The sequence below is a fragment of the Syngnathus leptorhynchus genome, chromosome 17 (assembly GCF_054491065.1).
Source record: "Syngnathus leptorhynchus isolate UIUO chromosome 17, UIUO_Slep, whole genome shotgun sequence".
Classification (NCBI taxonomy): domain Eukaryota; kingdom Metazoa; phylum Chordata; class Actinopteri; order Syngnathiformes; family Syngnathidae; genus Syngnathus; species Syngnathus leptorhynchus.
In genome coordinates, this window is record NC_141211.1 from 512,055 (window position 1) to 647,645 (window position 135,591).

The window sequence follows — 135,591 nt, forward strand, 5'->3', positions numbered from 1 at the left end:
GAGTCCTAAAGTTGCGGCACCCATCATCAGAGCCAAATGTTCATTCAATTGCGGCTGCGCTTCCCGTCGGCATTATTTGCCAAGCGTCTCGTTTTTTCATCCCACCACTGGCGGTTGGCACCATCTGATGGTTTGGGTGGAGGACGCCGCCGCCGCTCGCCACAGGGGAAAAAAGGCAACCACGGGAAGGAGCTTTTCCCACGAGCTTTGGCACCTGTGATCTCCTCCAGTGCTACGTGACGGCGATGGCGTGATATGCCCTCAGCTCTGTCGGATCCTTCCATCTCCTCCGCTTTGGGGTTCCAGATCATCTTTCGAGCTTGAAGATGATCATCGATTCAAATCTCAGGTTTGTGGAATGGTATTCATTTATTCATAGATGTTGGACTTTGGAAAATAACTGGCGAATTTGTGTTTTTCTATCTCGTGTGATTGATTTGTCAGATTCTGTGTTCTCTTTGACAGTCAACCAAAAATAAGCATTGATCTTTAAACTTGTCATTCTACCGTAAAAATGATGGCTGCCTGGGGAAAAAACAAAAAAAAACGTCAGAGCATCAGCAATGCGACATGAGATGGAAAGTTTTGCAAATGTGTCCAATTTGTCAGCTCACGCTGGCGTCCCACCCGAGCGCCATATTTAATCAAGCGCAACGGTCCGGTAATCAAAGCGGAGCAAACATTCAAGGAAATCAGCTGGAGCCACACATGCCGCGTGCCTATTTATAGCTCGTCCATACTGTCAATGTTTATGGACGCAGTTTCCATGGAAACCTAACGCGTCAGCGCTGCGGAAAGCCTTACAGAGTGTCCGTAATTGCAATCTGGTGTCGCTGCTCGAGTCCAAGAGAGAAATAGAAATGCGCAAGAAGGACAAGCACGACGGAACTCCACCAGACGACCTGTGGCAATGGCTCGCTTTGACCCCGCTTTCACCTTTTTAGGATTTCAATGATCAATATAGGCTGAGGGTAAACTCATTTCACATAGCGCTGACGATGCTTGCTATTAATCCACAAATGCATGGCGGTGTCAAGCCGCTTTTTGACATTTCATTTCAATATGCTAAGCTACTTTTCCTGGAAGCAAAAAGTCATCCATAACCTCCCGGCAGCTTTTGGCTCGAGGTAACGCTTTCCTGCCGACCATTTTGTGCGAAGGTCAGAACAGCTTGACTTCCTGCTGTAACTTCCCCCCCCTCCTCGTCTCACTATGAATAATAAAATGACATTAATGAAGTGCGAGCGTGCGCTGGCTTCCGTCGCACAAATAAATAATGAATGGATAGCCGCATCAGCGAGACGACTTGACCTTAAAGCGTGTCACGTCGCCATCGTCGTCGCTGTCCTGATATATGTTGGTCTAATTCTGAAGAGAAAAAAAAAAAAACTGAGCCTATTTTTGCCCGCATTGTCAATGAAAAGATCAAGCCAATTGAAAATGGCAGAGTGCATCTGTGCTAGCGCTTTGCTTTGTTTGCCTTTTGCTAATGAATTTGCCAGAAGGACGCGAGAACGAGACAACACGCCCAGTGTTGATCTTGTGAGTAAATGCGCCACGTGGCGGATTATTATTCCGAGCATTAGCGGCTTTGAGTCAACGCGGCCGCCGACTCAATAGATGAGGACAGAGTGTGAGCGAGAGGCGAGGCGAGGCGAGGCAAAGGAGGCGGGATGAAGGGATGACTGCCGAGGATTATCAGCGTTCTGTCACCCTGAGAGAGATGCGCGGATGCCGTGCCAGCCAAAAACAAACGCCCTCGCTTCCATGTTCGTGTCCATCAAAGAAGGAAAGACGGTGGCTCTCCAGGACACGGAGGCAAAACTCCCAGTGACGGACGGCTGACTTAGACTAGCACGCTGGCTGAAAGAAGAAGTGACTAGTCGTGCAGCTAGGCAGGCCTCCACGGAAAGTACTTGTGGTGAATTCCACATGAAAATTGGCTCCGGGCTCCAGGGAAAAAGCGCCGGCGCACCTCGCGGCAGACCGGCCGGCGGAGGTCTGTCGTTAAAACGGAGGGAACATTTCCACTTCACGATAATCACAGGGGTCCCATCAACTCCGTGACGCCATTCACAGCAAGTGGCTGTCACCGGCGCAGTGGGCAATTTTCTTCTTTGGCAGCGAGCCAGCCAGCCAGGCGGGGCAAATTGGTGGCGAGCGAAAGGGAAATTTCCCAGGAGGGCTGCGCCGACATATTGTCAAACGCTGCCACATTGGAACGTATCCAACCCATTGTCACTTAGCGGAGGGACAATTGCAGAACAATACCACGTCGCTTCGGGCGGGCGGACAAATGGAAAAATCGGCGGGGGGCTCCCACACTAATGTGTAATGTGTGACATTAGACGGCGAGGGATGAAGCAGAGGTAACTAAGAGGACCGCAAGCTCAAATCTGTCCTCTTGTCTTCAAGGCGCCGTGCCGTGCTCAACATGCCCCTGGGGATGAAGCGAACAAATTTGGCCCCACTAATGCAACAGGTTGCCTGCCGCACAGAAAACAAATGTGCAATTGGGTTTCCTTTTACCCAGACGGCCGCTGGCAGGAAGCCAGACCACGCCACCCATTAGTTTTCCTTTAACCAGAGCCGACTAATTTGTGCCAAAATGGCAGTCAAAGGCAACGTTAGGACGGCACGCCGCCACCAATTGGAGACGTTAAAAGCCATCAAAGCTGGGAAAGTGGCTTTTCTTTAATGAAGCCAAATGTTCCTTTACTCATTTGGGCTGGAGAATTTAAATGGACACGTCAAAGTCTGATGTCTACCAAGAAAATATGTGCTGGTCTTTATTCTAAAAAAAAAAAAAAAAGATGAGAAGAATGGTGATGCTTTTTCAGACCACATATCAAAACGGCAAGTACAGCGGTTGGAAAAGAAAAAAAAAAAGATGTCACTCTTGAATGATTTTCAGGACAGCAAAAGGTTAAATGGCCTCCGTCGGCAGGCGCTGCAAATGAGAAAACGGACGCCCGCGGCTCCCGTGGCGGCATCCGATGAGAAAACTTTGCCGCTCCCTCCCTCCCGGCAGCCATTTCCAGGCTCACAATTTGTCATTTAATTAGCGGGCACAATAGCGGCTGTGGACATGGAGCGTGGGCGGGCGGGCGGGCGTCGGTCGGCCGGCAAGGCCCGCCGCCTCGCCGCCGTCATCCATCAGGAAAATACGCCAGCGCTGATTTGGTCCCCATCCATAATCATCTTTCTGCAGACAAAATGATCAATCGGCCGCTTTCTGCCGTATATCGAGGACAACCAAAGTGAATAGAAAAAGTCTACACGCCCCTGTTTGAATGCCAAATGTTTGTGGTTGAAAAGAATGACATTCATTTCCAAAATTCCCACCAACCACAAAACGGGTGGACAACATATAACGTGGCAATTTGGGCAACCGTAGCTTCGAAGTTCCATTCTCTTGCTTCTTCTTCTTCCTCAAACTTGAAGCACTTATCAATAATTAGATCTTTTATCTGGAGCCCCAAAAAAATCCTCCCAAGCTAATCTCTTTTCCATATCGTGTCTTTTAGTTTCTGTGTGTTTTGGCTGATACGATTACTTTGAATCAGACGTAGCTGGCAGGCTGGCTCATTTGCATTCACCTCTGCCACTAAAACGCGAGGCCTCGTCCTTTACTCTGCCGTGGATCGGTGGGAGGCAAATTTATGACAGACGCTCTCCGGTCGCAATCCGGCCTTTTCCGACGAGACTAAGATGGAGCGCCATTAGCGGGGTCAGTTTCAGATACCGAATTTGTCCGATTTATTTTTTTTCCCCCTCCATTAAAAATGATCAAAATGGAAAAAATGTTTACTAAAACAGATGGTATGTTCTTCTCAATGGCTCAGCCGTGGCGTTTGAGTGAAGGAAGAGGCGTTTTATGTGTCGGCCTCGCTCAAAACAAAAGCATCCATCCGTTGGGCCGACCCGGACGTGAAAATGCCGACGCTGCCGTATTAACGCTTTCCGCAAATTGGAAAAAAAAAGGGACGCTCATTCAACACGCAAATAATTGTCCTTTTGTGATGTCAAAGCGTATCCGTCAATTATTTCCATCGTCGGCCTTGACCCGAGCGTGTTGTTATGCTTAGCGTGACATGTTTTCATACTTCAATATTCAAGGGGCATACATTATTCAGCAGGCACGCTCGCACCTGAGTTCTGCCTTCGTTAGCCGCGCGCTAAACACTCGACCCCGCGCCGCATGGGATGCGCTTTAGTCCGGGAGAGAGGACGCTCGCTCTCATTAGGCGTGATTAAGGATTCATTGTTTCTCATCATGCCTTTTCCTCCAGCCTCAACCCGACGGGGCTGAACGTGGAGCTCCATTATCCCTCATTATCATCTCACGCCGCCAGCGTTTATTGCTCGCTCATTCAATGACAATGGAGAATGGCTCCGAAACAGGCTGTTTGAGAGCGTGTGCCAGAACGTGCCTTTGGAAACACGCTTGCCTGCCTGCCTGCCTGCCTGCCTGCCTGCCTGCCTGCCTGCCTGCCTGCCTGCCTGCCTGCCTGCCTGCCTGCCTGCCTGCCTGCCTGCCTGCCTGCCTGCCTGCCTGCCTGCCTGCCTGCCTGCCTGCCTGCCTGCCTGCCTGCCTGCCTGCCTGCCTGCCTGCCTGCCTGCCTGCCTGCCTGCCTGCCTGCCTGCCTGCCTGCCTGCCTGCCTGCCTGCCTGCCTGCCTGCCTGCCTGCCTGCCTGCCTGCTGTTAGGATACGGATTTTAGCTATTGATCTGACTCCAAATTACGATCAACTTTAACACAAGTTTCTATGTCCTAATCCACACACTGGCGCACCTAACAATTTTGCGAGTTCGTTCTGTCAAAGAGAAGACCAGTAGATCAATCAGACCAAATTTACCAAATGTTTATTCCTAACAAAGTGCTCTAATACAGGCCTGGGTCCCGGGTCCCTCACACTAAAACTCGTGCGTTTCTGTGACCACCAAAAGACGACACATTCTTCCGGGTTGCCCAGTTTTAAAGAAACACAATATGAATATTTAAAGCATGCAAAATATTGTGTGATGATTGGTCGATGGTCATCTCCTCCCCGTCGAGGTGTCATCACTGCGGTCAGGAGTTTGGGGATTTTCCTCTCGAAGCCCAACCACCTGGACGTGGTATTGTTCTTTGATCACCGACCTCGAGGTGTTATCGTCTGGTACTCTGTTGGAATAATCTCGGGGGAAGCCTTGGCCTGCCAGACCAGGAGGCCTTATCTTTATGAGTTTACGACTCTCCTTTAAACTAAATGCTTTCTATTTGGTTCAAGGAATGTCTTTTGATCCCCGTCAGCCTTATGTTTCCTTCCTGTCCTTATGTTACTTTTGTGTTTGTTTTGTAAGGAGTCTTCAATGACAATGAGCAGAGCTTCTTTGCATAGGCGAAATGTCCTTTGTCAGTTTAAAGGGACTTCATTCCTTTTAGTTAACTGTAGCTTTGATTCATAGATTGTAGATGATCAAAATTGGTTATATACAGTTTGAAGAAGTCACATTAAAGTTATCCCATATTTACTCAATGTTCGTTTAAGGAACTGTATATCAGTTACCTTACATTTACTTAATATGTGCTGAAAGGTTTAAGTAAGGTTAGATATTATTATTATTATGTGTTGTGTTAGTTTACTAAGAAGTTAAACTTAGCAGGAGTCGGCCACCTGTGGAGAGGACAACTGGTTGGGGGAAGAAAGCAGACTGCACTCCCAATGTGGGGGTCGAGAAGATCAATTCACACTACACTACATTCCTTTTCTAATCAGCGTTACTACAGCCACTATCTCCCTTCCTTTAGTGTAGCAACGCCTCTGTAGCCAGGGCATCCAAGACATCAAAAGGAGGAGCACGTGGGGGAGGAACTCAGAACTGGCGGAAACTGCAACCGAGCCTCCCCCCAATACTAGATATTATATTGATATGATTATATGTTTAACACAACCTTGAAAAATATGTTTGCTAACTGCTGAAAGCACATTTCCCTTTATTCCCTCTCATGACCTCATTTATGAGGTCATCACCCGCGACTCTAGCAAATATCTACCAGTGCGCTATCGGTCCTTTCTTCCTCCCGCGGCTCATGTTGAGCCCCCAGGGTATATTGGCCCATCGGTGGCAACGGGCCAACGGTTTTCTCGATCAACCGGACAGTGAGTGATCTAATACATGGAACACAACAACAACCGCATAACATCATAATTGTAGTAAAAATAGCCACAGCAACAAGCACAGACATGATGAGCCCTTTCCAGTTTCCAAACGTTTTCATCCAATCAAACCAAATATCGGTGTGTACACCTGAATGATCTTTCATCTTTTTATTCAGTGTCCTTAGTCCTTCCAACGCCTTGGTCAGTCGTCCCCCTGGTGCCGTGTTGTTTGGGATGAAAGTACAACATGCATCACCAAACATTCCACACACACCATGTTCCTTAGCCAATAGCATGTCCAACGCAATTCTATTTTGGAACGCCATTAATGACGTTGCGGCCAATTGTTCATGAACTGCGGCAAATGATTCAGCTGTATAATTATCCAGTCGTTGGACATTGTAATGAACGTAATTAATACGGTCTACATTTTTATTGGGGGTGATCCATAGGAAGATACTTTCGAATCCCGAGGCCACTTGATTAACGAGTTTATACTCATCTGGTACACCCCGGGGCACTCCTATAGCGTCAATATATGTTGGATCGTCGTCGCTCAACCACGGGGCAAAACGTCTCTTTTGGCTCGCTTCAGGAGCTCCGCCAATGGGGACTCCAGGTCCCAATTGAGATTCTGTATTTCAATGGGGACAACCACCACAGGCATTATCAAAGACACGAGGGCACAGATACCTGATGCATTCTTTGGCAAGCGATCATATAATTTGTCATCACCACACCACAACCAGATGTCTGCACGAGAGAGAGGAGAGGTTACAGTCAGTGACAAATTTTTGAATTTGAAATTGAATTTCCACCATGTGGAATCTATTGTCCCAATACTTATGCCGGTCCCCTTTAACTTTAAACATGTCATATTTTGTTGAGTCACATGGTTGTCAAAAACGGGCTTTCTTTTTTAGTGAATAATTGTATGCCGTGACTCTCCAATGCCCTCTCAACTGAGGACAAACCAAACTCATTCCCTAAGCATTGAAAAACCATAAATAAAATAAAACAACCACATTTTTCCATATGTTAACTTCTTTTGTCCATGACATGAAGCAACTACAAACCGTCCATCCTCTTTACATTGGTGAATACATGTCCCTTCTCTGTCTGGTGGGGCTAAATCCAATATTTCCCTTACCTGTTCAATTTGCTTCTTCCACACCCTTCTCTGGTACTTTTCCAGTTTGTCCTGTAACGTTTGGTTTGTCTCTGTCCAATTAAACAACGTGACATGCATTTGCCAATTTCCGCTGTCACATCTCTGTCTCAAACCTCCCTGTTCTTCTCGTGAGAGCTCTTCTGTTGTGTTCACCTCAGCCTCAAAAACTACTTCTCCTTTGCATCGGTATTGTTTATAAGTGGGTAAAATTTGAATCTGGGACGTTTTCTGCTGGATAGTCTCATCAATTGTCATCAATGTCCACACAAAAAGACAACTTACTAAAAATAGCACTACTAAAATTAATTCTGAAAAATCCGAAAATCCTTTCGAGCCCTCTCCTTTACTTTTCCGTATTGCTGCTCCTTCTCCTTCTGTCACCCCCCTTTTGGCCGGGTCCGGGACACGGCCAAACAAGAATACCTTCATCCTGACGGAACAAACTCTGGGGCCGGACGTAGGTGTGTGTAGTGATACCACCGGCGTCCTTTGAAGTCGAGCTGGGCCGCGTGAGACGTCCTGGCCAAGACACGAAAGGGGCCCTTCCACCTGGGCTCCGTCCATTTTCTGGAGACGACTCGGACGTACACGTATGGTGTGAGCTGATTATCCACCGACACGTCTCCCTCCGCCACAGCTGCAGCGGTTTTCTCTCCAATCTGTGCAGAAACACTGGACACCAAAGCAGACAAATAGGACCAATATGCTGCATGAGACAAATTTGGTACCGTAACATCCTCCGGCGGGACGAGCGTTGTCGCTGGTCCCGGCATTAGACGACCTGTCATCAATTCAAACGGTGCAAATCCAGTGTGCCTGTTAACGGATTGGCGCACAGACAACAAGGCAAGCGGAAGAGCTTGGAGCCAATTCATTTTTGTTTGAGCCATAATTTTGGCCAGTTTTTCCTTCAACGTCCGGTTCATTCGTTCAACTTTGCCCTGGCTCTGAGGATGGTAGGCACAGCCGAATCGATGCTTCAAACCCAGAATTGATTCCACCTTGGCCAAGGCTTTGTTGTTAAAGTGTGTACCATTGTCAGAGCGGATCAGGGCTGGAAAACCATGCGTGGGGATGTAATGGGTGATCAAAGCCTTGATCACAGCAGTAGAATCTTCCTTCGAGCACGGATACGCCTCGGGCCAGCCTGAGTAAGCGTCAACCAACACAAGCAAAAAGCGTTTACCATTCACTCTTGTATTCATGTCGGTGAAATCAATGATCACCTCGGCCCCCGGCCACGGGGCCGGCTGAAACAGGCCGGGCTTAGGCTTCAACGTAGGACGTGCATTAAATTTCTGGCAGGACTCGCAATCCGCAACGAATCTCCAGACCACGTCCGAAAGTCTGGGATGCCACCAACTTCGAAGATGGACCATCATGGCATGGGGACCCACATGGGACGGTGTGTGTGCCTGTGATAGGACCTCTGCCATTAGCTTTCCTTCCGGAAGAGCGGGCTGGCCTTTGGGTCCTACCCACAAGCCATCCGATCGTTTGACAGCCTTTGCTGCCAACCAGACTGATTTTTGTTCCGGGGACGTGGCATCCTGGGCGGCACACAGATCGGCATGTGAGAGCGACAGAGGCAAACAGGAGTCGGGGTGTTCCCCGTCCAGGATTACTGGACCGCGGGACACCATCATGTCCGCTGCCCCGCCATACCCGGCCGTCTGTTTGGCCAATTCATCAGCTGCTTGGTTTCCCCTGGCCACTAAGGTGTCAGCTTTAGACTGTCCAGGCACTTTGACAACGGCTACCTCGCTCGGGTATTTCAACGTCTCGAACAGCTGCATCATCAAGTCCTTGTGTGCAATCTCTGAGCCTCTGGCCGTTGTGAACCCATTCTGTAGCCACCCTACCAGATCGATTAAGGCCGCCGACACCGCATAGGCGGAGTCAGAGTAGATGGTCACAGCCTCCCCCTTACACTGCTCTAGGGCTAATACCAATGCAAAAACTTCCGCCGCCTGGGCCGATTGGCGGGTGGTGAGCTTCATCACTTTAAGGGGCTGGAAGGAACCATCCCTCCACTCGACCGCCGCCGCGGCCGCATGGAGGGAGCCTTCTTTGTCTCTCCAACAGCAGCCATCTGTGAACACCACCCGACCGTGCCCGAGCGGAGTGGAATAGAGGTCAGGTCGGACTTTCGCCACTGTCTGGACCTTTAACGCACACTCATGTGGACCCACCAACAATTGATCAGCCATGTTCACTCCGGAATGGATATAGTGGACATTTGGAGCAGTCAATATTTTCAACAACCGTGTTTGACGCAGCGGAGTCAACGTGAATGCTGCTGACGCGACAAATGAGGATACTGCATGATCAGTCAACACATAAATGGGATGGCCCATTACTGTGTGAGCTGTCTTGAGTAAGATCTTTGCCAGGCCAGCAGCATATCTGGAACAGTCGGGTTGTCGTTGCTCAATGTTGTCCAAGGGGACGCTGCAATACATCAGCACTGCACGTCCATGCTGCATTTTCTGGTACAGAGCTCCATTCACAACTTTTCCTGAAATGGAGACATCTAAATGGAAGGGCAGAGTGTAATCAGGAGTGGCCAAGGCTGCAGCAGAGGCCAGCTCCTGCACCAGTGATACAAAGACCTCAGCAGCCTCCGGTGTCCAGACCAGGCAAGCCTTGAGATTCCTGGCTCCCTGTTCACGGATCAGGGTTCGGAGGACACCGGTTTTGTCGGCAAAGCAGGGTATGTAGTGTCTGCTATAGCCGCACAACCCCAGGAATGATAGCAGCTCCTGCACAGTGGCGGGCCTTGGATGGCGGAGGATGGAGTTTCTATGCTCAGGCGACATGGCGAGGCCACTAGGGGTCAGCACCCGACCCAGAAAAGTGACCTGTTGGCGACAGCATTGCAGTTTCTTTCTCGACACCTTGAATCCTTTCTCTCCTAACCACAACAACACTTTCTTTGTTCCTGCAAGACACGCCTTCTCATCCTTTGCTGCAATCAACAAATCATCAACATACTGCAACAACAAAGTTCCATCCGGCATTTGGCATGGTTCGAGGAGTCCCTTGAGCACCTGATTGAACAAACCTGGCGAATTTTTGAATCCCTGCGGCATGCGAGTGTATTGCAATTTTATCCCGTTGTAGGTGAATGCGAACACGTGCCGCACTGAGGGGGAAAGCGGAAGACAAAAGAAAGCATTGGCCAAATCAATCACTGTGAACCACTGGTAGGCAGGATTCAATGACGCTAGGATCCGGTGCGGGTCCGGCACAGGAAGAACAGGAGTGATAGTGACATCATTTACTGCTCTCAGATCATGTGCCATGCGCCATGTTTTCCCATCTGCCTTCCGCACCGGCCTCAGCGGTGTGTTCCATTCGGAACACGACACTTCCAACACCCCTGCGTCCCAGAGGCCACACAGAGTGTCTTCCATGCCTTGGTCCGCTTCTTCCGGCCAACGATATTGAGGCCGTTTGATAAGCCGCGTCTCATCCATTTGGAGATCAATAGGGGCCACTGAGTGACAAAATCCGACATCAAATGGACCTTGGGACCAAAGTGTGTCGGGCAAGGCCGCCAGCATTACTTCAGCGTCCTCATGGTCAGTTAATTCCCTACCGTGTGTGCGGGACACTATCGTCATCTCCAGCAATCCTGTATCTGACATGGGTTGTTTAATTTGGTATGCATTCTGAGATTTAGACCAGTACAAATTAGGAATGTAAGTTTCCCGCCAATCAGTCTGTTGCAACAACCGCTTGACCATTGAGCCCAATTGTCTGGCCTCGTGTCCTGGGGCAAGAGCTAGGGAAATGTGTGGCACCCCTTTTTCTGTCATTTTGAACCACTGCATTTGTTCATGTGTCAGCTCAGTTACCGCTGCAACTCCCTCTTTACCAATCAAAATGCATGATGAAATTAAATCCCACATGTGCCCTTCAATTTCTTCAAACAAATCCCGATATACATCATCACTTTTTCGGTCATAATATAGAGTGCAATGCAAAGGATCAACAGGTGGGTGGTATGGCGTCAGTGAGCAGATCCAGGGTTTCCACAGTTGGTAGGTCGAGAACACACCACCACCAGCAGGGGTCTCTGGCTCCAGCCTGGCCCAGTAGATGGTTGCCGTTTCTGCTTCTGTTGGTAGGGGCGCCATCAGCCACTGACCATGTTGTTGTATTTGTTGTGAGCACTGGATGCTGATGCCATCTGGAAATTGAATAATCACTCCCTCTGGCCCACACAGAATTCTGGCTTCAACGGCTGACAACAAGTCCCTCCCCATCAAATTGATTGGGGTGTCCGTGGAATGGATGTATTTGTGCCAGAGTCTACACCCCGTCCGGGTGATCACAGTCTCAAGTGGTTTGGTAAAAGGCAGAGTTTGTGGTTTTCCCGAGAAGCCGACCAAAGTTGTTGTTTTCTTTGACAGTGAGGATACAGGAAGGGCAGTGTTTATTGATGAATATGTTGCGCCTGTGTCCACCAGCATCTGCACAGGTTTTCCCTCCACTGTCACATGAAGCATTGGCTCCGCCGGGCCGCTGCTTCTCTGGCTCCCCGGGCATCCCTATTCGAATTGTCCACACCAGAGATCATCATGTTGATAGTACTGACCTCTGTGTGCTTGTGGCTGTTGCCAGGGTCGTCCACTCGAGGGAGCTGTTCGTGTTTGTTGTATCGGCTCCTCGGGTTGATGTGGCGGGCCTCCGGCTGGACGGCCGGCTCCGTGCGGTCGATACTGCGGGCACTCTCTTGCCCAGTGATCGGTTTCGCCGCAGATGTAGCATGCGTTGGGCGAATGGTTTTTGTATGTCGCCCTCCCCGGGTAAGCAGGTGCACTCCCTCCCCGGCCTCTGTATCCGCCCCGGAACTGGCCCCTTCCGCGTCCCACCACCTGAGGAGCCTGTGACATTTGCATTTCCTTTTTCTGTGATTTAGACTGTCTAGCTTCACCATGCATTTTTGCCAACTGTAATTTCAACAACTGTTTGGATAATGCGTCTGTCTCGTTATCAACTTTAGCTTGTGACTCAGTAAACATTCTGCAGTGATGCAAAAGATGACGTTTAAATCGTTCCTCGGCACAAACCAGAATGTCAGGGTCTGACATTAACTGCTTCTTCACATCTGGCGGAAGTCCATCCACCAGCGCCGTCCGGAAGAGCACCTCTGCCTCGTGCGTGAGAGCCGGATGGCGACCTGTGGTTTCAATCCAACTCTCCACACATGTTACATAATGTTGGGCAGGTGACATTTTCACATCATAAGGAAACATAGTGGGGGCCAAATCGGTGGGTTGTGGGAAAGTCATTTTAATGTTTTCAAACAGGGGCGCTGCTACTTGTGGCAAGGGCACCTCCCTCCCCAGTCTCGCTGTGCCTGCTGCTTCCTCAATCGCCTGCAATTGCACTAGGGAGCATGCTCCTGCCAACATCTGTCGCATGTCACCAAGTGTACAACTCTGTCCACTCATTAGAGCCAAAAACTTGTTCAGCCACACCTTGCCTCCTCTGTGTAGTGGGGGCATCTTTTCCATCATCGCAGTTACATCACGGAGCACCATGGGCTCGTAACGCTGACCATCCGCTGTTGCCACTAGGGGACACATCAACTCATTTTTCTGAACCTCTGCTTGTATCATCTGTCCACGAGTACTCCGCAAATTATATTCTCTCCGTGTCTGGCTCTCTCCCTGTCCGCCCTTTTTTCTACCATTCAGATTCGCGTACTCCAACATTTTCCTCTGTTGCATCACAACATCATCTTCCTCCTCACCGCTACTGTCCCGCTGTGAATGCTCCTTCTGTCTCCACTCGCTCTTCGCGTCTTGTCTTATTTTCTCAGTTACCCATTTCAACATCTGCGCTTCCTGTCTACGCTGCTCATCAACTTGATCAAGTTTCTTCTTTAGCTCCTCGTTCTCGGCACTTAGTCTATGCCCACCTACTCCTTTCGTTATGTTGGACGTTTGAGGGCTCGGAGCGGGGGTGGAAGTGTCCACGCGGGACGCCTCCTCCTCCCTGATCCGTCGCCTCTCTCTATTTACTGCTTGTTCAATCAGTTGTACAATACTTTGATCCGCCCTTTCACCTTCGCCCTCGACATCCACCACCAGTCGGCCACCCAACGTCACCACTGGAGCCATCACTCCGGGGTTGCCGTACGGCGGCGGTCCAACAGCAGTCACTCCGAGTGTGGGGGCACTCGGGGGTGTTGCATCATGCAAAGATGGATAATGCCCTTGTATTCAACTCCTTTCTTATCTATTTCCACCGCTTTCTCTTCCACTTTGGCATGTATCGCATACAATTAAGAAATCTACTTGCCATGTACTTCTCATCACCTTCAAGAGTTAGAGATTTACCGTTTTTTATTTCCTATCTTAACTTGGTATTTTTAGATTTTTCCAATTTTTTCAATTTTTTGTTTTACTTTTTTTTTTTTTTTTTTACTTTTTTTTTTACTTTGAGGATCCTCAATGCAGGATTAAATTTACCCTTCAACAAAATTACTAGCCTGTGTATTACGGTTGGTTTTTGCTAGTACTGTTTTTTACTGTCAATTTATCCTACCATTCACACTCTCAACGCACACACACCTCTCATCACACACACTATCTCACACACACTCCTATCAATTTGGGGCATTTTGGATGTTTTAGCGGTCTGATCTCTCACAGAAGGAACTGTTACCACCGGATGTTTTCGGGAGAGCCTCACACCTCCCAGGATCTCAAAAAAACCTGGCTATTTGAATACGCTCGTCAACGTACCCTTGTCCGCCACGACTAGGCTAGGTCCCGGACCTATTCGTAATACGCGTAAGTCCCTGACTTTACCGTACACGTCACACACGTAAGTTCCAAACTTATTTGCCGTATGTATCTCTTGCACACTTTATTTGATCTGAACAACAGTCTCCTCTTAAATTTCCTTTTTCAATTTGCAGAATTTCGACTTATAGTAACAGGTATTCTGCTTACCTTATCAGTGATGAGCGCTCAGGGTTGAGGAGACGTTGTACCAGCTCAACGTTGTGCACCTTACTTATTCCAAACGGTTCGCCGACCGAGAGACAGCGTCCCGGACGCTGTCCGGTGTCCTGGATACAGACCACGAGTTGTCAATTACCCTTCTCTCGACATCACGTCGGGGTCACCAAGAAATTGTTAGGATACGGATTTTAGCTATTGATCTGACTCCAAATTACGATCAACTTTAACACAAGTTTCTATGTCCTAATCCACACACTGGCGCACCTAACAATTTTGCGAGTTCGTTCTGTCAAAGAGAAGACCAGTAGATCAATCAGACCAAATTTACCAAATGTTTATTCCTAACAAAGTGCTCTAATACAGGCCTGGGTCCCGGGTCCCTCACACTAAAACTCGTGCGTTTCTGTGACCACCAAAAGACGACACATTCTTCCGGGTTGCCCAGTTTTAAAGAAACACAATATGAATATTTAAAGCATGCAAAATATTGTGTGATGATTGGTCGATGGTCATCTCCTCCCCGTCGAGGTGTCATCACTGCGGTCAGGAGTTTGGGGATTTTCCTCTCGAAGCCCAACCACCTGGACGTGGTATTGTTCTTTGATCACCGACCTCGAGGTGTTATCGTCTGGTACTCTGTTGGAATAATCTCGGGGGAAGCCTTGGCCTGCCAGACCAGGAGGCCTTATCTTTATGAGTTTACGACTCTCCTTTAAACTAAATGCTTTCTATTTGGTTCAAGGAATGTCTTTTGATCCCCGTCAGCCTTATGTTTCCTTCCTGTCCTTATGTTACTTTTGTGTTTGTTTTGTAAGGAGTCTTCAATGACAATGAGCAGAGCTTCTTTGCATAGGCGAAATGTCCTTTGTCAGTTTAAAGGGACTTCATTCCTTTTAGTTAACTGTAGCTTTGATTCATAGATTGTAGATGATCAAAATTGGTTATATACAGTTTGAAGAAGTCACATTAAAGTTATCCCATATTTACTCAATGTTCGTTTAAGGAACTGTATATCAGTTACCTTACATTTACTTAATATGTGCTGAAAGGTTTAAGTAAGGTTAGATATTATTATTATTATGTGTTGTGTTAGTTTACTAAGAAGTTAAACTTAGCAGGAGTCGGCCACCTGTGGAGAGGACAACTGGTTGGGGGAAGAAAGCAGACTGCACTCCCAATGTGGGGGTCGAGAAGATCAATTCACACTACACTACATTCCTTTTCTAATCAGCGTTACTACAGCCACTATCTCCCTTCCTTTAGTGTAGCAACGCCTCTGTAGCCAGGGCATCCAAGACATCAAAAGGAGGAGCACGTGGGGGAGGAACTCAGAACTGGCGGAAACTGCAACCGAGCCTCCCCCCAATACTAGATATTATATTGATATGATTATATGTTTAACACAACCTTGAAAAATATGTTTGCTAACTGCTGAAAGCACATTTCCCTTTACTGCCAACAAAGCAATGAACGTTTTCCGCAAACAAAGAACCCGCAAAAGAACCCATACAAATGACAAAGAGAGCTAACGTACAGTAAACAAAACAGTTGCTGCTAATCTCGTAGCGTGCGGCGGCTCAAGGTTACTTTGTACATCCCGCTCCAGTTTACGACGAACAATCCGATGGATGTTTGTTATCCCAAAGTGGTTTTGCGTATCTTAACATTAGCACTTAGCATTAACAACGACAGCAAAGCTAAAACGATGACCAGAGAGTCGTATGGGTACGCAAAGTTGAAATCAAATGAAACAAACACACTTGTTTGTTGTCCCCCCCTCCCCACCCTAAAGACCGTAGGGAAACATTGGGACGACTTAAGCTGATTTTAAACGGCGCTTTTTGATCTCGTCGCGTGCGCGTTGGCGCGGCGCAGCGGCCGATGATTAATGCATGATCCCCTTTCATGCACTTCCCCTCTTTCCTCAATGTGAAGCGCGGCATTAATATGTGAGTGTTTATATGTTTATGCTCTCTCCACGTCTTCTCACGGCCTTGAAATATGCTGGCGGGGAAAAGAAAAGATCAATCGGAGATCGGTGACGCTTACTGTGCTAGCGGTACGTCATCTGTTAGCAGGACAAAGAAAAGCAAGCGTTAGTATGGGTCTCAGGACAAGGTTGGTGTGGTTTGGAAATGAAAATGGGCCACGACGGCACTACGCTGGCTGCTCGGATCTCTAAATGGTCCTTTTGGGACGTTTTCGGGGGCCCGATCATGACCGGCGGGCCTGGCCGTTACCCTATGAATTTTCAAAAGATTGACTGACCTGAGTTGTGATTTTTTTCAGGCAATGTGACTTTTTTTTTTTTCCTGCTGTGCCTACCAACTTTGATGTTGCTGAGTCACACTGGCTTCAATTTGCGACCTGGCAATGGCAAAAATGACCATTAAATGACTGGTCAAACCAAAATGGCCGACTTTTCCAAAATGAAATGAGCGAGAGCCAAACTTCAAATTCAAGTAGCCGACCGACTTCCCGTGCATTTTCGGGCATGGCTTCTTGAGGCTTTTTTACCCAAATGGCCGACCTACGGCAGCAACCGCGTGCTGAAATATGCAGACGACACGACTGTGGTGGGTCTGATCACCGGTGGCGACGAGACTCACTACAGATCGGAGGTCGACCTTTTGGCCGCTTGGTGCAGGGACAACAACCTTCTGCTGAACGTCAACAAGACCAAGGAGATTATCATTGACTTCCGGAAGGGTCACACCCACCACCTGCCGCTGACCGTCGACGGAGCTGTGGTGGAGAGAGTGAGTAGCACCAGATTCCTGGGGGTGCACATCAGTGAGGACCTCTCCTGGACCACCAACACTGCGTCGCTGGCGAAGAAGGCCCAGCGCCGCCTGTACTTTCTGCGGAAACTCAGGCGGGCAAGTGCTCCTCCCGCCGTCATGACCACATTCTACCGTGGCACCATTGAGAGCGTCCTCTCCAGCTGCATCGCTGTGTGGGGTGGTGGCTGCTCTGAGTACAACATGAAGGCCCTGCAGCGCATAGTGACCACTGCGAGTAAAATCATCGGGGCTCCACTCCCCTCCCTGAAGGAAGTTTACGCCTCCCGTCTCACCCGCAAAGCGGCTGCGATTGTGTGTGATGAGAGTCACCCCGCTCACTCTTTGTTTGTACTTCTGCCCTCTAGGAAGAGATACAGATGCCTGCGCTCCCGCACCACCAGACTCAGGGACAGCTTCGTGCTCCAAGCTGTCCGGATCCTGAATTCCCTCCCCCCTCCACCCTCTGCTACATGACGTCCTGTTCTTTTGCGCTATGATCTGGCTGTCTGCTATTAGCGCGCTTGCTCCATTTTGCTGCTCTTATTTGTCTATTTATTTATTTATTGTTTATTATTTGGGTTATTTGCTTATTACTTATTTGTTGCTCTTGTCTGTTCGTTTTTACTCTTTGTGCTGTTTGATGTGCGTGTTGTGTACTGTCTTGTCACCGTGGGACGGTGGGAAACGTAATTTCGATCTCTTTGTGTGCCTGGCATGTGAAGAAATTGACAATAAAGCGGACTTTGACTTTGACTTTGACTTTTGACTTTCTGTCTTTACAGGCACGCACGGCATGGCGTCTTGAGACTTTTTTGTGCCTTTGCTCATGACACACGTCGCCCTTCCATTTCCCGTTACGTTTCCAAATGTGCACTTCATCCATAACCATCGGCTGCAGTCAAAACAGCAATGACACAGCTCTACTGTCGTGCACTTTCTTTATGGCCCCTCTCGCACTAGGGATACAAATCTATGAAGTGAAATGAGGATGGACGAGGAAGGTGAGAGTCACGGCGCCGCTAATCGACCCTGGCGGCAATCTATTGATCGCCATGGCAACACCCGGTGACGGGGAGATAAGGAGCCATCGCTCTGCTCTTCAGCCGCCACCTCGCCGCGTCACTCAGCTGGCCAGCCAGCCAGCCAGCCATCCAGCCAGCCGTCCAGCCAGACAGCCATCCATCCAGCCAGCCATCTAGCCAGCCAGCCATCCATCCAGCCAGCCATCCATCCATCCATCCATATCCAGCCAGCCAGCCAGCAGAGGCGTTCAGGCGCACGCAATAGAAGGCCACCGGTGGCAAAATTCCTTTCAGCTAGAGCAGCCATCGGGGACGGGCTTTCGACACCGTTTGGTATGAGCAAAGGTGTGCATGCTACCGAGGTGACGCTGCACCGAAATGGATCGCCCGCTGTCGGGATCCAACTGGGACACGTGTTTTCCACTCGCTGCCACGTCGAGCTCTTCTTGCCGTTCGGAGCGCATCTGCGTGCGTTGATGGGATCACGGCCGCATCTGGATAATGACGCGTACGGAAGGTCCCGCTAAGAAGGAGCCAGATGAAATGGAGAGCAGATGTCAGGGAGTGGAAATGTTGGTCAGCGGTGTCACCTTCTGTGATCATTTTATCAGGAGAAAAACGTGCATGGGTGTGTGAATGACTGGAAATGGCCGTAACGGGCTTTCACATGATGACTTTTGCCTCCTATGAAATTAGGAAGATATCGTTCCCAGTCGATCAAGACAACGTCATCAAAAGCACATCCTTGTGAGCCAACGACTAAAGTTATTTATTTGTAATTCACGGCACTGATCCGTTCCTGATTAGGATGGCTCACGCTCTGCCGCCGCTGCCGCCGCCGCGGCGACCTGCCGTCTACCAGGCTGAGTTGTGACAATTCAATCTGTTCCGCGTCTTCCGGCATGAATTATAGATGAACCCCACTGCCCCCCCCTTCCCGAAATGCTGAGAATGAGGTGGGGGATTTACATTGATCGAGCAGCCCTTCACTTTATAACCCATGTCACTGGGCTTCAGGCGGGGAATCGTGATGGTAAAAAAAAAAGTCGCCCGGTGGCCCGCTCGTGATTGACGGCTTAGCGCGGGAAGCCATTAGCCGCTTTGTGTAATCAACAGTCAATTCGCGGTGCAACGAGTTCAACTCAACAATATAGAAGACAGAATTTGAAGGAATCACTATTAATGCTAATGGTTAATTCACAACAAAAATGAAGAAATTCAATCCAAAAATCGATACACACGTCAAAAGGTGCCGCAATGCATTGAACAAACGTCTCCAGATGATGTCATCAATGGGAATCGAAAAGACAAAAAATGCTTTGAACACAAAACGTTATATTTCGGAACAGACTTGTTTGTCATGTAAAACACTGCCTGCCACCAACAGGACTTATTCAGCGACGACAAGCTACATATCGTCATACTCCCAAAATGATTGTTATCGTTCCAATTGGGATTGTACATTGCGTGCATCGTTGTCCAAACGCTAATCTAATATGCTAAAAAGTGCACCGCGTCAGATCGTCTTCTCCTCTCTGACCTCAAAAGACTTTACACGGGAACATTGTCATCTCTCCGCCTTGTTCGGCGCTTCACCACTCGGGCGCCAAAACGGGGAAACAAGAAGCCGGAGAAAAATGACAACGGCCGGCCCAGAATGAAAACCATCAGAGTAAAGACACGCACAGGGAGAATACGAATGAAGCACATCCCAGTTGCTCATTGCCGGGGACGCAGCTCCAAAGCGCTTGCCATTGATTTGCTGTTCCCTTCCTTCCTTCCTTCCTTCCTTCCTTCCTTCCTTCCTTCCTTCCTTCCTTCCTTCCTTCCTTCCTTCCTTCCTTCCTTCCTTCCTTCCTTCCTTCCTTCCTTCCTTCCTTCCTTCCACACAACCAACTGCGCTGTCATTCTTGACACTTTTGCTCTCCCATATTTTTTTTGCCAATGCCACTCGAATTGATTTTATACGGTACTTTATAGAATGTGGGTTACGCCTGCGCGCATAGCAGGGTTATTACGGGAGCTCGGGGGAAGTTCCATATAGCTAACTTATAGCTGGCCTGGCTGTGTGTGGCAAGTGGACCTTTGATGCCAATAAAAGCCAGCGTGTTGCTCAAAGGTAGTTTGCCTCGATCAACGTTTCATTTTTTTACTATGTTCCTCCCCTCTTGCGTGGCAACCACTTGTTGCATTTGATAACTCAAGTAAAACAACAGGTCCTGTTTTATTTCGTCATGAACCATTTCTTTTAGTCATTGAAAATGATTTGCAAGACATGAGCAATTGTTGCTTGAAAGCTTTATTTCCAAGGTGCATTTGAACGCAACATATGACGGATTCTTTTTTTGTTTTTTTTCCTTTAGAATAGATTTTCTTTTTTTCTAACCGATGTTTTGACACGTCGCTTATATTAACTTGAAAAAATAAAAGAAAGAACTCTTTTCTAAATGTAATATTACTAGCCCTCCTCCTCCAAGGGGTGGGTGGCTGGCTTTCCCCGCCCTCTAGCGGCAGACAGTCGGCGCGCCGCCCATTCGGCGTCGCAGCTCCGTGCTGACGGACTCCTTCCGTCCCGCTGTCAGATAGGAAGTCCCTCCGGTCGGATACAGCGAAACGAGCGTGCACTCCCGGGGGAGGCTCTCCTTGGTTCCCCAGCGCCGCTTCCTTTTCCCCTCCCGAAGAGATGAGGCGGAGGGAGAAAAGGCTGCTGCAGTTGGCCGGGCTTCTCATCGCGGCTTTCCTCTTCCTCCCCAACGTCGGCCTGTGGTCCTTGTACCGGGATCGGGTGTTCGACAACCCGCCAGACGCGGCAGTGGCACCGGCTGCGGCGGACGGACCGCAGCTTCAGGTGAGGCGCAAGTCTTGTCGTAATGCGCGCGCGCAGCGGTAAGCAGAGCGACGCGAAGGTCGAGGGTGGACTTGCAGTCTTAGTTTGGCTTGGCTTGGCACGGCACGGCACGGTAGCTATTTGCCAAGCTCTCGGGTGGACTTCCAGTCTTAGTTTGGCACCTTGCTAGGTAGCTAGCTAGGTAGGTAGGTAGCTAGCTATTTTGGCTGTGAGCGACCTTGGCGGCCTTTTTCGAATAGTCATGTCAGCGCGGTGGCCCAAGCGACCAGGATGTGACCAGGATGTGTCCAAGATGTGACCAGGATGTGTCCCGGGGCCACGTCGCCTCGCCAGCCACCCCGGAGCGAGTAAACGTCACACTTGAGGAAGTTGCCGCGGCCGCCGCCACATCACAGCTTGACAGTCGATCGCAGCGTTGGCTCTGAGCGGTGCTGGCTTTGCCACGACCCCCCAGAAAAGGACACCAAAAAGAAACAAAATCCACGTCAGTGAAGACGTGAAAACAACTTTCATTTACATTCTCGACAAGAGTGTTTGTTGACATTTGATTGCAACTCTGGCCTACTTTATACAATGGCGAAGCGAACCTGAGTGCTAAAGAATATCCTAGAGAAAGATCATCATCCATCAGAGAGTGCGGGCAAGCGGGCGGGGACAGTTTGCTGCTGTTCCAATAGGATGTCATCTGACTGCAGGATCAAAAAAGCAATCACGTAATGACAGATGAATAAGCAAGTGTACGCTCCCTGCCTCTCGACCTATGTACCAAAGCAAAATGGCATGCGTGCGGTACAGTACATTGGAAGAAGTTGAAAGTCATTTTCATTTCAGAACACACTCATTGGCCAGTGCATTAAAGTGCTGGTTTGCTTTTTCGTAGCATCACGGTCAAATGAATTTGACCTGCTACTCACCGTTACCAAGTCGCAGCGTCCGTCCGACATTCCTGCACATCGTGGGCTTGAGTGCGGCGACCCCACTTGGGTCAAATCTGGCACAGTGGCAGGATTCGACCCCCGAGCTCTGAAGTAATAATCAAATTAGGCCGGCGCCCAACTTGGAGCGAATGCCTCGACTGGTCTTTTCATTTTATGGTAGCTCCACATAAAACAAACGTTTGTTTGGGTCAAATGTTCCCTGTGCTTGCTCCCTCCCCCAAAATGAACCCTGGCAACCCGACAATGGCGCTTCCTCTTCTTCAAACGGGCCCAAATGTGCTGAATAGAGGCTTTCATGGAATGCGCACGTGTGACCAGAAGGACGTTTCAGAGCCAGTTCTTCAGAAGAAAATGTCGATGAGCTGTAATTCCAAGCGTGACACATTTGAACAGAAGCTCATTTGTGGCGTTTGCGAAACGGCGTTCTCATTGGGCGCGCCTGCGGAGTTGATTTGTCTGGATTTGATATCTCGCCTGACAAGCCACGTAATGAATGGGATTAACGGCGCAGAGAGCCCGTTACGTATTAGCAAACAGCGCGATAACAGCTGTCGAGCTTCGGAGTCATTTAATAAGTCAGCCGTTGGGAGGATACGCAAAGACGTAAGCGCCGACTGACTGACTGACTGACTGACTGACTGACTGACTGACTGACTGACTGACTGACTGACTGACTGACTGACTGACTGACTGACTGACTGACTGACTGACTGACTGACTGACTGACTGAAAGGCAGGGAGACCGGAAGAGTCATCGAAAGGCGTGGACAACCTTCCGCGTGCCATTGGGTCGTCGTCTGGATATAAAAGGGAAGTTGGCAAAGATCGACGGCGGGCAAATGAGAAGGCTTCGTTTACGGCTCCGTTGGCAGCGTGGCCGCATGTTTGTCAGCGCGGGGAGCTCGCGAGCTTCCGCCGCACTCGGACATCCGTCCATACCTTCTATGCGCTTAGGGGGCGCGCCAAATATCCTCCAAAAACACAACGGGCCCGAGCGTGAAAGATGAGGTATTGAAATCCTGAGTGAATTTTCTCGACACGGCGCCGGTCGGCAATTAAAGGACTCGCGTCGTCGGCTCGTCGTTTTTAATCCTGTGAGGTGAGGAGCAATTAGAGAAAAGTCTCGGAGAAGGATTTAAATTATTAAGCGCGGATTACGATAGTGGATGTGAAAGTTGGTTTTTCGCCCAGCAGAGTTGAAGGCGTGAAAGCAGAGAGGACAGATTATCAAAATGGCCCAAACATTTGTGCAAGAACAACAATTGATCTGTGAGCCATTTGGGGATTTGTAGGAAAACCAAAAAGGCAAATTGTGCGAGTTGAGTTTGGAAACTCCTTCCTAGTTTTTTCCTTTTTTTTGGTAGCAATTCCAAGCCTGTTACTTTTTGCTACTCGTGTTTGCTTTGTGGGCACAATGTCTGCAGCGCTCCTCTTTGAGATAAAGAAAGCTAATTAAGTTCCCACTGGTAATCCAAAAAACACGTACAGACTATAAATACTCTGCAGCTTGCGTTAGCAGATTTCCGCGTCTCTTTGTGAACAACACAAACGAAACGAAAGCAATGTCATCTCTCTGTGACCTTTTCGGTGGAGGTGTTTTCTTTGGTTGTCGGTCTGGCAAGCTGACGGCATCTAAATGAATTATTGAAGTGACACAACCAATCAAAAGCACGAGCGGCGGGCGCTTTCAAGTTTCTTTTGCACTTTGACGCGGCTGTGTGGAAGGCACCCATGCGGGAGGGATGTCAACATTCAAATTGGGCCTAGAGTGGAAGTTAAGTTCTTCAGCAAACCTATTAGCTAGCATAATTGCCTAAGTAGGATACTCGTTTCAATATCATGAGCACAGGCAAACAAATATGCTCTCCAGCTCTTGACTGTTCGGAATTCTGCCTGTTTCTTCGATTTTGAGTGCAAATTTTGTCTGCAATTATTTCATCAAAAAGTCGAAGAAGCGGCTGGATTGTACTGCAAAGCAGACCCGGCGTACGTAATCTGCCCTCGAGTTAGTTATGTCAATGTGATGCGAGGCCAGCACCGCTAGCTAAGAGCCGTCTGTATTTCTACGGCCATTGGTGCGCTGGGCATCGGTGCGCTGGCTTGCCGTGCATAGATTGCATCTGGAAAGTGTTAAGCCCCTAGAAAGAGCGGCGAGACGGAGAGCGTGAAAGTCATTTGCCAAGGCAAGCGCTTGCCTTCAGCTTTTCGCTACCGGCGGCGGTTCTGATAAAACACCTCAGGAGGGAAACGCTAGCCCGAGCAGGTAAACGAGGTGTTTGTTCATAGGCTGACCTTGTTGGAGAGCGCTTTCCTTCCCCCAGGTCCTGGCACGCACAAGGCGGGCGGCCAGGTGTCTCGCTCTCTCGCTGGCTGGCTGGCTGGCGCAGAAGCTGCTCAGTATGCCGATCAGGTGGGTCGCCCGTGCGCTGTGGCCCAGAGCAGCCAAACCAGGGCGAGGGACAGGTGCAGCAAAGCAACAAGTCGGCCTTTTAATTACTGCAGAAGATGTTTTCACCTTTTAGATGATTCAACTAATCCCCCAGCGCTAGTTGCTGTTTGAACCCTGCCTTAAAGCCTTTTTTTTTGTTTGTCCTTGGCACGAGCCTTTATTTTTCAAACTTTTTTTGTGGTGTTGTTCCATTTGTATTCATGTACAGCAGCTGCTGTAGCATTTAACGCGCTGGATGAATAAAATGGAGTTGAGTCCTTGACAGCCCACCACCGACACAAAGGTGACTCCCTCCATCTATTTGACAGCACGCAAACAAAAAAGGAACTCGGGTTAGTGAGTGTGGATAGGAGCGCATTTGCCAGACAGGTGCGGGCGGCGACAGCCACTTTCTTTCTTTGTCAGCCGCAGTCATGAACGTTGGACTCTGGATTCTTATCTGACCCTGGATATTTTCCCCCATAAAAGCATCTTTGGATGATTGATGAAAGGTTCCCTGGGCGACGGAGAGGCAAATATTTGCAATTCGTCGCCATTTGAGATGGCTTTTGAAAAGCTACATTTGGCAGTTGCGAATCAATGTGTTGAGACAAAACGCCAATTTACACATGACTTATTTGGCAGCAGTCAAGGTGATGAGGCACTTGTGGCTGTTTAATGAGCCCGGCCGCCGGGCGAGCGGGCGTCACGCAGAAGGTCACTTCCATACAGCTTCTCGGAAAGCCTGAACTTAGATCATCGCTGCACTGTTGCCGGTTAGTCTGGTTGATCTCACACTAATTGACACTTTCAGTTTACAAAGGAACTTTAGATAGAAACCCGAAACCACGGGTGTCAAACGCAAGGCCCGGGGGCCAGATACGGCTCGTCACATCATTTTAGACAAATTGTGGATCCACTTCATGTGTCATATTGCCTTCCGAAGAAAACAATGCAGCCCGCGCCAAAAATGACTCTGACACCCCTGCCCTAAACATTGTGGAAGTCACCCATTGATGGTATCGTATTTTTTGGAGCTGTTACTTTTGTGTCACTACTGCTTTCAGAGTCCAAACTGTGCTCTGCTTTTTGTGGTCAAGGCTGTTCTGAAGGTTGACCTCGCAGAAATGTCTCGCTCCGCTAAACCGTGGCCTTTTCTGGCCGAGCCGCTCGCAAGAACACCGGCGGATGAACTTAACCGGGCTGGATCGGTACACGTCGAGCCACGTGCGGCTTCTCCTTTTCTTTCACAGGCATTCATTGGAATTCATGTCAAACTATGCATCAAAACGCAGGCTGTGTGGGCGAAGGTGAAGGACACCCAGCCCGGAATGAATACGAGCACAGCTGCAGAAATGGAGACAACGACGTTGCCAGGCTTGTCTCAGCTCCTCACCTGTTGGCACGCGCTCTTAAAGCCAGAAATGTGCGAAAATGAAAAGGGACTCAATCGCCTCCACGCAATTGTCACGGGCCGAGCTGAGCCAGCCATCCATCCGTCCGTCCGTCCGTCAAATCCACAAAATCCTTCATTCGACGCCTGTCTCTGTTGCTGTAAACGAGGGGAGGGACGCACCTCACCTCCACGAGAAATGTAGAGCGAGCGGCTACACTTCGGGGGCACTTTGAGTTCCAAGAGTGTAGAAGCGTCCCGTGGTTTATGGCTCCTTATCTATATCTTGAACCTGATCCGTCGCGTTTGTTGCCTCGTTCTTCACGGATCTCGCCGATTGGTCACGTCGCCCCTAGCGGCAGCTAAGGTGGACATTTACAACAAGGGAGCGAGCCAGGGAACAGACTTGGTCAGCGTTGTCCAGATGTTTTGTTTTTCTCTCATCCAATCCCAGCGGCAGCTAAGGTGGACATTTACAACAAGGGAGCGAGCCAGGGAACAGACTTGGTCAGCGTTGTGGAGATCTTTTGTTTTTCTCTCATCCAATCCCGTGGCCCAATTGTTAACAAGCATCAAATGTAGCTGTTGAGCCACATCCCGCATTGATTTAGTTTGACTCCCAATAGCCGGCCGGGAATCCGTGTCCCGGCTTGGGAAGCTCCGCCAAACGATGCTAGCGGGACTAAGACCACGGAGGCATTTACGGATCATTATGTAAGCCGCCACGTCTGTCCTCTGGCTCCCGGTTGGCCCACGCAAAGCCGGCAGCGAAGAGATAATGTCCTGCTTACGGACAAGAAAGTCTCGGGACACTGAGAGGATGATTGCCGACTTTACCGTCGAGCAGGTGACCCACCAAAGTAAGTCTCCACTATGGATTGTTGATGGTCAAAGCGGAAGGGATTTGCTGGCAAATCCAAGCACGAGATGGTGTTGCTTAAGTGGGATTCCCTGTTGAAGGATACATTGCAGACCTGACTGTGACAGGAAAGGACATTTTTGGATAGTTTGACACTAATTTGCCAGCCATAGCTCGTCTCAGATGGTGAAGGTACGATGTCACGGGTTCGAAAAGTCATCTCGCCGTGCTATTATTTCCTTGCATAAAATCCAAATGAAGTCTTTGAGAAGTACTTCTTATCTCCAAAGGTGCTTCCGCGGCGACCCTTTGTTTTGAGCAAATTGATTTGAGCGATTCAGTTGATCGCGTAGGAATGGCTTTCTTTTTGCTAACGTAAACAGTTATTTGGCACGACGGATATGCTACGCTACAAAGAAGATAAAAATCTCTCTCTCTTTTGCTAGCACGAGTTTGGCTGAAAGTAGGGAGGCGGCCATCTGTCATGGCCTTTGTCCAGTATCCGTCTTGTGACGGGAGATGAGAGGCTGCGCTTCCAGGGAGGTCCCAATGCCTCAATCTCTGCTTGGCCAACCGTGGAAGTGGGGAGACGCTTTTGGACAAAACTCCTGGCTGGCTTTTCTCCAACTCTGTCAAAAGCGAAGAAAGCACTCAACGCCAGTCGATGTTTTCACAACTCTTCCCTATGTTTTATTCATGCCATTTTGATCCCCCCCCCCTCCTCAGATGGTATATGGTTGTTTGTTTTTGTTTTCTTTCCGCTCCTACCTGTCCCAGGCATTGGTCTTTTTGTAGCGGTGGGAAGTATTTTAACCTGCAATGGCACCAAAGTATCAGCGTGGAATTGAATTGTGGGGAGGCAGCAGGTGCAGTTGACCGCAGTGAAAGATGGATTTCCTCCCTCTTGCGCATTTCTCAACCGATTCCAAGTTGAAATTGTTCAGCTCTCTGGAGCGAGTGCTGTTCCTCCATTGGCAATTTCTGAGACAAAGCAAAACGGTGCAAAATGTGCAATTTAGTAGCGGTCTCTGACGGAGGTTTTTCAACTCCTCCAACATAGATGGATGGCATTAAGACCAAAACAATCCATTGCTCTTGAAAGTTAGCCATGGAAAAATATCAAGGTCTTAAATGAGTGTCGTCAATCTGTCCTCCTTGCTCGGAGCCGGAAGTGGAGCTTTTGGAGGGCTATTTTTAGAGCAAGCAGGTTGGCGCCGTTTTCTTTCTGTGTGATGAGCCAGGACGGGAAGAGCAAACGGACACGTCTGTGGAGCGTTTGAAAGGCGGAGGACGAGGAACGGGCCTACCCAGCTGGAACGTGGAAATTAATTACGTCTCTGCGGGTTTAGGCGGAACGGGAGCGCTCCCCTCTTCTCACCTTCGGTGTCTGTCTGCATTTGGCAGGAGGTCAAGGAAAGCCAAAGGTGAGCGATCCGACCACGTCACCACCTGGCGTGACTTGTTTTTGCCACCAGTGCGAACCTTTCCACTCCTTGCTCATTTTGAACCGCTGTCTGGCCCCCTCAAATGCCATTGCTTAATTGGAGTAATTTACGAGGCCCCGGGGCAAACATTTCTCATAATGAATGTACCGGAGTGTCAAGCCGCCGGCAATAAAATGAATTTTTAGTGCGGGAAGAAACAAATGTGTTGTATTTCTTCCCTTGCCGGTGCATTAGGTGATCATTCATGGATGACAGCGGTATTAGCAGAGCATCCAACCTTGAAATATGAACGACCACTCTGGAAACTTTCTGTGAGTCTAATCATGTCTGCTGAAAAAAAAAAAAAAAAAAAACATAACAGAATTTGAAATAAGCATGTGTAATATACATAGTGTATAATCGTAGATATATTTATACGTTAGCCTGGAGCTAGTCGTGATGAGAAAGTGTGTAACTTTGGCACGTATCGCCGTATAATGTCCCGCGACATCTGCTGACGGTCTGAACCTGCGGCGGCGGCAGCGGCACCAATCTCGTCCCGCGCCGCTGAATTGCAAACATAATCTGCTGTCGGGCGGATTACCGATTCCGGCGCGGAAATGAGGTTGGGCGGTTTCCGAGAGGCTCGTCCTAATCTAAAAATCCTTGGGCTGAGGTCAGAAAGAGGAAAGATGGCCGGATGACTGCAGATTCAGTTTGCTATTGTGCCGATTGAGAGGAAATGCCGCCTGCCCCAATCTCCAAAGCGGTTATTACATGGCATAAAATCACATTCCCTCGACTCTTCTCATCTGACATCACCGCAGTCCATTCGAGGTATGAGCGACCGAGCCGACGGCCGGCGACGTGCCAAAGCAGAGCCGCAAATTCCAAGCTTTTTGTCAGCTATCTCCAAACACCTGGCCGAGCGTGCCTCCCTCCCTCGCCATCCCTGCCGCCTCATTAAATTTAATGCTGCCTTTTAGCCAGCCATTTAACCGATGACAAAAGGCCACGTGTCAATCAGTGTTTGCGCAGGGATTCGTTATCCTGGCGGCTGCATCCAAATGGGATGAAAAGAACCATGGTTTGCTTTTGGTTCCTCCACTCCAAGATTTGAAGGGATTCGAGGCAACGGAGAAAGATGGGACGAGAGTCTTCCAAACGGTTGCCATGGCATCTGGTTCTTTGCTTTAGTGATTGATGGAGTTGCTAGTTAAACGGTGAAGCCACCTGTTAAGGCTTTCTTTCAAAGTCCAGCCATTTTGAAAAGGGACAACCTCCTCGTACTGTTCTTCCGGATGATTCCAACTCTTTCCCACTTTGGTCTTCACTTACTGTCCGTCTGGATTATGTTCCGCCGCCCACGTTTTCCCGGCGAACGCAATCTTTTTTTCTCAAGGTTCTTACGGAACGAGCTACGAAAGAAAGCCCCCAGAGAAACGCGGCAGAGTCGGCATATGTTGAAATTTTAATGGGGAGCAAAAAATGGGGCCAGCGCAAAAAATTCTTCGGTATAGATTGTCACAGATGGAGTCTATTTGCTTCGCCTGTCTCGTCGTTCTCGCCCAGTGCGGCCACCTCTGAAGAATAGAGGCAAAACCAAAGTGAAATGAACTGAATCATTTCTTGATTTTTTTTTTTTTTTTTTTTTTGTAGAGCCGGTAAGAGGATGCCAAATAATGGCTCACACCCTCTCCCTAGCAACATTAACGGACAATTCCTGCTTCTCTCTGTGTGTGTGTGTGTGTGTGTGTGTGTGTGTGTGTGTGTGTGTGTGTGTGTGTGTGTGTGTGTGTGTGTGTGTGTGTGTGTGCGTGCGTGCGTGCGTGCGTGCGTGCGTGCGTGCGTGCGTGCGTGCGTGCGTGCGTGCGTGCGTGCGTGCGTGCGTGCGTGCGTGCGTGCGTGCGTCATGGTGACCCAGACAGAGCTGTCAGTGCGTGCGTGAAAGAGGGCGCGGGAAAAAAAAAAAAAAAGGCCGGCATTGAAAGACATTTTGGGGCTGCTTGTTAGTCCGCCAAAAAGGATTTCAATTGCACAAATGACACCGAAATCACAATATTTCAAGTTTTCCAACATGGTAGAAGAGTGCTTAGCACATCTGCCGTACGCTTCTGAGGTTTTGAATCTCCACCATGGCCTGGGTAGGTTTTCTCCCCAAAATGGTTTTAAATGGGAATGGTGACTCCAACTAACTCAATCAATCAATCAATCAATCAATCACCAAACATTGCTAAATACTACATCTTGGATATGGGCCACTTGAACCTGGACTGTAAAATCCAACCCTAAGTGTTTGCTCCTGAAATGTCCTCAAGATGCATGAAACCCATCTTACAGCGCAGCGTGTGTGGCTGGCACTCCTTTGTTATTTATTCTGTGTCACGTTGTCACCAAGTGCTAGTTGGCTTGATAATTCATGCTAATTCATGCCTGCCGGTTGCGCCATTTGGATTTAAAGCGCGGGGCTAATTGCCGTTTCCTGTCACTAATTATTCCCGCGCCGACGCCGTGATCCGGCGTGCAAAAAATCCCACATCTGCACGTGCGCATCGACGCGTTTAGCACGTCTGGGTGCCGACGCCCTTTTGCATGTCAAGTGGCCGAGGTGCTAGGCACACATAAGATCCCCGCTTCGCCGCCGCCGCCACCGCATTGGTATTCACCTCGCGAGCTTTGCCGAGCGTGAAATAGAAGAGTACCCTTTTCTGCGGGTAAACTCTCAGTGGAGCATTGAGCAGGCTGCAACTGCTGCTCCTTTGAAAAAAAAAAAAAAAAAGAACCAATACTGTCAGGCAAGAGAAGTCTGTTGTATAACGGAAAGTTTTCTCTGCCCTGGCGCCAAAGAAAAAAATCTCATTCTCTCCGCCTTGTCTGTATTTACAGTACAATAAGAAGGCTCGGGCCGTGAACGTGGCTCCCTTTTCCTTGACACTGAATCTAACGGACCGTTGTTTGACCATTGATTAGAATGCCAAGCGCTTGGAAACAAAGATGAGAAACAAATTGTTCCTTCAAATGGTGTTACCTTTTGTTCCAAATCATACTCGATGTTTTGATGGCTGCTTTCCCAGGGTGTTAACGAACTGCAGAAGGAGGCTCCGGTGCTCAGAAACCCCCTCCAGAGGAAAGACTGGCACGACTACCAAGCCATCAAAAGGGATGCCTCCAGATCCGGTGGGTGGCTTTCCTCCCGTGATGTCACGTGAACATTGACAGCGTCTTCATCGTTTGATCCGTTCAGGTAACGGCGAGCAGGGGAAGCCCTTCCCCCTGACGGACGCCGACCGGGTGGACCAGGCCTACAGGGAGAACGGCTTCAACATTTACGTCAGTGACAGGATCTCCCTCAATCGCTCCATCCCCGACATTCGCCATCCCAAGTGAGTTGCGGCCGAGTCCCCGGGTATCTGGCGAACTAGCTTTCTACCAGCTAACTATAGCGCCTAGCTTCCTAGCTGCAGTATAGTTCTAGAGCTTGAACTATCGAATGGAGCAAGCTGACGACATTCCTAGCTTGCGCGCTAATTACCCGTCATCAGTGGTTTTACGGAGCACAACAAAACATGTTTTCAATGTATGGAGTTGTTTCCCATACCCTTCGGAATAAAGGGACATTTTTACTGCAAAAGAATCCATCTCCTGCCCGGAGACTGCGGGCGGCGGCAGGTTATGTATGGCAAAGATTGATCAACTGCAGAGGTGGGTTGGGGGGGCATCTCCAGAGCGGCCTATTGCCGCAGTCACTTGAGAAAGGCGTGCGTGCGTGCGTGCGTGCGTGCGTGCGTGCATGTGCTTGTGTGACCGCCGTCTAGCATCCAGATCAAACACCAGCGCCTTTCCTACCATTCCAATCAATAATCTCCAGTGGGCTGGATGGATCTGAGAAATTGAAATCCATTTGAGCAGTCCTAATCTCCTCTACTGTGTGTTTGGAGTGTGACGGCAGAGTGAAAGGTGTCTAATGGGAAGGCGTCACAGACCTCCCACAGCCAAATCGCTGGGAGACATTGATGTAGGAGGAGACAAATGAGAGCATCCCAAGATAATTCCCGTCTGGGCTGACTCGCGCCGTTAGACCTGCTTAGTATGACACCGTTAACGTAACTTTAAAATATGGATTGCTGGCGAGCGGCGTCACATGATTTCTTTCAACATGACATTACTGGAAGTGAGTTGCGAGGAATGAAAACCGCCCTTGATGCGCCGCTCCGGAAGCACCTTTCCGTTTCTCACATTGCAAATGTGTGTTGACGTTTGTGCGTCAGCTGTAAACGCAAGCTGTACGGCGAGAAGCTGCCCAGCACCAGCGTCATCATCCCCTTCCACAACGAGGGCTGGTCGTCGCTGCTGCGGACGGTCCACAGCGTCCTCAACCGCTCGCCTCCGGAGCTCATCGCCGAGGTCATCCTGGTGGACGACTTTAGCGACAAAGGTAAGGCAGATAAGGAAAGCAAGGGGAAAAAATGGAGACCAATGTTTCCTTCCGCCCACGTCAAGGAGGAATCATATCTCGCCGTGGATAGGAATATTTTCAATCGTTATCCTCTCGCCCTCTTCACTCACACGCCCTCTCTCCCTCCCTCGCCTACGCTCCCCCGTGACTCAGTGGAACGCACGTGGAACGCACGTGGAACGCACGTGGAACGCACGTGGAACGCACGTGGAACGCACGCGGAACGGCGGAATTCTCCTCCTGTCACCTCGAAGCCTTTCAGACAAAGTCACTCAGCTCCGTCGCTGCTCATTTTTTTTCAAGTAAACGAGCGACTGACGAGGAATCTCATATCTGCTCGTTATCAGCCGCCACCTCGGCGTGAGTCCGGCCGGGCGTGTGTCGCGGCCTACGGCAGATCCTCTCGCCGGAGCGGCAAGCCGGCCGGGCCAGTTGAATCCAAATTTTCCGAATCTGCAGCTTTGGCGGCTCTCCTAATCGGAGGAGGTGCGTGAATTGACTTTGGTGGGAGGTTGAAAAGCGTGCGACCGGCTAATCCGCCTTTCGGGCTCCATGACGAGCTCCGGGCCTGGAGATGACGAGGTGGGTTCGCTCTTCATTAGCCGCTAATTGAAATTCCTGGGCCCGTGGAGAGAGGGAGCCTGTTGGAGCTTGGCTCTCCCTGCTGGAAGTGTGTGTGTTTGCACATTGACCTCCCCTGGCATCCTTTCAAGGTGAGCCGAGTTAATGGGCTCATCTCTGGGCGGCGGATTCCTCTGCTCGCCCGCCATCTGTCCTGCGCCGAGACGGAGAGCCGGCGGGGCTGCACTTGATGAATTCTGACCCCGGTGGCAGTTAGACAGCCCAAGTGTGAAAACAACCACATGGAGCGTCAAAGCGCTTGGGCTGGGATTTTAAGCACGGTTATGAGAATGACGTGGCACAAAAGTGGGCTAGACAAAACGTGCGGGCGGGCGGGCGGGCGGGCGGGCGTACTTTTATTAGCTTTGAATGGCCAAATAGGCGCTTTTGACACGCGTGCCCAACGGATCAATCAAACAAATTGAAAGATTCAAATTGACATTGGTCTTTCAGGAGAGAATTTGCATCGATGAGTCCATTATTATGATTATTATTTGGTCTAAGTGAATCATTTGGCTTTGTAGCCTGGTGCGAATCCTCCTTGGTGGACCGGACCGGAGGTATATCTTTGCACGTAAGGGCGGGCGTGATTCAGCAACAACGTCAGCAATGTGTTGTCAACAGTGACTAAGAGTGAGTCCGCTCCGCTCTGCCGCTGTCAAGCCGCTTGACTTGATTTTCTCCTTTGACTTAACACTTGCGTCCGCTACAGGGAGGGCCATTAGGACTGCTAACGTCTCCGAGTAAAAAATGGTTCAAATATTTGAACAAGACCAATGTCAATAGAAAATTGCTAGCAATTTTTGTAATGACAATGAGCCCATATAAAATGACATCTGGCCCCCGGCCGGGCCTCGAGTTTGACACCCGCTTATGGGTTCAAGTCGGGATTTGAACTGTGGTTCTTTTTCTTACCTTGATTTCTGACGCTCAACGGGCGACACCCTGAAATTGTCCTCTCCTTTCATCAGAATGTAAAGCGTGGGGGGATCTTCCAATTTCCTCCAGACTGGCTTATATCATCACAGACTCCCTCCCTTGCTATTTGTTTTTCTTCTTTTTTGAAAAGCCGCTTCAAAATGCTCCCCGCACTACAGCATATTTTGGAGGAATAAATTAGGAGCTCGGCTCTTTGCGGGAAGTAATCCAGCAGGTTGAGAAGGAAGCGAGCGCTGCGGCTTGTCATGGATTCCGCTGCCAATTGAATGGCCCACTGAAAGGAATGTTGTTGGGCCAATCAAAAGACCATCAACGTCCATGACGCCAGATGCTGCCGATTGAAGGCGCGGTGCCGGACAAATGAACCGTGATGGCTCCGAAAAATAAGGTCATGCATAAAGGAGCCTTTAAGCCAGTCCGCACACATGAGGCGAGGCGGGTTATGGCGCCTAATATAGACTAATGCCTTTCCCGATGTGCGTGTGCCCGCTCTCAATTAGCGTGATTTAAAGGCTCGCCAATTGTCCAAGCCCTCCCTCTCCCAATTCATGAAGCGTAAATAATGAGACAGACGCCGTGAAGTTTCCTCGCCGCGTGAGCATGGAACGGAACGCCGGCCGCTTGTCAGGGTTATGCCAGAATCAGCCCGCCTGATCTTTAACCCAAATGGATCCCCTAATGGCTTGTCGCTAATGGCCTGACCCATTTTTTTCTTATCCCTCCTCAGTGGGGGTGGCGTCATTTGCTTTTTTGGGCAGAGCGCTTTGTTTGGAACATAGCATAACAAATACCACGATATTGAGGGCCTAACTTTCAGACGTGATGTCGGCCAAATAGGATTAAGTGGCAGAGGCTTGTTTGTTCCCCCTGCCAAAAAGCCACAAGCAGGCCTCACTGCACGAGCACTGACATCATCAAATCATCTTGATGTCTGATTTTACGGGCCCCTGTAAAAATGTGCCACATTAAACCCAATCGTATGGCTTTGGGGAAATGATAGAAGCTATTTGAAAGCCACGAAGGAGAAACGAGAAGACGTCGCTGGAGGTTTTGTTGCTTTTGGCTCTCCGTCGGGATTCCCGAGAGACCGTCGCTGCCGAGTGACATCAAGCCAGATGAGCAAACGCAAAGAAGCAGGCGAGGCGAGACGAGACGAGACGCCGTCGTCGAGTCAGTGCCCAGATAAAACCAGCCTGCGTGTCATCCTAGCAGCGGGTGTTTCTCCTTTAATGCTTTGCAAGGACCGTTGCTTGTCCTCCACCCTGTCCTCTGATATTCAGAATCCAATTAGTAGATGTGTTGCGAGGGCGGTGGGGGGGCTTTACTGACAGCGGGCCTTTTGTAAGAACTGTTATCAAGCAGGAACACCGACTGGGCTAATATTTGATTATTAATGAGGGCTCGGAATGTGCAAATAACAACCGGCCTCGGAGAACAAAAAAGGAGATTTTCACACATCTTTTGGAGTTTTGAAACAAAAACATGCACTCTTTTTGCGCTCAAGATTTAAACAGCACTTCGAGTCTGATACTTGTGGGGTAGGGGAGGCAGTGCGCTGTCAGGAGCCAGGAGAGGTCAGACCAGGCGAAGCAGTGCCAACCCCCTTGTTAAGAATGAGAGTCTCGCTAGGTAACTGGAATTGACCCCACGCGACCAAATGCCGTCGGCACGAGTGAGCCAGTGAATCATTCATTTGCAATGATCAGTCGAGCGACTATGAAGAGACGGACGGACGGACGGGGACAAACCAACGGCACGGCAGGCGTCCTCCGCCGTACCGCAACTGGCTTTAGCCCGCTTTTTTACGAGACCAGGCTTGTTAGGGGCGCTTGTACATGCTCTCTTTATTAAATTAGCACTAAAAAAGACAGAGCGGGCGAGCGAGCGGGCACTTTGTTTGTTTCGCCTCGTCAAAATGACGGCGTGGAATGAATCACGACCTCCAGACGTGAAGACTTGCAGCAAGCGAGGGAGGGAGTAGGGGGATTGATTTGCGTGAAGGCGACACAGAGGAGGAAAGCCTGGCACTTAGAGGCCATTTTGGGCTTGATGGATGCTGGTCCAGCCAGCGCCGCGACAAAAATGTCAACCTGTGGAAGACTTTGCACCTTTTTGTGTTTTTTATTTTATTGATTTATTTTGTTTGTGACACCTCAAACAAAAAGCGTTGGCTCCCTCCATTGCCTCCGTTAGCCACGTAGCAAATCCATTTCAGATAAAGCAGACTGTTGCTGAATACTGAGCATTGCAAGCCTTGCTCCTGTGCCAGCAATGTTTATGCATGCATCATTTTTGTCTTCCACTTGGATGCTTTTCAGTCTCCCTATAGTCCAACGACAGCAGTAAATAAGCCAAAAAGCTGCAGATTGCAGAAAAGTTTGTGAAAAGAACTTTGTCAATGAGTTATGATAAGAAAGGCCAAAAGGGAATATTTGACGTTTGGATCAGGTGGCGCTGCCAGATGTCTTTTTTTTTTTTTTTTTATCTTTTGTCACAGAGTAGTAAGGCGCTGTTAAAGATTGAAGTCAGCCAAATGCTGCTTTGAATCCTGAAACTTTTTTTTTATTTTATTTAGTAGGCATGTTAAGTCTGCTGAATCGCCATTGTGGTCATGATTTCCAAAAATGTCTCACAGTGCACCTGAAGGGGCCGCTGGATGAGTACATGGTCCGCCTGCCCAAAGTACGCATCCTGAGGAGCGAGAAAAGGGAAGGTCTGATCCGGACCCGTCTGCTGGGTGCCGCCGCCGCCAAAGGCGAGGTCATCACCTTCCTGGATTCTCATTGCGAGGCTAACGTCAACTGGTTGCCTCCGCTACTCGGTGAGGGGGCAATTTCTTTTCAAAAAGTCACACATCCTTAAAAATACACCTTCCTTCGAGAAAGAAAGAAAGCAAAATGGCACATCCTTAAAAACACAACTTGCTTCTCAGATCGGATCGCCCAGGACCGGAGGACCATCGTGTGCCCGATGATCGACGTGATCGACCACGACAACTTTGGCTACGAGATGCAAGCGGGCGACGCCATGCGCGGCGCCTTTGACTGGGAAATGTACTACAAGCGCATCCCCATCCCCGCCCGCTTGCAGAAGGACGACCCCAGCGAGCCCTTTGAGTGAGTGGCGCTTCCTGAGACTTTAACAGTGATGGGAAAATGAAGCTTCAAATTTGCTTCATCAACCAGTTGTAGTTTTGGACCCCTCTCGGTGGTTTAAATGACACCGCCTGCAGAACAGTTGAAATCAATTTCTTGGAACGAGTTGTCTCATCTGGCCCGGCGAGATGACCTTCATCAGTGCAAATCCAATCGGAGTGGCAAAGATTTTCATTGTGATTGACATTGACGCATGAAAGGGGCCGCTACCTCAATGTCAAAGGAGCAGAAATAGAAAGCGTGGAGTCGGCCGTTTCTAACTAAATCTGGGAATATTCACGGGCCGTTGAGTCAAATCTCGTTCCCCCTTCAAGTGAGATGACACTTGTTACCGCCCGAGCGTCCCGCCGAGACTTCGGCCGGCTGTCGATATGCTGATGGCTTCGGCAGCTAGCGCAAGACGCTAATGGATGTGCTCTATTTTTGGGGAGGATTTAGGTCTCCGGTAATGGCGGGCGGCCTGTTCGCCATTGACAGCAAGTGGTTCTGGGAGCTGGGGGGCTACGACACGGGTCTGGAGATCTGGGGAGGAGAGCAGTACGAGATCTCCTTCAAGGTAAACGGCAGGAGATGGAAGACAGCGCAGCCCGTCCAGGTGACGTGGAGGGGAAAAAGCTTTTCCCGCCAGTGTTCTCCTTTCAGCTCTTGTTAGAACGGAAGCCGAGCGACTTGACATCAATCTTGCTCACGCCGCTTTATTATTAGATTGAGCGTTTGTTTGCCGTTTCAACGTGAATTATTCCGTTGAACTCGGTCAGCATGCTAAGAAGCCGTGCCGTCAGTCAGTCCAGCGAGCCGGCTGCGTAATGGAATTGCACTTTGAACGAGTGCCTCGCTTTTGTCGTCTCACTTCATCAAGGCTGATGCGACGGGACGCGTGACGCGGCGCGAGAGCAAATGTTTGCCGCTTTTGTCAGGATTACGAATTGAACCGCGTTCCTCCTTGTTCGCGAAGTCTATCGGAAAGCAATAGGCGCAGATTTCCACGCTAGTAGCGACTGACGGCGAGTTGTTACCACGCTCAGGTCTGGATGTGCGGCGGTCGCATGGAGGACATCCCGTGCTCCAGGGTGGGACACGTCTACAGGAAGTACGTGCCCTACAAGGTGCCCGGAGGGGTCAGCCTGGCCAGGGTGAGTCTGGCTCCTTTTCTATATACGCACTCGGGTCGGATAGGCGGGCTCACAGCGGCCGGCGTCGCTCATGTCGCAGAACCTGAAGCGCGTGGCCGAGGTGTGGATGGACGAGTACGCCGAGTACATCTACCGGCGGCAGCCCGAGTACCGCCACCTGTCTGCCGGCGACATGACGGCGCAGAAGGAGCTGAGGAGACGCCTGGGCTGCAAGAACTTCAAGTGGTTCATGAGCCAGGTGGCCTGGGATCTGCCCGAGCACTACCCGCCCGTGGAGCCCCCCGCCGCCGCCTGGGGCGAGGTAAACCTTTTAGTCCTTGGAGGCCTTCTCGGACATTTGGTACCACGCCCTATCTTGGCAGATACGAAACCAGGCCAGCGCCATGTGTATGGAGACCAAGCACTTTGTGTCGGGAAGCCCCATCCGCCTGGAAAACTGCGCAAAAGTCCGAGAGGAGTTCAGCTGGAGCCACGGGCAGGCGAGTGCAAATCCAAAACCAAAGTTAACCCAAACAAAATGGCAGCACAAATGGGAAAAATGTTAAAGCCAATGTTGTACGTCAAGTCAATTGTTCTGTCACTGCTAGGATTCAAGTTTTTGGACCAAAATGTCAACACATTGTTCACTCTGAAAACCGTTCCAAAAACTTGATGCTCCAAAAAAAAAAAAAAAACAAGTAGAAAGTGAGCAAAAAACAAGTGATTCATTGTTTGAACAAAAAAAAAAAAAGAATGATAATCCCAACTGGCTCAGTAAAAGTTGAACAAAGCCATGAAACAGGCAAATTGCGTGCCGCTCAAATTAGCCGCCATCCCAAGTTGAATGACTCGCGTATTACTTTGAGATAGACACACTTGAATTGTTGATAGGCTTTCCCTCACTCACTCTTGGCAGGTCTTCACGTTTGGTTGGCGCGAGGACATCCGCGTGGGCGACCCCATGCACACCAAGAAGGTGTGCTTTGACGCCGTCTCCCACAGCAGCCCCGTCACGCTGTACGACTGTCACGGCATGAAAGGAAACCAGCTCTGGCGCTACCGCAAGGTAGGTACCGAGAAGGCCCGCCCGTCAGCCATTGGCTCATAGGAGTGTCGCCCGCCCCGCCCGGCAGGACAAGAGCTTGTACCACCCGGTGAGCAACAGCTGCGTGGACAGTGACGCGGCCGAGCACCGTCTCTACATGAACACGTGTAACCCGTCCTCGCCCAGCCAGCGTTGGCTCTTCGAGAAGACCAACGCCACCGTGCTGGAGCGCTTCAACCGCGGCGCCGCCGCACATTGAACGTCCCCTCTCCCCTGCCTAGCTGGTACCGTCCGTTGCTGCCGTTTACGCTCCGTCCTGGGGTGATGGGATTTAGCGATGCATTCCAATCCTGCCTGCTCCCCCCCCTTGGCCTTATTTTTCCTGCCTTTTTCTTCACCAGCGAGTTACTTATCTGTGGGCAGAAGCGTTGGTGAGTGCACCCCACCTTCACCCCTTACCCCCCCACCCCCCTGCCGTGTTTTTTTTCTTTCATTTTTTTCATTTCTTGACGCTCTCATGTCCCTCGTCACAGGCGGATGAGCGTGGGGTCGTCCCCGTCCCGCCTCGCCCCGCCTCGCCCCGCTTGTCGTGTGACACGGGAGAGGAAGGGCGACTTTAATGCACTTGTGATACACTTGAATGAAATCTTAGTGCCTTGCTGAACATTTTACATGTGTACGCACGCATGTGTGTGCGCGAGCGACAGCAAAAATGATTTGATCGGGGAACAGTGAACGTTCCTTTTCCAATGCTCTGCTCATTTCTGGGTCCAAAGTCAATCTGGAGAAAAGAGGATTTCTTCTTCTGCTCCAGTCTTCCCTCTGTGTTTTTTGTGGAGATCACGACAAACAAGTTTGGGAAGCTTAGCATGCGGCCCCCCCGTTGAATCGGTTCCACATGCGAGTGACTTTTGCATTTTGCACATTGCTCCACGAGTTGCCGCGTGCGTTCTCTGCCAGACCATTTTAAAGCCACGCTCTTGGCAGCTGTTTGAGAGGAGACCCACAAAATATTAGCAGCAAACAACAAAAGATGGAACGGATGCTTTCCTTTTAACCTGGATCAATAAAAACAAATGATAGTCTGTCCTTTAGTCAGTGGCACACGGGCCGGCCGGTTTCACTAACATGCCAGCTTCTGACCATACAGGGGAGAAAATACACAGAGATGAGTTGAACGTTCAATTTTGGAAATGGGTCCTTGAGACTTTCTGGAGTCCCGGTATACTAAACATTCCCGCTTAATTTAGTGTCTGTTGATAAAACTTGCATTTGTAATGTTTTCCCAACCCTGCAAGGCGCGCTCCTGAGTGAGTTTCAGGGTCTTTCACCCCAAGAAACAAGCGTGGCAAAAGTGGTGAATTGACGCCACGCGTAAAGGCAATCTTTTTTTTTTTTTTTTTTCTTCCAAGTAACTCATTTTGCCTGTTTCGATTTTCCCCAACATTTCTTGGTAAAGTTGATATGCAAATTTGCAGCCATCTCAATCATTTAGTTCTCCTCCCTGGTTAATGTGCGATGGAAACAATTCAGCAAAGAAACACGTTTTGTGTACGTTTGTCATGTGACTAATGTGCGTGTCGCCAACTGTACACTTTGTACGGTGGTTAAGACAACATCTTGATGATTTTCTACTGATGTTGCAAAAAAGTTTATTTAGATATTTAACAAAGTGTACAATGAAACTGGAGTTGTATGATATTTTTGCTGAAATTGTACAAACAAAAGAAACAAAATAAAAGGTTTCTATATTTGAACAAAAAACAGTTGATATCTTGGATTGATTCGATACATTAGCGTCGTTAGCTGACGGCTTCCGACGCGTAATCTAAACGACATGGTCATCAATCTCATTGGTTTGCTGTTTTTGCCGAGATTGTTTGCTGGCGGCGATGACGGTGCGCCATCTGGACCGCGTTGCCACTTTCTCATCCCGACCCCCCCCCCCCTTGTCACTTGTTATTAGTGCTCTGCTGTGACTTTAATCCCCTCACGCCTCCCCGGCGGCGGCGCGCAGCGCAAACGTACCCCACAAAGTCCTGTCCACGAAGAAAAGGCGATAGAAATGTTTTATCCCTCTGGGCCTGAAGCCACCCAAATTTTGCCAGATGAAGTTGTGGCGTTTTTTTCATATCATTATCATAATATATATATATATATGTGTAGAATTTTACAATAACATCAATATCATATATATATATATATATATATATATATATATATATATATATATATATATATATATATATATGATATTGATGTACAATGAAACTGGAGTTTCAAAGTTTCATAAGAAATACTTATGATAGGAATATCATATATATATATATATATATATATATATATATATATATATATATATATATATATATATATATGATATTGATGTTATTGTAAAATTCTACACATTTTTCTGACAATAGCACTTTATTCTCATGAAATTGCATTTCTAGGGAAGTTGGAAAATAATACTTGGACTTTACCAACTCGTACACTAAAGTTGTCTCGAAAGAATGAGTAACCAAAAAGTTGTTGCGCTCCCCCAGCTGCCTTTCCAAAGTCAAGTCAAAATGATGCATTCTTAGTTGACTTTCTTTGTCCACTCCAAGCAGCAAGAAAGCAATCTATCTCCCCTTCACCATGAATCATGGGCTTGCACGTGGCGTTAGCGTCACGCTAATGCGGCCGTAAATCTACGCGGCGGGAGCATGGCGGTGATAAAGAGATGAAGAGTAACGCCGTCACTTTTTAATTCCCCAGGATAATTCAGCTCCGGGCGAATGAAGCCACGCGCGGCTGGAGCATTTTTAGGGGAAAAGTAGCAGACAATGATTTTGGGGTTGTTTTTCTTTGAGTGCTTTATCATTGTTATTGCTTAAGGCAAGATTTTTAGCGCCATCCTACTGGGGATGCTTCTTTGGAAGAAAATGGCTCACTCCGAGCTGTAAACTATGACGAAGGTATCCCCGCGCCACAATTTGTCACGGTGACTACTCGTCCAAAACACGAGACGGCGTCAGGAAGGCAGGCCCGAAAAGCCACGAGGACTGCCGTCAAGCAGCAAAGATAAACATTGCCAGCATTTTGCTTCACATACTGGATAGCAGACAGATGGGGGAAAGTGGACATAACACACGAGGAAGGACACTTTGGCATCTCTGCAGCTGCTGTTTTGATGAGGGAGGGCGATGATCACAGAGGAGCACGCGACGGCTGTCGTTATCTTCAACACGTTTTTCCTCCTCACACTGCTGGATCGCTAACAAGAGCGAGTGATTGGCAGCTAGATAAATCCGCCCCAATAACGAGCGGGAAATCTATTTTCTTCTTCCCCTCCAACTGAAATAACTGGAGAGTTCTTTCAATGAGATCCCGAGAAAGCACCTGGCGAGGAAGGGAGGGAGGGAGGGCAGGCTGGGGTTTTGGGGTTGGTTTTGCAGAGATGCTAATTGGACCTTGTCTTTGCATCATCTAGTGTGGGATGATCAAGGTGTCAATTAGGGCGGCTTCATGAGGCCTTTCGAGCCAAAAGAGACGAGCCCAAGCGTCGCTCGCTCAGTCGGGCTTCTGACGGCTCGGATCGGCGGGGGATGAGCGTCACAGTTAAGAAAGTTGATCAAAGATGTTGTTGCGTACCTTTCTCAGTCAGCTGAGATTTGTTACCACTTAGCGGCGTGCAAATATGCTTGTATTTTCAGGCAGAAACAGACGAATCAAGCACAGAGCCGAGCCATTGTGCGAAAAGGAGCGCTGGAGCCAGAGTAGCTCGGGGCGGCACAACAATGATCAACTGCCGTAACTGTTTGAACCCCGACTCACAATAATCTTTTTAGCCGCGTGACTGGGCAACGAACGCGCCCCCCCCCTTTGCACTTCTTCTTCCTCGCACTGATCTCACATCACTAGATGGTATTCTCGTCAAATCTCCACCAGTTGCTTCTTTCATTATCTACCCAACCTTTCAATGCCCGCCAGACTTTTTCTTCCATTCTTGTAATGATCATCAGCTGTCAGTTTCACTGTGGTCCGGCGTCGCCATGGCGACTTCATCACTCGGCGTGTGTCCTTGTCGTTTATTTTGATCCCCGTTATGTATGGTGTGTCTAAAGTCAGTTTGATGAAAGCGACAGGATGATTTTGTCCAACATTTGTGCGCGCGGACCATCAACAGTTTGAGCGGCCAGCTGAGGTGCAGCCCAAGAAAACAAGACATGACATTCAAACAAACTTCATCTTCTGAGGCGGCTGAGGTGATTTTGCTGCAGTAGGCGGCAGCCACGCAGGCAGCAGACAGGCAGCCACGCAGGCAAGCAGCCACGCAGGCAGGCAGCCACGCAGCCAGGCAGCCACGCAGCCAGGCAGGCAGTCTGCTAATCATCTGATGAAGCAAGAGCCTCCGGGCTGCGTTTGAACATGGCAGTTTTCCATAAAGGCACGGGGGTGGGCACAAGATTTGATTCGATAGCCCAACACGAGGCTTTCTGTTTGTCATCCAGTTCTATCCGCATTCACTACATTGTTCGAAACTCCAGAAAGAGTCCTTGTGATTGGTTTATAATGTCACTCATACGTAGCATGAGTTAGCATCCAGAGTTAACCGCTAACGTGTTGCATGAGTTAGCATTCAGAGTTAACCGCTAATGTGTGGGGGTTGTTTTGGCTCCGGTGTTGATCCACAGGTCCAATTATCCAGCCGTCCTCCCGAGCTGACGAGTTTCCGTTGAGCTTTCTCCGGCTAATTTGTCCTTTTCACATTTGTGCCAATCCCGTTCGGTCGCGCTCGGCCTGCGCCGGCAACCTCGAGCCGTCCGCGGAGACTAATAGGCGGCACCGGGGAAGAGCGGGAGGATCCATAAAGTCGATAGCAGATGAAAGCACGTACGAAGGTGTCCTGTCCAGCTAGCGTCAACGGGCTAATAGAACATGAGTGCTTTTATTGCACGGGCCCGCTTTCAACCTTCGCCGGCAGGACATTGGCAGCTGTGTGTGTGAGGGATTCAAAGGTTCATCCCCAAAATAAGTCCCATTTGTTTTGATGTGCCTGCCTTACGATTGACTGACGGCCGCGACCCTGAAAATGACCTTTTCTTTTAAAAAAAAGGTGCCGGCCGCCAGACGGCCAGCGCGGGAGGGCGAGGCGGCTTCCTGATGAGGCGGAAAGAGTAGCAGAGGTCTCTCCGAGTGACCTTCACGGAAGGACGCTTTGGGCCGGGGTCGCCGTGGGTCAGAGCCTCCCTCACCTGGGAGGAAGCGTCCGTCCACCTGCGTGCGCTCACAAGTAGGCCTTCGGTCAAAAGCACGAAGTAGAGATGAGGACTCTTTGCTTGACGCTCTATTTGCCAACAAAGGCCGAGGACTCCTCTCCACTGTGAAAACGATCATCCGTAATGAGCCGGGCCAACGTTAATCAACATTGCCCATTAGCGCCGGTCACGCTGGTCATTTCCACGCATTTTCTCCTGGAGGCTTTTCAGAAGGATCCTTTCAACCTACTCGTGGTCAATTGGGTGTTATGAATATGCCACGTGAGAGTTTGAACTCATCCAAATTGGCGGGCGGCGAATCCCGCTGAGCAATCAATTACAAGTGTGGCAGGAAAATGTCCTTGTCTTGTAACGAAACGTTTCTGACACTTATTCAATGGAGTGGACACAAAGCGCTCCCTCCCACTTCGCCGTGACTGACGTCGTCACCGCAAAATGGCGTCCATATATTTCCGGCGGGACCTGTCATGCCGTTTTTTGTCCTCATCCTCAGCCGGTTGTCACCAATAACAACGCTGACGTCTTTCTTAAGCGCAGACAATTTCGCACATGTCGACAATTTATCGCGGGTCTCCGAGGTGTTAAGGAATGCAACAAAAAAAAAAAAAAAGAAAGAATGGCTGTCAGACTCGGAGAGGCGGAAGCATGTGTGTGGGGAGGGGAAAAAAAACAAGCCCGAAATAGATATTCTGTCTCCCGTGTGTTAAGCGTGTGTACGTCGATTCGGTGAAACAGGCGAGGTAATTCCTCCGCCCCGAATTTAGCTCGGCAGAAAAGTCGCTTGATATGCAAATGAGCTGATGAATGTTTCATGCCGTCTTGGCAGTATCAAATATACATCCCAACTTGTACATGACGAAGCCACTTTCAAGATGAACCATTTGCGTAGGACAACACGACGGACTGGACCAATATGAAATATTGCATCAAGTCCACCGCCACAAGGTGGCGCAGGAGCCAAAACTGCTGGCGGTACTTTCAAGATACGCTCTCGGAATAAATGCGATTTTTATTTTCAAATCAAACTTGTCACTATCGATCGGGTCGAAGCCGGCTAACCGGAATGCTCCTCCCCCCTCGGCATTGCGCGCATCCCGCCGCCTCATGTTGCGTTCCTTTGGACTAAACGCCATCCATCATACTTGGAAAAGCATATTAGCCGACGGATGAATTATTCAACGGGCGATCTGGACTGGACGCCAGCGGAGACGACGGCTTCTCCCCCCCACAACCGCTCAAAGCGCTCGCTCTAATCCAATTGTGGCTTTTCCGAGAGTTCCATCTGGTGGCATTAAGCGCAAAGACAACTGTACTTGTCCGTCGTGATTGTTTTCGAAGGGCCTTCAAAGTCAGTCGGCAGTGTCGCGACAAGACACAGTTTGCATGAAAGCTTTCAGCTCGGCTGGGTGTCATCTTAAATCGTGTTGCGTAACGCCGCTTTCTCGCTAACTGGGGTGTATTGCGCTACAGAATAAAAGATAGGGCGTGTGTGGGGGGGGGGGGGATCCTTTTTTTTGCAACACAAGTCACGTGATGTGACCTATACTCAAGCACATGCTAAACAAAAGAAGCCGTAAAAACGAAACGATGTGAGTGGGGATGAAATTGTCGAGGTGTACAGCACTGAAACAAAGAAGCCGGCAGAAGTGAGGCCCGTCTGCAATCCGCTGCCGCCGCCGCCGTGCTTAATCAGCCCGCTGTGAAATGTCATTAAAAAGGGTTGACGACAAACCCATTTCCAGGGAAGGTCCTATTCTCGTTCCGTGCCGGTAGCTTTCACCCTTCGGGATTTATTTTATCCAGCTGGCCCCAAATATACACACACAATCATAGAGAAGAGCTCACAGGGTAAATAGTTACCGAGGCAGCAATAAAATCAATTAGGGATCTGCTCGGAGCTTTTGCAGCCTCACTGCAGCACAGCAGATAGCAAAGCAGCTTGAGATGAACCCGAGGACCAAATAGCTGCCAGCGGCAACCAACTTTCACTGAAGAAGGTCTAGTAGTACTTCTTTTTTGTGATGTCACTACAGAAAACATCAATGATTGAATGGATGTCATGTGACCTGATGTTACGCGTGTCACAATTTAGCCTATGTAGCAAAAACCATCGCAGCGTTATGTAGCATAACACTTTTTGCTATTACGGTATAACTGTTGAATCCGCCCCGAAAAATCACATTATTCTGATGACATCCCATTCCGGACAGAAATGTAAAAACGTTGCTTCCGGCATCGTCTCTATAAAGGTTTTAGGACGCTTTGAGATCAATCCAATTGACTTGCAACGAGGCAAAAATGTTGGATGGCAATTATTCAGCGGGAAATGAAAACAAACAACGGCGACGCGTAGACAGACAGCAGATGGAAAGCGTTTCATGATTGGCCTCCTGCGTCACGTGCTTGCGCTTTTGCACAATTTGCAGGGAGGAATTTACCTCTGCAAAAAATGGGACGCATCTCTGACAGGAAGGCGTCTCGACTGACGGGTGGTGCGTGATGAGCCGAGCGTGTGCGTGAAAGATAATCGCCGCAAAGGCTGGGACGGGAATAAATGATTACACCGGTCAAAATCAAGGCAGCAAGGAGGAATGGCGCTTCTTTTCATGAGCCGCTCTTAGGGAGGGAGGAAAAAAAGGCAAATATTCTCCGGGTCAGGGCCACCAGAGACACGCTCAGACAGGAAATCCAAACGCAGCGCTCGCAGGTCAAAGGCGAGGCGAGACGGGGGGGATTGCGGGTGATAATGTCGAGAAACAAGGGAGGAGGATCGACAGCCGAGGTCCAGAGAGCGGCTGAGCTGAGTTGAACTGAGCTGAGTGACAGCTCAGGTATCCATCCCCTGAGACTCGGCTATGCTAATGGCTCCCAATGTAACACCATTGAGCTTTTATTTGTCTCTCTTTTTCAGTATACTTGGAATTTCCAGACTTGGCCCGTCATCACCTTCACGGACGGACGGACCGACGGTCAAGCTGGCCCAATGGACGCAGCGCCACCGTGATCATCTACCAAGACCGATAGACCGGCTCGCGCTTGGGAAGGACGACCTTGCAAGGAGGAAAATCCATCAGAGGCTGGCTGGAAGGAGAAAGTGTACAGAAGGCTATTGGTTACGCCGCCGCCCCCGAGCTCCAGATGTTGCTTCCTGGAGGTTACGGCTGCGCATTTATGAGCCCCGTCGCTGGCCCCGCCCCGCCCCGCTACATATTTGGCCCGCTTGAATACACTAACGAGGGTTGGCCTTTTTACCATTCCCTTCTTCTGTCTGCAGGACGAGGAAGGAAGAAGGGCATAGGCGTGTGTTTGAGAAAAATGCCCATTCCAGTGTGGAAGGTAAACAAAAATACGAAAAGTGAATTGGCCTCAACCTCTTGTTACATTTCCTCACAAAAAGAATTGAATTAATAGTGGGAGCCAATTACAAAGTGTGGAGACGGATACGACCAACGTGGGAAACATTCCACTCGTTGACCACTGAATTGTGTATTAGTCACTAGCAAATGGAAACCAGCACTGGGACTCAGAACGAATGTTCCCATTTCCCGCTCCCCTTGAGGGCAGCAATTTGTGTTCTTCAGCGATCGTCCTTCGTCATCCAGCTACGGAAGTACGGAAGAACAGAGGGAGGGAGGGAGCGCTGAAAGCCAACTCTTGGATCGGTGGACATTCATTACTCTCCATTGTCCAAAATGGACACGCAGAGCCTTGGAAGTGCCTTTCCATCCATTTCATTTCACGCCATGACAAAGGATGATGGAGGCCTGGCGGACTTGAAAGGACCAAGCGTGTCCGACCGAGCTCATGTTGGCTCATTGATCACTTGCACCTTATCACAAAGTGGGCAAAATCAATCGCTCATTTGGCCTTGCGAGCGGACAGTGGGAGGGACGGACGCAACGCCCCGGCCGCCGCCGCTCCCCTGGCCGCCGGGCGGCCGCTCCCCCGGCCGCCGCCCCTCCCCCGGCCGCCGCCGCTCCCCCGGCCGCCGCCGCTCCCCCGGCCGCCTCCTCTGTGTTTAACTGTAGCCAATAAAGACACCTTTCATGCTGGCTGGCTGGCTGGCTGGACCGTTACACGGCAGGCACGTGCCGCTTTGTTTGTTTTCACAGCGGTGCCGCTCTGAGCGAGCAAATATCGCAATTCATCTTGATATCCATCACTTGATGCGTCTTTTTATGGCCTTCATTTGTTGCGCAAGAGGCCTCGCCTCGCCTCGGTGCTCCTCTTTACGCTCTAAATATATTGTCACGCCTGTCCAACTAATAGCAACACAGATAAATTCTCATAAACAGCAGGCAATATCGCGCAGCGATAAAAGCTGATTGATTCCTGATTCGCGTCGCAGTGCTCTCGTTTGACCACCAGATGGTAATAAAATACATACTTGGCCTCGGGGGACTCCCATGCGTCACTTTTTGCGTATTTTTCTTCATGCTACTTGGAATGTCAGTGCTCCCAGGACAGATTAAGATTTTAATGGAATAATTGTCGCTCATTTGTCTCATTCTTTCTGCTCTATAAATGGTGAGCGGCGTTTTGTTGTTGTTGTTTTATAGCCAGTGACTTTCATCATTTAACCTCCAGAAAATGTCATTTTGCTTTCCGCTGCGCTCCTTTTGACTGACTGCATTAGACAAAGAATCCGCTTCATTTGAGGGCCAAGCTGCTTCTCATCAGGACAAAAAAGCATATTGAAAACATCCTGCTGATCGAATCCGGGGCCTGGAAGTCCGTCCGCCTTAACCGCTTCATAAATTGCCACATGCCCAAATATTTATTCCGTCGTGGAGCTTCGACTGCCCGCCCGCCGTTATTTACGCTTTCACATTCATGTCAGCACAAGATTTCAGGTCGACCTTCAGGTGAACCCTCAACGAAGAAGAGAAAATGATTCCGTGACTTAAGATTTACTTTCTGGTGACTTGTAGGATTGCAATTGGGGAGTCAACTGGGTCAAGTGGCACATGCACACATAGGAAACACCACTGCCATCTAGTGTTGTTGTTGTTGTTGTTGAAGAGGACATTTTGTCCTAAAAGAACGCTTGAAAAAGTCTCGAGAACCCATGTCCGCCATTTGTAAGCTACTATATAACCATCCTAGTATGGTTTGTTTTACCATCTCTCGTCAAGCCGTCCTCACCATCGCATTGTAAAGCTCCATGAGAGCCTTTATTGGCCTCATCAAGACAATCATCCAATTGGCTTTTCCGCTCTGCTACTTTTTGTCCTTTGCCCTAACCTTGCACATCATCTGAGCGTGCGTGAGTTGGCGCACGAGCAGCAGACAAAGCAAAAGAGCATCCATCCGTCTCCCGAAGATGGATTTACATAGAAATCAGGGCTTTGAAAGTGACTACAGAAACATTCAGTCCCAGTATTGTACTTGACTAAGTGCGGTGTAGTTGTTTCAAATTGCAAACCTGAAATGGAGTGAATGTATCATCGAAAGCTTTTGCAAACGTTTCAAAACATGTCGACAGTTGTTCCTGTTATAGACTCTGTCGCCCCCTGTCGGGTCAGGGAGCTACTACGACAAGATTGGCGCTCGTCACAGCCAATCACAGAGCGGCCTTTCCTTGCTAAGACACAGCTCAATCGAAAAAGCCACCAATTGCGGCAAGGGAGGGAAACTTCCGTTCCCCACACTCCAGCACGTCCATCGTAAAACGCGATTGTCACGATTGAAACGCCACATTTGTTTTAAACTCCGACCAAAAACTTGTTGCGCTCGTTGGGTTTTATTTGAAGCCAACTCGGAGTAGTTCGTGATTGCTGTCATTCCTTGGCGAAACGTGGGCGCTCAACGGAATCTCCATTCCACCTTGTGCCAACTAGCCGGAGCTAGCATAAGTTAGCCGGCCGCGCTCGGCTTGCTCGAATGGCGACAGACGGCAGCAGCAGCAGCATGTTTTCGACTCGCTTCGGAGGATTTGGGCGCTAAAAACGCCACATTGGGGGAAATCAGCCCGATCCCGACCAGCTCATCCCCTCACCGGACTCTAAAGGGATTTAGTGGTGTGAGAAATTGTTTGGGTGACGAGGAAGTGGTTCCCTCCAGGATGAATGGCTTCAGTACCGAGGAGGACAGCCACGACGGGCCGCCCGCGCCGCCCCTTTACGGCCAGAGCTGCTGCTTGATCGAGGACGGCGAGCGCTGCGGCCGCTCCGCCGGCAACGCCTCCTTCAGCAAGCGGATCCAGAAGAGCATTTCGCAGAAGAAACTCAAGCTGGACATCGACAAGAGCGTGAGTGACATGAGAAGAAAAAGACGACCGTCCACGCGACCGGTCGATTGACAGCTAATGCTAAGCTACAGCGGATCGTCTGCAACTGTATAACTTGCTCGTTTCAAATGATGCTGTTTGGCAAGGCAAGGCAAGCTGTCTTGGCCTGCCTGGGCTTTGTTGTTTGTGCCGCTCTCTGCCAAACGAGCTGTGCTAATGTTAGCCGCTTTAGCTGTTCCCAACTATCCGACATTGCGCTACTCATCCGATGGTCACTCACTCTTCTTTGAATGTCATGACATGAGGGAAAGAAAGTGTCCTCAAACATTCAGGGTCCCGTGCTGGACTCGAGAATGACGTTTCCGAAGTCTGCCAACTTTACAAACATGTCCTCCGTCATGTGGGCCGAGTCGTGCGCTGGCTCGCTCACATGATCAAGGTCGGCCCGGCCGAGCCAGGACCGATTTGAAAGCAACATTCATTCCAGCGTGTTGCCCTAAGTTCACATGCTTCTGTCGTGTGGATTTCCCACTCGATGAGTTCTGTTGGCGGAATCTGGCGCGTGTGGATGCCTCGTTTCCTTTTCCGATGGGCTTAATGTGCACATTAGTCAGCAGAGAAACTTGGCCACTCTCAAGTGCACTTTGACATTGCGTTGCCCTCGTCTCTAGGTGCGCCACTTGTACATCTGCGACTTCCACAAGAATTTCATCCAGAGCGTGCGCAACAAGAGGAAGAGGAAGACAAGCGATGACGGCGGCGAGTCCCCGGACCATGACGTGGAGGTGCCAGAGGTAAGTAAGGTGCCGCCCGAAGCCAAGGTGTCGGATTGCCGTCGGACCACTCAGGTCCGGGGAACTGACTGACTGACTTCAACTCTGGTCTTCCCAGGTGGACCTGTTCCAGCTGCAGGTGAACACGTTGCGGCGCTACAAGCGACACTACAAGCTGCAGACCAGGCCCGGCCTCAACAAGGCCCAGCTCGCCGAGGTGAGCGCTCGCTCATTTGACCGCGGCAAATTGGCCCCAATGCCAAATAGGTGTGAATGAGGTGGAGTTGAAATGCGCTTGACTTGACCTTTGCGCTCGGTCCACTTTTCATTTTCATCATTGGAAAATGCCGTTTGGCCTCATTATGAGCGTCACACTCGTGCGCAAAGGGCCTCATTATGAGCGTCCCACTCGTGCCCTTTATTTATCCGACGGCGTGGACTGAAATTGGGGGGGCGGGGGGGGGTGATTGGCGACTTTGACCCTAAGCCGCGTTGCCCTCGCCATAGGCGTTTCTCACGCGCTGACGTACGCGGTGTCGCAGCTCCCACCGAGAGATGGTTGGCCGCCTTATGAAAACCTCCTGTATGGCGGACGAATGGCAGCGGCCGCAAGTTGAATGTTTCCCCAGACTAGGACGTGGCTTTAACGAGCCGCGCACGTCATTAATAACGCGCCAGTCGCGGCTGACAACCAGCCACAGCTGTGCCAGTGTCCCTCCCTCCCCCGTTGCGCTTAGCAGCACCGAGTGTTTGTTTACTTGATTTCCCCCCGCTATGCTCAGGGCAGTCGCTCTGCTCACATGCATACTGTCGAGCCCAATGTCAGAAACGCCTCTCGGCACACGTTCAGCTCCCCACCTCCAAATGCCCAATCATCCTAATACCTAGACAGAAGTTAAAGAAAGGCAGAAATAGACAAAGTAGACCCAAGGCTTTTGGGGGGACGTGTCAAGCCAAAGCAAAATAGAAGAAGTGATGGGGCTGCTGCGCGTGCTTCCTGCTGTCAAATCCTTGATCCCCTGTGTCCTGTCTGTACGTCCGCAGACAGTGAGCCGTCACTTCAGGAACATTCCGGTGAACGAAAAAGAAACGCTGACCTACTTTATTTACATGGTGAAGAGCAGCAAGAGCCGCTTGGACCAGAAGGGCGACGGCGGCGGCGGCAGCAAAGCGCTCGACTAAAAAAAGAACAACCCAAGCGACCGAGACGAGGACAAACGGCCAAAAAGCCGAGCCTCCCGCCAACAACCACATCCCGGGAGGACAGTCGCAAGCATCCGCCGACCGTCGTTTGCTTGGCCCAAACCTTTGCGACTCAAGCGCCGGCCGCCGCCGTTGACTTTGCCTTTCGTGTGCCTCGCCGACAGAATGACGACCCCTTTGACCTCGTCGGGAAAGTCAACGTAACGAACTTCCAAAAATCCTTTTGTTGTGAACTTAAGGACCAGGCAGACTGCTGACATTTTGCATGTTATCTTTTCCCCACCAAGCTGCGCACTGCGTAAACAAATTGCTAGCACTGACACGGTAGAAGCTCTTTAATCCTCCTGTTATTTTGCAGCTTTTAGAATACAAGTATTACATGCAGTGGTCTAATGTATGTCAACAACTCCATTGGAATGGTGAGTCATGAAACTAATCCTCATTGGGATTTTTTTTCCGACAACTTCCAAATAATGGGTCAAATTGACCAAGGAACAATTTTTGTTCCTTAGAAACAAATAGGAGTGTTACATAAAAGCCTTCACCCAGAAGCTTAGTGTTGATTGTTATATGTGAAAAGCTAAAAAAAAAAAAAAAAAAACAACTCATGGAAAGGTGCGGATCAAACGGACCCGTTTACAAAATTTGGAGAGTAGTGGTTACAACACATGATGTTTTTGCTACTATTCCCCTGCTGACACTTTTTGGTGAATGGGTCATATTGACCCACAGTCAAATTTTCTGGCCTTTTTAACATACATTTGCAGAAGTACATGTTTTGGGGAATTCCTTTACTCGTTCTGACAGTTATTGGATAACGCGTGAAATTGACCCGACATCACTGTTCATGTTACAGGAGCTTAAAAAAAAAAAAATCCCTATGAATTTTAGCTGAAACATTAAAAGGGCCTTTGTGCATGACCCGCAAGTTGAATTTTTGTATATTAATTCCCAAACAAACATGATTAGCAGCTTAAACAGGAGGGTTAAATGCACCCGTGATGAGTGTTGATCGTCGAAGAGCGCTGCCATGCTCTGCCATGCTCTGCCATGCTCTGCCATGCTCTGCTTGTTTGTAATCCTAGGTAGCTGAAGGCTAGCTTTTGTTGGGCTGTTGTTCTTAAACAAGCAAAGTTGAGCAGCAGGCCTTGAAGGGCTTTCGTCGAACTACAACACCAAGGAGGTCTTTGTCCACCCTTTTATTCGGGATGATTTTCAGTTTTGCTGTTAGTTTTCATTGGCATCACCTAGCTGATGACGTCCATCTTTCCTCACACATTAACCGTCGTCGTCCCGTTAGAAATCCCACTTGTATTTAAATATGGCTGCTTCTTGCTCCTCTTAATGAAACAAATAAATGTACAGGCTTATACGTGACTGGATGGTTTGACTTTGTACAGAAATGGAATTTTATTCAATGCGACTTTCTTTTGAACGTTCTCAACACACAGTATTGCTCTCCAAACCATTCCTTGCACCTCATTTACAGGCTTCATGGACAAGTAAGAAGTTTGAGGGCACATTTGACACGTCACACTTCAACCCAGCAGTGCCGGAAGTCACCACTAGGGGACACTGTTGTTCCATAAATACCTCTCTTTGCAGGAAACGTGCAAGTTGCAGATCATCTCTCTCTCTCTCAGCCATGCAGGTAGGTCACACACAGTCTGTTGGAACTAGTCCCCTCCGGACTGTAGGCCAAAAGCAGCAGACGTAGCGCAGCACGGCTTCGCTTTGCTTGGCTTCGCTCTGCTCTGAACTCCATCCATCCCTCCCTCCCGAATCAGAGAGCCATCAGTGGGCAATAACATCCTGCTCTCGCCAGCCAGCCACTTGAATGTTGCCAGTCACTTGAAAGTGGGCTCGCTGTTTGGCATGCCAAACCTGGCCAATAAAGCCCATTGGGATTAAGCGGGCTAGAGTAGTTTGACTTCATTTTGGTTTGACCTGGAGGGAGTTGTTTTCTCACAACTGTTAGGATTAAAAGTGTACGCATCAAGAAAACCAGCATTTTCTACGGAACATTATCATGACAGTAAGGTGAGGACTCCCCCAAAAGAAATCTCACAAAAAATAGCGGGTGTCATAAAATAATATTCATTTATTATATCGTTTCACGTCTAATGTACATTCAAATCCACATTTTTGCACAAGTAATGAGAAACAATTGAAATGGTTATTTTTCTGAATTGTGTTTTGCAAGTTTATCAAGCTGCGTTGAAAGTGAACCACATTCGAGTGCGTCTATTCAAGCGGACAGTGAGCACGTTGAGGTAGATTGTCATTTTTCGGATACAACAAAAACAATATTTTGCCTGAGTATGGCTTCGTGGAAAATACCAGCAATGCTCTCATTTTGAACATTATATACAATGAAATTGCGTCACCTTGAAACAAAATTAGCACACCAAAACGACCTACAGTAGACTAAGAAAAACAATGTGCCAGTACAAACACAAAACAAAAGGGGAAGCCCCACAAAAAATAAAATCGAACTCCAAATAATCTGCTAAATACCCAGATGACATTTCTACCAAATAAGACAGCAAGTACACGTGTTGCAATTTAAAGTTGAGTTCCAAAATAAAAGTAAAATAATTTAAATGTACCATTTTCCCCAATACATAACTTAAACCGTGATTTTTGCGACACAACAAGAGGGAGGGATAAACACAATATTCCACATTTAAGAAACAGCAGGAGAAAACACGAGCGCTCCTTTTTCTTCAGACTAATGATGCCTTCACGTATGGCCGTAAAAGTGGTTTTGTGGGGTTTCTTGAGGGTGGCTTTGCGGTGCGCTGCGCGTGTGAGTGTGAGTGTGAGTGTGAGTGTGAGTGTGAGTGTGAGTGTGAGTGTGAGTGTGAGTGTGAGTGTGTGTGTGTGTGTGAGTGTGAGTGTGAGTGTGAGTGTGAGTGTGAGTGTGTGTGTGTGTGTGTGTGTGTGTGTGTGTGTGTGTGTGTGTGTGTGTCATTGGTTGAGCTCCAGGGCCCAAACCTGCTGCGGCCATCCGGTCCGACCCTTCACCTTCTTCTCGGTACCAAACGAGTCCGGTGCTGGACCTTCGTTCTGTACGAGCCACAACAAGAACATTTTTGTAATGCCGTGACCAAAGAAGCACAAACATCTCATACACACTCAAGCTTACGGAAAATATGTTCAATAGTTTTTAGCCTTATTTAAAAAGAAAAAAAAAAGGTAGCAATACAGCAGCCCGTATGAATCGTTTGCTACGAGAAAACTCATTGATCATAATTATAATCGTTAATTGTTTCATTATTTATAAAGCCACGCTTATTACGCGTGACCTAATTATATTTGTTGTTGACCAAAACCTATCTTGTACACTAAAACAGGAACCATTTTTTTATGATTATTCCCACTTGATGGAAATGCAGTAGGTCTATTTGCCCATGCTATTGGTTTAACACTTGAACTGAGACAACACCTGAATAAACGCATACGATAACTAGACTGTATTAAAAAAAAAAAATAATCCACAACTATTTATTTCAGGGTTTTTTTGTTGTTGTTGTTTTTTTCCAAAGCAATAATGCACGTTGGTCAAATGAGCAGATCAAAATGTGTTGATTTTAAAGCAAAGCTTCATTTAAAAAGCATCAACTTACAAAGCAGCCAATTAAATTGACAGTACTTTTTGTTTTGTCCGCATTTAAATGTCCACACTTATTTCAAGCAACCCTCAATTGATAGGCTATTATCAAAGATAGCTACTTCTACTTTTCCACGCTTTTCCTTTTTTGAATAGCTCCGTTTTACATGTGCTCCTTCTCGTGCCATTACTAATCTACAGTTGATAACCTTGTAAAAAGCTGCAAAACGTTTCATTCAATTTGATAAAATAGTCCATTTGTTCTGAGTGTCTGATTTTGAACTGCAATATGAATTCATTCGCAAGCCTCCGTTAAAACGCGACTGACATCGCGTCAAGTTGCTTTTTGTTACTGTAATTCATGAATTTAAAATTCTCCCCCTTTTTCTAGAGCGCTGGTTTTGAAACTATGTTTTACATGATCGCAGACTCCAATTGTAAATGTGTTCCGTTGAAACGCTCCCAACGACACAATATAAACAAGTATTGCGGACTATTGAAACGTCCTCCTGTTTTTCATTTTCGATTCTAATTTCTATTTCATTTCAATTTTTAAAATCCCATTCAAATATTTGTTGACAAAGTATCGAATTGAATAGACTTCTGAATGTGAAACATGTTCAGGTCCAGTCCGTTTTCAGATCCCAATTTTCAAGTGTACGTTCTTAAGCTGTTACACGATTTTGTTTCGGGATTTTTGAACAGCGGTCGCCCTTAAAACCAATTCAATAGAATTCGTCTCAGATGCGAATGTACGGCCCATCAAATGAAACGCCATGTCAATGTAGCCTCTCCCATTTCTTTCTTTCTTTCTTTCTTTCTTTCTTTCTTTCTTTCTTTCTTTCTTTCTTTCTTTCTTTCTTTCTTTCTTTCTTTCTTTCTTTCTTTCTTTCTTTCTTTCTAAGAATGCATTTTTGCCAGACTTGAGCAAAAAAAGAGCTCATCTTTGAGTGAAGCGGCTCTCATAGTATCGTGCACACTCACCACGTCTCTTTTCCTTTTCAGATCCCGATTGTCGAATTTCTTAATTTCGGCCTTGAAGCCTTCAGTCTCTCCGGAGTCCTTGGCCAGCACGTCCATCAGGTAGGCGATGTAGCTGGTGGCCAGACGCAGCGTCTTGATTTTGGACAGTTTGGTGTCGGCGGGCACGTTGGGGATGCACTCCCGGAGCTCCGCGAACGCCGTGTTGATGCTCTCCGTCCGCCGGCGCTCCTTCTTGGGCCCGGAAGCCCGCCGCTTGGCCATGCCGGCGGCCTGCAGGCCATCCAGGCGGGCGTGCTCGTGCTGCGAGGAGGCGGCCGCCGCCGCAGCCGAGCCCGGCGTCAGCTCCGCGCCGCCCGCCTGGTAAGGCGCCTGGATTTGGAAGTCCGGAGGCACCTCGCCGTGGTTGACCACCCAGCTCTGGAAGTAAGGCGGTGCGTCCTGGTGGCAGCGCTGCACGAACGGGAAGGCTTCGTGCATGAGGTGGTGGTGGTGATGATGGTGGTGTTGGTAGCCCCCGATCAGGTTCATCCTGGCCCGGCTTCTGCTGCCGCCGCCGGCGCTGCTGCTGCTGCTGCTGCTGCCGCCGCTGCTGCTGCTGCCGCCGCCGCCGCCGCTCTCGGTTGACGTCTCGCTTCTCGACCACTTCCACGAGTCATTCACCGCTCAGGTATTTATCCAACATGTCGCATTTGAAATGAGGGGAAGAAAAAAAAGCAAAAAGACTCAAAACAAAAGTAATAATTCCACAAAATGGCCACATTTAGTTTCCCCGGTGAGTCGGTCAGAGAAAGTTGACCCGGGTGAAGGTGCGAGGCCGCCAGGTTTATAAAGAAATACGCGTCTTGGAGGCGGCCAATGGGGTGGAGACTTGACGAAAGCGGGAGGAGTTTGTTTGGCAGCTTCTCGACGCGCCTGCGCCTGCCTCTGCCTCTGCCTCTGCAGTGACGTCAACGCCTTTTAGAGCTGATGATGAAATGCGTTTGGTCCATTGATTTTCTCACTCATGATGTAAAAAGCCTTTCAAAGTGAGACCTATAGTGGAAGAACATGTTTATAAACATCAGTTTTGCTTAATCATTTCATTCCAAAACCATTTGAAGCATCATCTCAAGCTCAAAAGTGACGTTTAGATGTTTTCCTCGTGATTGAATGAATGCATTATTTGCGGCAAAGTCCTGATGACTTTTGAGGGAGGGACCGCGCATGCGCACTGACTCCTGCTCCTGCTGCGGCAGCGGCAGCGGCATGATCCCATTACATCGCCTGACCTTGACGCTATTTTCAAACCATTTAGGGTCGCAGCTTATCTAAATACAACCATAAATCACGCGGGGTGTGTTTCTTTCGTTTTTTTTTTTTGCCGTGCATATTCCATAAAAACTGCTCGCTCTCCTTACTGTGTTTACACGGCGCCACTTTGCTGCCTTTTCTTTTAAATAATCAACTGTCACCACTTCTTGTCGAGGATGTGTGCAACTTGGTTTCTCTTTTTTTTGTCAATCAACTTTTGCAAAAATCCTGAATAACTGCCTTTTTTCTGAATTGAAAATCATTAAGTAAAGAAAATGGAAAAACAATCGATTAAAAACAACGATAAAAAGGAAATTTCTAGCTGCATATATTTTCTTTAACGCTATTTGTTATGGGCAAAAGAAAAATAAATATATGTCATAGAAATATATTAAAAAATAAATTGCAACAAACGTTTTTAAATTTGCAGATGTTTTTTGAATTCAACATTATGTAAAGGAAATACAATAATAATAATACATTTTGTCACTGTATTCCTTCATTTTTACACTAGAATGAGTACACAGCAATATTTTGCAAATTTGACCATTTTGATCGGAATTGGAGAATTTTACAAATAAAATTTCCAATATTTGGACACAAATGCTCGAGTTGCACCCTTCCTCTTGAAATGTCCGTGTGAAGGTTGCAATTGAAAAGTTTTGGGTGATTTGGCCGGCTTGCCGCTTCGCCGACGCTGTCAGCCTGAAGAAGTCCATGCGGCCTCCAGAAAGCAAACCTGACACTGTTGATTAAGACGTCCACTACGCAGACATGAAATTCAAGCCTTTGGCCCCCAAACCATCGCCCTCTTTCCCCGAATCGCTTCTTTCAATCTTTAATTCTATTGCCTCAATTCAGTCTACCAAAATCAACAACAAAAATGTTCTCTTCATCTTCTTTTTGGATTTGATATCAGACAATAGAGGTGCTGAAAGGGTTGAGTGCCCATTTGGCGGCATCGCCATGGGAAATGACCCAAGTAGGCCGCAAGCAGCCATCTTGTCCGTGTTCTGAATTCCCGGCCTAATTGGTTGCGTCGTCACGTCCAATTTTCGCGTGACGCCACTCCTGCCTCTTCATAGTGCTTACCCTCAACTCTACGTGTCCAAACAAACAAAAACTCGGAGCCTTGATTCAAAGCGTGTTTACGGCGCTACAGTACGCGCACGCTAGGCTAATTCAATCCAACGGCTCCAATTAGGCACGGCAGTGGCTAGCTCGTCGTTCCGGGAAAAAGCGGAGGTCACGTCACGCCGATGGTATCCCTCAGAAGTTCAAAAAACATCAAGTTTCCGTCCGAATGTCGCCATTACATTCGTTAAGACGGGCGAGTCGAGTTTGCGGAGACGAGCGGTGGCGCCGCTTTGACGGTTGCGGGCGAGTCAACCACCCAGGAGAAAAGCGGCTCATCCAGATGGAAAGTCATAATGGACGACGCTAGCTGAAAATGTCACAAACGTTTGCAGTCAACACTCAGCCGTCCGTCTCTTTTGTAGGTCTTGTACAATAATGTAGCATTTCAAAATGGAGCTAAGTTAGCATTATGTCCGCAAATATTTGTTGTTCCATAAACATGCAAACAGATACAGTAATCCAGTAATACAGTTTATCGCGGTTTCACTACATCGCGTTTTGTTTTGTTTTTTTTCTTCAAAATTAAAAAAGAATTAACATTCAAAATAACCCTTCTAAATGGAGGAATTATGGCACGAAAGTTGCCCACCCACACCCCAGCAGAATGTAGGGAGTTTCCACACAATTGCAGTGCGTACGCTTGTACCTTTTTATTCCCCCCAAAAAATGTGATAATAATAATAATAATAAGAGTTCTACAAACATATTTACAGTGTTGTACCTTGTGATAGAAAATTGTCATAAGAGTTCTAAAATCATATTTACAGTATGTATAAAAAACTGTTATAATAATAAAAGCTGTTCTGAAAACATATTTACAGTATGTGTTAAGAATTCTCCATGTTATTTATGTTATTCAGCCGTGCTTTGATTGGAGGGACGGTGCTTTATTTTGAAGGCCCTTTTCAGGCGATACCACTTCCTGTTTCATGTTAGTCTTCCTTCATGTCGTTTCCAGTGGTACAACAGTCATTGACGATGTAAGTGGGTCTCCTAACAAGAGAAATGAACGATCACATGTGTATCACCTGTGTGTGACAATGTAATATTGATCCAAACGTTGGTTTACATTCCTTTCCTTTGGGGGTCGTTTTCGCGCGTTAACACGATCTCGAATTAGCATTTCCCCGCTAACTCGTTAGCCCGCCCAGTACTTCTTGTTAACATGTTACAATGTTTATATTTTCAATACAACATTTTCTGGATGTTATATATACTATTAATGTATTATATAAATGTTTGAAACAATTATTTAATGTTCTAATAATAAAATATGCTCTGAAATACATTTTATTGACACACTAAAAATGTACAGATGAGAGGGTGACCCTACTTCGCGGATTTCCCTTCGATTGTAAATGTCCAAAAAAATGCAACGTTCAAATGTTATATTCGTTGTCTAAACCACAATAGCATTTTTTTTATGGCAGCCATTTCCCACAACAACAAAAAGGCCCGAATCCGTACAAGCACGCCTTGCCTAAGACGGAATCATGATTGAGTGCTCTCAAGCTGTCCTTGAGATACTTTTTGAACTGCTGCTGATCCGGCAGCTTTAGCGCACCGTTTACTTTTACTGCATCCACTCCACGCCACTCGAGCTAGCTCGCACCTTGGCCTGGCCTGGCCTCCCGGCTGACTATCCCAGATGGTCTCTTCTTACGCATAGATATTAATTTTGTTCCCCCCTGGCCTTTTTCTGTGATCCCGCAGGCCCCCTCCGCTGTAATTCTGCCCGTCCGCAGCCTATAAAGATAAGAGACGGACGTCTGGAATGCCGCAGGAAGGTGACACTGAGGGGATGGCGAAATGGAAAAGACGCACCGTGACACTCTGTAAGCAACATCTCAGCTTTTTTTTTTCTTTCTTTCTTTTACTTTTGTTTGTGCTCATTAGCAGGAATGTAAAACTTTACAGCCAGGCTCGATTGATCTTCAAATATACACCAGGCAAGGATGAGCATCTCGTCAAATCTACTCGATTCATTCCACGTTTGTGTTATTTGTGATTTTATTTTTTCTCATTCGATTTCATTTTCTTCTATGCATGGCAAATGAGTGCAGGGTGAATCAACAGCACCTCTACAGGGCAGTCAGGGAATCAAAAATCGTCGCTTTCAAATCAACAAATAAGTGAGTTGATTATTATGAAAAAAAAATCAGCCCGAAAGCAAAACAAATTTTCTTTCTTTGTTTTGACAAAAAAAATAGAAAACAAAGTATACACGGTTGACGAATGTATTTACAGAATTTCCCCCCCAAAATGAGTTTCACTTGAAATGATAGAACTCAAGTTTTGTCATGTTATTTTTAAAATCCCAAAATTGGAATATGAGTTTAAAGTAAAGGTTTGACTTAGCAAAAAGTCAATAGAAGCTCACACACAAAAATCCAAAACACTGAGACTATAATATAAATTGACCCAAACTTTGCTCATGCTCAACACTTTGTTTATATTTCCTGCCACATTACTGTTGACATCATTTTTAGAAGATCAGTAAAAACAAGAATGTCCATGTTTGACAATCCAGTCAAATTGGCCGCATTGGCATCCTTGTCCTGCGGGTGGTGCGTGCCCACGGTCCGGACTGGGCCGACCGGGCTTTAACAGGGGGTGGCTGCTCTGTGTCATGATTGCAGCCAGGCTGACAGTCAAAACAGCAGTGCTTGGCTTGACCCCGACAAAAGCTCCAGGTGGAGACGCACCGCCGTCTCTAAAAGCTTTTTCGCCAACACACTGCAGGCAGGCAGGCAGGCAGGCAGGCAGGCAGGCAGGCAGGCAGGCAGGCAGGCAGGCAGGGAGGCCCTCTTGAAATTGCTTTGTCGCCATTTGGAGGGCTTCCCCAGACTCAGAATGGCTCAAACCCTGACAAATGTATTTCACTCGTTTTTTTAGCGTGGCGCTGACACTTAGCGTAACCCGAACTCACCAGCACAAAATCATTTGTTTTAAATCCGTTCAGTTCAAATGGTTTCAGATGCGGGGATTGACTTTTTATCGTCGGCTCGGGTTAGATGATATTACACTTGGCTTTGGTTTCCGCTCAAACGTAAGCGAAAAAAAAAAAATTGGTATTCTTGGAATTTCCCCTGACGTACAAATACCTGTTGTATTTAATGTACTGTCAGAGTGTAGCCGTGTGCTCAGGTTAAAAAAATATGATGGCACGCAATCAGCTCCTTAACGTGGATCAAATGGAATCTTAGGGCTATGGTTCACCGCATTGGCTAAAAAAAAAAGAAAAGAAAGGGGTTGTCAGCCGTGTAAAAGTCGGATGTCGCTTTTCCTAAAGGCTCTTTATCCAATCAGGAAGAATTGCAGCAACACTCTGGAGGTCATTGTGCTCAGGCCGAACGAACACAACGGCCCCTAATGGCGGCGGTGGTCGCAGCTAGTTAAACTGGCCACGCTTGTTCATTCATATGCAGCCAGCCTCATTAAAGACCACCAATGGGTCGCAGATGTGCCATTGGACCATTAGTTTTACCTGCAAGGGGATTTGAAGTCCCTTTTTGTTTGGCCACCCAAGCTAACAACGTGGACATTTATTTGCTTGGTGGTTCGCTTCTTCTCAAAGCAAAACCTGACACAGCCAGCTTCATCCCTATCAGCCAGCATCTAAAAATAGCCCGATAACTCCGAAACGCCGCAGCAGGCTTCTCCGACTCCGATCGGACGCTCATCGAGGCCCGGTCGCCGCCGTGACCTTTGCGCTATCAACCCAAAGAACGGCCGACCCGACCGGCAGGCTTTTTAGTTTTGGCACCTTTGCTGCTTAGAATTTCCGCTACCGCATAGGCGGAAACATGCCAAAAGGAATTTTTCTCTTGTTAGTGATACTTGTTTTCCACATGGTGTTTTTCCTTATCAACACTGCTCATAGTAAGTCACAGCATCTTATCTTACTGAGCTACTTTGTTTATGCCTTGGGGGGAAAAAAAGCTTTTCCCAAGCGGCTGTAATCGTAGCGTGGGAAGAAACGTAGCGCTGATAAGGTTGTATATAAATTAGCCTAAATTTCTAGGTTAAAATACTTGTAAAGATAAGAGCGACTCCTTGAAATTACACCTGAGATGGCGTTGGGCCGTTCCGCCGCCGCCGTCCGCATAAATCTGAGCGCGAGTGCTTTGTGGCTGCCCAGGTCATGTGGGAAAGGAGAGATGAGAGGCTGGGGGTCAATCTGGGCTAAGCCCCGCTGGTGCCAAAAAAAGGCCCCTCCTCCCTGGCCGCCATGACATCATCAAACGCCGTCCACCGGGACGACTCGCTGTCCAGGTACGTCGTGGGCCGGCACGTCTGGCCTGGCCGGAAAACAAATGGCCTGTTCCGGAGTCTTTGCGATACGGAGATCAAAGTTTTAACGACCCAAAAAATGATTCAAACACTTTGGGGGTTATTTATGGCACCCCCAAAAAAAAGTTCAGCGACTGCACAATATCCTGTTTTGCACTAAATAGTTTTAACTGTTGGGTTATTCTGGAAGAATAAAATAATAATGTTGAGTTGCTTCTTCATTTGGGAGTTAAATCAACCTAAAATTGGGTGCGTCACTTTTTAACCTCATTTGGGTTACTGTTTTTAGTCTTTCAATCCGGCTGTTCTCTCGGGAAGGAGTGAACATAAAGTGTGTGTGTGTGTGTATGTGTGTGTGTGTGTGCACGCATACGGGAAGGCTTGTGGGAGCCGGTCGGAGGCGCTATGCCGCTACCCCGCGCACCATTTTCTCATTCCGCCGGCTTTTGCGTGTCGACTTGGCTGGGCCGTTTGTCCGCTGAGGAAAAACAGATGCCTCCTGTGTTGCTGCCCTTCCTCCTCCTCCTCCTCCGCCTCCCCCTCCCCCTCCACTTTTTCTGCCCCTCGGGCTTTATTCTTATGGCAGGCCTCTCTCCATGGCCTCAGTTGTGCATTTGAGGCACTTTTTGGCGTCAAATTTTCACACAAGGTGCAACGCCAATTGAGATTTGTTTCTCACCAGGCTGCCGAGCGTCGGCGTGACAAGCGGTCATTTTGCCACTTCCTGTCGCCAAGTTTGATGAATGCGAACGGCGAGTACCAAAAAGCCAATGTCGGCAAAACCGGAGAGTCGGGCGCGTTCCTTAATTCCGGAAACATTTTCGAGGCCGCCCGCAGTTGACAAATCAATTTGGTCTGTTGTCTGCTTTCTCGAAAACCAAATCCTGTTTGAATTGTCCCGCCAAGACAACGAATTTTGGGAGCCTTTAAATGATTAAAAGGAGATTACGGGCTAAAACGCAGGGAGCGTTCTTCCATCTTGATCCGATTATCGGTGCGATTATTACACCAAGCATCTCTATGACATCATCACGGGGGCTTTGTTTGATACGTCAACGTTTGTCAAAATCCAAAATCCGTCGGCCAAATTGGAGCGTCGGTTACTTCCTGCGACTGACTGGGCCAACGATGCGCTTTCATCCACAAGTGGCCGTTTGCATTTTCTTGGGAGCGGCGGTCTGTTTTGAGGCAAGCAAGATAAATGGAGCTTCCACGTACAAACTGCATCCTCTGCGAATGTTGTCTTCCAAAAGATGTGATTTCCACATCAATATCTCCATTCAAATGTTTTGTGTTGAATAGATAGTCCACGGAAGGAATTTCGATTGGGTACATATGTTTGCGTGTTTGGTGTCTGCTTTGCGAAAGGCGGGCCGACGCGTTCCCTCGCGAGGCTCGTACATTATCCGACTTGTAATCCGTTCGGGGCTTTTTTTAAACACACGAGCACCCTGCCCACATCCCCCTTAGTCCTCCACATCATGTGAGAAGTCCACCCCCCAAAAAAGAAGCCGTCGAGCGCTCGCCTTGTTTTTGTTTTACGGCATCATCCGTCTTGTCCGTCTCGCTGGCGAATCCTCTTTTACGGCTTGCTTATACATTCCTGCAGCACATGGTTTACATACCGGGGAGGTGGCGGTGGGACGGCGGGGGGCGTCCTAAATCAGCTGGCAGCTCACAGCAGCTGGGATAAGGTGGGGAAACTTGTCATCGGTCAGCCCTACCTGCCATTAATGACGCCCCGCGTTTAGAGATGGCAACATTCGGGGTTGACCCCGGTGGATTACATCACGACCGCGGAAATGAAATTTAGACGCTATCAAGCACCGCAAAGTTGGGATGGGGAGGGGGGGTAATCTCAGTGGCCCTCCCCCCTGAACCCGCCACCAGCCAAGCAGTCTGGTTCTTGGTGGTTGCCCCGTCCATCCTTGGAAATGGGTCAGGTAACCAAGGCAGAGGGAGGACAACACCTGCAAATGTAGTCCTTTTGGGATTAGGCGCTTTCCCCCGAGCCGAGCCGTGCCGCGCCGCATGCGCCGCCCTCGCCCATTCATAAAATGCTCTCGCAAGCGCTAAGGCCGCTTCTAATGAGCGGAGGAAGATGTCAGTGAGCACCCTTTGGATTTAAAAGAGAGAGGCCAGGCCAGGCCAGGCCTGTGTCCCAGGTGAGGGCCTGCCTGGCTGCCACACAAATCCTCTGTTACCTCTTGGGCCTTTAAAAGCTTCTTTCAGTCATGTTAACAGCTCATAAATGGCCGCCCACAGCTTCAGCGCAGGATTTCTTTTCGCTTTGAATGGTGACGGCTTTAAAAGCCATAACGCCAGTTGCTGGATAAGGCGGACGCTCGTTAAATCCAAAAGTCCGTGAAATGAAATCAAAGACCCCAGCCAACACCGTAGAACGATACGTAGCGGTGCTAAGCTACGTAACCAAGGCTCTTCCGGTCAATCCAAGCGAGGATAAACAACTCACAAACTCAGCCTTTAGCTAAGCTAAACTACTGCGATTTCCTACATTGCAAATGGTAACGTCGTGAGCTTGTCGGACGCTACTGTCGGGATTTGTCTTCAAACTAGCCCTGAACATTTTTGCCACGTCTTTCTCACCAAAAAGCGCTTTCCTCAGCATATTGAATATTGTATATCACTAGGCTGTGTTTATGTTGACGTTCAAGTATTCCACACTCCTTTATTTTCCAGCAGCTGTTGCTCGGCTGACGTCAGGAAGAAGAAGAAGAAAAATGGTCCAAATCCGACATTCTCCCCGAGGGAGTCCCGGCAGAAAAAGCTTTTTGAACCATTCTGAAGAAGCGGCAACGAGGTGAGTTTGTCCTCCTTGAAACGCCTCGCGAGCGAGCAAAAAGGATGTTGGCTCATTAAGGAAAGGGGGGACCATAAATCTGTCCCGCCGCCTTCACTAACGCCGCTTCACATCTGGACGCTCGCTTCTCTTCTTCTTCTGCGAGGGATTTATGGGCCCACGTCACTATATGCCACTGGTACCGCCGCCGCCTCTCGTCTTCGGGACTGCTGCCAAGGCCTTAATACTTGCCCTCCCCACCTTAATCCGGATACTCGTGTGAACATGCGCTCCGTCACCAAATTGTGATGTCACGATACAGTTCAATCATCTGGTGCTGGGCGGATTTGCAGTCTGGAGGAGAGAAAATATGGACGCCGTCGCCGCAACATCACTTGGTCCTTTTCGGGGAAAAATAGTCGGTCTCGTGGTGAAACAAAGAAGTCGGGGAAATTTGGGCAAAATCACTGGCAATCCATTATCTTTCTTGTGATTCCCTTCTTGGTGCAAATGGACAGACACCAAATGTCGCTTCTTCTCTTGAAGAAATCCTCCTTGACAAGCGCTCGTTTATCATTCGTCCGTGTTTTTAGCGTGTTCTCTTCTCCCACGGTCCGAGACGGCCGATAGTGATGGAGCGAGCCCCCGGTTCGGAATCTTCCGCTTTCATGTAAACGGGAGCGAGCGAAGGCGCGGCCCGACCCGCAACTTACGCCAGATGCTTCCAATTAGCACAGCGCCCACCCGATTTCTGTAGCATTCTGTACTGTATGTCACATATGGACTTGATTTTTTACATAGAAAATTGAGAAAAACGGGTGGTGCTTTGAAAGCTATAGATTCAAGCCCAGATCCAAAATCATATTTGTGTTGGCGATGATCAAAATATTTGGAATTTCTTTCCATCTGATCAGAATCCAAATGATGGCTTTTTTGGCCGCTTGTAGCCATGAACCATTTCAAGCCTCGGCGCAGGTCTCTCTCTTCTTTGTTATCTTTGTAAAATGCGATTTTTTTTCTTTTTTTTCCGACCAGCTGCATCTCCCGCCAGGAGCGGTTAGCTTGGCGTAGAGCAGACGCGCGTGGCACAAAGGAAGCTTTTCCTTTAATGTTATCACAGCGCTGCTGGCTAACGAAGATAATACGAGCACGGCGCATCACAGGGACGCTTTTATTACGTTTCAGGGGCCGTCCGTCTTCATCTTGACCGATCGCTTTTGCTTTTTTATGACGGCCGACGTGGAGTCTGGCGACAATGACGCGGACGGATCTGTTTTGCCCCCGGGCCGGGGCTGGTTAGCCAAGGCTAAGTGCCCGCTTATCGTACTGCTCACAATTGTTACCATTATAATACTGGAAAGTCTCTCCAAATGTTGCTCCGACATGATCGAAACTTCTCAAATGGCGGATTTGGCAATGCCATGGTAATGCCAGAATAGATGAGAGATTGATTTCTTCATTTTGCTTTTCAGTTAGCGAGTGCCAAGTGCTTGTAAAAACAGCGTCGTACACCAAGACGATAAATGTTTATTCCTGGACATCATGTTTGAAAACAAACTCATTTTACTGCTGCTAGCCTTGAGTTAGCATTAGCTTCACTTCAGATCCTTGTAAAACTGTCAGCCCACCGCTAAAATAGTCAGTGTTTATTTGAGGACGTGAAGTGATAACAAAAGGGAGTTTTACTGAGAGGTAAATAGCGCAAAGGCTAGTATTAGCATTGGCTTTAGCATGACTTCAGACTTTTTTTCCAATGTACGGAACGTGACTTTTTATTTGTATTTTATAGATTCCATCAACCTTTTAAGAATGTTTTAGAATTCAGTATTTGGTTAGTTGCGATCGTTGTTTTCATTGACTCTCAATTTAGTTCTGTCGTGGAATTTTGGGGACGTTCCATTATTTTTCTCTTTTGGTTTGACGATGTAATGACTTTTAATATTTGTTTGTTTTCTTAAAAGGACATTTGATTGACATTTTTGTGATGCCTCCATTAGTCACTATTAGCCATTTAAATGGTGAATAAGTAACAGCTCCTTGCCTGGGGGAGTGAAAGTGTGTGTGGTGTTTTTAACGCTCGCCGGACGGAGCGTGTGAGGCAGCTTCCAAACACCGGACTGTAAACTCTTCTTCTTCTTGTTTTTATCTCATACATTCCGACTCTCTGGCTTGTTTATTTGAGTGTTGTAAAAGGAAAAAGTTCCAACCTGGTCTGGAGTCCTAACCCCTCGAGGGCAAGCCCAAATCTAAATGGCGGCCGGCGCCTTTGATGTGCCTCTTGTTATTGTTTGTATCAGTGCTTATCACTCCTCTGCCCATCCATCCATCCATCCATCCATCCATCCATCCATCCATCCATCCATCCATCCATCCATCCATCCCAGAACCCCCAAAAGCCAGCCAGCTCCTAAATCTCAACCCTCATGCTATTACTGAGTAGGGCTGCCCATTATTTGGCAAATTTCCCACATCCTCGCTTCTATCTATCTATCTATCTATCTATCTATCTATCTATCTATCTATCTATCTATCTATCTATCTATCTATCTATCTATCTATCTATCTATCTATCTATCTATCTATCTATCTATCTATCTATCTATCTATCTATCTATCTATCTATCTATCTATCTATCTATCTATCTATCTATCTATCTATCTATCTATCCATCCGTCCATTCATCCATCTGTTCATCTAGAGTGCCCCTACCTCCCTCCCTCCCTCCCTCCCTGCCCCCCCCCCCCCCCCCCCCCCAAAAATGATAAGGATGATGGATTGGGCAGAACTGTGGCTCCAGTCAAGAAGCCCGGCAGCTTCCTTGCTGCTCAGACATACTGTGATGGGGGGGGGGGGGGATAATTTAGTGCTGCCAATTTTTAAATCTCCTAAAATAAAAAAAATAGGAAGCAAACAAAAAACTTTTGGATCGAAAAGTAAAACTGTGAGTTGTAAACATTTGAAATGGCCATTACAAATGTAGTAGAAATTCCGCGATACTTCTGCGAGCCACTAGAGGGCCTTCAGAAGCAGAGTCCCTCTTAATTAGGAGTGCTGCAAACGACTTCCTGTTTTGATTTTGTCTCATCGGTCGCTGGACAGTGTCAACTTTGAATGGACGGGACGTGCACATGTAACCTTGCGGTCACGCAATTGCGTTAATGATTTGTTTGCTTTTGGAGGAGAGAGTTTTTGATGATTTACTTTGTTCACTTTAGACATTTTGTTTGGATTATGAAAGGGAGAAGATATCATTTCCCACGGACGCACGCACGCTTCCAGTATTTGGAGATTTAAGATGGTGGACCGACTAATGAGAATCTAGAAAATTCTCATTTTTCTAAACGGAAAAAAAGCTATCCGTGTGCTTTTTTAGTTGTTAATGGTTTTGTTGGTTGGTTGTTTTTTTCTCTCAAAAAGTCACTTTCTCAAAAGAAATCTTTTTGAGTTTTACTGTTGTGAGTCCAACTTTTCTTTGATTGAAAAATGATGTTTTGAAACGCGCTGGTGTGTGTCTGCGGCCTTTTATTTGCCAGAAGGTGTGTGTCGGTGCGATGATTGAGGCGTGTTTACGGCGGGCGGCTTAAACATTTACTTTTGCGGGCCCGAGGTGAAAAACGCGACAACCTCTGGACGACTTCACGCCGGCCCGTACGAGGCGAAGACATTTACGAGGAACGGGCGGGCGGCACGTGACGACGGCTGGACGCAGAAAAATGCACCGACTCAGAGAATGCCTGCGTGCTGACTTGGAATCTGTTTTCTGTGGGGAATATTAAAAAAGAACATGTAATTCTCCCAAAACAACTTTTTCATTGACTGGTTAAATTGAGCACTTAATGCTTTGTTCCGTTTGTATAACGACTTGTATCTTCTTTGTGAATCTTGAAATGGTCTGTAAGTGAAAAAGAGCAGCGAACTGAGAGTGGCACCCTGCGGGACACCTCAACCTCACCTTCCTCAACAATGACAAATGAGCAGGAACAAAGACATTTGTGGCAATCGCTTCATCACGGGGCTTCCTGGAAAATGTTTTGGACTTGGATGAGTCATTTGATGTGAGGGAGCCAATTAGATTTCAACGTTTGTCCACGCACCAATTGAGCCATTTTCAGCCTTATTTGCATGTGTGTGAGCGTGCGTGTGCTTGAAAAGTGACAGACACGACAGCTTGGCTCAGGCTTATCTCATTGCAGGCGTGATTAGCAATCAAGAATGGGGTGTGTGTGTGTGTGTGTGTGTGTGTGTGTGTGTGTGTGTGTGTGTGTGTGTGTGTGCGTGCGTGCGTGCGTGCGTGCGTGCGTGCGTGCGTGCGTGCGTGCGTGCGTGCGTGCGTGCGTGCGTGCGTGCGTGTGTGTCGTGTATCTGCATGCCTACAATTGAACGCAACAATAGAAATAATGTGATGAAAAACGATGCACGTTCATTTTGAAATACGTAACAATAGAAATAATGTGATGAAAAACGATGCACGTTCATTTTGAAATACGTAACAATAGAAATAATGTGATGAAAAACGAAGCACGTTCATTTTGAATTACAAATGTCGAATTTCCCCGCAAGAGGTCAAAGCAATCCGTTTGGTCACTTCAGGACGACAATGGGAGTCCGAGTGGATGTGGGAAAACTCAACGAAGACTTTGAGGAGTCGGCCGACGACGAGCGCGTGACACGAGCGGCGGACGAAAGGAGAAGAGTCCAAAAAAGAAAAGTCGTGGAAAAAAAAGAGGAGAGGCGACGAGAGTGAGGAGGTGAGCGCGCCGACAAACCTCGGACAATGTCCGTCACCTCGTATCCCTTCAATCGCGTCGTCATTTTCCCATCCGAGTGGGAATCTGACGAGCGACTTATTGCGGCTTGTTGAAAAGAGGAAGCCCACCAAAAAAAAGAAGATAAGCGAGAGCCACTTGTTGCTGTTTATTAGTGTGAAGGCGAAAGCATTCAACACGAGCGACGTTCACGAGTGAGTTCGAATTTTGACATCTGACAACTTTTATCATGATTTCTTTCCTTAACTCATTTATTTTTTTATTTTTATTTTTTTTTATTCATTCATTTATTTATTCATTTAATTTTAGTTTAAAAACATCATTTTAATAACAAATCCATTTTTTATGACAAACAGTTTCCAACAAGTCATAAGACACACACACACACACACACACACACACACACACACACAAAAAAGCCAGGGAACAAAAGCAAAGACAAATCAACATTTTTAAGAATAGAAATGCTCCCATGGAAAAAGTCCCATTTTCTTTTGTAAAGCAAAAGTGTCATCCAAATGTTGGATCCAGCCAAAACTCGATAAATTGTGACTTGATGTGCATTTTGTCTGGCAGTGCTGGTATGTGGTTGGGGGGGCCATTAGGGTCCCCCCACAGAGCAACAGAGATAAGGAGGGAATTGAAAAAGTGGAGGAAAGGAGAGAACGAGGCACAACTCTCCTTCTCTGCTATTTATCTTCTTCCCTTTCTTTGAGCTTGATTAGCCTGCGAGCTTAAGAGGCTCGTTATCAAGCTCCGAGGCCAGGCAACCTCGGCTTCGTCTTCTGACCGATGACACACGCGCGCACGCACGCACGCACGCACGCACGCACACACACACACACACACACACACACACACACACACACACACACACACACTGGCGTATGCGCGTCTTCTTGACTGATGCGATGGCGATGCCAGAATGCGGTCAAGCGATCGGTCCCGTTGGCGGACCCGGGGGGACTCCAACATGTCTACCAGCCACACGGCGTCTGAGCATTCTTTTTTCCTGGCATCAAACAACCAATAAAAAGATTTGTTTGAATTTTCAAGGAAATGCAAACTTGACATGTCAAAAGTCAGCCAATTTGAAATGCCATACGCTTGGCTAGAAAATCTTGATCCAAAGCCGGATCTGAATCTTGACGCCAGAAAGCCGTGGACGTTTGTCAGGTGGCCACCTAAACATTCCCGGCCGTCCGGCTGATGCATCTGTTCGCCTCGCTTTTGTTTACGGCCTCAAGAATGTTAAGGGTAGCCTTGGCCGCTTGGCCAATGCGCGCCCCCAAAATGGCCTGCTTAAAAGTGGCTGCAGATCTGGTGAATTTTGCTGGCTGTTTAGTCTAGCAATCGCCATGGTGACAAGGAGTCTAGCTTTAAGGGTTGGAGTGGGGAGCGTGGGGGGCATTGAGGGCCAATGGGGTGCACGGGTCAGGGTAGTTAGAGGATTAAACGCCATCCTTCAAAAGAGCTGAGAATTTCCAGAAGAAAATGAATAGAAAAACAAATGTTACTTGAAAAGTTGACTTATAAAATACAAGAAATAATAAAGTCCTAAAAAAAAGCCGTTTTTTTTTCGTCACTCAGTCGAAATTTGATGATAAAGAAAATTCCGACGTTGCAAACCTGTTGGTAAAGTTGACATTTGTAGATTATTTAAAAAAAAATCATATTCCATGAAAAAAAGCTAAGATGATCACAATGTTCTTTTTTTTTTTTTTTAAATCATCTTATTTGTTGAAATTCGTTGAAACAATCCTTGAAGGTTGCGATGTCAAGGACATAAAAAACATTTTCCAATGAAACAATCGCACTCACCGGCCTGGCCCGGCCGGCCTGGCCTGGACAGTTTAAGTCAGCGCTGACAGCCAAAGGTAATTCCTGAGGCTTCATTCTGGGCCATACACGCTTCCATTGTGAGCGGTCTGCATGCGCTTTCGCACTTGCCTTCTTTTTTTGGATCATATGTTTTGGTCAAAGGTCAACATATCAGGAGAAAAGGTCCAAACAACGAATCGCCATGTCGGCAAGCCCGAAGGAGTCGAATGCGTGGCGCCCGAGCGAGCAAGCGAGTCCGGCGCTCACATTTCGCCTTTCACTGCGCTCAGAGCTCGTATATCACCACCGAGCTAACGCGTGACGCATACCCCCCCCCCCCCCCCCTGTGACCCCCCCAACCTCGTCCAAGTATGACCCCCGGTGGACGACGACTGCATTATTACTCATAATTCTTGTCAAATCACAACTTTCTAAATTCCTTCCTGTTCTGACGGAAGCAAGCGCACGGGCCAGATCAGCAGGGGGTCCGATCATTCTTGGCCCGCGTGGCCTGGACCCCAATCACTCCCCTTCCTTGAATGACGTGCACACGCATGCGGCTATCAGACGCTCCCTGCCGTCCTTGTTTTCAGAGGTCACAGTTGTTTGTTTGGCCGGAGGCTGCTGTCGTGATAGTCGGACTACGCCTGAGCGCTCCACACCTCATTTTAATCTAAGCGTTATCAGCCTAAGCCCACCCCCGCCACAAACTCGGAGCTTGTCTTTTTAAAAAGAAACACTTCCCCCAGGAAATGAGCAAAACTCCGAGGTAGATAGACAGCGTCTTTATCTGTCGCGGCGGAAGACTGGGGTCGCTTTATCAGTGGGGGCGGGGCGGGCGGGGTCACGTCACTCAGGTGGGCTTCATTGGCCTCAGGTTCAAATCCATCCGCTGACCCTGATTCTCAAACGTTTTCCACAAAGGCTCCCTCCTCCAGTGTTGCAGGAAAGTACAATTCAACTGTCCAGCAGATGGCGCTGTGCTGGCTCAATATTTTTTTGCTCAATATTGGAATGACAACACTTAATTACAGTGGTTAATAAATAAATAAATAAATAAATAATTGCTTTCAGAATCAAACTTTTTCTGATTGGCCAAGGGCTAACCGAATAGATGCATGATTATTTTTGTCTAACACCTCCTGCTTAGCTTAATGAAACTGGTGTGTGTCGCCCCCTAGCGGTTGGCAGACCACTGAAAATGTGCACGATTGAACTCCATGAATTGTGCAAAGTTAGTTTAGACGCTCGTGGTTTAGAAACTTTTTCAAACAGAATCATCGCTGGGGGGTGGGGGGTCAGTCACCCAAAATGGAGGAAATGAGACAAGCACGCGGTCTATTTTCTCCAAGAATGGAAGTGATCAAGTGGCTGTTGGAGTGTGTGTGTGTGTGTGTGTGTGTGTGTGTGTGCGTGTGTGTGTGTGTGTGTGTGTGTGTGTGTGTGTGTGTGTGTGTGTGTGTGTGTGTGTGTGTGTGTGTGTGTCAAAGTCACAGATATTAAATCAGTTTTTGTGAGCCTTTTAGGGAGTCGCAACAGAAGCCTTGTACCGCCGGCAACACAACAAAGAGGGCAGCCAGCCAGCCAGCCAGCCAGCCAGCCAGCAGCAAACATTCCTGCCTGCCGCCTTTACGAGCTGGCCCGGCCGGCCACGCCCCTTTCACTGGCACCCCATTAAGGTGGGTCGCATTCATCCTGGCAAAGGCCAACTGTCATTGTAATCCCATTAAAACAACAAACGATACATGCGGGCTGAAACCATTCATTAAAGGGGGCTGCTTTGTTCACGTTTGGCAAACTACTTCCACTTTCTGACAATATCCAATAGAAGTAGAAAAAAGAAAAACAACTGACTTTTGGGCAAGATTTGAAGCAAAACAAAATAATGTTTATTATTTATGATGTGTCATGATGATTATACAATACAAATACAAATATTTAGAGGCAACATCAACGTAACATAAAAGTACCTATTCAACATTTGGGTCATCAACAAATGAAAACAGATTGTCTGAAAATCCATTTTCAAAAGGACATCAGTCGTGCATGAAGATGTTGGTGAGAGTGTCTTTCTTTCTTTCTTTTGTTCGTTCATTGGTTCATTCATTCGTCATTGGTTGCTCAATCACTCAGACCTTGAATACAAATCAAATGGCTGTGTTAAGAATCTCTGTGGGTATGCTGCTCGAAAAGGAAAATTTTACTTCATTTGAGGTCTTTTTTTTTTTTTTTCAATCTAGTAAATATTTAGCAAGTGGACCAACTCGTCCGTACACAGACGGCGCTTTGGTTAGAGAACTCTGCTTTTCTAAAAAGAACTGAAGAGTGTTAGGATAAATTTTTTCTTAGGGTTAGAGTGAAATCATGAAGGGGCGCGGCCAAACGAGTGACATCATGGGAAAAAAATCAATGTTCTCCATGGAAACACATGCCAGAAATGTAGCAATGAAATGTTTGAAAATACAGTGGCGTATATAAAAGTGTCTCGTTCACCAAATTTGGCTGGCAAAAAGGGAAAGAAATCAATCTTTTTTTTTTCCTTCATAAGGGGGCGCTGTTGTTAGGCCAGCGTCTTGCTGTGCTTGTTCACCAGCACGATATCGATGGCCCGCGCCTTCATCTCGCGCGCCATCTGGCACCAAACACACGCCGTGCAGAAGGTGGCGCACACGCAATCGTTGAACATGGAGCCCTGAGAAAAGAAAAGAGGACTTTTTTGCAAAGAAAAGCTTGCCTTTCTGTGCCGACTGACGCCGTCCGTCTTACCCGTATGCCGTAGAACTGGCGCATGGACACCCTGGTGGACATGGTGACAGGAGGCACTAAGGGGCTGACCAGACAGTCCACCAGGGGGAGGCAGAGGCACTCGCCGTACTTCTTGGCCGTCATGCACGCGAAACAAGGTAAGCACCAGAACCCGCAGCAGCCTTGCAGCCAGCAACGCAACAACACAACACAACACACAGACGTCGACGTGACAAGGGCGTCATGGGGGCCGGACTGGCCATTGGGCCCGTGCCGTGTGCCGGGACTGATATTGTGGTGCCAGTCCAGCCCCGGACATCCTTGTCAAAAACAATGAGAAGAAAATCGGAGTCTATTGTCTCCTACACATGGGTACGTCGTCGCAGCAGTCGCAGATGCCGCTGCCCCACTCGTTGGATTCTCGATGAACCATAACAGGCTGCGGCTGCTTGAAAACCATCTTGGACGTCATGTCAGCTTCTGGATGATGGGCAACACGTCAGATGATGACACGTGGCAAAATGAGCCTGTGACATTTGCGATGGCAATGGGTAACAATATCGACTTGGGCGTGCGCTGCTTTCAAAGAAACCGGGATTGAGAGAAACAAGTATGATGGCTAGCTGGACTTTAGACAAAAAAGAGAAACCATTTTTGGTGATTATCAACACATCAACGACTAAAGCAAAGTCTTTTTTTTTTCTCTGTCGAGATTTCTCAACGGGTTTCTTTCTTTAAAAAGAGTCATCATGCTGAGAAAAATGTCAGAAAAAGATTGAATTGGACAAGAACATTTGCCCATTTTTCCAGAACACAAAAAGCCTCACAAAGCAGATTTTTTTTCCCAATCCGCCTGCCTGATGATTCCAACAGATGAAGTTTAAAAAAGGTGAAGCCTCACAAAGCAGATTTTTTTTTTTTTCCAATCCAGCCAGCCTGCTTGATGTGCTTGGATTCCAACAGATGAAGTTTAAAAAAGGTCAGTTTGCGAAATCCAACATGAATCAAATACAAGCGAGCGTTGTGTTACCTGAGTACGGGACGCGTCAGGGAAGAAAAGAAAGCCGACGTCTTGTCAGAGCGCAAGCTGCTCCAGGAATCAAAGCTGAGAGAAACAGCCGGACTGACCTGCCGGGCCTGTTGCCGAACACCTTGCCACCTAATAATGAATGAAGAAAAGGGTGTGACAACATTTTGTGGAACTTTTTCTGTCTGAAAAAATGTCAGTTGTTTTGAACATTTTTTCGGGAATTTTTCAACAAGCGGCCTGAGAGTTATTTGGACTGTTTTGGGAAAGTTACTGGATTTTCTCTGAACATTTTGCATTCAAATGATTGAGTGCACTTTGTAAAAGAAAGGAAACATTTGAAATAGGTGCATCAGGTTAGTAATCCATTTTGCGGATCGGAACGCCGATGATGTCACGATTAGTCTGTGTAAAGGGGAAAAAGTCACGTCCGTTGGGTTCATAAGCTGTAACCTCTCGGTCCACGTCCTTCCTTTATTTGCTTTCTCGGGTCAGCGGGTTTGTCCACGAGGCGGTTTCGGGCCGCTGGATCCTCATCTGGGTCAAAGGTGTGGAGAGCGAGAGGGAGGAGTCAAAAGATGAGTCAAGTGACAAAGCTTTCCAGCACAGAAGAAGAGACGTGCATCTCCCACTGAACATTAGGTCCAAATCCACGCTCCCGTCGTCATTGTCCGTCTCATTTACGACATGTACAGTAAATGCTTCCAACTTGCCTTTTTTGTCTGCAGGCCGAGATGGAGGGCAGCGCCAGCACGGAAAGCCAGCGGGTCGGATTCCCCCCGGAGGAGCACAGCCCCGCTGACCCTATCCTGACGGCAGCCCGGCTTCTGCGCGGAGCGTACCGCACGGGGGACAGAAAGGCCCAAGAGGTCAGACAGCATCCCCACAGCGCCGCTGGCGTAACTGCCAGGACCATACGGAGACGATGCAGACGCTTCAAAACGCCTCAATTGGCGCCCATCGACGAGATGTAGTCGCCGCACGTGACGCCCCTCCCTGTCTTAGCTTGGGCTCATTCGAACGCGTCCCACACGCACGCGCACGACTGGCTACGCTGTGCTCGTTCACAAATCATTTTCCAGCGTTTTCTATGATTTGTCTCCAATCATGTTGCGTGTTATTTACAACCAGTCTCACATATAAATGTCAATGTTTTTCAATCTTGAAAAATGTTGTCATTTTAGAAATAGCTAAGAAGTATATGGGAATTATCAAAGTCAAGTCAAAGTCTGCTTTATTGTCAATTTCTTCATTGTGTGAAACACTTCATGTGCCTGTTTTAGGTGCACACCCAATTAAGCCTTACATGTGTCAAAAATGAGGTTGTATTTTTGAAATAGCGTCATAATAAAAGGATGTTATCTGTTTCACACGCGCACGCATGCAATGGATGTTCACATTTTCCTATGACTTTTCTAGGTAATTGTCTTTTTCAAAATAAAGACATTTCAAATCATTGTGTGGTCCTGGACATGATACCTAATACCCAGTGACGTGCTGTGAGGTTCATGACTCGGGAGGCACTGACGTCACCCCCCCCCCCCCTTCCCGGTCAAATTTGTCCGGCACTAGTGATGTGCATTCCAGTTCTTTTAAGTGAACTGAATCTTTAGAATCAGTTCACCCAAAAGATTCGTTCAAACAAATCGTTCAACGAATCGTCCCACCTACCACCACACACACGCACACACACTCACACTGATCCTTTTTTTCTTTTTGTATAAATCAAATAATCGAAAATCATTTTCAGGTGTCTCTCATCACAGGCCACATCATTAGGAAAAAATCATGGTCAAAATTTAACGGAAAGTGAAAAGTGCCACACCCGCCCTCACCCCCACTTTCTGATTGGCTGTTTGATCTGTGACGTCACTCGGGCACTCCATTAGGTACGCCGCCATTTTCAAGTGTATCTAATCACAGGCCACTTCATTAGGGAAAAATCATGGTCAACGTTTAACGGAAAGTGAAAAGTGCCACACCCGCCCTCACCCCCACTTTCTGATTGGCTATTGGATCTGTGACGTCACTCGCTCACTCCATTAGGTACACCGCCATTTTCAGCTGTACCTAATAACAGGCCATTTCATTAGGGAAAAATCATGGTCAAAACACCCGCCCTCACCCCCACTTTCTGATTGGCTGTTGGATCTGTGACGTCATTCGGACACTCCATTATACACCGCCATTTTAATCACAGGCCACTTCATTAGGGAAATATCATGGTCAAGTGCCACACCCGCCCTCACCCCCACTTTGTGATTGGCTGTTGGATCTGGGACGTCACCCGGACACTCCATTAGGTAAGCTGCCATTTTCAGGTATACCTAATCACAGGCCACTTTTTAGGGAAAAATCATGGTCAAAACTTAAATGAAAGTAAAAAGCGCCACACCCGCCCTCACCCCCACTTTGTGATTGGCTGCTTGATCTGTGACGTCATTCGGACATTCCATTAGGTGCGCCGCCATTTTTAGGTGTACCTAATCACAGGCCACTACATTAGGGAAAAATCATGGTCAAAACTTAAATGAAAGTGAAAAGTGCCACACCCGCCCTCACCCCCACTTTCTGATTGGCTGCTTGATCTGTGACGTCATTCGGACATTCCATTAGGTGCGCCGCCATTTTTAGGTGTACCTAATCACAGGCCACTACATTAGGGAAAAATCATGGTCAAAACTTAAATGAAAGTGAAAAGTGCCACACCCGCCCTCACCCCCACTTTCTGATTGGCTGTTGGATCTGTGACGTCACTCGGACACTCCATTAGGTACGCCACCATTTTCAGGTGTACCTAATAACGGGCCACTTTATTAGGGAAAAAGCTTAAGTGAAAGTGAAAAGTGCAACTTTTACTCCTAATAACAGGCCACTTCCTTCGAACGTCATTTTCTTCTTCGTTTTGTTTTACGGCAAGGTGGCACCAGCTTCAATGCGCTTAACCGACACCTACTGGTGAAAGTCATAAACTAAAATAATTCGTGAACTCTCGTTCACTGTAAGGATTCGTTCTTTTGAAGGAATCGTTCCCTCACGAGCCAACACTATCCGGCACCTGACCGTATCCCAAAAAAGGTTGGGGAAGAAGGTTTTCCCCTTTTCTTCATGGCAGCACGTCCCTGCTAATACCATAGAAGTGAATGGCTCTCTACCAGCATGAAAAATATAGTGATTCTAATATGGGTTGTTTATGACCCACTTAGTGCAGGGTTAAAATGAGTAGGTCATCTGAGTGTAACCCTGCACAACCAGCAACTGCTCTACATCAAGGCTTTTACAAAAAGAAGTGCAAAAGGACACCAAATTACAATTTGTTTTTGTTTTTTATTTGTCAAAAAAGCTCCTTTACAGTGCCAAGACGCCCAACCTGTAAAGCTAGCTGACATGTAAAATACCCTTAGCAATACATTAGAATCAAAACAGGTACCAAAAAGTACAGTCAAATTACACTTCCTTTCAATGGAAATGTTGGGGAGAGGGACAAAAAAAACTGGAAAAAAAAAAAAAAAAAAACACTGAAGGAAAAAGTAAAACCTAAAAAAATGAAAGCATACAATTAAAAAAAAAAGAAAAAACATGGAAAAGTTTAATTTCTGATGTTTTCTGTACAAATGGTCTTCTGTCATAAAAGGAGTCGTCGCCACCGCCGTCGCGTTCGTTGTTTTGTTTCTTTCTTTCTTTGCTGGATTCTGAGGAAAGAACAAGCCCGTAAGTGGGTTAGCCGCGTTCCAGAGGACAGCGGAGGACATACTTGCCGCATCAGTATGGCTTGTAGGTGCTCTGGTGGCCCCGTCTAGGAGCCTTGCCGTAACTGGCGCTGCCCTGGCCTGTGGACCACGCAAAATGTTTGTGGTTCAAATGCGACACGTCAAACAGGATTGGAAGCAATTGGGCCGTACGTACTGTAGTCGTATCCGGGATATCCGTAGTAGCCTCCGGAGGGGTAGTCGTAGCCCCCGTAGCCGCCGTAGCTGCCGTAGCCTTGGCCGCTGTAGCCTTGGCCGCCGTATCCCTGCTGATAGTAGCTTCCATAGCCGCCCTGGTTCCAGCCCTGGCTCTGGCCTGCAAAGCCACCCATTTTGCACTAGCACTTTTGTTTCTTTGGCTGGTTGTCTGCTTAATATGACCCACCTCCGCGTCCTCCTCCTCGGCCCCCTCGGCCGCCGTAGCCGCCGCGTCCTCCGCCGTATTGCTGCTGCTGTTGCTGCTGGTACACTTCCTTGGGTTGGGCGATCTTCAACTCACACTGTCGAGGCAAGCGCATCGTTCAAACACCCACGTGAGCGACAGTCTTGGCCGACAAAGCGACTGACCCTGCCGCCCTCTATGTTGTGGAACTTCTTTTCCAAGCACTTCTTGACGCTGGCTTCATCTTTGTACGTGATAAAGATGAAGCCCCTCCTCTTCTTCGACTTGGGGTCCAGGGGGAGCTCAATGGTTTCGATCTGAAAGACGACGACAACACGCAAGCTCGGGTCTGAATTTTCAAACGTCACTTCTTGCGATACCATTCCGTCTTTGTTTTTTTCAGAGTAACAAAAAACCAAAACAAAAAAAAACGGTTAAACGGAAAGCGATAATTTCCTGGCCAATCCGTTTTTGAATTGCATAAAAAGTCAGCACGCCTTGCCTCACCTCTCCAAAGGTCCCAAAGTGCGCCCTTATGCTCTCCTCAGTGGCTTCTGGATTCAAGCCGCCCACAAAGATCTTCTTGACGGCCTCCTTCTTCATGGCTAGGGCCCGCTTGGGGTCGATCTGGCGGCCGTCCAGTTTGTGCTGGCTCTGCTCCAGCACCTGCAAAGCGCAGCCGGTTGGTCGGTCGGTGACGAGTCGGGTGTGTTACATTTCTGCTAGCGCTGCCCACCTTGTCCACGCTGGCCGGGTCCTTGAAGAGCACAAAGCCAAAACCGCGGGAGCGCCCGCTGGCCGTGTCGATTTTGATGGTGCAGTCTGACACCTCGCCAAACTTGCTGAAATAGTCCTTGAGGTCTTTCTTGTTGGTCTCCCAGCTCAGGCCGCCCACAAACATTTTGCTGGAGAAGAGAGGAGGAACGCTCGCTAATCTTATTCAAGATTTAGACGTGGAAAAATACATGACAAGAAAATGCTGAAGAAAATAAAAAAAAGAATCCAGCTTTTTCATTTTTTTTGCAAAAAAAAAAAAAAAAAAAAAAAGAAGTATGACAAATGGACACTCACCCAGCATCCTCTTCACCTTTGCTGGCGTCAATTTTGCCGCCGTCTGCCTGGCTGTCATCGTCAGCCATCAGCTCTGCTTCGGCGGCGGCGTCGTTCTGGTCCTCGTCGCCCTCGTTGCCGTTCTGCTCTGAAGTCTCCATGAGCAGAATGTCAGAGTCGGCCATCGTGAGGGTGGATCGCTAACCTGATATGAGATTTGGGGCGGTGCAGAACCAGATTTTTTGTTTTAGTAGAATGGGGCCCATTCACGGCTGTTGTCCCAAGATGAGTTCGAAACGATAATGTCATTGTTTTGAGTCAAGCTCACAAGATTTGAGTTGTACCCAAAAGAAGCACGTTTGTGGCGACGGGTCAGCAACAAAAGGAGATGGACAACTGTGCATGTTTTGAAATGGATCGCATACAAGGATGACTAGGAGGCTAAATGTCAACATTTGCAAATAGTGAAACGAACATTCCTTCCAAATAACGGAGGTTTGATTGAGATCAAGGTTGAACTATTTTAAAACGAGCGGCTAATTATAAGATTAAGCATGCCTCGTTACATGCATATTTGAAATGTCTGGCGTTGCAAGGACTTCAAAGATTATAAAGCGTGCCTTCAAAGTTGAGCCCTAACTGACTTGAATGAATAACAGTGGGGGGCGCTTCCCATTCAAACGCACGCTTTCCACACACATACACAGACAGTCAGACAGAACCGTGCACAATCATCTCGACCTGCATTCCATTTGGAATTGCAATGGAGTTTTTGCAAAAGAAAGTCGGACGAGCGCGTTTTCCATCGTCCTAGCAACGTCGGCAAATGTTTGGCTAGTCGGATGGATGGTAACGAACCGCGCTCGATTGCGGAAAGTAGCAAGGCCCAGGCTAGCATTCGACCCCCCGTAAGCAAGACTACACATGACATACGTCGCTCGGGAACCAAGTGAATCACAACAACGACGACGACGATCGAGATGTGCTGTTCAAGTGGCGGCAGTTAGCCGTGCTAACCATTCATTCGCCCGCCATACGCAACACGAGCTTGAATGTAAAACGCCACTGTTAGCCTAGCTAGCCGATAGCATCGTCTTACCGCTCCAAAAAAATGCACAATTCAGCTCAAATCGGAGGGTAGACCAGAACGCCAATAGCGCCACGTTACGACTAAGCCCTTAAAGCGACACAAATAGGCAATTGTCTTACTTTAAGAAAGGGGGGAAACGAGGGAGACGCCGGATCTCAGCTCAAAATGGACACTCCAAATTCGCCGCTAACTCGTGGCTGTTTATATACAACCGGATGTGAGCGAGCTCCACTGCGCGTTCCAATAACGATGCTCCCGATTGGGCGAAGAATGGCGCGCGCGAATAAGGGCGCCGCACCATTGGCCGGCCGGCCAGCCGACCGACTGCCAGCCGTGGACCTGGCCTGCGACGTCAGACACAATGGCCTTCCTGTACCATTGCCATGTCCTTCTGTCCTGTCCTGTGTGGAGAAAGCGGTCAGCGTTTGAGGACCAGATCGAGTTATTCTGTCAGAAGTATGCCAAACTTGTTCCAACAACGACCACAAGATGGAGACGACCAACTAGTTCCCCACCAAAGCTCACTTGCTAGTCTCACCTCTTGCACCCTAGTAACAGTGTCTGTGTCCCAATTGGAAAAGCAGTGGCCGGCCACCCACCGTTGTTGACTTCTTCAAAGTATTTATTGGATGCACAAGACAAAATCGACAACAGACACATGAAATGGACCAGAAATACAATGCAAAAAAAAGACCACATGTACTGAAGCGTCATTGGGGGCAGAGGGAAGGAATTAGAATATTAACTGTTGCAATTCTTGTTGAAAACATGCCATGATTTCAAGTCGGACGGAAGGACTCCTGAAAGCCAGTCATCTCCCACCATCGTTATTTGCAGAAAACCAATCTCGGTTAACTTCTTAAAGGTCATACAGTGCAAACGTGACATTACATTGTTTGAAGAAAAGAAAGGTGGACATTTTGAAACGAGCACCTTTTATTTTTCACCTACAGTTCACAATTTTGTTACTTTATTCACGGTTACTGGAGATTAAAAAGACATTTACAGTTAGAATTAGTTAAAAAGCACTTGTGTGTCAAGACGTTAAAAAAAAAAAAAAAATTGGCACAAAACTCATTGACACAAATAGAAAATTCTGCTTTAAAGACACAAACAGCCCTTAGATTTTTTTAGGGAAATTCTTTTCTTCTCCAGGCATACGGAAGGTTTTAGCGGGACTTGCTGACCCAGTGGTACTTATCCACGCGGGGCCCGGTGAAGGTGAACAAGGTCCGGTCGGAATAGAAACCTTTGGAGCCCGCCGGCTGCTGCGGTGAGAGAGGAGGAAGTGGGACGAGAGGCGGGAAGGCGTCCCCGCCCAACGGCTTCCTCCTCGGGTACGTGAGCCACGTCCGGGGGGCGCCGGTAGCAAAATCGCTGAACTGAGAGAGGAAGAAATAGACAAAACACACAAATTCATATTCCAGGATTTCTTCAAAATTACAACAACAACAAAAAAAGAGGTAATGATGCAAACAAATGTTCATTACTATATTGCAGTGCCGGAAAGTCCCAAGGTACAAATACTCCCTTATTATTTTCAGGAAATTGTTTTATGATCGCATGAAAGTAGTCTTTACCTGCGCTGACTTACCCGGTAGACGCTATTGGGGTTGTTAACAGTCGGGATGCTTCTGGGTTCGGCAAAGAGAGCAGAGGGGCTGCTGCCGCCGCCACGCCGCTCTTCCTCCTCCTCCTCCCCGCCGCCGTCCTCATCCGAAGAACTCTCCGAGGGCACTTCCAGGCTGGCGCGCTCCACCGCCTCGTGGACTCGCCGGGAAAACTGGCCGCGGGCATGTCGAGTGCCGTCCACAAGCGAGATGGAGAAGGGGGCGCTGTGTTCGCCGTACCTGCCACAGATGTCTCAGGTTAAAAGCAGGTCACGAGTAACAAACAAACAATTTCAAGCAGAGCTTAGTCAATCAACGATCAAGGCACGAGTCGTCACAGACGTCAGGCTCGGTGGCTATAAAATGGCCGGCTACCTGCACGAGACCTCGCCGGGGTCGACCCACACGGTGAGCTCCCGAGGTAGGCCCAGGTCCTCGTAGCGCACGGCGCTTGTCTCGCACACCTTCTGAAGCACTGGATCGTGTAGTTGCAACCAGTTCATCCGCAGGCACCTGCAAACCAAAAAGGCTTGGTACCAATGACTTTGAAAGGACATTTGGAAAGGTACCTGTAGGCCTGGCCCTTGGCGGGCACGTCCGGGTGCCAGTGGTTCTTGTAGCTCTCAAACAAGGCCGACGTGAGCGCGGCGGCGAAGCGCTCGCGGCCGTCCTTGTCCAGGCATCCGTAGCGCTTGACCAGGCGGCCCATGAAGAACACGGTGGCGGCAATTTCCTCCTTCATTGGGAGCGTGCTTTCAAATCAAAGCACTTGAAAGGACAAGACTGACTCTCTGCTAAAACCAGATAAAAACGTGTAGGGGGCTCCTACTAGTCAAGTAAAAGTCAAGGAGATAGACAGAAAGGGTAAGCAAGCAAACATATTTGCTGTTGGAGCTCCGCACAAATGGCAGGCAGCTTTCTTGCTGCAAGTTCATAAGTCAACTGCTGTCCAGAGTGAGTGGGAAGGAAGATCAAGGAAACACCTGTTGACGCTTCACTTAATTGGAGTAGGCGGAGAAAAGAAGAAATGGAACATTTCCAATTTGACAATACCAATGAAAAATTCCAAAAACAATTGAATGGCAATGGAAAAAGGTATTGGATTTTTTTTTCAATCCAATTTGAAGCTTTTTAATGGCAATGATTAAGACTGCAGGTCCTTCTGTGGCCACCTAGTGGCGGTATACGTGAGGATATACACGGTGACGGTCACCAGATCAGTACTGCTATTTTTCATTTTAAAACTGCAAAACAAATGCATGTGGTTGAAGGAGAACAAAATCGATATGACTGAATTTTTTTAATTGTTATTTGGAGTGTACAGTACATGGATGGAAGCCATTAAATGACTCACAACAGATGAAAAACAACAAACTTCCACCATCAAATCAAATCCCTCCGATTCGACAAGCTCAAAAGTAAAACCCACACCGACAGAGAAGCGCTCGCTCTCTGTCGCGATATTCAGAAATCAAGTGCGGCCTTTATAAAATCCATTTGATGACCTATCAAGTATATTTCAGTGCTCTTATTCAAGGCGAGTCGAAGGGAATGAACGACTTGCAAAACTGCTCACAAACGCGAGTGTTCACTGTGTGGAAAGAAAATAAAGAAGCTGCCTTGATTGACACGTCATCCGACAAGAGCAATAAATACAAGTGGCAAAATAAATAAGCATCAAAGAAAACACATTCAAGAAGAGGCCGCACTCTGACAAAGGGAAATCATTCAATGAAAAGTCAGCAATTTCTGATGTTTTCATGTGTGCCGACGTCTGTGCTGCAAGAGTCACAGACGGAGTGTAGATGCGGGCAAAACAACTTTTGCCACTTTTGCCCTTCCTTTCTAGCTGTGAACCGCATCGGTCTACATATGCGTGTGTGCGCGTGCGTCAGCGCCACAGAAAAGGCTTTGGCTCAGATTGCCGTCGGGCTTTTTCCAAGTATGGCACCTTGCGATGGAGTTCTTGTAAGGAGTTCTTGTAACAGAAGGACATTTCAAGGCTCGCACATGGGCGGGCGTCACTTGACTAACGGACGGATGAACAAAAGACCTTGGAAGAAAAATGGAGGTTCAAACTCACCTGGTGTGCGGCAGTAACCAGGTTCTAACTCACTCTCCTGCTAAAAGGTAGCTAGCTGCCTGGTCTCAGCGCTCATGACTGTGGCGAAAACACAATCAATCAACCGTGAAGAAAGAGCAAACTAAAGAAGAAAAAAGAAATGAACGACACAAGGTGACGGATGAGTGTGCGTGGAGGTCGGCCGATGCTGGTAGAGGAGAGTGCAAAGCCGCCCACTGCTTCTTCTGCGTCTCCCAGACGGGCCGCTTGGCCGACCGACACGGTCCGACCGACCGACAGATCGACTGGCCTTCCTCGTCGCTTACAACGGGAGCTTCTTCAGCTGCTCAAAGGTGATGAAGAACTGAGCTGTAGGTGAAGGAAAACAAGCACAAGTGACAAAAGCCATTTTGTTTTGCTCCTGTGCGCGCAAAGGATACGATGATGTTCCAAGGGCCCAGCCGCAGCCAGTTGGGCCAGAATCCTTTGTAGAGCGCGAAGAAGCCCTCGTTCCTCCACGTCTGCATCACGCCATCCAGCGTGCCTTTGTACATGGGTGCCCCCGATGCCACGCGCTGGTTCATCATGCGTGTGCGCACCACGTCCACCGGGTTGGAGGCCAGCGCCCCTGCCAGGCCGCACGTGAAACTGGAGCTGCGGCGAAAAACCAAAATGCTGAATGCCAACCACAACAATGACTTCTTCTTATGATTGACTTCCCACTGCTGCGCTGCGACTACTCACATGAAGTGTGTCAAAATGGTGTCGCCCATGACGCCGGATCGGAGGAGGTGCTTCTTTGTGATGTCGTAGACGGGGAGTTCAACGCCGACCACGATGGCGGCCCTCTGCGCCGTGGGAATGACGCCCTGAGGAGCGCCGCCGACGTGTAAATGGAAGCGGGCTTACATCGTTTGACCGGCTTTCCCACTCACTCGCCAGAGGCCTCTGGTGCCTTCCGTCTGGTAGATGTTGATGAAGTTGGACATCATGCTGCCTTGCAGCAAACTGCCCTGCGCTTGCATTCGGATCTACAAACAAACAATGGCAAATGTTTCGAATCCGTTCGTCAAAGATAGATTTTGTCCATCGGTCGGCAAAGGCTCGGTCACCTTGAGCACGTCTGTGGGATTGGCCAGCGAGGACGACAGGACGCCGGAGACCACTCCGCAGAAGACGTTGATGACCATGGTCTCGTCTGTCACCAAACAAACACTTTGCAAAACTAGAAAAAGACAAGCAAAAAGTACAATGTCTTGCGCCGCTGACCCTCTGGGTGACTGACAAAAAGCCTCTTCAGGGAGTTGTAGGTTCCGATCTTGATGGTCCCATAAGACGCTTGCCTCAACAGGGCGGGTGAGATGCTGCAACGGAAGCCAGTTTTGGTTGAAATATGAACATTTCAAAGAGTTGCTCGTGAGCTTTCGGCAAGTCCTTTACCCGGAGTAAAGCGCCCGGACGCCCTCCTCCTTTCCGATCCTGAACAGGGCGTGGAACATGCCTCTGTAGCGCACCTCCGTGTACTGGGACTGACCCTGCACCTGGAGCCGCGTCTTTGTCAGATCGATGGGGAACGTGCCTACAAATACAAATGCATCACGAGCAATGGTACTGAGGTCAAAACCAAGCGGTTCAGAGGCCCCAGGTTGCCGAGGCATCACAAGGAACCCGACTGAAGCCAAAGAAACCTTACGGTCGAGTTCGATGATTATGCGCAAAAAACAATCCACGAGATATGATGAAATGAAAACACATCTGATTTTTCAATTTGCCTTTTTTTTTTTCTTTTCAAAACTAAGAATTGATGGCCCTGCCTTTGCATTAGACAGGTGTGACATCCAAAACGTCTTTCATTCCATTGAAAAGACAATCACCTACTAAATTCTGCGACGATCGAGGCCATCCCACCGTAGATAAACGGCTTCCAGTTCAGGTTGGCCATCTCCACTGTGGGGGCTCCGGCGGCCCCTGCGACGGCGGCGGCGGCTGCCTCTGCTTGCTGCAGCCCGGTCAGGTATAACAGCAAGCCGGCCAGGCACAGGTCCAAGCAACAGCGCTGTGACAGCAGGCGAACAAGCACGGCAAAAAACATGACGCTACCGAGATCGGCGGGGTCTCCCTCATCAGCACCAGCTCCAGCATCAGCTCCAGCACCCTTTGGAAAGCACACTGCGGCCGGAAACTGACACGAGGCGTCGTCACGACGGACGCATCGCTGCTATTAGCTGTCAGCTATGTCAATCAAACGCCTGCGCCATTCTACTGGGGGAGATCGAGCCTCATTGAACGACAGTGGAAAATAACTGGATTTCATTTGGATTTTTTTTTTCATCGAGGCCGAACAAGGCCACCGAAATGCTTGAATGAATACACGTATCAATATGCCGAGATTGGCGTCCCATCGGCTGCGTCACTCCTATTGGCTGTCAACCATGTCAAGCAAGTGTTTACGCGAGTCTATTGGAGGAGGGCGAACGTAACAGCAGAAGCAGCAGCAACAACTCATTTCTTTATTGAGTCACAAAACGGACAAGGCCACCGAAATATGAATGTGATTGCATATGTCATGAAATCTTCATAGACAACACAGACATTAAAGCCAACAAGAAACAAGAGAACAACTCTAATTGGTTGCCCGTCAAACGCTCCGCGATTCTATTGGTCCAGATCGAACCTTTCTGAACGATCGGAACACCAATTGAACTTGTTTCTGCCGAGTACGTTCGAATTGTATCATTAAAATGTCGAACTTACGCTTGGAATTTGACAAAGAAATTCACATCGAGCGCCGTCGTCGTGAGTTAGCTGTGGTCGGCTAACACTTTCTGGAGATTACCAAGCAGCCTGTTGGATGGCTTCCAAATACTTCCCGATCCAAATATATTGTGTTTACATACCTGAAGAGAGTGAATAAAATCGCAAACTCCGACGTTGCTCGCTTTTCCACCATCCAAGAGCCAAGCATTTGACTTCGAAAAAGCCAAAAAGAAACTTGTTAGCTGTCGCGCTTGGCTAGTCTCCAAATACGCTCACGTGAAGTTGACGGAAGCGACATATCTTGGGTTTCCGGGTTACACTTTCAAAGTAAACCAGGTGACTCGTCCGATGCAAGGTCACGACAATATTGGTCATGAGAATATTTTTCGTTGGAATTTGAAGTTGAAAAACAATTGGACTCATTGTACGAAGTCAAGTTAATTTGGACGTTTCAATCCAACACATAGTATCTTAAATACGGCCGACAGAGAAACCAAATCATCGACTGACTTTAATATTCCTCAAATCATGACAATCATTTTCAACAACATGGCAAAAGGATTACACAGCAGCAGAAAGCGGTTCTTTCCCCCATTTTCTGCTGTCGTCATTCCCAGCCGGGAGTCACAGAGCGTTCCGCAGCAGATGGGTGATCCTCTTGGAAAGCTGCTGGAAAAGCGCCATCAGGTTGCTATGGCGACATGGGACAAATGCCGTGGTGTGAGCATCTTAAAGAAATGTGCCAATTATTGGGTGGGGGGCTACTCATTAAAAATATACATTGAATCGAGGGTCGAGTGAGGTGCCCCTAAAAGTCTCACCGGGGTCCGGTCGAAGTTCCGCTGTGGCGTTTGTGTTGACGGCAGAAAACTTTGGCCGCACGCTGAAGGCAGTACACCAGCCCGGCCACTAGAGGGCTCTTCAAGGACATCTTCAGTCTGCAACTCAAGCAAATACCGACAACGTCGAGCTAGCTCAGCTCTCAGCTCTCAACTCAGCAGTGAAATGTGAGCATTTAAGTGCAGAGCTAAAAAAGAACTTCTTTTCGTATGAATGAAACACTCGTTATTTTCAGCATTAGCCGTCAAAGTACCAATGTCACTTAATTCCCATTCCATTGCATGACTGTCCAAAGGTGAGGAGCTTTGCTTCATTTAAGTTGGACTTGTATTGGATTTGTCATCCAAAATGATGGATTTATGGTGGTAGTTTTTGCTTTCATTTCTATCAACACATTTTGCCATTAGTTTGCATTTATTTGACACGTTTTATTCCATCATATTTATTCATTCATTCGATTTTTGTTCATCTCTTCCTGTTGCATTTACTTTAGAACATCGAGCAAAATCTAGTCATTGTTGTTTTTCCATTTCGTCCTTTTCACAACAAACGCTCGTCACCCGCACACAACACTGCAACACCCTCTGCTTACCAATTCCTCCTCAAGAAAAGCTCCTGCTTGGTTCAAAAAAGGGATGTGGGGAAAAAGGTGTTGTCTGGAGGTGTAAACAGAACCCAAAGCGGGACCCTAACCTTGTGCCCATGGCACGCCAGCCACAATAAGTGCTGAGGTGGCGCTTTCCAAAAGGTCCTGAAAGGTCCAGTGGCGCTTGGATAACATTGATGCATTGTGTCAAATGTGGCGTGGGGAGGGGCTATTTATGTGTTTTGGGGAAAGGGGGGGTCGGGGCGCCAGGTCGCTAAAAAGCTCTCGGGTTGCTGTGAAACCTTTCGTCCAAGTCGTGTAAAGCTGAGAAACCAAATGGCACCGCCAATGAGGCAGTCAAAAGTCACTTGACTTGTTGTTTTTTTCCCAATGTTGACTTTACGTAAATAGCCTCTGCTCAAGTTTTTTTTTTTTTCTTTCTGGTTTTTCTTTGTATTTCCATCATGGAGTTTGCAAAATGACCTGGTATTTTTTGTCAGCTATAACAAAAAGCACTGTATCCACAACATATTTATGTTGTTATGACGGTGACCAGATGTCTTCAGCATCCAAGTGTTGGCCTTTGTTTCTCCAGTCTGGCCGCTTGGAAAAACGGGTGCCACAGCGCCTCCTCCAGGGTGATGCGCCGACTCGCGTCCAACTCCAGCATGCGGGCCAGAAGGTCCAAGAGCTGCCGCTCATCCTGGCTGCGCCTCGGCAGGCTCTGGCAAAATAGACCGGAGCCACATATGACTTCTTTCTGCCCGACTTTCCGCGTCCGGCGTACCTGGAGGGGCCTGCAGTGTTCTCGGACGTATCTGGCCGAAGAGCTGCGCTCGTCCCAGTCCAGTCGCCCATTGAGGATGTAGTGTTGCTTTCTAAACAAGTCATAGAAAAGGAGGAGGAGTGAGCAGATAGATATTGGTGTTCGGTGGTGCCTGGTTTGTTTCAGCGGCGTTCTGTGGTACCTGGTTTCTTTCAGCATGTGCGGCGGGATGGGTCCCAGAATTTTCTCCATCATGGCCAGATGCTCCCTGCTGTCATGAGTCTGGAACAAGACACAGGAAGAAAGAGCACGCTGGCGTGAGGAAAGACGCGTCACTCGCCATTCGTTCTTTCATACCGGGAATAGCGTGTGTCCCAAGTAGTACTCCATGAGAACGCAGGCCAAACTCCAAACGTCACACGATTGATTCCAGCCTAACTCTGAGCACAGACATAGAGTTTGCTTTTTTTCATTCGCTGGCTGGGAACCAACCGTATAGACGGAATAGACGACCCACTATCTTATTTGAGCGGCTCTTCATACCGACCGAGTATAATTTCCGGAGCTCGATAGTGGCGCGTGGACACCAAGGCTTGGTGACGCTCGTGGTCGAAAACCGCCGTGCCAAAGTCCACCACCTTTACATCCGGACTCCCGGTCTTCCTCTTGTCGAGTTTCTGATGCACAAAAGTGGTTTTGCTTCAGCTTTTATTCGGGAGTTGAGGGCAACCGCGGGGGAGGCAGCCTTTACCGTCTGCTCGTTGTATTTCGTGTCGTCGTCAGAGCAGACAAACAAGATGTTTTCCGGTTTCAGATCAGTGTGGGTCAGCTTATTGCGATGCAGGACTGGAGGAAAAAAAACCCACAAAAGAAAGACATTTTTGACGCCCCCAAAAAATGGACTCACAGCTGACGGCTTGGAAGATCTGAAAGGCCATGTGTCGGATCTGCTCCACGCTGAACGGCAGGAACTGGTTTTGCCGGAGGACCTCGTAGGTACTGCGTCCCAGAAGCTCCAAGACCAGACACACGTGGCCTTGGTGCTCAAACCAGTCCAACATCCGCACACAAGCGCTGGCGAGAAGACAAAGAGCCAATGGCGGGCGTTGGTTCTCTCAGCGGCTGCGAGTCAACTCACAATCTGTTGTCGTCGTCCAAGGTGTTGATCTCCTGCAGGACGGCAATCTCGCATTTGGCTGCCTGCTGGAAACTTTTGATGTTGCGCACCATCTTGACTGCCACGCGAGTGCCTCTAAAACGGAAACACCAACCCTTTTCGGCCACGTTGAACTCGGACTGAGAAATTCCATTTCCGGATGAAAATCTAGCTTACGTACGTGTCTCGGTCGATACACTCCGCCACTTTTGCGAAGGCTCCCTCTCCCAACGTGGACACCACCTCATCTAGGAACGCACATTTGTTGAACATCTCTGAGGGACAGACATGAGAACGGAAAAGCACACGCGTACAGCGGTCCTTAATGACGAGGCCCACGTAGTAGAGCAGGTGACCCTGGTCTTCATGGCGGTCGCCGCTCTCGCCGGCCGGACTCCCGGGAACTGGGCGGTGGTCGCCGAGGTCGGTGGACTCCGGCTGGGGTGAGGCAATTTTACTGGCCATTCAAACTTCCAATATTCCATACAGAGCTGTGAGGATCCGTAGAGCTGTGCCGGTTGTCACTTCCGCTCCTCTTCATCTTAACTCGGACTGAGTTTGGCTCAGTCTCTTTGCGGTCCACCAGAGAAGACAAACTGTAGATCAAATGGTCAGCTGGCAAAAGATGCCTGCGGAAATACCTAAGCAAGAATCCAAGTCCCGTCCTCCCCGCCCATGGCGTTCAGGCTTCGGGGTGGCGTCACCCTTCTTTGCCACCTGGATGGGCTCGGGTGGCTCTCAAAAAGTGTTGATGGCAGCTACGGTTTTCCTCATGCGGGCCGAGGTCTCAGAGCCAGCCACGTGTACAAATAGCAGCCCCGAGCAGCACCTCTCGGCCAAAAATGAGCGGACTGTAAATTGGCGGCGAGAGAGGGAGACCACATGCAGGATTGTTGTCACTTCCTAAGAGCCCCAAAGTCTCAAAGCTGCTGCCAGGGTGTCCGTCATTTGAATTCATATCTTATCATCCTTTACAATTGGACTGCTATGGCTTAGAATGTCATTCAAAGAGTCAAAAGAAGAACTTGATTTTTAGTGCATATTCCGAGGTGAAGGATTTTACAATTTGTCAGTGCCACAAAAGGTTGATAGCATTCAGGTGTCATTTTTTGGGAAAAATATTTTGCAAGGTTTTCATCTCTTTGCTAATTGTAAAATCCTAAACTAATTCAACAAGAAAACGTGCAATCAGAACATGACTGTGGATTTCTGCTTTCATTCCACCTAAAAAGTTTTTGTTCTCACCTGGATATGACAATTGCTGAATGAAGGCCACTCACCGGTTGCGTTGTGTGTGCTGCTCTTCTGGATCCGATGGCTCTTTGGGCTCTCCTGATGCTTTCTTCCCCGCGGAAGGTGGAACGTGAGTAGGCGGAGGGGCTATGGAACCAGGCAAGACGTGGGACATTCCCTCGAAACACCTCGGCCGTGGTAAAAGTCACAGCCAGCTGCAGTGAAAGGAGACACGGGTCGCAAGGTGGCTGACCCCGACCCAGATCGCGGCTGTTCCAATTTTACGAGCAGATAACGGTTATGTGACGTAAAGGTACACTGCATTTGACGAGGCGCTACAGCTCCGGTGGTGTTGTTCCACGTCTAAAATGTCAAGACGCGTCACTCATTTACCACAAACACCAAAAATAATCTAGAATCACATTCGTACGACTTGAACGGCTCATGCTACCGGCAGCATATTGATTTTTGGGGAATTGTTCACTTTCTGGTGGCTTCACAGCTTAACATTGAACTAAATACAGGTTAAGATGAAGTGGTGCTCCACTCTTAATTTCAAAAATGGGTACAGTTGAAACACTTGGTTGAATATCAACTGTGGATGGCTACTTATCAGTACATAAAAAACAACAACAACGTAGCAATGTTTCTGTTTCTTAATTGACAAACAGTAAGTCAACGCCTATCTTTAGCTTGAGCAGCAAGCGAGCAAAGCAACAACACCTAATGTAAATAGTCAAGCTAAAATTATCAGAAGAACACCATTGGCTTCCAGCAGCCGCCTCATGTTCCTGCCCTTTGTTGGAAGTTAGCACGTAACATGCAGAAGGAACAAAGCTGTAGCTTTCAAAATCAAAAATGCAATTTCCAAAAACAACATCAAATAGTCATCGTCCATCAGTGAATTCCAAAGTACACTTCGAAACATAGCATTTGCATGACGAGCACGATTGATTCATTCGGTATTTCATTCATTAAAAAGCTCAGGCTCACCCCCACTTATGTCGTCGTCTCGGCGATCGTCAGCGCCGCTCGTATCGACAGACAGCTGTTAAAGCTCTTGGCTTGCATGAGACGTCCATTGATCGGGTAGATCTACACTCGGCCGTTAATATCAATTGGCCTGCTTCGGAGCGCAACAGTGGTCATCTTGCCCAGTGTGGACCGTTTTCTTTTGGACCTTCCGCCTCTTTTGAAGCTGGAACTCCAACTTGTGGGGTTCCTCAGGGCTCCCATCAAGAGCCACTGTTCTTGTGTTCCAATAGTTGCATACCTGCCAGAAAAAAGACTCCCACTTTTGTTTTTTTTTAATACATATGACTAAGAATACAGGTGTTCCCATGTATCATAATATCAGCTCTGTGACATTCTTTAGCCCGAATACGCTAAGGAGAAACAATGATTTCAATTCTCTTCTCTCACCCGATACATATGTGAGCTGGGTTTGGCCTACAGAAAGAAAAAAATAAATAAATGGTTGAAAGGGTCCTCAGTGGCAGCCTCTCCAATACGTCGAGCCAAAATGGGTCTCCAGGGAGTTTTTATCAGGTTGCCAATTATCAGAGTAGCCACACATTTTGTTAGAAGTCAGAAGGAATCAAATCTATGAACCTGAAGTGGCGCGAGAGCTTTTTACAGCGAGTTCAAAAGGGACAACCAGTCTGTCTGGCTTCAATGTGAATCATGGTGACACTGTGTTCGCATGTTTGTGTGTGGCGCAGAGCGGATCTCAGCAGCACAATCACAGCCAGATCATCGCTCTCTCTCTCTCTCTCTCTCTCTCTCTCTCTCTCTGGAGTCAAAGAGAGCGCTGCGTCGCAGAGAACCAATTTTCCTAATGCACTGGCACACGGACACGCACAGCACCGCTCTTATTGATGAGGTAGGTAAATGGGGAGGGGGCAAAACAGGGCCACACCGAGTGATGGGAAAGAGGGAGGATAGTGGAAGGACAAAGAGAGGGACAAACCAGGCAAGGAAGGAGAAGGAAAGGAAAGGACGGGAAAAAAAAAAAAAAGGGGGGGACGGGATTTCTGAGGAGCGCCAGATGTTGGAATGAGGGAACATTCAAAGACGGCTCCTTTAGATTTTCTTTTTTGTACAAGAGAGAAAAATCCACAACAAGTTCCAAGACAGAGTCATGCTGCTTTTGTGCTTTCTTCCGCTTCAAGTGGCCAAAAGGCAAAGAGACAAGAAATGGGCTTCCAAAGTCACTCCAGAGCAGTCCCAAAGGTGGGATTCAACTGGAGCAGCCAGACGCTGAAGGAGAGCTGCGCTTGAGGAGGATGCCGCCGCTGCTTGAAGATGCTTGTTGAAAGATTCCGTTTGAAGGACAAAGAGGAAAGGGCTTCTCAACTTTTCTTTCTCCACCCACCTCCGACTCAATTCAGCCAAGAATGATAACGGCCCCGATTGGAATTTGTTCATCCCGGCCGGGAGAGCGCTCGGCCACAAGTGGCGCACTTTATGGCAACTTTATTTGAAAGAAAAAAAAAACGGCTCAACTTTGCATCGTTTGCGTTTGAGCGTCTCCGATCGCGGTGACCGCGGCCACCATCGCGCCAGCCAGAGCGGGAGTGCTGCTGCAGCATGGGACTCAGCTGCTTCAAGTCCTGGAAACATGACAGAGCAGGCCTCAAAGGTGACATGCACACAATCCCTCCACATCAAATGATGACTCAGGCGGGCAGGCAGGCAGGCAGGCGGGCAGGCAGGGATTGGAGCAGTCTCAATTGGACTTTGAAGAGGGGAACGAACGACTGAGTGAGGAGCTACAAGACAACTGCCATGCGAGTGTGTGTGTGTGTGTGTGTGTGTGAGAGAGAGAATATAGACATCATTTTGGTTCCATATAAAGTGCTCCCTGAACCTTTTGTCCATCATATGCTACGTAAATAATATTAAAGTGTACAACTAGTTTGATGTATTTTCTTGATTTTACTCTGCTGTCTGATGCAGATCAGTACTGCCACCTGGATAAATATAAATATATATATTTTTTGAGTATCTGAAGGAGCAACTCCCAGTAAATGAACACCATCTTGACAATAATTGATATGGCCTCCCGTGATCTTATCTCGCATGGACGTAATCCAATTTCCTCATGAAGTAGCCTCCGCTCTGCCGCGGGTCTTGGCTAGTCTGGAGAAAAAGATCTCTCTCACTCACGTCATCTTGACTGGCTGCACGCCTGAGATGGGAATTGTCCCTTTCACGTCCAAACCATAAAAAAAAACACCTTTGGATGTGTGTGTGTGTGCGCGCGCGCAGGAAACAGAGACGTGTTGGCCAGCCCAGGCTCGTATTTCTTCCTGTCCAACAGCGCCGGCCAGGGGGACGAGTGGCTGAAAAGCCTCAATAAAGGAGTCTGGATCCCCTTCACAGGTAAACAAACGCCTTTTGCCATGCTTGTTGATTCAATCAACTCGACTGGAGTCCCGCTTAGGTGTCTTTGGTCAGCGTCTGGAGGAGACGGTGCTGTACGAGCGTCGTTACGGCGTTTGCTCCGTCCCCCTGGTGGTGGAGCAGTGCGTGGCCTTTATACGAGAGCGGGGCCTCCAGGAGGTGGGCTTGTTTCGCCAACCGGGACGGGCCAGCTCGGTGAGGGAGCTGCAGGAGGCCTTCGACGCCGGGGAAAGGCCCTCCTTCGACAGGTAAGCCTCGAAACTTTCATGTTGGAAATCCAGTCAGTCAGGAAAACCTGATGCCTTTGCAGTAACACAGATGTCCACACCGTGGCATCACTGCTGAAGCTCTACTTGCGACAGCTGCCTGAGCCTTTGGTTCCTTTCGGACACTACCGGGACTTTCTTCTCAGTGGCCAAAAGCTTTCTTGTGACCGCACACAGGTAGGTGATGGATGCACTACTCCGAAAAAAACAAAAAAGAAAAGAAAAGAAAAAAAGCAACAAAAATTGTACATGATGTGAAAAGTAAAACACGATCATCCTCTTGGTGCTATCGCAGGGCTTGGAGGACTTGAGGAATCTTCTTCAGGAGCTACCGGTGGCCAATTTCAACCTTCTTAAGTTTATATGCCAGTAAGAGCTACTGCAAAAAGATCCAAAATGTCTGTCTGCAAGGTGCCATGATGAGTCGTTGCTTTATAGGTTCCTCAACGAGGTGCAGAGTCACTCAAAAGGGAACAAGATGAGCTGCCAGAACTTGGCCACGGTCTTTGGGCCCAACATTCTGCGAGCTAAGGCGGAGGACCCCCAAAGCGTCGTGGGAGGTGGACACCAACTCAAAAGGCTCATGCGCTTGCTTCGCTTAGAATGTCAGAAAGAGCTTTGAAGGATTGTGTTCCAGGTGCGGCACTTGTCCAGGTGCTGATGTCGGAGTTGATCAGGGAGCACCGGTCCCTGTTTTCCAGAGTCTCCGTAGCAGGTCCCGCGCATACAGCCAGAGGATTTGACGCCGCGTCGCCCGGTCCTCTCAGACGACCGCATCTGCACCAAAGCCCCTGCCTTCGCCAGATGTCGCTGCCGCTTATTGCGGAGCCGTGCCGGGAGTCGGGACAGAGTAGCAGGTAGTGCCTTCAGGATTTCTGACTGTCGATACCGGGCAAATTTTGTACAATAGCCATCTCATCCCTCCATCAAGAGTGTGTGCTTTTGCTGTGCTTGTTATTTGGACAGAGAAAGTCATAGAAAGTACAGCTAGATAGATACCTGTTTGACTTGCTCGCGCAGCTCAAACCACAAGAGCTTCCTGGGCCATCGCTACACCTCATCGCATCCGGATAACTGCTTCTTCCCGCTACCTCCCTCAAGTCAGCTCCTTCAGAACCACACTGAGGAGAGAACAAGAGAGCAACACCAGCACTTAACCACGTGTGGATCATCCCCTGCAAATGTTGGCAGCGATGCAAAGCCGACATTTGCGCACATGGACTGGATGGAGGTCTGGACCGGACTGGGAGAGACAGGCGACACAGGTGGCAAAAAGCTGCACTTTAAGTATACTTGTGACCAAAAAAACAAAACAAAAAATACTGTTTACTTGGTGGTTAAAAGTAAACTTTTTCAAATGAAGAAAAAGTCAGAGAACACAATACTCAAGTGAAATACTGATACTTCAAAATGTTAAATCCACTCACCGAATATTTGTACTTGGTTATTTTCCACCACCAGCAAGGGGCTACCTGTGGAGTTCAAGTGCCACTCAGACGGCAGTGGTTAAAGTGGAGGGCCCCGAAGCGGCCAGCGGGGGCAGCAGTGAGGCGCAGGAAGACAGCACCTCATCCCATTATGACAACTTGGACAGAGCGTCTTACAGTCAGACATTGGACGACATTGCAGGTGAGCATTTGGACCCAAACAGCGAGGGAAACTCTGGCCAAGAATCAGAGGAGGCGTGGCAGACAGTGGGCGACTCCTCGTCGTGGTCCTCCTGCGAGATTATACCGCTGGACGCTGCGGGTCGGGGTAGTCCGGTCTTGACGTCCCCCTCACGTGGAGCTGCAGACGACAAACACCTTGACGCGGCGAGCGACCATAACGGAAGACCCTTGAACACCCCGACATCCGGCTCTATCCTCAGCCCCATCAGCACCGGGAGCTCAGAGGTGTTCCTCCCGTCCGGTCCTCCGGAACGTCAATCGCCGCCTGACGACGCTCAGTCTATCCTAGTCGAACTTCGACAGCAAATGGCCCAGCAGAGGAGCGAGTACCAGTCCAGGATACACAGGTTTGAAACAAACACACGTCGTTGCTGGGCTCAATGCTCTTTTCTATCGTTTATCAATTACGAGTGCAAAGAATTGATCTCGGTGCACTCGCCACAGGTTGGAGCGCTGCAATGACACCCTGGAGCGGCAGGTGGCAGCACTGCGTGAGCGCCTGGAGCGGCAGAGGCGCAGTCAGAGCGCGGCCGAGGTCAGGATCCGCCAGGTTGAGCGGGCCAGGGCGGCTGCGGACCAGCGCAACGCCACACTGCAGGCGGACATGGAGCTGTTTTTCCGGACACGCGGAAAGATCAGAACACGGGTTAGGGGGGATGAGGGAAACAGGAGTCTGTGAGGACGGAGGGAAAGATGATGGACTTGCGGCTTCCGTAACACACAGCAAGTCTGTGCTCATATGCATGAGTGAGAAAAAGAAAAAAAGAAACCAGTATTAAAGGGGCACCGATGTCAAAAGCACAATGGTTGTGTTTGTGCGTTCACAAGTCAAGCGACCAAATTCTCACTTCCACATCATATTTGGATAAGAAAGACATCATGTGCTTTTTGGGGGACGTGACATTTATTCACTAAGAAATCAGTCACAACAAACAGAAAGGACACGATTCATTATATTTAGGGGAGGGAAGAAGGAAGGGAGGGAGGGAGGGAGGGGTGACCAACACACGGCTTTCCTGGCCTGCCTGTTGATGAACGGGAAAAACAACAGCAACTTCATTGCACCTCAAGTGTCTAGCATACTTGCTTCGGATATTTGCTCATTTGTTCAAGCGTATAGTTCCGTTTGAATTCACTACAACACTTATGCAAATTACGCATACGATATTGGTGTCAGTTGATAAAACCGGCATCAGTAACTTCAAACTTTCCAAGGAGTGTTTGATTCATCGGACCCACTAAGGCCCGCGCAGAAGTCGGGCGTCTTCCAAAAATATTCTCCACTTCTTTGACCGCCAGCCACGACAAAGTAACAGCGACAGCACCAGCTGCTAAGAAAAGTGCAACGACTAAAACGAGGAAAGTGCAACAACTCAAGGGGAAAAGGCCGCTGGCTTCACGTATGACGAGCATTTGAAGTGTAGCTGCGATCGAGTCGTGTTTTTCAACGATAAACAGACTTCAATCGTCTTTTTACTATACTAGTCATTCAACCCGAAAGAAATAATAAGCGGCAAGGATGAAAACAAACAAAAAGTGGATCATTTGAGCACGACTCGGCCACCTTTTGGGCAATTATTCAGCAGAGTAGAATGTTAAGATAAAGTGCTTCTTTCTTCAGTCATTTTCAGACGCGACACAATAGTTACTGCAGCTCGATAGCAGAATGGGGTTTCAAATCAAATCCCCAAAAAATGACGCTCTTTTTACTCGACTATTTTGAACTCAATGTGAATTCATAAAACCCTTCAATTTTAAAAATGCAAAATAAAATGATCATCACGCCTACGGGAAATTGAGAGCGCTGTTTTTGGAATGTGGGAGCACACCAGAGCGACCTTCCAGAGAGATGTCGCGCTCAAATGTTCAATGAGTTCAGATTAGAAAATGAGGTTAGCGTACAAGTTGTTCATTGTGATCCAGTTTGATAGACTGACCTCTGAAATGCCACAAGATGATCACTGGTATCAATCACTCTGCCAACGCCTGCCTGTTCCAAAGAGGACACTTTGCTCTATTTGGATTCCATTCTGGGTGAAAATGCTACAACCAAATCTGGATTATGTTCTTAAATGGGAGCTGCCATTTTGAAAGATGAAAACGGGAGACCTCATCAGAGCGCTCGCCGGACGGGCTGCGGCGGCATCTAGAAGCCGGAGGGCGTAAGGATGTTCATGTCGCGCGGCTTGAGCTTGTGCGGGCGGGGGCCCTGCCGCCGCCCCTCCGCCGTCGGGATCTCCATCTTGGGCAGGGCGGCAGCCCTCTGGGCGTCGGGGCCGTCGGCCAACCGGGTGGCCGCCTGCGACTTCATGACCTCCGCGGCGCTGGGCTTGTGGATGCCGCGGTAAGCCTGAAGCGCAAAGCCTGCTGGGTTCAAAAAGAAAGAAAGAAAGAAAGAAAGAAAGCAGGGTAAACCCACATGTGAGCCAAACGAGCGACTGCCCAACACTTGGGACAGAAGCCACATGCTGCTTCACCAAGTCTCAAGACCAAGACGGAGCAGTCAATTCAGGAAGCATTCAACAAATGAAGACATACTATGATAAAGTACCCTACCCAAAGTCATGGGCTTGGACGTCTTCTCAGCACGCCAAGTCTGGCTTCCCCCATTGAGCTGTGTTAAAAGTCATCCCGCGTCTGTTTTTATACAGGGCCATCCAAAATGGCCATCGACCGGTCTGAAGGTCGTCCTTTCACTCATTAACTTAAAGCTCCTCTTTTGTTTTGCTTACCAAATACGTGAGCCTGGCCTGATAAACGGGAGATTGTGCCTCGCGACCTTGGTCGACACGGCACTTGCCGCCTCAGCGATGGGGGGGTGGCCGTGTGAGTGCTCACTGCTAGGGGCCAAGGCTTTTTTTTTTTTTTTTAGAACAACACCAAACATCCTGGAGCCAATGCGGCATTCCTAAAGCCTACATTTACGCAAACGTGTTTACCTGGCGCGATAGGATCGGTGCCCAGATCGGAAGTGGACTTGTGCACCGGCGGCCGTGGCCCAAATACGCCCCAGCGCTCCAGCACGCCGCCGCCTCCTCCTCCATCGCCTCCTACCAGATCCACGCTGCTGTTGGAGGAGCTCACGCTGACGTCCGAACTGGTGCTGCTGAACCAGCTCCTGAACACAAGGCAACAAACAAAAGCAGGGCTGCTTACACATCAGCCCACTCGGGAGGGGCGGGGGATGTTTTTGGGGGCAAACCTGCGCTGTTGTTTTGGGGAGGTGTGCGGCGTGGTGGATGGTGTGGACTGGGCCGACGAGTTCTGGCGCTCTTCCCGAGCCTCCATGCTCTGAATCTGCATTTTCTACACCACAAGACGAGAAAGAAGATGAAAAAAAAACACCCATCCCAACAGGGAACAATAGAATCAGGTTCGAATACTCGAAGCATGACAACGACAGATTGTGAGAAAAAAACAAAGAACTTTAAACAGGAAAAAAAATCTTGCTAATAAAGACAAAGCAATAAAGTGCTATTCATTTGACAAAGGAGTATTGCGGCTCCAACTACATAAGAATGATATCAAAGGTGTCAGAAAAAGGCTTTTGAGTTGAACAAGTATTTGGATTGGACTGGTTAACTCTGGCTTAAACCTAGAAGTTCTTCACCTTCATCTTCTTCCGCTTATCCGGGGTCGGGTCGCGGGGGCAGCAGCTTTAGGAGGGACTCCCAGACCTCCCTCTCCCCAGCCACTTCCTCCAGCTCATCCCGGGGGATCCCAAGGCGTTCCCAGGCCAGCCGAGAGACGTAGTCTCTCCAGCGCGTCCTGGGTCAACCCCGGGGTCTCCTACCGGTGGGACATGCCCGGAACACCTCCCCAGGGAGGCGTCCAGGAGGCATCCTGATGAGATGCCCGAGCCACCTCATCTGGCTCCTCTCAACGTGGAGGAGCAGCGGCTCTACTCCGAGTCTCTCCCGGATGACCGAGCTTCTCACCCTATCTCTAAGGGAGAGCCCGGACACCCTGCGGAGGAAACTCATTTCAGCCGTTTGTATCCTGGATCTCGTTCTTTCGGTCACGACCCATAGCTCGTGACCATAGGTGAGGGTAGGAGCGTAGATCGACCGGTAAATCGAGAGCTTTGCCTTTTGGCTCAGCTCTCTCTTCACCACGACGGACCGGTACAGAGTCCGCATTACTGCCGACGCTGCACCGATCCGCCTGTCGATCTCGCGCTCCATCCTGCCCTCACTCGTGAACAAGACCCCAAGATACTTGAACTCCTCCACTTGGGGCAGGATCTCATCCCCGATCCGGAGAGGGCATACCACCCTTTTCCGACCGAGGACCATGGACTCGGATTTGGAGGTGCTGACCCTCATCCCGACCGCTTCACACTCGGCTGCGAACCGCTCCAGTGAGAGCTGGAGATCACGGACTGAAGAAGCCAACAGCACCACGTCATCTGCAAAAAGCAGAGACGCGATGCTGAGGTCCCCAAACCGGACCCCCTCAACGCCTCGGTTGCGCCTAGAAATTCTGTCCATAAAAATTATGAACAGAATCGGTGACAAAGGGCAGCCTTGGCGGAGTCCAACCCTCACTGGGAACGAATCCGACTTACTGCCGGAAATGCGGACCAAACTCTGGCATCGGTGATACAGGGACCGAACCGCCCTTATCAGTTGGCTCGGCACCCCGTACTCCCGAAGCACCCCCCAGAGAACCTCCCGAGGGACACGGTCGAACGCCTTCTCCAAGTCCACAAAACACATGTGGACTGGTTGGGCGAACTCCTATGCACCCTCGAGGATCCTGCAGAGGGTGTAGAGCTGGTCCACTGTTCCACGGCCAGGACGAAAGCCACACTGCTCCTCCTGAATCCGAGGTTCGACCTCCCGACGGATCCTCCTCTCCAGCACCCCTGAATAGACCTTACCAGGGAGGCTGAGGAGTGTGATTCCCCTGTAATTGGAACACACCCTCCGGTCCCCCTTCTTAAAGAGGGGAACCACCACCCCAGTCTGCCAATCCAGAGGCACCGTCCCCGATGTCCACGCAATGCTGTAGAGGCGTGTCAGCCATGACAGCCCCACAACATCCAGAGCCTTTAAGAACTCTGGGCGGATCTCATCCACCCCCGGGGCCTTGCCACCGAGGAGTTTTTTGACTACCTCAGTGACTTCGACCTCCGAGATTGGAGAGTCCGCCTCAGAGTCCCCAGGCCCTGCTTCCACAATGGAAGGCGTGTCGGTGGAATTGAGGAGGTCTTCGAAGTATTCCCCCCACCGACTCACGACATCCCGAGTCGAGGTCAGCAGCACACCATCTCCACTGTAAACAGTGTTGACCGTGCACTGCTTCCCCCTCCTGAGACGCCGGATGGTGGACCAGAATTTCCTCGAAGCCGTCCGGAAGTCATTCTCCATGGCCTCGCCAAACTCCTCCCACGCCCGAGTTTTTGCCTCAGCAACCGCCGAAGCCGCGTTCCGCTTGGGCATCCGGTACCTGTCAGCTGCCTCCGGAGTCCCGCAGGCCAAAAAGGCCCTATAGGACTCCTTCTTCAGCTTGACGGCATCCCTTACCGCCGGTGTCCACCACCGGGTTCGGGGATTGCCGCCACGACAGGCACCAACAACCTTACGGCCACAGCTCCGGTCGGCTGCCTCAACAATGGAGGCGCGGAACAAGGTCCACTCGGACTCAATGTCCCCCGCCTCCCTCGGGACGTGGAAAAAGCTCTGCCGGAGGTGGGAGTTGAAGCTCTTCCTGACAGGGGATTCTGACAGACGTTCCCAGCAGACCCTCACAGAGCGTTTGGGCCTGCCAGGTCGGACCGGCATCTTCCCCCACCATCGGAGCCAACCCACCACCATGTGGTGATCAGTTGACAGCTCCGCCCCTCTCTTCACCCGAGTGTCCAAAACATGCGGCCGCAAATCCGATGACACGACTACAAGGTCGATCAACAAACTGCGGCCTAGGGTGTCCTGGTGCCAAGTGCACACATGGACACCCTTATGCTTGAACATGGTGTTCATTATAGAAAATCCGTGTCGAGCACAGAATTCCAATAATAGAACACCGCTCGGGTTCAGATCGGGGGGGCCGTTCCTCCCAATCACGCCCTTCCAGGTCTCACTGTCATTGCCCACGTGAGCATTGAAGTCACCCAGTAGAACAATGGAGTCCCCAGAAGGAGCGCTCTCCAGCACTTCCTCCAGGGACTCTAAGAAGGGTGGGTACTCTGAGCTGCCGTTCGATGCATAGACACAGACAACAGTCAGGACCCGTCCCCCCACCCGAAGGCGGAGGGAGGCTACCCTCTCGCTCACCGGGGTGAACCCCAATGTGCAGGCGCCCAGCCGGGGGGCAATAAGTATGCCAACACCTGCTCGACACCTCTCACCGTGGGCAACTCCAGAGTGGAAGAGAGTCCAGCCCCTCTCGAGAGGACTTGTACCAGAGCCCAAACTATGTGTGGAGGCAAGGCCGACTATATCTAGTCGGAACCTTTCTGCCTCACACACCAGCTCGGGCTCCTTTCCAGCCAGAGAGGTGACATTCCATGTCCCTAGAGCCAGTTTCTGCAGCCGGGGATCGGAAGGGGGACCCACGTCTTCTTTTCGGGCTATGCCCGACCGGACCCCATGAGCGAAGGCCCGGCCACCAGGCGCTCGCCTTCGAGCCCCACCTCCAGGCCTGGCTCCAGAGAGGGGCCCCGGTGACCCGCGTCCGGGCGAGGGAAAACGACGTCCATTTATTGTAATCATCATCAGGGGTCTAACCTAGAAGTTGCTAATCAATATTTGATGACTACCTGGAAGGATTCAGGCATGCGGTGATGGTGTCTCGTCTCCTCTGCAGTCAGGCCTTTGTGCGGAGTGTAACTGGTGTCGGTTAGGCCCGCCTTCTCTTCAAACTTGTACATGCTGTCGTGGGACTGCTCTGTGGATAGAAACAAAGGACTCGTGCAAAAGGCCTGACATTTAAGTACAAAACGATTTGGAAGCGCGCGCGGGAGGTCGGTGCCTTACTGGTGATGAGAGAGTTGAGGATGAGGGAGGAAGCCTTGGTCTTCACTACACCTGTGGGCCTGGCGGAGGCGCTGTCCAACACGCGAGGTTGACGAACCGCAACGCCTTCATCCTCCTGGTGGCCAAGCGCAAGGAATTTTATTTGAGCAATCTTCCAAACTGCAAAATGCAACGAGTGGAAGGGCGTAGCATAGAAGGCATCGGGGGTTTGTGTCCCACCTCCGCCAGGTGGTTGAACTTCCTCTCGGGCACGACGGGGCGCCTCCACAGGTTGGTGATGTTGATGTCGTGCGGGGGCGTGGACATGGGCGCCTCCAGGTTGTCGTCGTAGCTGAGCGCCCGGCGGGTCATGCCGATGGGGAGCTTCATTCCGCCCATCCCGGAACCTTCCAGAGCTGCCGAGGCAAGACCGTTGGCATGTCCAGCCCTTTGTTCAGAAACGCCCGATCATTGTTGTTTTCAACTCACCTGGTAAGTCACCCGAGCCAGACATGCTTTCCGTACTATTAAGAATATAAAGCTTGAGCAGTAACTGTGGGGACAGAAGAGGTAAAAATGAGACTTACAATGGAGGAATTCACAAGAAATAGGAAAGTTGCGCGCAATACAAAAACGCCATTCTAACCTGTGATTAGAGTAGCAGCGGCGAGCAGAAGATGGCAATGGATGGGCTCATTGCATCCGGTTGTTATGCTGTGAACAGGGCTGATGGAGAAGCTGAGGTTGCATCAGGTCAGATGTGACACAAATGGAAAACGGAGCCAGGCCGAGAGGGGGGCACAAACAGGAATCCAGTCAACAACATAGCATTTGTTCAATGACCATGAGCAACAATATTTAGGTACATGTCATTGACGCCGAATTGAAGAGTGGTGGCTCTAACGCCAGATTCGAGACGATTAAAAGGACATTTGAATCATTACTGACGTGAAAACATGGTGGCATCGTTCATCTATTACATTTGTGGACGCAGTTTGGTTCCGCAGATTGCGGGCGGAACCAACTGATGCTGAAGGACAGACAACCAGATGCGACACAACTGGCGACCAAACATTTCGCCGGCGATTTTTCTGTCTCACCAGGGCGAAAACGTCGAGGCGCGTGGCTATAGTTTCCAATATGAACCTCCAACGATGAATGGGCAGTTTGCTGGGAAGTTCATCATTTGCTCGTCGGCCATTATGCTGATTTGTGAAAAGATTTCCGGGATCGATTTGCGACGTCACCTCCTCATCTCGCGAGACTTTGTGGTTCTTGTTTTGGAGTCAAGTTGGAGTTTGCAGCTCAAACAAGTTCGACGTCGTTTCGCATTGTTTTCGTTTTGACTGACTCGTTTTGTGCAAGCACGTCCGAATATTTTATTTTATTTTCATGTGACGCGTACTGCACCTATGGCTCGGCTCTCTGGCTCTGTCTAGTGGTTGAGTTAAAGAATGACGTCATACTGTCGAAAATGGCCTGTTTCCGTTCATGAGCTGAGCGCTGGGCGTTTCCATGGCGACAAGAATTATGACTTCATGCCTAGTAAACAACTATCACCGTGGGATAGTTGGAAACGCAATTTCGATCTCTTGTGAAGAAGTTGACAATAAAGCAGACTTTGAAAAGCATTTATTCCATACTTTCCATGTAGCCTACTACTACCACCCTTTTTTTTCAATACTGTAGGACATTTTTGCACACCAGTGAGGGGGAGAAACGTTGGAAAACATGCTACTAGGGAGGCAAAAGTGCGTAGTGGTTAAGATTGTAAAAACATTAGTATGCATTAGTAAAGCTAAGTATTATTGAATAAATGCTGAAGGGCTTGCCATTATTCAACTTGTTGAAACTTTCTCTGGGTTCTGCCCGCCCGCCTCCACAGTCGACATTTGCATGCAAAGCAACAGCACCTCCCGCACGCGTCGCTAGTTTCTCCACCCCACCCCCCAGATCGACTCCACTAACCGGACTTTCCTCCCAAGTGCTGCCTGTAGAGAAGGAAGTAACATCGGAGGACTCACCTCTCCTTTCTGGGCAGCAGTGGAACAGCTTGTTTTCAACAACTTTTGAGCCTTTTCATTTCTGCGCAACAATGTCCGTCCACAACCAGAAGACCACCACGTCCACCTCCACCTACCGGACCGTGAACGTGGCCTCACCCGAGCCGATGAGCGGCGGTACCTTGCTGACCACCACCGCCCGCTCGGCGTCCCCGCTTCAGTACGCCGTCAACGGCGGCAACTACAACACGCTGCGCTACCTGGTGCCGGTGCAGCCGAGCGTGCAACAACAGCAGTCCTACGTGCTGGTACAGCAGCAGCCGACCGTCATGCAGCAGATGATGTCGCCCGTCTACCTACAGGGCGTCCCCCGCGTGAGCGTCAGCAGCCTGGACACGGAGCTCCTGTTTCAGCAGAACACGGTGAGGTCCACTGCTTGCTCGCTCGCTGCGTGGGCACGGCACGCATCTTCTTCGCTCGTGCCAATTTCTAGAAACAAGTTGAAGTGAACAAGGAAAGTATTGAGAGCATGTATTCCATGTTTTGTCTTTACTAGTTGCACAGCTTTGGATTAAATGTGTTATGACTAGTGAGGCAAAGCTGCACTAGTAGTTAACATTTGTTTCTAGTCCTACTAGTAGTAGAATTTTAGCATGCAGTCGGCCAGAATTGTCCCGCTGGTGTGCAGAAAGGTCATACCCAAGTTTGGGACACTTGAAATTGTCACTTTGTGGTTTCCACTATAGCATGAAGCAACCACATGTGAAGATGTGTCTTCATTTCGTAAAAGGCGTGTGCATTGTGAATCATCATTTTGAAAAATGTCTTGTGTCATTTGCATTGCACTATTTGTCTGTATCATCATCATATTCCAGCTCCTTCTTTGCATGCTTGGAAAAGGCGAGCGTTTTTGGGCAATATGCATGATGCAACAGTGTGCATGTGCATGCGCATGTGTATGACTGCATGTTAACACCCCGACTTCTATCGTGAGCAATCGTTTGTCATCGTGATACGAGCGAGTCGTATTTGTTTCACCCACTGAAGAGAATTGGAATGAAACAAATAACGAGCGACATGGGTCACGTGCTTCTGATTGGGCCGGTTCTCGAGTGGGAGTTGCTCCAAGCTGGGAAATGATAACTTTGAACCAAAATGGCCGACCGACTTCCTGTTCAATTTGGTTACTTGACATTTTTCTGTGTTCCGCTTTCGGATTTTTGAAAGCAATGCCCGTCGGTCTATCTGGGCCTTTACAGTCCTCCTGATACATTGAAGGTCCTGCCTGCGCATGCTCTCAGAGTAACTTGACGAAGCTTTTTTAAAAATGACACTTCCACTTGGTTCTTTCTTGAGCTTTTGATTTCTCGATAAGGCTTTTCCCTGGCTCCTCTTTTATTTCCAACCACATTCATTTGTTCTCCTGTTTTGAGTAACTCCAGTCGGAATTGTCAGAAAGCAAGCAAGCAAGCAAGCGAGCCACCCGGCTGGCAAGGCGGCACACCCTGAACTCGCAGTAAAACAGACTCCCCCCCCCCCCCCCAATGTTTGATTGCAGTGGTCATAGGTCATATGAAGCAGTGCACTTAATTATCTTACGCAACACCTACATTCTACAACAAAACAATGTCCCCCAAAAAGTTCAAAGTTGTTGTAAATATTCAGATAGAAAGGAGAGGATCTCACGCTAAGCAAGCGCACAAACAACAGGAGCTTTTTGTGATAAACGGCTGTCAGCAATGTCGTTACAGTAGTTTTCTGGAAAGACAAGTTCCTGTTGTGTTATTATTTTTTTTTTTTAAAGAGGCGTTGGGCTCACTCAGACAATAGCACACAGACAGTATAGAGCAGCTACTTTGCCATGGTGCTAGGGGCGTAGTAAAATGGAATCAAACATTTCTTTGAAAGGTGTTTGAGCTCAAACACATTCTTTAGCTTGTTGTGCTGACACTCAGTGCTCCAGACGTACGGAACCAAGTGTGGATGTCAGCAGCAAGGACTGCTGTTTGACTTGTTAATTAATTGTCATTTGGCGATTTTGTCACAGGCAAATAGGGCATCAAACTAGTGTTCCACTGCTCGTCAAACGTCCACTTTTGCAAGCAGGGTGGCCCATCTAGCCCAAAAACACCAGACACGGACATTCCTTCCGCATGTTCCTCAAACGGGAGTACAAAGATGCATTCTTGGGGCGGGTTCAAGGACTCGGCTACAGCTTTCTATGAACACAGCTCTTTCTTCCTCTCCTCTCGTCTCAGAGCGTGAGCAGGAACTCGTCCTCAGGCTTCAGCCTATCCTCCAGCCCCCGCAAGACCCCCGAGCCCAGTGTGGACGAGGAAGAGGAGGCAAGGCACACACAAACACACCGCTTCCCCAAGTCCGGAATGGTGGAAAATCGCACAAATAGGTGTCCCTTTCAAAGCTTTTGCCCTTTGTTTGTCGCTTGAGAACCAAACAAATGAAAGCATTGCTTTGAGGAAACATCACATTCTCCCTCAGCATAGGAGCTTAAACCTGTCGCAGCAGGTTGCGTAGTTCAATGACTTCTGCCCAACGGACGAACTTGGTGCCAAAAATCATTCCATCACCAATTTGGATGAGGACTGCGTCTTCCAAAAATGCTCGACTCGTTTTTTTTCCCGACCGTATTCTGTATTTTATTGCAATAAAGTACAATTATCTCGATAGCGTGTAAAGAACTACACGGAATCGTTCAATGAAAAGACGTATCAAAATTATTCCTCCAGCTAAGGCCATTGAGGACAGATGGTCATTTGCGAGCTCCTTTTTGAAAAGAAGTTCATTTATTTATACAAGCTTATCACGTCTTAGTTTGTTAGCAAAGTTGAAGCGCGTACTCATGTTTGGCTCTCTGAACTCAATATGTTGGAAAGTCAGTCTCTGACAGGAAGCTGAGGCAGTGTGCAAGTGTGTGTGTGTGTGTGTGTGTGTGTGTGTGTGTGTGCGGACACACCCATGAGCTCCAAACAGACATTAGCTTGCGTTAGTAGCTCTAAGCGTGTCTGACAAAGCACTCAAGGGTGTGCGTGTGTGTGTGTGTCTACAAAGGCGTGTCCGGGGCCACTTCCCACACGTTTTTGCAGTGGGTGGGTCCATTCCGTGGAATGTCAACCTGCAGCGTCACGCATAGGACGGGCGTGGCCACAGTTCAAGTGCCTCATTTGGCTATTCCTTGGAAGGACCTGAGAGGATGTTCCATGACACTCCATCAACATTTCTGCTTTATTTCTTCTTCTGATGAGTTATCTACAATGAAAGGTGTGTGTGTGTGCGCGCGTGCCTGGACCAATGGCGTGTGATGCCGCGGCGCCCTCCCTCCCTCCCCGAGTGTAACCCAAGAGGTTGTTATTGAGCGAGGCTCACTTTGCCTCACCCACCGACTGCCTCTTTTTGTGACTCTGTGTTTGTTTGAATGACAATGTGAGCTCTTTTGCTCCCATTTCTTCAAATGCAGCGCCTTGAAATTCCTGCCTCGTTCAAATAGTCCAACTTCATCAACATCAACAGTAGCACTTGGCAACAAATCATGGCAAATGACTTGACTCTTTCCTTGAAAAGCACTTCTTCACATAAACACGATAAGTCCCTAGTCTCGCAACTTTGAAACGTTTGTTCCCAAAAACGACTCCTTTTCGAATTGTTTAAAATCTTTACGTTGAACTCAAGTTACTTGAGCGATTCGGGTCATTCGTCCATTTCGGGCGCGCCGGCACAATTCCGATTTTTCAATATGAGCTCGGCCATCTGCCGCTTATCTGCCAATCGAAAAGCCAACCACTTTCGCAGATGGAAAGGACCTTGACTGGCTCACTCTTTGTGCAGGCATGACCGGCATGCGCTGGCTGACACACCCGTGTGAACCCTCCCTCACGCCAGTTTGAACTTTAATTGAGACAACTAAGTGTCTTAGTCGACGCGTCGGATGGCCACAAAACCATTTCTGTGCTTGTGCAGATGAAAAAATAGGTCAACAAATTGAAGAGCTTATCTTTTGATAAGCCGAAGGGCACAATACCGGGAAGGTGTTTTGCTTTTGTCACCGACATGCTGGTTTGTCATCTTCTCTCGGGCCCTCGTGGAATCTGGCAGATCCACTCTGCGGGTATTTACGAAGCCTTGTGACGAGTTGATATTTACAGAGGGAGAGTGAAGTTGCACGGCGTGACTGCAGATAACGGCTTATGCAACATTGAGAACAGCTTTTCCAGATAAGAAAAGCGCCATGTTTAACCTTGCGTTGGAGAGCTCTTTGAAAAAGGCCTCTCACACGCATTGTCAACACATCCAAAGTTAGCGTTTGCTTGTTTTTGTTGTGACGAAAAACAATGTGATGTCTGACTGACCAAGAGTGGCCGTTACCCATCCTGATTTTTGGCGGGAACACATTCCGATGACCCATTGGTCGGCAGATTCATGAAATATGAGGAGTAAAATGACTTTTTGGGGTCCCTCAAAGCTTACAGCAATAAAGATGGGAATTACAGGGTCAACATTGGACTGTTTTACAATGCGTTGTCTTGTATTTATTGAACTTTGCATAGGAATCCGATCAAATCTGACCATTTTTGGTTTGAATGGCATCATTTTTTGTTACATTTGAAAATGAATGAATCTCCGATCAAAAGAGATCATCATATTGGCCGATCAATCGATCCAAACGGACATGGTTAAGTCACAAACGCTGAACCGTGATCTCGATTGTGACACTAACGTCCTCCATCTAAGAGATCCATCGACGCTGTGCTTCCAGCAGGAGGACGAGGAGGCGGTGGAAGTGGAGGAGGTGGAGATCGTCAACATCGTACAGCAGAAGCCGTCGCCGCCGCCGCCGGCCATCGAGAAGGTCTCCCGCACGGAGGTGAAGACGGACTTGAACGAGGCCACCAAGATGGACACGCGCTACTTTGCCGCCTTACTGGCCGACGTCTACAGGAAGAACTGCGACATCCACTCCTGCATCTCCGAGCACGTGTCCAAGATCCGAGGACAGTGAGTGGGGCGCTGACATACGTAACGCGTCGTCATATCCCACCAGAAATGGAATAACGCTTTGCTTTCTCCATTTTGTGTGACAGGAAAGTGGATCTGGGTGTTGACCAGGTGCGTTAGCTCTCATTTTGTTTGACTCCAAAACACAATCTCAACAACAAGCTGTGTGTTTAGGTGGAAGACGTTGAGTCCCTGCTCCCGAAAGGAGCCACGGAACTGACCAAACAGCAAATCCGTTACCTGCTGCAGGTCGGTTATTTGGCAATGGCAAGCTGAGATCTCAGTGTGGAGCAAATTGTCAACAACTTTGTGCGCACGGGTGTAGACTCGCCTAACTGCGGATAAGAGCATGCGTCTGCTGCTGTCCACCTTCAGCAGCCTGAGAGAAGAGCTCCTGCACATGTCCGATGACTTACGGGTAAGACTTTGTATTGACCGCACGCACCTCAAGCAAATTGCCCTAAAACGCGCAACCGTGCGTTTCAGCGTCTGGAGGGCGAGAAGGAGGCGCTGGAGCGAGATCTGGCCTTCAAAGTGGATCAGGGTCGCCAGTACGACAGCCTCTTGGAAGCGGTTCGTGAAAACAACAGACAGCTTCAGGTGAGAAGGAGCCCGGAGAGCACCGGACCTCGGAACCTTTTTCAAATGATCATCCCCATCTGGCGCTCCACTCCCAGGTGTCTCTGAAGGAGAGCACCACCTCCCAGCGTGCCTTGGAGAGCCAGCTGATGAGCGCACGCCACACCGACGCCAGCCGCGACTTCCGAACCAAAGAGCTGGAGGGACGCATCAGAGCTCTGGAGAAGGAGAACGAGATGCTCCGACAGAAGGTAGACAACCGGCCTCAACTTCCTCGTTTTAGTCCGAAGGTATTTGACCATATGCGCCTTGCCGCATTGCAGCAATTAGGCCAATCCAACAGCAGCACACTCCACATCAAGACCGAGGAGCTGTCGCGGCAGTTCAACGAGCAGCTCGACACCATGAAACAGGAGAAGGACCAAGAGATCCTGCGGCTGCGGGTGGGCCAATTTGCCTCTTACGGACCAGCATTATTATAATATTTGTTGACGTTGTACCCAAACGTTGGACCAAACCACATTATTTCATCCCACCCAAGTCTGCTAGCTTAATGCTAAGCGATGAAACAAAACACCAGAGAGGGAACGCTCATCCGTCTTCGTGCTCCCGTCCCTTTTTAGAGTCAGATTACGAGGCTCCACACGGAGATCACCACAGAGAGAACGTCGTCTGCCTCAGAGAAGACCCTCCAGTTGAAGATCTCGGAGCTGCTCGCCATGCTGGAGCAGCGACAGACCACCATCACCAGACAGGAGGAGGTCTGTAACATCACACGCGCGAGTACCAATACCAGCTATCGCTATCAGTTAGGATTCGGTCTGGCCGAGAATTACTGGGGAAAAGTCCCGATTCCAGTTTACCGCTGACCCAGTCACAATCTCTCCTTTAGGAAATCCAAAGGCTGATGATGGAGAGAAACAAAAAAGACAGCTCCCAAACCACCAAGACTATCATCACCAAAAGGTACACTGCACAAAACCAAAAATCAGCCACGATCACGCTTTGGTTCATCCGGGTCAATTGTGGTCTTTCCTGTCACTGCAGGTACAGGAACCAGTACCCCATCCTCGGCCTGCTGAGTGACGACTACCAGATAAGCTCGACCTCGCCTATCAGTGAAGACAAGACCATCGTCATTGAAAGATCCGGAGAGGTTATCCGACGGGTATGTAACAGAACCGGCCTGGGGGTACTGTAGCATTAGCAACATACTATATTTCTAAGTGTAGTTGTTCTTGTCAAGTGTCTCAAAAGTTGATCTAGGCTCTCACTATGGGGCAGTTTTTCACTTCTGGTGGTTGCGTCTGGAATGTATTTTCCCTGCCAAAGACTGGGGAAACACTTTCCAGAAGAACCGTTGAAACAGCAACCCAAAGAGATCAAATTCACTGTGTATCAAATGTTATAGTGCCTCTTGGTGGCCAAAAAGTGCTATAGCGTGTAACTATCCATACACACTTCAATAAAGACACACATTGCTTTTGTCCCAACAGGAATGAGAGAACAAGAACAACACGGGAGCGCATCCATCCAACTCCATCGATTCCGATGAATGGCTTATATGCAGAAATGGATTTGATGTCTTATTTTTATACTAATCCAATAATTCCTTTTTTTTTTTTTTTTTTGCATTGACCAATGATGGGCATACAATGCCTAGCTTTTGCAGTAACTCATTGATAGTTTCCCCACAAAGTCAGGTAAATTTGTCACTGTAAATATTTAAATATACGTATATATTTGTGAGACGGTTTCGAGAAACGGGGAGCTTTGCGGTTTATTTAAGTCGATTTGATCGTGTTTATTTGAGGGTGCTATGAAGGGGAGAGGTAGGTGCATGGATGTAGGCGCTTTATGGTGATGGCGTTTTAAGATGGGATTTTAAAACTCTTATTTTTTGGTGCTTCGAGTGTAGTGAACGCTTTTTGTCCACTGGAAGATGTCCTACAGCTTGATTAGCATGGGACGCTAACACATTAGAAATAAAAAAGCCTTACTAAAACTTTACCTGTGACTTCTCATTCCTACTTTGTGCGACATTTCCAAAATGCACGGGGATTTGGAACAGTCTCGCGAGCTAGCAATAGCATATCTAGCATATATATCATCATAGTAGTTTCGCCTGCAAGTAACCCCATCGGATGGCGCTAAAAACTACTAGCATATAGACTTTGGTATCTTAAGCAACGTTTGACCTTTCGAATGATGTAAGAAAAACAAAAACAAGGTTGCACTGTCGTCATTTAGGCAGCAGGTGGCGTTATTCGCTTTTCGGCAATCGAGAATGGGATTGAGAATGAGGTCACGGCAGCTCTGTAGGGCTCGTCGGCTGCCCCGTCGACTGCTCGTCACGACACCCGACCTTCTCCTACGAATGAAAGCCCACTTCTAAATGTGCACAAGAGAAAGCGACGTGTGAAGGTTTGGCGTTGGAAGTGAAGCTCTGTCGTGTCGAGCTTCATCGGAATCCTTCCCGGACTCAATCGATTATGCGGGCCGTTCGACGGTATGTAGGCCTCGTGAATTAATGATGAGGCATGACAGGGAAAGGGTGGCGGCGGGCGGGGGGGTGGGGCGTTGGGGAAAAAAAGCAATTGTTTACAAACAAAATTCGGTGCTTACGTATTATCGGGAGGACCTTTAAAAAAACGACTCAAAAATTAAAGTAAATTATTTATTGAAACGATAACATTACATTTGTAATTCCGGAGGCCAGAACGTCGCAATTGCTTCCAAAAGTGACTCAAAGACATCAGTACAGGCAACATGCTTCATGCTTCCGCCACATGAATTCGGCCAAATACGACTCCAAATGGTGACGTGCAGTGCCACAGTGCTTCTTGTTTCGCCACTTTGCCGATCCCCATAGGCGTTCCACTGTCTGCGTATGAGCCCCGGTGTTCGGATCCACAAAGTTGTACTTGTGGTTGACGTTGAGGTGATGAAAGCCTGATTTTTCCATGTGAAAAAAAAGAAAAAGTAAAAATCAAAGGTCCTCCCGATAATACGTAAGCACCCAAAATTCAGCCGTGAGCTGGCACAAAAAGATCAAAGTGCACAATGTGAAGTTTGTCCCACTACATACTATCCAGATGAACTCTCTCTTCATCACGCTCCCGTGTAAATTCCCTCTGAGGGGCCCGGGGGGAATTTTAGTGCGATGGAGGCAGGAAGAGAGACTGCATTGTCCACATCAAAAGCGTTATTAGCCATAATCAATGTGCCCGCCCCCACACTCCCCTCTAATCAGATCAATAGACTTTATTGGCATAGATCGGGAGCTACAATATTGACAGTGGAGGGTAAAAGGGAAGTGAACTCAGCATTAGAATGAGGAATACAGCGGTTGATAAATACGGAGCGGCCTGCTTTGGCATTTTCATTCGAGCCATTCCAGTGAAAATTCATCGCCACGTTTCTGTTGAATTGAGTTGTTTGGCGCTCGTACACATTGTAATCTCTCAAAAGTGATGTCAGATTAATGAGTACACAAAGCCTTGGCACTGTGATGTCAAAAGGCATGCTGCAGACATAAATGATGTCACACCTTAATCCAAAACGACAACTTTTTTGCGTTAATTACCTTTGATGATCTGTGTTTATACAAGGGCGCTTGCTTCCGTTTCATTTCTTGGAATGTATGTACGGGCAAGCTGGTCAAAATGCTTTGCGCGTGAAGAGCGCTGCTGTCCGTAGACAAGGATGGACGTCTCGCCGGGCGAAGCCGCCTACTGCCTGTGCCCGGGAGCCAGGCTTCACTCGCCGTTCGCCGGCTACAAGGTACTCTCCGTTATGGGCGAGGGAACTTTTGGCAAAGTGGCCAAATGTCGCAAGACCGACACCAACAAGACAGTGGCGGTGAAAATGATCAGGAACCAGGGAAACTTTGCCGTGCAGGCTAGGTTTGAGGTTAGAGCGCAACACATTCATTCCAGTGTCCCAGAAGCAGCGTCACGAAAATCAACTTTGGGAACCAATGTCTGCAGATTGAGGCGCTACAGAAAATCCAAATGCTGGAAAACTACACGTGTCACCTGGTCCAGTGGATGAGCACTTTCAGCTACATGGGCTACATTTGCCTGGAATTTGAATACTTGGACAAGAGTTTATTTGACTTCATGAAGGAGCGACATTTTAGGCCCCTCCAAGTCAAGGAGATCCGACCCATTGTCCACCAGGTAGGCCCACCTGGACTGGTCCGGTCTGAAACACTCCAAAATTCGAACCCATCTTGGCTCCAAAAGGAACTGGATTGCTACTTGGTCAGTCCCTTTTTGACCCATACATGGGTGAGCCAAGCGATTTACTTGTGTAGAACACCGTTTCTTTATGTTTTGAGGTCACGGGTGTCTTACTAACATGTTTGTGTCAAGTTTTGGTCAAAAGTAACTCGAGCGAGGATCAACTAAAACAGACTACTTTTTCTTTTCTTGCTGAAACTAGCTCGTTATGAGGCAGCGTCGCCTGTCTGAGCCACTCTACCGTGAAACCGACAACTTTGGGCGGAGCTAGGGTGGCAGTATTTCTCAAATATCTATTTTTCAGGGTGTGGCACTGTTTTAGCAAGTGAGTGCCGTAAACTTCGATACTTGGCTCTTTGTATACTGTCAAAAAAAAGACGAAAAAAGAACACTAACACTTAGTAAACACCAATTCAGGGCTTCTCAACCTTGTTCCTTGAGGGGGCGGTGTATATACAGGACACCGGCTGGCTCTCGAGGAACAGGCTTGAGAACCCAAACAACAATTGACATTGACGGCAGTTTTTGTCAGCTCGCCAGGGCTCTGGACCACCTTAAGGGTGCTCGGATGATTCACGGCGACTTAAAGTTGGAGAACATCATGTTCATCAATCATCGGCAGCAGCCCTACCGCGTCAAAGTCATCGACTTTGGTTTGACGCACGACATCGCAGACGCCAGACCGGGCTCGTATATTCAGAGTCGCCCCTACCGGTGCTTAACTGGTCCTTTCCTAGATTTGTGCAGTGGTTTCCAAAGGAAGCGGCTTGACCTCGGTGATCCTCTCTCAGGTCTCCGGAGATCTTGGTGGGCGCGCCGTATAACGAGGCAATCGACGTTTGGTCCATGGGCTGCGTGACGGCTTTTTTGTACACGGGTACGCTGATTTTCCCCGGCAAGAACGACTACGAAATGGTAAATAGCCATCTGGGCTCCAATTGTGTGATCACTACTTTGTTATATCAATATCAAATTGGTAATCACGATGGTTAGGGTTACAAAGGGGGCCCGTGTAAAATTGGGTTACAGTTGGAAGGTTACGGTATGCTTAGTTAGTTTGTAGGGTTTAGTTAAACTACTGTGTGGTATCCAGTGGAGTCGTCATATTTGTTTTCTCGGATAACCCCGCGTTTTCTTTGAAAGTCAAAGGTTTCCATGGCAACTCTGTTGTGTTCAGATCACGTACATCACAGAGACTCAAGGAGCCTTTCCAGACAATCTTCTGGTCTCTGGAAAAAAGACTGAACATTTTTTCCACCAGGAAAGTGAAACCAGTCTTTGGAGCCTTAAGGTACACTCCCTCCCCTCCCATGTGGGACTCAACTGACCTTGAGTTCTGTCCAGGAGTGCTGAGAGACAACCACTCCATCTTATCTGCCCAGAGTTGGGAGTCAAGTGGAGTGTGTCTCTTCTTTTTATCTTTCAAACGTGCACATTTTCAAATGCAAACATTGAAGTTGTGTATGGCAGGTCTAGGACCAATGGAGTCTCACAAACACCAAGTCAAAGTCAGGTTTAACCCCGATGCCGTCTCTCGTTAGACGTCAGAAACGTACCAACAAGAAACAGGAATTGCAGTCAGGATGGCCAAGAAAACCCAGTTGAGCTCTCTTGACCATCTCCTCCAAGTATGGTCTAAAAGTCTCGAAAGAGAATTTCGATGAAGTTCTCATGAGGTTTCTTTTCCAGCTCCAGCAGTTCCAGTGGTGTTACACCAAACACCCCTCGGACCAGGTGATGTATTCCACCGATAAGCTGATGTTTGTGGATATGTTGAAGGGTATGTTCCACCTGGATGCGTCGCTACGGATGACGCCCGGTCAGGTGTTGGAGCATCAGTTCATCAGCATGAGCCACCTGTGGCCTCACTTCGCCATCAGCCCCCAGTAAGAACCTAAGGAAGATCCACGTTGCTAGCTAGCGCTTTATCCTATTCTCCCGGCCGACGGAAGGTTTCTGTCTCGCAGCGTTCGCTTTTGCTGTGGGATAATGGCTGCGTGTGATAGCCAAGATTCTCAAGGTAAAGAGATGGAAGTGTCACTGCAGAATCCAGGCAGTCGTGGCTGCAAGACCAAGCGCTTGGAACGGAAGAAAAGCACAGCAGTTAGCCTTCCCAAAAAGCGAAAGAGGACCGATGCAGGATGTCAGCCCAGGTAGGCTCCACTAAAAGGATCGGCATCTAACCCCGACCCCTAACTGTGACGACGGTTTTCCAAAATCAGTTTCGTGTCCGACCACCTCTACGGGAGACGGCCGTCAGACTCCCCACAACCGGTCCGAACTCGGTCCAAGGTCTCCAAGGATTCAAGTCGGCATCTGGACGTTGTTCACGCCGCATCGGAAACGCAATCGAGGGCGTGGCTAAGGAAGGACACGAAAAGGCTTCAGGAACTGGAACAGGAAGGAAAGGTTATCGCAAGCGCAAGCAACCGCAACCCCTAAAAGCACTTAGACTCTGAAATGGAATCAGAGGAGTGAGTGCTTCGGTAACAGGACGAGAACAGCGTCTCAACTCTAACCGCCTTGACCCTAACCACAGCTGAACCTCAACCTAATCTCGGAGGGGAACCCACCCCATAATCCTAAATCCTTCCGGAATGACATCTGGGCTGTGGAGTCAGGGATGGGAAGAAAAAGATACCAAACTACCATGACTGACCCGTCCGTCCGTGCATCCACTATCCGGTTCTAACTTGCCCCCGCAAAAAAATATAAACATGGATCGGAGCTGCTTCTGGTGTTTCTCACTTGTATTTGTATGCATAAAGTCTGAAAACAAATTTCCAAATAAAGACCAATCCTCCACATACAGTCATGGTGTCTGTATTTTCACACCCGTCATCCTTCCTGACGAGCGAGGCAAGAGTGGGCCGACTGGCCGGCCGACTGATGCACTGGCGCTCATTAATAAAACTTTTATTCTTAGTCAGGAAATGCATTCAAGCTCTGGTGGCTGGAGCTCCTCTCAGACACAGGAAATGGCCGCTTGGCCAACTGCCAATGGTGCTATTTCAATGGGGGAGGGAGGTGGTGGTGGTGGTGGTGGGGGGGACCTCATCCGGAGCCAATCAAGCCAAGCCTGGTCACTTAATGGATCAGTGTCTCGACTCATCCTCGCAGCCACATATCAGCGGCAATTAGAGGGCGCGCGGGTGTGACCGGAGCAGCAGCTGGCAAAGCGAGTGAGCGAGCGAGGGAGGGCTGGGCTGGGCTGGGTTGGGCTGGGCTGGGCTGGGCTGGACTGGGCTGGGCTGGGGGTGTGGACGCTGCAACGGACGTTCAAACGTGCTGGAATTCATTTCAGAAGTAAAAACCAAAAGCTGCTCAATCTCTAGTCCACAAACGCAATATTAATCACAATGGCGTATTTTTGTTTGACCTCAATTTCCCCTTTCAAACCAATTGTAAAAAATCTCTCAACCGGCCTGTTCTCACTCAAATGGGAGACTCCTTATGTAGCGTCACTATGAGAAAATAAAAAGATTTCCAAGAAGAGGCACAGCGTGCTCGCTTCAAGTCGTTTTTCAGCACAGTTGTTTACAATACACCTGACGCATAAAATAGGACGATGAAAACATAATTAGTGTTACACAAGTGCTAAGCGCTAATATGTCGTGCAAAACACAACATATGAGCCAACGGAAACTAGCACAATTCCATAACACGTTACAAACAACTGCTCCTTACTTTATACACGGAGCAGCAAAATTTGCAACAATAGCGAGCAAAGGCTCAGCGCGAGCTAGCTAGCTGCACAAACTGATTTGGACTCGACTAGTCATTGTCGCAAGTCGTTTGCTGTGCGTGATGGCCACTTGAGTGCACATGCACGGAGCGGCTCGGATTCAGTGACGGGCGGGCGAGGGTGGGGGTCGAGAGGGAGGAGTGTGAGTGCCTTTGCATGTGAGAGAGAGAGAGAGAGAGAGAGAGAGAGAGAGAGAGAGAGAGAGAGAGAGAGAGAGAGAGAGAGAGAGAGAGAGAGAGAGAGAGAGAGAGAGAGAGAGAGAGAACCACAGAGCGTACCAGTCCTCACTACCATTCATCTCCAGAGAAGAGACGAGGACGCTACAACCGGGGCGGGCGGGAAAGAGAGTTCTTTGCAAACAATTTGTGCCTGCCTGCCTGCCTGCCTGCCACTTGGATGCACTTTCTTACTTTGTAAGTCCATCTCCGACCTGCCAGCATCCTCGGAAGGCTGACGTGCCAAAGAAGAAGGCGGTGGTGGTGGGGGAGGAGGTGACCTCAGGAGGACACGCAGGGATCCCAGCTCCGGGAAGAGGAGGGAGGAGGGTGAGGAAGAGGAGGAGGAGGGCACATCCTGCTGATAGAGAGCATCCACCGAGCCTTTCTTCCTCTCCATACACACACACACATGGACACTTAGGACTTGTTTTCACAGCAACTATGACGAGGACTTGTTCGGTGATGTGAGCTTCACGGCTTACCGCAAATGCGTCCTGTCGTCAGACATTAGTGAGGATATTTTGCCCAAAAAAAGGGACAAGCTGCACGGGCGCAAAATGGATCTCAATCCAATCAGAGGTAAGAGCGTTCCTTTGAAAATGACGGACGTTTTTTAGGTGTCTGCAGTGCAAAACATGTGACCGGTTCAATATGTCAGGCCTAAACAGACTGCCTTCAAACAAAATACCTGTTAAGTGAAGTCGACAAAAACTTTGGTTGTCACGTAGCCTGTAAAACCAAACCCATTTACAATCATTTGAAAAAAATGACTCATGTTAAGTCAAACAAGAAAGAAGCCTCAGTGTTAAAAAATATGCACTAAGCGTTGGCAAAACCGCGGATGTTGTCGGCATCTGTTGAATGTTACCAATAAAGTAACTTTGTCATTTTTAAAATCAACTAAGGAGGAACGTGACTCGGTTACCTTAAAAGTCAAGTCGTGAAGAACTAAACTTTGAAAGTCAACAAATTAGTCAAGTGACTTTCGGAAGGTAGGTGTGCTATGGGGATCAAAATCAACTTGAATTGCACAAGACACACCTTTGGTAACGCCATTGCGTTATTGTGTCCACTTGTCAAACTAAACTTTGGGCGTTACTCTCAAGGTTATCTGTTGAAGTATGGGGACCAGAAGCATTGCCCCGATGACGGATGGGGGCCCCCAAAAAAAGCCCTCCCCATACTGGCCATCTGTGCGTATGTGGCCACGTGTAAACGTGACCGGGCCGCGCTCGGAGGGGTTGCCATTGATTGTCCTCAAGGTCAGATGCAAAATGTCGATAGCCATCTCCGCCGGGTTGGGTCGACGGATGATGGGATGGAGTGACGTTGGAGGGGGGTGATGAACAGGAGGCATAACCAGCCCGGAAGAGGGGATGGGGGAGGGAGGGAGGGAGGGAGGGATGGAGGGATGGCCGGATGAAGAAATGGATGAATGGATGATGGAGAAAAGGAGGGAGGGGATGAATGGAGTTGGGATTTTTTTTTTTTTTTGCCAAGGCAGAAGCACTAATGCTCCAGCTAATGCACCGCACAACCGCAGCGCTACGGAAATGTACGATTTGAACCAAAAGACATCTTCACTGACTTTGAGTTGACTCATGTATCAAGATGCTAAGTGAAAAAGTTCCAAGCCACTTTGGCAAGAAATCCCACAACTAAATTTGCACACACACACACACACACACACACACACACACACACACACACACACACACACACACACACACACACACACACACACACACACACACACACACGCACACACACAAAAAGGAAGCTATTAATGTTCATCATCAAATGTCATTCAAATGTCCTTTTTCTCAGTTTATCATGGCCTTCAGAGGCCTTGATCAAAACTGCAGCGCTATGGGAACTTCCTCCCCAACTTTCCCTCAGATGGCCTTTTATCATATTTATATTTAAAAATCATTAATAGCGCCGTGATCCCTCGGTCATTGGCTGACCCTTCCCTTCCTGTGACTGCCCCCCCTTTCTGGTCTTGAGTGTCTATTTCAGTCTTTCCGTCACGGTCAGATTCAGCACATCCGGTATCTCATCAAGTTTATTGTCATCCAATCCTGCTGCTGCTGCTCCCGGGAGGGCATCGAAGGAAGGGAAGCCTCCGGCCGGGTCTTAGTGCCTCGTTTATACCCGAGACCTGGATTTTGGGGGAGATGTGCGATAGCTTCGAAACTGGCGGGAGGTCTGCTAATTGTATAATCTGAGGAACATATCAAAATTCAAGTCATATTTTCTTCTTGGAAATGACACGGTATGTTCTCTCCACCACCGCCCCGCTGGCAGTGTTTTTTTAAAAGAGCTAAGTTGCTCGTATGAGGTCATGGCGGAGAGAGGCCCATTAAAAAGCCCCATCGACCGGACTCAGCGGAAGTCAAAGGAAGAAACGCATTTCGACCTTGAGTGAGCATGTTTTGTCTCGGAAGCAGAAAGCAACATTTTTCATACAAATCTTACATGGCAGGGTGCACCTAATAAAGGGACCCGTGAGTCCTGAAAAACGGTTTCAGTAGAAACCAGAGTCTCACAGTGCATCCTTGTGTGTGTGGTGGTCCACTGGTCCCGGCACACTGATACTCCCCTAGCAGCGCAAAAAGGGCCTTGCTCAAGTTACTTTTGCCTCCGTGAAGGTTTTCCGCATTGGCATTTCACTTTTATCATCATGGCTCAGAGATGGCAAAGGCTTTTGAAAGCTGACACGATGGTCAACGAGTTGACTTGACACAATGAGGTTCAGAGCGTGACATGGACCCACCCACCCGGCTTACGCCTTACTTAATTGCTACAAATTGCGTTTCTGTCTAGCAACAGTCACTTCAAATCTTTGCTCTTGCTTTTATGGATTCTGTGTGTATTTTGTGGCATTCTCCCAAAAGGTCCTGTGAAGCGAGCAAGGTTTTTAATGCGAGACTTCTGCCTTTCTCTTTATCTACTTATCCATTCATCTGGAGCTTTTATTCAATTGACTCTACTTTGATGCCTGTGCATTTCCTGCACTTGTCTTTATTCTCCTTTCCGGAGCATATCTGACATCTTCACAGCTAATTTATGCAGCAACACAAAGCCCGGCCGGCCACTGTCAGATGCACTGACCTACATTTACGACACGTAATATTTGAACGCATGAAATGGTATTGAATGACTTTGTTAGTCGCTTCGATTGTTTTCGTTATATCATGACATACGACCGGGGCGTTATTGAGCTTGCTCGATAGTTACTTTGATCTCGATATTAGTAGCATCCACATGTACACTAAGTCTGGCCGTAGGTAACGTGCTTGTTAGCTAGCTAATTTGTTGTTTGTTAGCTTGTGAACTAGACAGTAAGTAGAAAAATAGGATAAAATACCTGACTCTATAGTTACTTGTGGGTTATTAGTTAGCTCTCGAAAGAATCAATCAAATGATGCAAAACCCTTTGACTGGATTTTACTGGCTATGGCATCAGCCCATCAACTAACAAACACTCCCGTGTTTGCAGGTTTATCCGATGTCCCGTGAGTGGTGCCACCCTCCCTGGTGCCGCCTACCCCGACATGGACCCCGCTCATTCCTTTAGGATGGAGCCGGACGGGCTGGACCTCCAGCACGTGCCGGTGTTGTCGCTGGACCAGATCCGCGTCATCCGGGCCCACAATGACTACGTGGAGCGTCCGGTGGCACTGGAGCTGGCGACCCAGTCTGGATTTTTCTACCCCTACGACGAGCGGCGCCCTCATGGAATATACTCGCAACACCCTCCGTCGTCCCGCAATGCGGCCCTACCCCGCAGTCAAAGTCAGCAGCACCCCCACACGTCCCGCATCAGTCGCTCCAGCACCGTGAGCTCCTCCATGTCCCGGACCAGCGCCGGCTCTGACCAGAGGTTGTTGGCGGGTTTGACACCCTCACACTCCGGCCTGACCTCTGTGGTGCGCGCTCAACCGAAAGGGGAGCTCAAGGCCGACACCTCCCTCGGCAAAAGTCTGGCCGAGGACGAGCCGGGCGGGCACCAGTTCATCTGCGAGCGCTGCGCCCGCTGCAAGTGCCACGAGTGCTGTGCCCCGCGCCGCCTGCCCTCCTGCTGGGCCTGCGGGCAGCGCTGCCTGTGTTCAGCCGAGAGTGCGGTGGAGTACGGCACCTGCCTGTGCTGCGTCAAGGGCCTCTTCTACCACTGTTCGGCGCAGGACGACGAGGACAACTGCGCCGACCGTCCGTGCTCCTGCGCCCCGGCCCACGCCCTGGCCCGCTGGGGCACCATGGGCCTCCTGGCTCTCTGCCTGCCCTGCCTCTGCTGCTATCCCCCTGCCCGACTGTGCCTCGCCCTGTGCCGCCGCGCCCACGACCGGGCCACGCGACCCGGCTGCCGATGCAGCAACACCAACACCGTGTGCCGCAAGATCTCTGCTTCCGACCCCAACCCGGGTCATCCCTCTGTGAGCAAGGCTGTGGAGAAGTCACTATGACAAGCAAGCCTGGATGGGTGGCAACAAGATGCCAACCATTTACTCCTACCTTGTATGCAGCCACCTGTTCTTCAGCTTGGGAGGGACCAAAAGCTTTACTGTGCCTGTTTGCCTTGGAAACCAAAAGCTGAACCTGAAAAAGAACTGGACTGAACTCGCCTTCCTCCTTCTGCCTAATCGGGACGTCTGACACGCATTTATTTATTTATCCACGGAGCGACGCTTTGTGGTCGACAGCCGCCCCACGGACTGGATCACGAGCTCACGGTTCTACTACAAGGGATTACGAAACGTAGAGACTTCCACTGAAAATTCGAAGGCCAAGGGACCGACAAATTAAAGATGCAGACAGTCACAGCAGCACATCTGGAAAGCTTTGACACGCCCGAGGAATGGGACCACACACGGAATCTCAATGCCATTAAGCTCATTTGTATGAAGTGGACACACGGTACTGCACCAAAGTGGCAGGTCACCGTGGCAAATGATATTTGGGTCTGGTCGTAGGCAACCTTCTGGTTCCTGGAGGATCAGAATAAGGTTTCTGGAGCTATCGGACGCCAAAATCAATGGGTTCTACATGCCACGCCTCTAGAAAATATCGGAGAAATGGCTTTGAACTGAATCTGGCAATGGCTTCGGACCTTAGCTATTAGGCTCATTTCTACGAAGCAGATGCGTGCACGGTGCTGCGCTGAAGTCGAGGGCCCCCGAGGCAAATCACAGAGCTGGATGTGGGATTCTGGTACTGTACTCGCTTTGAATGTGATCCTCCACCAGTAAGCAACAGTTTCCACGTGCTACCCCGCCTTGTACAAATGCCTTCGAAGTGGACTTGTCCTCATCCCAAGTCGATGACAGCCTCAGACTTTTAGCGCACACGGGTGACTTCCTGGTTCCGGGAGGGTCAGATGGTTGAACCTATGACGATGCCCACGCTTTTGACTAGTATGCAGAAAATCTCTTGGAATTTGTTCTTTGATTGATGGCGGTGGCCTCAGACTTCAGTGCAGTACCCTACGAGGTTTTCTATGACAGGGTGGGCCGGGTGGACATTAGTCCTTCGAGTCTGTGAGTGTGTCTGCGTGCGTACGTGTGAAGAAGGAGTTGTCTTTGTCTTTGTCGTCGTCTTATTTTTAGCCTCGCTGCTACATCTTTCTCGGTCTGTCGCGTTAAAGGCCGCCGCCCAGACCCCGGTCGGTCCTCCTCGCTTCGCCTGCCCTTTCCGCCAGTTTATTCTAACATCCCTCCGGCCGCGCCTGGCTCTTCTCTTTGGCCGGCCGGTGGGCTAAAAGCCTCCCGTCGAGAGTTGATCAGACGGGCAATTATCTCCGTGATTGCTCTTAATGGGCCAGACGAGAACGCGGGAAGGAGTTGCGGTGTTCTGGCGGACGGAGAAGAAGGCGGGATTGAGGGGGGGGATAGGACGAGGCTCAAGTTTCCCGACGTGTGTGTGCATGTGTGCGCATGTTTTCAAGTGGACGTGCGACGTGCGTGTGTGTTTGTGGGATGCATGAAAACAACACCCGACGCGTTAAAACCTTTCTTTGCCATTATATTTTTCTATGCAGATACGAGCGAGTGTGGTTGAAATGATTTTTTTATTGCGCTTCCACCGTTGTCAATTCAGGAACTTTTGCGGCCAAGAACGTTGACAATCCAAAAAGAATGGTCAAGGATTTAGTAGGATTGTCTCGACGCACAGATGGAAAACAATCTTGTGAAATGAATGTTGTTTTTTGGCAGCCAATCCGAGAATAGACAATGAGCTGAACCTTTATGCAAAGTGGCATTTGGAAGAGCTCCTCTTGAAGAAAATCTTTTTCTTTGTATGAACCCAAAACTTGAATTCATTCTCGGATGTGCGTATAGAGGTACGTCAAGTCAAGTTTATTTGTATAGCAGGTACATGTTGTATTTGATCTTTCTTTCTTTCTTTCTTTCTTTCTTTCTTTCTTTCTTAAAATGGGATTTTTTTCATTTTTAGTTTGCGGTTAAGGTTAGCTACAGCGGGTGTGGGCAACCTTTTTCCAATCTGGGGCCATTTCAGTCCTCCAAGGGCTATATTGCTCGATTAAAAATGAATGAAGTTGTCTTATTATTATGAATGATGATTCTATTTCAAAGGTCTTGGATGAAGGAGCTAGCTGCATGTTGCCCATTCACTTTAGGTTGCCCACTCCCCACTTCACTCAGTATAACCACCACACTTGCTTTCGGTACACAATTGGCATTTGCTTTGTTTATTGTAGACAAATGTAAGGAGAGTATATCGGAGCAAATATAAATTGAGGTCTATCTCAAAGTCCAATCTTATTATTATTATTACGATGATACGTGCAGTACGCGGTGTTATTGTTTTTATTTATTTACAGACGAACGGCCACCTTTGGAGCATAATACGAGATGACGAGCGTGCTTGTCGTTTGTCATTTTGTTGTTGTTTTTCTGGCTTTTTGGTGCGGCTGCCCACGACCGTCCAATAAAGAGGAGCTTTCCAAACGAGCATCGACGAGCATCCGTGTGTGTTTTGTTACGGGTGGAAAAGGAACAAAGAAAAACCTGCTGTGAAATGACAAGGACTTGATACTTTCAAGATAATCGACACAAAAAGAAAAGAAACTACAAAGGCGGCATCACATCAAACAGTCGGAAAATTCATCAAGTTAGTAGCTTTTGAAAGAGTCCAAGTACAGCTCTCGTCTCGGTAGGTGCTGCTGTTTTGGTTAGCATTAGCCTTCTAACATTTGAGCGGGCGTTCATCTTGTTTACTGAGCGATTATTGAAGAATGTGTGCCGAGGGCTTCCAAAGAATCTCTTCCTGCTTTTCAAGTGAACAGACAACCAGCCTTTGACCCCTCTGTCAAAGCAAGTGACTACCCCCCACTCGTCCCCCTCGGGAGTCCACCTCCCAGCTGTCCGTCAAGCGCCCATACAACTGTCAGTCAATCACGGAGCTTCCGCAGAATGTTTACTCCGATTTTGTCTTGTTTACAGCTGTCAACGCAGCGCGGTCCAAATGAACCAGGGGTCAGAGGTCAGAGGGAGCGACGCGTCGGCAGGAGGGAAAAATGGCAAATGGACTCGTTTCAGTGAACAAGTTGTCCGTCATGAGTAGAACCACAAGAAAGTTTCTTTGCTTTAAAGTGACCATTTTAGACCAACTCTAAACTTGTGCGGAAAGGCCAGACATTGCGAGGCAATCAAATCTGACAAACTGCCATAACACACAAAAATGTCCACGTTAGCAGGAAAAAAAGAAAAGTTTGAGAGGGAGGAGGATGCGGGGATGGCGGGTGGGTCCGGTGGGAGGAGGGTGGCTGAGATGGGAATGTTATCTGCAGGGGTCACGCGGTCAGGCCAGAACTTTCAACTCGCTTCCTGTTCCTGCCGCTGGTATGACAACAACATCAACAACTCCCCTCTGGAATTTAAAAGCATCCTCTCCCGATTTCTTTTTTTTTTTCTCCACAAAACAATCCTTTTGCAAAGAAACAAAAAAATCAAACGCGGAAAGTCCGTCAGGGGTGTTTTGGCTTGTGTTCAAGCATGCAGCTGCAATGCTCAAGGACAGCGATAAAGCATCTGCTCACTCGCTCGCTCGTTCATGGCATGTTCCCACCCTTTTTGAGAGCTCGCTTTTGTGCTTCTTGTACAAGATGAGAAGATGGTGGGGGGTGGGAAGTGAAATTGTCGCTCCTACCTAATTTATTACAGTCAATCGTCGAAATGACGGCCAAACTCTGAACAATGCTCTGCCCACCATCGAGGAAAAGTCATGAAACCATTTGGAATTGTTCTCCTCCGACACGAGCTCGACTTGATCATGCAAACCACTCTGGGGTCATTTGTGGCTGAACCCCTAAAGAGGGACGGACGGACGGATGCACCGAGACGTAGCACTTAACCTCGCGGCAGTGCCATTACGGCTCAGGAAATATGCTGAATTATTCAATGGCTTCCTCTGGCTGCATCCTCTCGCACAGGATGCGCAATGGAAATCACCGACTCGCTCTCTCCACGGGTTGCCAACTTACAAGCTTGACCTACATTACCAGATATAGGCACCACAAAATATTCACCTTTCAGGCTTTCCACAATTGCGCAATTATTACGATGACTATCGGTCGTTGTATTTTGATTGATCCTAGGTGAAAAGGTGTGTACGCGTTGAAGAAATACCGAAGACAATTCAAAGTCGAATACAACTGAAAAGAAAACAAAAAAGCAGAATGTGCCAATATATACGGGCCAGTTTGGTGCTGTGGGAGATTCATGGCCAGGGGGTCAAAGGGGGGTTTAAATTTAGTGTTTGCTGCCAGGAAACAGGAAGTCGCTTGTTAAAGGTTGGCGAGCGCCTTGCGCATTGAAGCCAGCTTTTTCCCACACTGGGCCAGAGTGGAAATGAACCAGCGGATGGATGGATGGATGGATGGATGGATGGATGGATGGATGGATGGATGGATGGATGGATGGAGACCCTCGACAACTCGGGGCGGTCATGACAACGGCCTTGCGGGGGACAAGGAGCCACAGCACACGTGTTTGTTATTAATGGAAGGAAGGAACCCTGTCACACGAGGTGGTGATTTTTTGACTGTTTTGGAAGGATTGTAGGTTACAGTAGAGCTCCTGTTTGTGTTATGGCTCGCTCTGCTGGTCTTGGGGTGAAATACATTTCAATATGTGCAACAATGTCCCTGACATTTTTGAAACGATATTTAAATTGCATTTGAACTTTGCTCTAGTGACTTGGACATTTTTCATTTCATGCCATTGAATTGAGTTATTTTCTAAAATATACATTCATTTAATTGTTTTATTCGTATTTTATTTTCACATAGAATTGATGTAAATTCAAAAACATAAGCGTGATAAGAATTATTTAAGTTGTCATTTGAAAGCGTAATCCGTTTTTATTGCTAAACTAACGTTGGCATTGGAAATGTAGTTGGTGTGCAGTACTTCAGTTGCCCAAACAGTGTCAGCATCTGCTCACTGTTTGGGACTGACTGGCAGATCCATCCATCATCGAGTACACACAAGGGTTGCAAATGCTCAATTAAAGTAGAGATACTGGGAAAAATGCACTATTTGTATTTCCTCACTTTGACGCATAAAAATGTGAATACACTCCTCACATTTTTTGGTAAATATTCTACCATCTCCCTTCAAATAAGTCCAATATGTCCAAACAAAGTGTAAGAATGAAAATGAGGGCCTTTTTACATCATGCTACCTGATGGTAAAGGGGGGACGTGCATTTGAGGGAGGCGTTTAACTGTCTGAAGCTGACACAGGATTGAGTGGAAGGGTTGGGGGCGGGGGTACAATTGTTTGAGAGAATACACTGATGTGAAATTCACGCGGCAGCTGCACTCAGACCCGCTGAGCACAAAACATGAAGTTCATTTAAGGGTCACGGGAAACTGCAAGAATAACCTCTGAACCCCAAGCGACACACACACACGCAAGCGTGATCAATAAAGAGCGCTGAGGGAGGTTAGCTGTCACTCACCGGTGGCAGCCAAGTGGAGATTCAAGCAGAATCCAACACTCAAGCGTTTTGCCTGCTTGGTATTTGGCTGTTGGTCGGGAGATGACTTTCATCCGAGAGGAGATTGAGGGCAAAATACAGCAAAAGCAACAGTTGTCAAATTGTTTCCAATGGAGAGATGAAGCACAGCAACATGTTAAAGCTAACATTAGCATTTGACGATGAGCTGTCTGTCTACTAGTAAGGGAACAAATATTATCCAAGAGGAGACTATGGGCAGTAAAGTGCAGAGTGTGGACTTCATTGATGCAGTGTTCTGTAGTTGACAAACAAAACGGCAAAAAAAAAAAAAATACAGCCCAACTTCGCTTGTGATGTTTGGACTCGGCGGGGGACACCCTGAGGTGGATTTCAACTTGAATCCTATTCCACCGGATTTCGGGTCTCCCTCGTGTAACGCCGCCGGGAGCCTTCAAAGGCGGCATGGGCAAATGCACCAGTTTGATATTCAAATTTAGCGTTTGATTTTTTTGGGTGTGTTGCTCGCTCGTCCAAATAAAAGCATCCGCAGATCAAATGTTGACGTGCTGCTGAAACATGGCCGACACATTGGGTCAGACACTTCTTCTATCTAGGCTAACAACTAGCTAGCTGGCTAGCAAACAATACACAGACTGCACTGCTTTAGGTTGAGGACAAATAGTCACGACACCAATTCCCCGTCCACGTTCAAATTGGACTACAAAAATCAAACAAACAATTCATAACAAAACATTCTAGAGGAGAATGAGTGGAGACCAAGGGGAAAGTACCGCACAGCATCAGAGTCCTACAAGGATTAGCCAAACTAATCGGTAATTCTCTTTTGAACAATAAAAAGGGTTCAGTTACCCATCCTTGCGGAACATAGTGTGTGTGTGTGTGTGTGTGTGTGTGTGTGTGTGTGTGTGTGTGTGTGTGTGTGTGTGTGTGTGTGTGTGTGTGTGTGTGTGTGTGTGTGTGTGTGTGTATTTTTTCTACATATTCTTACTGCTGGAGTATTTCCATTGACATCTATTTGAGTTGATTTTTTGGAGAACATTTCTATGCATGTCAAATTTGTCTCCAACCAGATAATGGTTGGTTTTTGGGGGCTGTTTGTCAGTTGCAGACGTTCGACTTCTGTTTTCCTGGATTTTTTCACCAGATGTGAAAAAAAAAAAAGATGGAAATCCCAGAATGCCTCATTACGCCGAGGCCCTCCCGAGAGCTTTAAGGTCTTCACGTAACGATTGAATTATGATTTGTATTAAAGCCCGACTAGTCAGCGTCCTTGAGCCTGCTCCTCAAATTAGCGGGGTAAAAAAAGCGAGCGCTATCCCGCCCCCTTCCAAATGAAAAGCTGTAACATTCAATAAGAAGGTGAGATGGTCGTTTCTTTGATGAATTAAAAGACGCGTTGATGGTGTTTGATATCACCGAGCATGAAAATCCCAAGAGGGGACCTCGCGCTTGTTAATGGAAATTGTTTAGTTCTACAAATATTCCCGACATAATTTCCTCGTCAATACTCACGCTGCACTTCCTGAAACGCGTACGAAAAAACGGAGAAATTATAAGAAATTATAAAAAATCAACTGAAATTGAAATGGAAAAATACTGCATATCATAAATTAGGCCAATTACGTAGGTGTACTCATAAAAACATTATTCTAAATGATTGTTACTTCTACTTACAATTTGAAGGAATTATTTATTCATGCTTATGTTTGAGGATATGTTCATGAATTTAAAATGATAGCTTATGCACATATCCTCATATAGGTGATTCACAAGTGTCAAATGATTGGATCATTAGAATTGTATTTGTATTGTTTGTTTCTTTTTCACTGTCATAAAATGCAGCTCATTCCATGATTTATGTATTTTTAGAAAAAACGCTCCCCCTGCTACTGTTTCACCCTCGTCACATCCCTCTTTCAACCCTCACGTGACCCCGAGAAAAAGACGAAGGAAGGGGTAAAAACAAAACAAAAAAAAACCTCCAGCTCAACTCTGCCTTCTTCTCATGTTCTCTTCTGGCCTCCCAACGTGTCTGGGAGAGAGTGAAGCTTTGAAGGAGGCGTCTATCGATCGGCCTCCGCCATCATTGTGAGCCGGTATCGATCGCTCTCGCATAGCGGGAGAGGAGTCGGAAGGAGGTTCCGATGAGGACTCTGGGAAAGTGATTGGCAGTTGTCGTGAGAAGCGGGAACTTAACGAGGTACCTGTGCCGCGTTACAAGTGACAACAATCATCTACCTGTATGGGAACACTGGAATGGGTAGGTAGTTCATCCCTGAGGCAGCAAAGCAGAATGAACCTACTACAATGCAGCTCGGGGGCAGGCAGCTAAGAGGGGATTAGGACTTTATCCGGTGCTAATGAGACCGGCTCTGCTCCAAATCCCTGCCAATCAATGATCTAAGCTGCTAAGGAGTCACTGATCTGATCTCGGACATTGGACACAAGCTGGCGACCGCCTTCATCCATGTGCCTGGACTTCCACCTTTAATCGGAAAGGGTACTTCAGGTCTAAATCCTCTGGGCGGGCGGAGGACTGATCCTGAAAAGTGTCACCCACTCATTTTCCTTGAAAGCATTTATTAAGCGGACCAGGTGGTCTTTTTTGGGGACACCGCAATTGTCCAAGAGTTTTCCACAAATCCCAGAACATGTGAAACTCATATCAGCCACCCATTCGACTGTTTGAGCTCTAATCCATTTGGAAGGATCTCTATGTGAACTGCACCCTCTGGTGGAAACCGGGTTAAAAAAAAGGGGGTGATAAACACAGCGGATAAACATGCCGCAACAGTCAGCAGGCGCGTCAGAGTCTGACAGTTTTCCCCAGTTCCAACATCTGAAGTGACAGTAAGTGGGAAGCAAACATCTCCTCTTGTCTTTGTTGTCCACCATGGCGGGTAGACGCCCCCCCCCGAAAAAAAACAACCCCCTCCT

The 135,591-nt window shown here is 48.5% G+C and overlaps 13 protein-coding genes and 2 long non-coding RNA genes across 46 annotated transcripts; 7 read left to right on the forward strand and 8 right to left on the reverse strand.

Moving 5' to 3' along the window:
* Positions 1–4,850: 4,850 nt before the first annotated feature.
* On the reverse strand, positions 4,851–17,042 carry LOC147042798 (uncharacterized). The gene is made up of 2 exons (XR_015068766.1): positions 14,289–17,042; positions 4,851–7,989 (listed from the first exon to the last, which is right to left on the reverse strand). It is a non-coding gene; the product is annotated as an uncharacterized LOC147042798 (long non-coding RNA).
* A 3,584-nt stretch (positions 17,043–20,626) lies between these two features.
* Positions 20,627–40,730, forward strand: LOC147042799 (polypeptide N-acetylgalactosaminyltransferase 10-like). 3 transcript variants are annotated; one of them, XM_085936565.1, is made up of 12 exons: positions 20,627–20,953; positions 31,070–31,172; positions 31,240–31,378; positions 32,264–32,430; positions 36,647–36,832; positions 36,944–37,127; positions 37,605–37,761; positions 38,192–38,299; positions 38,379–38,600; positions 38,662–38,778; positions 39,195–39,344; positions 39,412–40,730. In XM_085936565.1, exons 1-12 carry the CDS (start codon positions 20,789–20,791, stop codon positions 39,580–39,582), a joined length of 1,869 nt encoding a protein of 622 aa, XP_085792691.1. In that variant the 5' UTR covers positions 20,627–20,788; the 3' UTR covers positions 39,583–40,730. The 3 variants fall into 3 exon arrangements, with proteins under 3 accessions (XP_085792691.1, XP_085792693.1, XP_085792694.1); XM_085936567.1 differs by having other exon boundaries at positions 37,605–37,722; XM_085936568.1 differs by having other exon boundaries at positions 20,803–28,327.
* A 9,462-nt stretch (positions 40,731–50,192) lies between these two features.
* sap30l (sap30-like) lies at positions 50,193–54,169 on the forward strand. The gene is made up of 4 exons (XM_085936269.1): positions 50,193–50,837; positions 51,488–51,610; positions 51,708–51,806; positions 52,634–54,169. Exons 1-4 carry the CDS (start codon positions 50,652–50,654, stop codon positions 52,769–52,771), a joined length of 546 nt encoding a protein of 181 aa, XP_085792395.1. The 5' UTR covers positions 50,193–50,651; the 3' UTR covers positions 52,772–54,169.
* A 76-nt stretch (positions 54,170–54,245) lies between these two features.
* On the reverse strand, positions 54,246–58,192 carry LOC147042801 (heart- and neural crest derivatives-expressed protein 1-like). Its single transcript, XM_085936268.1, has 2 exons — positions 57,390–58,192; positions 54,246–55,861 (listed from the first exon to the last, which is right to left on the reverse strand). Exons 1-2 carry the CDS (start codon positions 57,915–57,917, stop codon positions 55,763–55,765), a joined length of 627 nt encoding a protein of 208 aa, XP_085792394.1. The 5' UTR covers positions 57,918–58,192; the 3' UTR covers positions 54,246–55,762.
* Positions 58,193–60,731: 2,539 nt separating this feature from the next.
* On the forward strand, positions 60,732–78,725 carry LOC147042802 (uncharacterized). 6 transcript variants are annotated; one of them, XR_015068746.1, is made up of 9 exons: positions 60,732–60,796; positions 61,530–61,651; positions 61,713–61,765; positions 61,880–61,948; positions 63,958–64,091; positions 66,813–66,930; positions 71,501–71,658; positions 75,024–75,176; positions 76,277–78,725. It is a non-coding gene; the product is annotated as an uncharacterized LOC147042802 (long non-coding RNA). The 6 variants fall into 6 exon arrangements; XR_015068747.1 differs by lacking the exon at positions 63,958–64,091 and having other exon boundaries at positions 66,810–66,930; XR_015068749.1 differs by lacking the exons at positions 61,713–61,765; positions 61,880–61,948.
* LOC147042803 (cornifelin homolog B-like) lies at positions 75,362–78,229 on the reverse strand. 3 transcript variants are annotated; one of them, XM_085936437.1, is made up of 6 exons: positions 77,983–78,229; positions 77,723–77,806; positions 77,273–77,401; positions 76,609–76,722; positions 76,264–76,424; positions 75,362–76,189 (listed from the first exon to the last, which is right to left on the reverse strand). In XM_085936437.1, exons 4-6 carry the CDS (start codon positions 76,712–76,714, stop codon positions 76,058–76,060), a joined length of 399 nt encoding a protein of 132 aa, XP_085792563.1. In that variant the 5' UTR covers positions 76,715–76,722; positions 77,273–77,401; positions 77,723–77,806; positions 77,983–78,229; the 3' UTR covers positions 75,362–76,057. The 3 variants fall into 3 exon arrangements, with proteins under 3 accessions (XP_085792563.1, XP_085792561.1, XP_085792562.1); XM_085936435.1 differs by having other exon boundaries at positions 77,273–77,806; XM_085936436.1 differs by having other exon boundaries at positions 76,609–77,806.
* Positions 78,726–80,576: 1,851 nt separating the features above from the next.
* Positions 80,577–83,808, reverse strand: LOC147042804 (heterogeneous nuclear ribonucleoprotein A/B-like). Of its 3 annotated transcripts, none has more exons than XM_085935687.1 (9): positions 83,660–83,808; positions 82,472–82,655; positions 82,137–82,305; positions 81,908–82,066; positions 81,586–81,717; positions 81,404–81,518; positions 81,176–81,334; positions 81,028–81,099; positions 80,577–80,961 (listed from the first exon to the last, which is right to left on the reverse strand). In XM_085935687.1, the coding sequence occupies exons 2-8, from the start codon at positions 82,633–82,635 to the stop codon at positions 81,032–81,034; spliced, it is 966 nt and encodes a 321-aa protein (XP_085791813.1). In that variant the 5' UTR covers positions 82,636–82,655; positions 83,660–83,808; the 3' UTR covers positions 80,577–80,961; positions 81,028–81,031. The 3 variants fall into 3 exon arrangements, with proteins under 3 accessions (XP_085791813.1, XP_085791815.1, XP_085791814.1); XM_085935689.1 differs by having other exon boundaries at positions 81,024–81,099; XM_085935688.1 differs by lacking the exon at positions 83,660–83,808 and adding an exon at positions 83,550–83,657.
* Positions 83,809–84,112: 304 nt separating this feature from the next.
* Positions 84,113–86,128, reverse strand: btg4 (B-cell translocation gene 4). Of its 2 annotated transcripts, none has more exons than XM_085935691.1 (4): positions 85,720–86,128; positions 85,526–85,663; positions 85,121–85,390; positions 84,113–84,922 (listed from the first exon to the last, which is right to left on the reverse strand). In XM_085935691.1, exons 1-4 carry the CDS (start codon positions 85,890–85,892, stop codon positions 84,661–84,663), a joined length of 843 nt encoding a protein of 280 aa, XP_085791817.1. In that variant the 5' UTR covers positions 85,893–86,128; the 3' UTR covers positions 84,113–84,660. The 2 variants fall into 2 exon arrangements, with proteins under 2 accessions (XP_085791817.1, XP_085791818.1); XM_085935692.1 differs by having other exon boundaries at positions 85,135–85,390; positions 85,720–86,126.
* Positions 86,129–86,417: 289 nt separating this feature from the next.
* On the reverse strand, positions 86,418–90,256 carry slc25a14 (solute carrier family 25 member 14). Of its 4 annotated transcripts, none has more exons than XM_085935684.1 (9): positions 90,110–90,256; positions 89,091–89,471; positions 88,653–88,791; positions 88,482–88,576; positions 88,325–88,410; positions 88,148–88,243; positions 87,957–88,081; positions 87,653–87,866; positions 86,418–87,576 (listed from the first exon to the last, which is right to left on the reverse strand). In XM_085935684.1, the coding sequence occupies exons 2-9, from the start codon at positions 89,302–89,304 to the stop codon at positions 87,535–87,537; spliced, it is 1,011 nt and encodes a 336-aa protein (XP_085791810.1). In that variant the 5' UTR covers positions 89,305–89,471; positions 90,110–90,256; the 3' UTR covers positions 86,418–87,534. The 4 variants fall into 4 exon arrangements, with proteins under 4 accessions (XP_085791810.1, XP_085791812.1, XP_085791811.1 ...); XM_085935686.1 differs by having other exon boundaries at positions 89,091–89,268; positions 90,110–90,250; XM_085935685.1 differs by having other exon boundaries at positions 89,091–89,381; positions 90,110–90,250.
* Positions 90,257–90,479: 223 nt separating this feature from the next.
* Positions 90,480–100,630, reverse strand: LOC147042807 (dual specificity protein kinase CLK2-like). 9 transcript variants are annotated; one of them, XR_015068783.1, is made up of 13 exons: positions 99,649–100,630; positions 99,221–99,342; positions 94,598–95,823; positions 93,499–94,168; positions 93,300–93,413; positions 93,069–93,235; positions 92,913–93,007; positions 92,709–92,838; positions 92,519–92,601; positions 92,364–92,443; positions 91,402–92,273; positions 90,791–90,907; positions 90,480–90,660 (listed from the first exon to the last, which is right to left on the reverse strand). XR_015068783.1 is itself a non-coding variant. In XM_085936763.1 (13 exons), the coding sequence occupies exons 4-13, from the start codon at positions 93,780–93,782 to the stop codon at positions 91,958–91,960; spliced, it is 1,140 nt and encodes a 379-aa protein (XP_085792889.1). In that variant the 5' UTR covers positions 93,783–94,168; positions 94,598–95,823; positions 99,221–99,342; positions 99,649–100,630; the 3' UTR covers positions 90,929–91,957. The 9 variants fall into 9 exon arrangements, 7 of the variants coding, with proteins under 7 accessions (XP_085792889.1, XP_085792885.1, XP_085792886.1 ...); XR_015068782.1 differs by having other exon boundaries at positions 90,791–90,913; XM_085936763.1 differs by lacking the exons at positions 90,480–90,660; positions 90,791–90,907 and having other exon boundaries at positions 90,929–92,119; positions 92,183–92,273; positions 93,499–93,565; positions 93,632–94,168.
* Positions 97,140–100,766, forward strand: LOC147042808 (rho GTPase-activating protein 24-like). Its single transcript, XM_085936769.1, is given in 10 exon segments — positions 97,140–97,191; positions 97,821–97,934; positions 97,996–98,203; positions 98,266–98,398; positions 98,517–98,590; positions 98,660–98,781; positions 98,859–99,078; positions 99,188–99,477; positions 99,683–100,238; positions 100,336–100,766. Coding segments are annotated over 10 exon segments (2,004 nt in total). The 3' UTR covers positions 100,571–100,766.
* Positions 100,767–100,868: 102 nt separating this feature from the next.
* Positions 100,869–108,307, reverse strand: LOC147042809 (putative monooxygenase p33MONOX). Of its 2 annotated transcripts, XM_085936767.1 has the most exons (10): positions 107,951–108,307; positions 107,497–107,588; positions 107,340–107,403; positions 107,091–107,266; positions 106,872–106,986; positions 106,655–106,782; positions 103,094–103,197; positions 102,831–103,009; positions 102,001–102,258; positions 100,869–101,881 (listed from the first exon to the last, which is right to left on the reverse strand). In XM_085936767.1, exons 3-9 carry the CDS (start codon positions 107,362–107,364, stop codon positions 102,038–102,040), a joined length of 948 nt encoding a protein of 315 aa, XP_085792893.1. In that variant the 5' UTR covers positions 107,365–107,403; positions 107,497–107,588; positions 107,951–108,307; the 3' UTR covers positions 100,869–101,881; positions 102,001–102,037. The 2 variants fall into 2 exon arrangements, with proteins under 2 accessions (XP_085792893.1, XP_085792894.1); XM_085936768.1 differs by having other exon boundaries at positions 100,869–102,255; positions 107,951–108,301.
* Positions 108,308–108,731: 424 nt separating this feature from the next.
* Positions 108,732–116,091, forward strand: pof1b (POF1B actin binding protein). Of its 3 annotated transcripts, XM_085936756.1 has the most exons (13): positions 108,732–109,275; positions 111,112–111,198; positions 113,625–113,863; positions 113,950–113,974; positions 114,038–114,112; positions 114,189–114,281; positions 114,350–114,463; positions 114,541–114,693; positions 114,766–114,885; positions 115,066–115,203; positions 115,335–115,408; positions 115,490–115,610; positions 115,939–116,091. In XM_085936756.1, exons 1-13 carry the CDS (start codon positions 108,946–108,948, stop codon positions 115,942–115,944), a joined length of 1,575 nt encoding a protein of 524 aa, XP_085792882.1. In that variant the 5' UTR covers positions 108,732–108,945; the 3' UTR covers positions 115,945–116,091. The 3 variants fall into 3 exon arrangements, with proteins under 3 accessions (XP_085792882.1, XP_085792884.1, XP_085792883.1); XM_085936758.1 differs by lacking the exon at positions 111,112–111,198 and having other exon boundaries at positions 108,734–109,275; positions 113,628–113,863; XM_085936757.1 differs by lacking the exon at positions 111,112–111,198 and having other exon boundaries at positions 108,736–109,275.
* Positions 116,092–116,744: 653 nt separating this feature from the next.
* LOC147042811 (homeodomain-interacting protein kinase 1-like) lies at positions 116,745–121,493 on the forward strand. Of its 5 annotated transcripts, XM_085936751.1 has the most exons (10): positions 116,745–116,951; positions 118,054–118,354; positions 118,432–118,734; positions 119,219–119,400; positions 119,478–119,601; positions 119,864–119,977; positions 120,228–120,314; positions 120,376–120,572; positions 120,639–120,839; positions 120,909–121,493. In XM_085936751.1, exons 2-10 carry the CDS (start codon positions 118,148–118,150, stop codon positions 121,126–121,128), a joined length of 1,635 nt encoding a protein of 544 aa, XP_085792877.1. In that variant the 5' UTR covers positions 116,745–116,951; positions 118,054–118,147; the 3' UTR covers positions 121,129–121,493. The 5 variants fall into 5 exon arrangements, with proteins under 5 accessions (XP_085792877.1, XP_085792876.1, XP_085792879.1 ...); XM_085936750.1 differs by lacking the exon at positions 116,745–116,951 and having other exon boundaries at positions 117,076–118,354; XM_085936753.1 differs by lacking the exon at positions 116,745–116,951 and having other exon boundaries at positions 117,076–118,354; positions 120,654–120,839.
* A 1,509-nt stretch (positions 121,494–123,002) lies between these two features.
* On the forward strand, positions 123,003–129,620 carry LOC147042812 (protein sprouty homolog 3). Of its 2 annotated transcripts, none has more exons than XM_085936728.1 (2): positions 123,003–123,228; positions 126,152–129,620. In XM_085936728.1, the coding sequence occupies exon 2, from the start codon at positions 126,207–126,209 to the stop codon at positions 127,113–127,115; it is 909 nt and encodes a 302-aa protein (XP_085792854.1). In that variant the 5' UTR covers positions 123,003–123,228; positions 126,152–126,206; the 3' UTR covers positions 127,116–129,620. The 2 variants fall into 2 exon arrangements, with proteins under 2 accessions (XP_085792854.1, XP_085792853.1); XM_085936727.1 differs by lacking the exon at positions 123,003–123,228 and adding an exon at positions 125,611–125,801.
* Positions 129,621–135,591: the final 5,971 nt, after the last annotated feature.

Coding starts and splice junctions, on each gene's coding strand:
- LOC147042807 (XM_085936759.1), bottom strand. CDS start 93,782: ATGGCCAGTAAAATTGCCTCACCCCAGCCGGAGTCCACCGACCTCGGC. Junction 93,414..93,498: donor GAGTGTATCGACCGAGACAC/GTACGTAAGCTA, acceptor TTTCCGTTTTAG/AGGCACTCGCGTGGCAGTCA. Junction 92,602..92,708: donor AGCTCCGGAAATTATACTCG/GTCGGTATGAAG, acceptor GTCTGTGCTCAG/AGTTAGGCTGGAATCAATCG.
- LOC147042811 (XM_085936751.1), top strand. CDS start 118,148: ATGGACGTCTCGCCGGGCGAAGCCGCCTACTGCCTGTGCCCGGGAGCC. Junction 118,735..119,218: donor CCTTTTTGACCCATACATGG/GTGAGCCAAGCG, acceptor AGTTTTTGTCAG/CTCGCCAGGGCTCTGGACCA. Junction 120,315..120,375: donor CTCTTGACCATCTCCTCCAA/GTATGGTCTAAA, acceptor TTTCTTTTCCAG/CTCCAGCAGTTCCAGTGGTG.
- LOC147042799 (XM_085936565.1), top strand. CDS start 20,789: ATGAGGCGGAGGGAGAAAAGGCTGCTGCAGTTGGCCGGGCTTCTCATC. Junction 31,379..32,263: donor CCCGACATTCGCCATCCCAA/GTGAGTTGCGGC, acceptor TTTGTGCGTCAG/CTGTAAACGCAAGCTGTACG. Junction 32,431..36,646: donor GGACGACTTTAGCGACAAAG/GTAAGGCAGATA, acceptor AATGTCTCACAG/TGCACCTGAAGGGGCCGCTG.
- LOC147042804 (XM_085935687.1), bottom strand. CDS start 82,635: ATGGCCGACTCTGACATTCTGCTCATGGAGACTTCAGAGCAGAACGGC. Junction 81,519..81,585: donor ACAACATAGAGGGCGGCAGG/GTCAGTCGCTTT, acceptor TTGCCTCGACAG/TGTGAGTTGAAGATCGCCCA. Junction 81,100..81,175: donor ATATCCCGGATACGACTACA/GTACGTACGGCC, acceptor CGTGGTCCACAG/GCCAGGGCAGCGCCAGTTAC.
- pof1b (XM_085936756.1), top strand. CDS start 108,946: ATGTCCGTCCACAACCAGAAGACCACCACGTCCACCTCCACCTACCGG. Junction 114,464..114,540: donor AAAACAACAGACAGCTTCAG/GTGAGAAGGAGC, acceptor CTCCACTCCCAG/GTGTCTCTGAAGGAGAGCAC. Junction 115,409..115,489: donor AAGACTATCATCACCAAAAG/GTACACTGCACA, acceptor CTGTCACTGCAG/GTACAGGAACCAGTACCCCA.
- LOC147042812 (XM_085936727.1), top strand. CDS start 125,719: ATGCAGCAACACAAAGCCCGGCCGGCCACTGTCAGATGCACTGACCTA. Junction 125,802..126,151: donor ATATTTGAACGCATGAAATG/GTATTGAATGAC, acceptor CCGTGTTTGCAG/GTTTATCCGATGTCCCGTGA.
- LOC147042809 (XM_085936767.1), bottom strand. CDS start 107,364: ATGTCTGGCTCGGGTGACTTACCAG. Junction 103,010..103,093: donor TCCCCAAAACAACAGCGCAG/GTTTGCCCCCAA, acceptor CCTTGTGTTCAG/GAGCTGGTTCAGCAGCACCA. Junction 102,259..102,830: donor CACCGATCCTATCGCGCCAG/GTAAACACGTTT, acceptor TTTTGAACCCAG/CAGGCTTTGCGCTTCAGGCT.
- slc25a14 (XM_085935684.1), bottom strand. CDS start 89,304: ATGTTTTTTGCCGTGCTTGTTCGCCTGCTGTCACAGCGCTGTTGCTTG. Junction 88,411..88,481: donor TTTTGTCAGTCACCCAGAGG/GTCAGCGGCGCA, acceptor GTTTGGTGACAG/ACGAGACCATGGTCATCAAC. Junction 88,082..88,147: donor GCACCAGAGGCCTCTGGCGA/GTGAGTGGGAAA, acceptor GGCGCTCCTCAG/GGCGTCATTCCCACGGCGCA.
- LOC147042803 (XM_085936437.1), bottom strand. CDS start 76,714: ATGACGTCCAAGATGGTTTTCAAGCAGCCGCAGCCTGTTATGGTTCAT. Junction 76,425..76,608: donor CTGCGACGACGTACCCATGT/GTAGGAGACAAT, acceptor GCTGGCTGCAAG/GCTGCTGCGGGTTCTGGTGC. Junction 76,190..76,263: donor GCCAGTTCTACGGCATACGG/GTAAGACGGACG, acceptor TTCTTTTCTCAG/GGCTCCATGTTCAACGATTG.
- LOC147042801 (XM_085936268.1), bottom strand. CDS start 57,917: ATGAACCTGATCGGGGGCTACCAACACCACCATCATCACCACCACCAC. Junction 55,862..57,389: donor TGAAAAGGAAAAGAGACGTG/GTGAGTGTGCAC, acceptor TGGCTCGTACAG/AACGAAGGTCCAGCACCGGA.
- btg4 (XM_085935691.1), bottom strand. CDS start 85,892: ATGAAGGAGGAAATTGCCGCCACCGTGTTCTTCATGGGCCGCCTGGTC. Junction 85,391..85,525: donor CCCGGCGAGGTCTCGTGCAG/GTAGCCGGCCAT, acceptor CATCTGTGGCAG/GTACGGCGAACACAGCGCCC. Junction 84,923..85,120: donor TACCGGGTAAGTCAGCGCAG/GTAAAGACTACT, acceptor TTCCTCTCTCAG/TTCAGCGATTTTGCTACCGG.
- sap30l (XM_085936269.1), top strand. CDS start 50,652: ATGAATGGCTTCAGTACCGAGGAGGACAGCCACGACGGGCCGCCCGCG. Junction 51,611..51,707: donor ATGACGTGGAGGTGCCAGAG/GTAAGTAAGGTG, acceptor TGGTCTTCCCAG/GTGGACCTGTTCCAGCTGCA. Junction 51,807..52,633: donor ACAAGGCCCAGCTCGCCGAG/GTGAGCGCTCGC, acceptor GTACGTCCGCAG/ACAGTGAGCCGTCACTTCAG.